The sequence below is a fragment of the Natator depressus genome, chromosome 6 (genome assembly GCF_965152275.1).
Source record: "Natator depressus isolate rNatDep1 chromosome 6, rNatDep2.hap1, whole genome shotgun sequence".
Classification (NCBI taxonomy): domain Eukaryota; kingdom Metazoa; phylum Chordata; order Testudines; family Cheloniidae; genus Natator; species Natator depressus.
In genome coordinates, this window is record NC_134239.1 from 24,400,656 (window position 1) to 24,522,551 (window position 121,896).

General features: G+C 41.8%; 1 protein-coding gene across 1 annotated transcript; it reads left to right on the plus strand.

Moving 5' to 3' along the window:
* Positions 1 to 56,130: 56,130 nt before the first annotated feature.
* MUC5AC (mucin 5AC, oligomeric mucus/gel-forming) lies at positions 56,131 to 112,801 on the plus strand. Its single transcript, XM_074956662.1, has 49 exons — positions 56,131 to 56,203; positions 59,757 to 59,825; positions 61,709 to 61,783; positions 62,045 to 62,306; positions 63,493 to 63,607; positions 64,323 to 64,413; positions 64,850 to 64,959; positions 65,183 to 65,399; positions 65,751 to 65,876; positions 66,954 to 67,071; positions 67,953 to 68,091; positions 69,273 to 69,383; positions 70,039 to 70,108; positions 70,889 to 71,026; positions 71,703 to 71,867; positions 72,769 to 72,863; positions 73,639 to 73,765; positions 74,432 to 74,681; positions 75,258 to 75,307; positions 76,629 to 76,729; positions 76,876 to 77,027; positions 77,756 to 77,894; positions 77,999 to 78,112; positions 78,357 to 78,536; positions 79,108 to 79,347; positions 80,175 to 80,331; positions 80,980 to 81,108; positions 81,471 to 81,615; positions 82,772 to 82,815; positions 82,916 to 83,110; positions 84,549 to 93,839; positions 94,051 to 94,271; positions 96,463 to 96,637; positions 96,824 to 97,074; positions 100,745 to 100,928; positions 101,351 to 101,561; positions 102,335 to 102,513; positions 103,260 to 103,329; positions 103,654 to 103,754; positions 104,706 to 104,740; positions 105,520 to 105,697; positions 106,466 to 106,570; positions 106,766 to 106,806; positions 107,246 to 107,368; positions 107,475 to 107,573; positions 108,986 to 109,114; positions 109,941 to 109,998; positions 110,572 to 110,677; positions 111,385 to 112,801. The coding sequence occupies exons 1-49, from the start codon at positions 56,131 to 56,133 to the stop codon at positions 111,632 to 111,634; spliced, it is 15,804 nt and encodes a 5,267-aa protein (XP_074812763.1). The 3' UTR covers positions 111,635 to 112,801.
* The last annotated feature ends 9,095 nt before the right edge of the window (positions 112,802 to 121,896 follow it).

Sequence of the window (121,896 nt, forward strand, 5' to 3'; positions counted from 1 at the left end):
AAGTCTTCTTGTAAAAAAACTGAATGCTTTTTCATTGGTCTAAGATCCAAGGGTTTGGATCTGTGATCACCTATGCAAATTGGTGAGGATTTTTACCAAACCTTCCCCAGGAAGTGGGGTGCAAGGGTTGGGAGGATTTTGGGGGGAAAGACGTGTCCAAACTATGTTTCCCAGTAAACCCAGTTAAAGTTTGGTGGTGGCAGTGGAAATTCCAAGGGCAAAGGATAAAATTAATTTGTACCTTGGGGAAGTTTTAACCTAAGCTGGTAAAAGTAAGCTTAGGAGGTTTTCATGCAGGTCCCCACATCTGTACCCTAGAGTTCAGATTGGGGGAGGAACCTTGACAAGGGGATTCACGCTGAAATTGACATCGCCGTTTTGAATTAGGGTTAGTGTGGATGCAATTCAAAGGTATTGGCCTCCAGGAGCTATCCCACAGTGCACCATTGTGACCGCTCTGGACAGCACTCTGAACTTGGATGCACTGGCCAGGTGTACAGGAAAAGCCCCGGGAACCTTTGAATCTCATTTCCTGTTTGGCCAGGCGAGCTCATCAGCACAGGTGACCATGCAGTCCCAGAATCGAAAAAGAGCTTCAGCATGGACCGAATGGGAGGTACTGGATCTGATCGCTGTATGGGGAGAGGAATCCGTGCTATCAGAACTAAGTTCCAAAAGACAAAATGCCAAAACATTTCAAAAAATCTCAGAGACCATGAGGGACAGAGGCTACAGTAGGGACACAACACAGTGCTGCGTGAAACTTAAGGAGCTCAGACAAGCGTACCAGAAAACCAAAGAATCAAATGGATGCTCCGGGACAGAGCCCCAGACATGCCGCTTCTACACTGAGCTGCATGCAATTCTAGGGGGGGCCGCCACCACTACCCCACCCCTGTCCGTGGACTCCGATGATGGGGTACCCTCTGCCATGCCTGAGGATTTTGCAGATGATGAGGAGGAGGAGGACGAGCTTGGGGAGAGCACACAGCACACCGTTCTCCCTGACAGCCAGGATCTTTTCATCACCCTGACTGAAATACCCTACCAAACCAACAAAGCCGGAGAAGGGACCTCTGGTGAGTGTACCTTCTTAAATACAATATATGTTATAAAAGCAAGCGTTTTTTAATGATTAAGTAGCCCTGAGGACTTCGGATGCATTCGTGGCCAGTACTGCTACTGGAAAAGTCTGTTAATGTGTCTGGGGATGGAGCGGAAATCCTCCAGTGACATCTCCATGAAGCTCTCCTGGAGGTACTCTAAAAGCCTTTGCAGAAGGTTTCTGGGGAGAGCAGCCTTATTCCGTCCTCCATGGTTGGACACTTTACCACGCCATGCTAGTAGCAAGTAATCTGGTATCATTGCATGACAGAGCCTGGCAGCGTACGGTCCCAGTGTTTGCTGGCATTCAAGCAACATCTGTTCTTTATCTCTCTGTGTTATCCTCAGGAGAGTGATATCATTCATGGTCATCTGGTTGAAATAGGGGAATTTAATTAAGGGGACATTCAGAGGTGCCCGTTCCTACTGGGCTGTTTGCCTATGGCTGAAAAGAAATCCTCCCCGCAGTTAGCCACGCGGTGGGGGGCGGGGCATTGGTGCTGAGCTGTTCGCATTTGGCTAGCAGGGATCTTCCCTGATACCAGCCAGGAGGTTGGGGGAGGGGAAAAGCGATCATCCCAGAGAATTGGATGCGGGGAGGGGGTTAGTTTGGTTTCTGCTGCTGCACGTTAACAGGAAAACTGCAGCACTAAATGGCCAACTCAACAGGCTTTGCTTGGTATGGGAAAGGAGGGCGCTGCTGTTATGAAGGTTGCTGAAACCGAAAGACTATGGCTTATCATGGCCGCCGGCAAGCCAAATTCTGTTGCCCAGCACTGCGTGTGTGATCTCTAACACCAAAGCCACAGGCACTCAATATAAGATGCAAAATGCGACCTTGTACCAAAATATCATGTGCTATGTAATGTGAATAGTGTTGTTCACCACGAAAGAGTATAGCCATTGTACTGTAAAATGTATTTTTTTAAATACTTCACTCCCTTTTTTGCCTCCAGGAGCTGCAAATGTTTCAAGCCTCCCTCCTCCATCCTAAAGACTATCTCAGATAAGGCGGCGAAAAAAACGCACGCGCAATGAAATGTTCTCTGAGCTCATGCAGTCGTCCAGCACTGACAGAGCTGTGTGGAGGGACACAATAGCAGAGTACAGGACAGTGGCCAATGAACGTGAGGAGAGGTGGCGGCAGGAAGATCAGAGGAGGCATGAGGCAACGCTGTGGCTACTGCAGGATCAAACCGACATGCTCCGGCATCTGGTGGAGGTTCATGAATGGCAGCAGGATCACAGACTGCCTCTTCAGCCCCTGCTTAACCGCCCTCCCTCCTTCCCAAGTTCCATAGCCTCCTCACCCAGACGCCCAAGAACGCGGGGTGAGGGAAGGCTCCGGGCACCCAACCACTCCACCCCAGTGGACAGCCCAAGCAACAGAAGGCTGTCATTCAACAAGTTTTAAAGTGACCTTTTCCTTCCCTCCTACCCTCCTTCCACACCCCACCAGGCTACCTGGTGAGTTATCTCCCTACTTTTATAATTAATTAACAAAAAATACATGTTTTTTAAATGATAGTGACTTTATTTCCTCTGCAAGCAAGCTGTGATCGAAGCGGGGAGGGCGGGTGGCTTACAGGGAATTTAGAGGCAACCAAGGGGCGGGTTTTCATCAAAGAGAAACAAACAGATGTGTCACACAGTACCCTGGCCAGTCATGAAACTGGTTTTCAAAGCTTCCCTGATGTGCAGCACTTCCTGCTGTGCTCTTCTAACTGCCCTGGTGTCTGGCTGTGCGTATTCAGTGGCCAGGCTATTTGCATCAACCTCCCACCCCGCCATAAACATCTCCCCCTTATTCTCACAGAGATTGTGGAGCACACAGCAAGCAGCAATAACAATGGGAAAACAAGCAATAACAATAACAATGGTTTCGCTGAGGTCTGAGTGAGTCAGTAAGCTGCACCAGCGACCCTTTAAACATCCAAATGCACACTCTACCACCATTCTGCACTTGCTTAGCCTATAGTTGAACAGCTCCTTACTACTGGCCGGGGTGCCTGTGTACGGCTTCATGAGCCAGGGCAGTAAGGGGTAGGCTGGGTCCCCAAGGATAACTATAGACATTTCAACATCCCCAACAGTTATTTTCTGGTCTGGGAAGTAAATCCCTTCCTGCAGCCGTTTAAACAGACCAGAGTTCCTGAAGATGGGAGCGTCATGAACCTTTCCCAGCCATCCCACGTTGATGTTGGTGAAACGTCCCTTGTGATCCACCAGTGCTTGCAGCACCATTGAAAAGTACTCCTTGCGGTTTATGTACTGGCTGCCCTGGTGGTCCGGTCCCAAGATAGGGATATGCGTTCCGTCTATAGCCCGACCACAGTTAGGGAATCCCATTGCAGCAAAGCCATCTAGTATGACCTGCACATTTCCCAGAGTCACTACCTTTGATATAAGCAGCACAATGATTGCGTTGGCTACTTGCATCACAGCAACTCCCACAGTAGATTTGCCCACTCCAAATTGATTACCAACTGACCGGTAGCTGTCTGGTGTTGCAAGCTTCCACAGGGCTATTGCCACTCGCTTGTGAGCTGTGAGGGCTGTTCTCATCTTGGTATTCTTGCGCTTCAGGGCAGGGGAAATCAAGTCACAAAGTTCCATGAAAGTGCCCTTACACATGCAAAAGTTTCAGAGCCACTGGGAATCATCCCAGACCTGCAACACAATGTGGTTCCACCACTCTGTGCTTGTTTCCCGGGCCCAGAATCGGCGTTCCACAGCATGAGCCTGCCCCATTAACACCATGATCTCCAAATTGCGGGGGAACGTGGTTTTAGAGAAAAGCGTGTTCATGTCCTCATCACCGCACCTCTGTCGCCTCCTCGCCTGGTTTTTCAGGTGCTGGTTCTGCATAAACTGCACGATAATGCGCGAGGTGTTTACAATGTTCATAACTGCTGTGGTGAGCTGAACGGGCTCCATGCTTGCTGTGCTGTGGTGTCTGCTCCTGCTCGGGCAATCCAGGGAAAAGGGCACGAAACGATTGTTTGCCGTTGCTCTGACAGAGGGAGGGACGACCGACAACATGGCTTACAGGGTTGGCTTACAGAGAATTAAAATCAACAAAGGGGGTGGCTTTGCGAGAAACAGAATGGCCCCCTCAAGGATAGAACTCAAAACCTCAAGGATAGAACTCAAAACTGGATTTAGCAGGCCATTGATTTCATGGAGGGAGGGAGGAGAAAATGAATACAAAACACATCTGGTCTATTTCTTGTTTTGATCCACTTCATCTATCTTTATACATCTTGCTGGCAGCAGACTGTGCAGTACGACCGCTAGCCATCGTCATCTCCTGGGTGCTCGGCAGAAGACGGTGCAGTAGGACTGCCAGTAGGACTTAATCGCCATGAGACAAAACTTAAAAGGGTAATGACCTGGCTGAGTCACTCCCATGTTTGCCCAGGCACCCCGACCTCATTGAGGTTGGTTAAAAGAGCACCCTGGAATACGTTGACGATGGCTACCAGTCATACTGCACTGTCTGCTGCCAAAAGGCAATAAGCTGCTGCTGTGTAGCAATGCAGTACCGCGTCTGCCAGCACCCAGGAGACATTCGGTGACAGTTAGCTGAGCGGGCTCCATGCTTGCCGTGGTATGACGTCTGCACAGGTAACCCAGGAAAAAAGGCGTGAAACGATTGTCTGCCGTTGCTTTCACGGAGGGAGGGCGGGAAGGGGGGCTTGACAATATGTACCCAGAACCACCTGCGACAATGTTTTAGCCCCATGAGGCATTGGGATTTCTACCCAGAATTCAAATGCGCGGCGGAGACTGCGGGCACCGTGGGATAGCTACCCACAGTGCAATGCTCCGGAAGTCGACAGTTGCCTTGGTACTGTGGACGCACTCCGCCGACTACATGCACTTAGAGCATTTGTGTGGGGACACACATAATCGACTGTATAAAAATGCTTTCTACAAAACCGACTTCTATAAATTTGACCTAATTTCGTAGTGTAGACAAGGCCGGAAGGAGTAGCACACACTTACTGTATACACTTGTGTGTATAAAAGATCTTCTACATTTTCCACAGTATGCATCCGATGAAGTGAGCTGTAGCTCACAAAAGCTTATGCTCAAATAAATTGGTTAGTCTCTAAGGTGCCACAAGTACTCCTTTTCTTTTTGCGAATACAGACTAACACGGCTGTTACTCTGAAACCTGACACTTACTGCTGTGTGTCGAAATCCCAGGTCCAGGCAGGCCATGCGGGAAAACAGGGGTATGTGCATTACTGAGCAACCACACAGACCAAGGGACAAAGGAGCCCTTAATCAACACTTTTTATTAAAATGATGGTCAGTCCAACTCAGTTTTCAGGTAGCAACACACTGAAGTTTTTAAATACAGTAGTACAATACAAAAGAGTATCAGGGAGATTCATGTGGGATTTTCCTCCAACCTCATGGCAAGCCCAAATTCAGCAGTTGGCAGTGAATATTTACACAGGTACATGGAGTCCTGTCCACATCCCATAAGTGCATAGGGCCCAAAAGCCAGGAACTCATGGTTCTGCCGTGTGGTGAAAGAGACAAATCCTATAAGGGAGGGTGATGGTCGGTAATCCAAAACCCTTGGGGAACAGAGCTGTGTTCTGCATACTTTCCATCCAAGTTACCATAAAGGAGGAATTGAGAATGGTGTCATGAAGCGTGGACCTATGACTACATGGATTCACAATGGAAACCTGCACATGGAGAACTGGGTGTACAATTGCTGTAGAATATATCTGCTAGAACTCAATAATATCCTCTACCCCAGTGCCATCCATCTTTCAAGCTTGAGAACCGTACTTACCATTTCCAAAAGGTCAAGAGATCACAAATAAGTCGTGTTGTTTAACATGTTGAACTATGATATTGTATGATTCATGACAAAACTCAAAGGTCAAATAGAGCCCTTTGATCTTTTAGATCCTTTCTGTAAGAAAACAATACAATAAACCAAATGTTTACAGTTTGACATCAGTGGAAATACATGGATTTACACCAGGTGCAGATTTTCCCCAATGTTTGGGCCTGATCCTTTCGCCTTATCTGTTCAGTCTTCTTTATTTCAGGAGTCACCATGATATCTTGGCACCAAATTAAGAACATAAACTTCACATCATCCTAGTACAACTACAATACTGCCCCAACTTCAGAAGAGTTGTAGTCCATTAACTGCCTTTCTTTGGAAGAGAGATATCAATGAGGAGTGGGGGAAAGTAGTCAATGGGAGTTTTGTCCATGTAAAGACTGCTGGATAGGGCCAAGTGTTTGATATAGTCCATTTTATAGGTGTGTGCATACACCCAAATTCTAAATGGCAAGAGTTATCTCACAAAGTTTTCCCACCCCTTAAAAGAAAATACTTGGTATAACATCTGGTTTCGATATTCTAATTGTGTAGCTGCTACAGTAACACACAGTTATTGGCAATGTCATCATTAAACCCATTTTGTTCTGCCTCCTTTCATTGTACTACAAGACTCTTTGAAGGTCTGGGGTTCCCACTCACTTTATCCAAAGGAAAAAATAAGAAACACCGAGTGTGGCAAAAGCAAAAGTGATGTGTTGTCAGATTAAACTAATGATGGAGGAAGCCACAGTGTGTGGGTAGTGACTCACTTATCGTGTTTGTATTGAAAATGAAAGTAGGTGTGTGCAAGCAAAGGTGCTGTAAGAGTTTGGCCTGTAATGACAGATTTATTTCTGCATCTAAGAAAAATAAACCTATAAATAGAGAAACTTCAAACATATATTGAACTGTGAAAGAAAAACAGATATACTTTTTTTAAAACTAATGTAACTTGCTATATAAGTGATGTTTGATGCCCCACTGCAATGTCTGTCTAAAAGCAGTGAACAAGAGCCTATTCGTGCTGACAGTTAATTAAGTGATTCTTTTAGCTCAAGTGGCTTGGGCATTTGGTGCTGAAAGTCTCAAGTTCGGTCTCCTCCATCAATCTGTGCTGAGGAAGGTTTCAAAGCAATGGACCTTGGACACTTAGCAGAAGCTTCGTCTGACAAGAGAAGTGTGGCTATGTGTGTGGTTAGTGGCTAGTCGATAGAGGATCAGAGTCTGCTATTGCTCCTGGCTAATGCACCTTTACTTTCAGCTCAAGACTGTGTTATAACTTTACTAAGATTAAAGGTCCTGAGTTCTAACCCCATCTTCAAAGTACTTTACAAACATTAACTAATTCTCATAACACCCTGGTGGGGTAGGTGAATGAGCATCATTAGGCCCATTTTACACGCAGCGAGACTTAGCTACTTCAACTGTGTAGCATCGCTGATTTCAATGGAGATACACTATTTTACATTGGCTGAGGATCTGTCCCAGGGAAAGTTGAAAGGACTTGCCCAAAGTCACATAGCAAATCAGTGGCAGAGCCAGGATTAGAACTCAGGAGTTACAGATTCCCAATATCTTGTTCTAATGTGACCCATCTACCTATTTAGCTGGTCTAGCTAGATTTTAATATTGCACTTATCGCCATGGCATCTGAATATCACAACCACACTCTTGGTCTCTCTTTTTCTCACAGTCTAGCTGGCACTATTGCCTCCTCTGCCTTCATGCTGTCAGATAAATCTCTTATTCAGTTGTTTCTTTTATGGACTGTTGTATCATGTTCCATTGTGAAAGTTTCAGATGAAGCAGTCTATAACAGATTAATGGCACACCGCCCTGCTATAACAGATTGCAATCCTAACAGCAAAATCAAATTTAGAAGCAGGAGTGGTAGATTTTGACAAGGCGTGTTTCACCTTACAATGAGTGTTATGCAAATTATGTTTTGATTGCACGTTGCTAGGCACCACAGAACTGCACTGATGTAGAATAGTGGTTCTCAACTTGTGACCTCAGGGTTTTCCAAGAAAAAACTTCCTGGGGGTGCTACTTCTGTCATTCTTCAAGGAGCGATACTTCCTGTTGGTTGTAACTCAATTCAAACCATTTTTAGGGATTCCAGAGGCTTTCTTGACCAAATGCAAAACAAAAACACCTTAAGTACCTCTGCACCCTACATGGCTGCTTTACATCTCCCTTTGCCAAGTTTTATCTTCATATAAATTCAACAGTGGTCAAATGTGTGGATGAGACAGGACACCAACATCTGATGGGGTAGCAAAGCAACAGGCAGGTGAACCAAACTGCGAAGTACATTACATAGTACTGCAGACACTAAACAGCAGGAGATTTTATCTAATAAATATAAAGTCCTTTGTCCAAGGAGCGGAATTATACTGTACTAATACAAAATGGTGGGCATCCTCACCTTTTGAACTAAAGTGAATTTGTTTTGACTTTGTCTTCTCAAATCTGTCCTTAGTACAGAATGATCTTAGCTGCCATGTTTAGATCCAGACCCAGATTTCAACTCTCCTAAAGTTTGTTGGGATGGTGGTTCTGCAATTTTGCTTTGGTGCATCATAGAAACAGGACTCCGTCATGGAATTTAAATGCATATCAGGTCTTCCCCAAAATCTGGATTTGGGTATGAGTCAATCTCTAACCAAGGGACTTTCTGTTGCAGAGAAAGTGTGGAGTTTACAGTGGGGAGTTGCCCATGAAAGGATCTCTGTCATCAGATCTGGCCCACGATATGAAAAAGTAAGAGAACTAATGGTTGAGTGATCTAATTAGTAATCACTAACCATTGATACTGCAGCTATAGCATGTGAGTTGTAGGCAAGCTATATACATGATCCTGCTTGCAGTACTTGTTGAAATATAAGCGAAAGAAAAAAGGCTGTGAGATATGATTAGTATTGTGCCTTATAAAGAGATGGTGTCATTGTTACATGGCATGAGAAGGGATATATAATCCCTCAGGTATATAGTGAAGAGTTAGAGAAAGAGAAACGGAAAGACTTGGTTGCAGAGTACTAGAATACAGAATAGTCAATAGTGGACATTTCAGCATGGCATAAACTTCTGTTCCTCCTACATGAAAGAGTTATCTTTGAGGAAACAAAACAAAACAAAAACCACCCATTTTTGAATGAAAGAGATCCTGAATTTCAGGGCACAACAGTATGAGTTTGGCTCCTTCAGCTGTTGGCAGTATCTCACTAGACATTTTGACAATAAATGTCTGCCCTTAGAGAAGGGACCTTTTTCATTGAGATCTTATGCATCAAAACATATGAGCCAAATTCTCCTCTATTACTCTGGTGCAGTGGCTTTGACATCAGAGGGATCACATTGGTTTCACTGAGTTTGGCCCTCTTGGGGTTCTATAAAAATACTGCCTCTTGTAAAATTGCTAGATATGGAAGTGGTGGAAATTGCTATTTACAATTTTGAAAACTGAGTTGCCCCAATTTGGTATAGATTGATGACTTTTACTGGTCAGAAAACAAGTGAATCAACATTTAAGCCAGTAATTTAGGAACTCACGTTTCTATTCTGGGTAAGACAGCACTTTTCTTTCTCTGTCTTCTACAGACTACATAAAATACAAAACCACTAAATCGTATCTGATGGGAAAACAAATATGCCAATACTAAGTGCTTAGAAAACTGATTCCCACAAGCAGATGGGCCCCGCCTTCCAGTGCAGTGAACAAGTAAAGGACAATTTATCTTCAGATGCAATAGGCATCTTTTGTAGGCAAAGTTTGCCAAAGGCTGGATAATTTTACACAGCTCCTCAGTAAGAAGCCAGAAGTGATTAGACACCAAAAGTCTCAAAACACCACCTTGAATACTCACCTCAGGTTATCAGACAGCAGGGCTTTTCTTAATTGGTTTAGCCTTTTGATACACAGATTGTTATCTCCTCCGTAAGGTCATAAAATATGAGTCACACAGAGTCAACAGAAGACATAAAATAAAAGGCAATGCTATGACTATATCCTGTATAATATAAGGCAAAAGATTAAGGTATGACAGTCTGGTGGGTTCTCTTTACTTAATAGCAACAGCTGAAGATTCTGGATCTTTTTACACAGCAGATAAAACCATGTCAGAATGATTTTAAGTATTTCTGGGGTTTAATGTGTTTCCACACATCATAGTTTAGACATTGCTTGCTCAGTCAGTGTGGACTAGGCATGGCCATTTTAAAACCCACCAGCCAGAACCTCACCTGCTGTAAATTGTCATAACTCTTGACTTCAGTTGAGTTACAACAATTTACACAAGCTGCGGATCTGATCTTTACACCTTGCCTTATCTCAATTATTAGCCAAACCAAAACCCCGGATCAGAACATTGGATCTGAACTTCGCAATTAGCCTGAACTTTAAATCTACATGAATTATTAGCATTATCTTTTTCATTATCTTTGGCTCCGATTGTTTCCACTCCTGGGTTTCATCTGAAGTTTCTGATTCAAACCCAGTATGGGGAAATCTATAATATATATATATATATATATATATATATATATATACACACACACACTAGCTGGTGATGGGTACTCTAGAAAATCCTAAATTAGACGGGGAAGACAAGAGTGGAGTGCTACCTGAGTAGCATGGTCTCCTCTTTTCTCTGGCCCAGAAGACTCTCCATAGAGGTTCCACAAACGTGGAAATAGTGGAGAGGTGTGTGATGCTGGCAGAGCAGGTGCCAGCTCATGCCAAGGCCCCTTACTGAACACTGGTAAATGCATAGCTGGAAACCAATCGAGGTTGCCTGTGTGTTAGTATTGTTAAAATAGATATTAGAGTTATAAGAATGTAATTAGTGTTTAGACTTTATGAAATGCTTGTAGGCTGCTGCATGCATTAGTCGTTCTTATAATTAAGGCTGCGAGTTTGTCACGGATTCCGTGACTTTCTGTGACCTCCTTGATTTCTGCAGCGGCCTGTGCAGCTGGCTCAGGGGCTGCCTGAGCAGTTCAGGCAGCCCCTGGGCCAGTTGCACCAGCTGCTTCTGGGGCAGTTTCGTGACACCATCCCCCACACCTCAGCAGCAGCAGGAGGAGTTTGGGTGTGGGAGGGGGCTCAGGGCTGGGGGGTGGGAGGGGGTGAGGGTGAGGATTCTGGGCAGCGTTTACCTTGGCGTGGGGGGGGCCTCCCTGGAAGCGGCAACATGTCCATCCCTCCCTCAGCTCCTAGCTCTGTGCGTTGCCTCTGCCCGCAGGCACCGCCTCTGCAGCTCCCATTGGCTGTGGTTCCCAGCCAATGGGAGGTGCGGAGCTGGCAGTGTGCAGAGCTAGGAGCTTAGGGAGGGACATGTCACCACTTCCAAAAAGCTGGGTAGGGAGCCTGCCAACCCCACCAACTCCCCCCCCCCAGCACCAGCAGGGGTCCCAGGCTACTCCCACCCAAGCACCCGTGCTGCCCCCTTCGGCCGCTGCCCCTCAAGCACTCACAGCCCCCCACGAGCACCTGTGGCATTCCCAAGATTTAGTCAGGGGTATAGTCTAGTAATGGAGAGGTCACAGGCCATGAATTTTTGTTTACTAAAAATACCTGTGACTAAAACATAGGCTTACTTATAATATCTGTGTACCATATTATAAGGTAATATTTAAGTGTTTGTTCTTTAATCTAAAAGTGTTTTTTAAAACTGTAAAACCCCACAGTCAGGAGAGAAGCATTACCAAGTATGAAATACTAGTTTACTGCAAGAGGTGTCATCTCTTCCCCAACAAAAGTAGGCCAACAGACACCAGACAAACCATTGTGGAACATCAGTGAACAAAAGACTTTGTTGATTGCTTCCCCCGCACCAATGAAGAGGGTATGTGCACAAGCCCTCATTGCATTACACAGTGCAGAGAGGCAGGACAGCTTAAGGTAATACCTATATTAATGCACTTGTGCTGATTTCCTATGTATGTTTTGGAGGAGATAATCCAGAGCTCAGCCTCTTATTGTCCTCAGCCTGTCACCTTGTCAAGCTCTCTGGAGTAGGTTGTGACAGAGCAGACTGTCAAGGAACAGGGCACACTGGAGGCAGGGCTAAAAATCCCTGTCAAAGAGGAATTATTATCATTATGCTGCTTAGAATTTGGACAGGGAAATATTTCTAAGCATAAGCAAGGGATCCCCAAGCTGCTTAGCTTCAATTAGCTCTAAAGGAGAAATAGAGCTTGCTTATTACATCAGCATCTATTACCTTTTAAAACCTAAGACTGTAACTCATTTGTGTTGTATGTTTACCTGCTTTAACCTTGTAGACAACTCATTTCTTTTTCCTAGTTAATAAATCTTTAGTTAGTTTATTACAGGATTAGCTACAAGCATTGTTTCTGGTGAGAGACCTAAGGTACAGTTGACCTGGGTAACTGACTGGTCCATTGCGACTGGTAATAACCTGAATATTGTTGTGGTTTTTGGTGTAAGGGACCACCTATCACAAAGGCAGGCTTGCCTCAGTGGCAATATAGAGAAGTACCCAAGGGGACTGTCTGTGACTCCATGTTAAGGCTGTTAGAGTGCTTTGGGAGTTCACACTTGTTACTTGGTTGGTGAAATCTAATTATAGACATACAACCAGTTTGGGGTTTGTGCCCTGTTCCTTGACAGTCTGCCCTGTCACAACCTACTCCAGACAGCTTGACAAGGTGACAGGCTGAGGACAATAAGAGGCTGAGCTCTGGATTATCTCCTCCAAAACATACATAGGAAATCAGCAGAAGTGCATTAATATAAGTATTACTTTAAGCTGTCCTACCTCTCTGCACTGTGGAATCCTCTACGGGGGCACTACAGGACCAGCCACCCTATCCACGGGCTGGTGGCCATGCTTGGGGCCAGGCATCAGAGCAGAGGCAAATGTCAATTGCATGGATGCCTCTTGCCTTCCTGAGATTACCCTGAGATCTGCAGCAGAAGAGGCAGAACCACTTCAGTGTTAGAATTCCTTGGAAACTCCGCTAATTGAACCAAGCAAAGTTTCCTCCTTGTTACATAGTTACTGACTTGGTGAGAAGAATGATGCCCTGAACAAGGACTAGGAGACAAACTCTGCAATTCAGTATGCTCAGACCTGAAGCCTGGCTACCACAGGGGGTCTACTTTTGCTCTACTGGCTGTTGATAATTTAGCATGCAGCCCCAATAAGCATTAAATATTTATTTTTATTAATAAACTACACATATTTTGGGTCTCTTTAAAATAAAAAAGATGAACAAATCAAACTAGTTTCCAGTTGCTTTGCAGGCAAGTGAAAAAAGAAAGGAAAACCCAGCCTCGTGTGACAGATGAAATAATAGAGGAAGGAGCTGGTGTCTGGAAGCTGACTGGGCCATCTGGTTATTGCATATCTATTAGGCTGGTATCTTTTATTTAATTTCTGACGTCAAAGTCCATTCCCCCCACAGATGGTAACCATAAGTACTTAAACCTCTTTTAGTAAGGAAGTGCAGTTAAATATATCTTTCATGAGTAATAGGAATTCAGAGCAGTGATAAGCATTGTAAAAATCTGGAAGGTCCTGTTTAATTCCTGCATCAAATATTTGCTCACTTGTATTTTCAACAGAGAAGGGGATTTCCAGACATAGAACCCTGTAGTAATTTTAAAAAAGGTTAGGTTTAAAAGATCTGTTTATTAGAGCCCTGGAGATGGACTGAATAGAGTCTAGCTGTGCATTTGAGGAGACATAAATGACAGCTCTGCCCCAATTCTAATACAGCTTAGACGGCAAAATCCAGCTCAGCCTGCCACAGAAGCCAATGTATATCTAAGATAAAAATTATGTTAAGGTTAAGAGTATATATCACTAATTTAAGGGTAAAAGCTAATTATCCCAAAACCAAGTATTACAAACCCAGGAAATCTCAAGGTTTACACTTAAAAAAAATTCAAGCATATTAAAGTATGAAAAGACAAGCTATGGCAGCCAAAGAACCTTAACTCTACCCTGTAGTAACCCTACACAGTAACCATAAATTGTGATTACAGCATTTAGTGCCTGTGTTTATGTTTTACATACTTTCCTTTTTCTATCACACACACATACAGACACCCCCCTAGAGCTGGTCAAAAATTGAAAAAAAAAATTTATGGAAAAAATTGAAATTTGAAGTTGTGTTTATTGTACAGCAAAATTCAACATTTTTTCTTTTTTAATAAAAAAAATTCACAAAATCTTTAAAACATTCAAATGTTCAAAATGATGAATGATGAATATCCCTGTTGATTTTACTGGGGCTATGCATAGTAGTAAAGCTAACCATCTGGATAAGTGCTTGCGGGGTTGGGGCCAAGGAGAGAGAGAGCCAGATCACATCAGCACTTCCACTGAGCTAGGCTGAATTCTAAGCTATACCCAGGAGGTGAATTTAAGGTTCCTGTTTTCTCCCCTCCCAAGTTTGTCATCTCCAGGGCCCACCCTCTTAAGCAGGCACATTTCTTCTACATCTTTCCTGTCTTTCTCTTTTTGCCTGCGCTTAATAAGAATCAAGCTGCACGCAACCATGCTATAATCAGAAAAACAAGCTTATAAATAATGTTTTTAGCTCAATCCCATGTGCTGGGCCTGTAATTTTCCAGCAGCTAGACTGCAAGCAAGAAATATACAGAGATAGAAGCTGTCTATTTCTGTCTTTTGTGCACTTTCTCCCCCACGCCAAGTATGTTTTGTTTTAGCTTATCTTTAAAAAAAAAGCAGGATTGGGCTTCAAAAGCAATACAAGAACATCTGAACGGACTGTTTTCCCCAATAAGAACTTTTAATACCAACTTAAACTGTTAAATATGGAATTTTCTGTTTAAAAGACTTTATACAACTAAAGGAAGAAGAAATAATGGAAAAAGTCAATGAGGAAGTCTTACTTTGTAAGTTTCAAACGCTTTAACTGTTTCCCATTCTGTCACTAAGTGTTTAATAAAAGGGTAAGTGGTTTTTTTTTTAATAGGCTAGTACAATGGGCAGGAGTCACAGAGAACTTGACACAACCCCCCAAACCACTCTTAACTGTTTAATGTTGTAACAGTAAACTAGGACTTTCCTAGAGCTGGCAGTAAAACTGAATATATTTTCATGAACAATTCATGGGATGTTTTGGTAATGATGCATTTGTTACTAAATTTTTGAATGTTGAAAAATTTCAAATAATTTTTCATCATAATTTTGAATTGTGACAAAAAAAGGGAAAACATTTTCATAAAAACGTTGACTTCTTTGTCAAAATTGTGAACTTTGAAGATTCGCTACAAGCCCTAATCATAACCCTATGGGTCTGAGGCAGCTACCCTTACCAACACAACATCTCTCCCCTGAATGCTATTTCCCCAAAAGGTCCTCTCTCCCCAGCTGACACACACATATGTCTTCTTCCCAGCGGTGAAATGTATGACTGTTGCTGCCACCACAGCTGCTGCTTGGGGTCAGAAGAGAGGTGAATGAGCATATGCGAGGCAGCCTGTGTTGACATCTTTCCAACTCAGTACCTGCCCAGCTCTGAGAGATACTAGAACTAAGGAAATCCTCAGGTAGCTGTGAGAAGTAGATGGGGATCGGAAACCTTGGCAGCCTGCTTAGCAGCCAATCTAGCCCCCAGTAGCCAGTGAGATCACATAGGTCTATTCCTTGGCACAATCCCAGAAAGATCAATGTGCTGTGTTTGAGACCTCACTGAGACTCGTTCTCTGACTTCAGCCCAGAAAGCAGCTAGATGTGCTAATCCAGTAACTTCAGAAGGGTTTATGTATTTCTATAGCAACAGCCCGGCATTCAAAAGCTGCTACACCAGTGAACTCAGCAAGCTAGATTTGCTGAGCCAGTGAGTTGACAATGGCCCACGCTTTGACATCAGCTTAACAAGGTAAAGGGCTGAACCAGTAATCTTCACAAAAGTCTCTTCTTTGAAATCACATCAGCAAGTCAGAGGTGCGCAGTAGGTAACCTCAGAGATTTGCCTACCTAGACACCAGCCCAGACTGCTAGATAGAGGTGCAGAGCCAGTGAAATCATGGAGGCTTGAGACTTCACATCAGCCCAACAACCTAGAAATGCTGATCCAGTGCCCTCATGAAAACTTGTGACTTTGGCTTCAGCCCAGCATACTAAAACTGCTGAACTAGTGTCCTCAGAGAGGTCTGAACCTTAACGTCAGCCCAGCAAACTACAGATGTTGATCCAGAGACCTTACAGGAATTTGTGTATTTATTGATTTAGATTTAAAATAATAAATATGCCTATCCAAGGCTCTAGGTGCCCTACTGGTTTATTGTATTTATATAGCAAATAGAATTAAATTAGATCTCAGCCTCATTAAAATCAGTTTCAGAGGAACTTGGCCATCATTTAGGAAGCATTTTTCCAACAGTAGTTGGAACAGCATTGGCACATAATGGGAGAAGAGTTACTCAACTAGGAGTCCCCTATTTACCTCCTTTCTTGTATAGGAAGAGCTGTCACCCTGCTGGTTCCCTCTGCCCCTCCTGGAGAGCAGAATGGCAGAAGTAAAATCTGCCACCTTCATTTCTCTCTTCCTTCCTCTTCCCTCCAGAAAAAGAGAGAGACCTGCCACCCACTTCCCTGGGGAAAACAAAAGTTGTCCCTCGACAAACTCAACACTGCATGTAAACACACAACTAACTTGTCTGCTGAGCAGTGGAGTTTTTAGGGATTTAGGCTCCTTACTGTTCTCTTTCCAATGCCATGGTCCACCATATACAGTGATGGCATGTCATTTCACTACACGAAGTTCACACTCAAAGAACAGGCAGTAGATTTTATCCAGTGATTCCTGAATCTAGCTCAATAACCTGTGCATATCTTTTGACATCTAATCTTTATTTAAAGAAATCAGGTGGTGGTCATCTGCTTCAAAGATTAATTACCCCATTAAAAAATTTGCATCTTATTTCCAGTTTAAATTTACTGCTGTCAGCTTCTGCTAGATTACACAGCTCACTGTTTGATTTGGCTGCTCACTTAAAGATATTTGTATCTCCTCCCTGTGTGAAAGGCTATCAAGTCATCTTTTACCCTTCTCTTCAATAAACTAGGTAGATTGAGTTCCTTTAGTCTCTCACTATAAAGCATGTTTTCCAGACCACAAATTAATTTTTGTAGCTCTTCTCTGAACTTCCTTCAATATTTAAGCATCCTTTTTAAAGTGTGGATATCAGAACTGGACAAATTATTACAGTACCTATCTTATCGATGTTGTATACACAGGTAATATCACCTTCCTACTCAATAATTCCCTGTTAATATAGCCAAGTATACTATTAGCTCTTCTTGCCACAGCATGACATTGGGAGTTCCTGTTCAGTTGATTATCTAAAATGACCCCTAAGATATTTTCAGAGTCACCACTTTTCAGAATATAGTACCACTCTTTCTAAGTATGACTTACATTCTCTGTTTCTAGATGGATGGTCCTGACCTTGCATTTATTGGTGTTAGCATTAGTGGCACTCCCCTTTCCAAATAGGAGTAGTAGCTGCTCACACTGGTAATACCTTACTCAATGGTAAAAAAGATAAAAAGACACTTTTTAGGGGCCCCCACTGTATAAGTGATATTTTAGTGGACACATGAGACAGAGAGTTTTGACAGCCTTACATTTTCCGCTGTTATTAAACACCCAGAGAGTGTCCTTTCTGCTCACAGATGTAGGTGGAACAATTTGTGCCTAATTTATAAGTTTTTAAGCTTATTAAGAATGGTATTACCTACTTGTTAACAAACATCTATATGTACTGTGAGCAAGAAACAAGAAGGGTAGTGAAGCAGTATGCTACTAATCAGCTAACCATGGTCATTCGAGAAGGGTATTCAAAAGTTTGGAATCTTACAGCGTCTGAACTTTAGCAAAGCTTCATAAGTCTGCAAAACTGGGCTGGAAAGCTCCCAAAACATTCTTTCTTGAGAGATTTCTGGTGCATTGTGCTACTAATCAAGCTGGAAGAGCCTCTTATAACCCATTTACCTCTCATCCCAGATAGAATCAGGAATTACATAAGGATACAGGAAAAGCACCAAAACTTTTAATAAAAAATTAATCTAACTCTTTTGAATCTCAAAAATGGTTCATCTCCAGCAAAGGCTCAACTCAATCTAAACTATTTTGTCTGGACTCTGTATACAATACACACTTTATGAAACCATCTTAGAGGCACGAGTGAGCACAATGGCTCGTTGGCAGCTCAGAATGCTGAGTATAAAAGGCTTCAGTGTGATGCATTCCAGCCTCCCAGATCTGCAGACACTGAGGAAAGATTGGTACATCATGTAGTGTTTCTTCAAAATGAGTTCTGATCCATTACTCGGTCATGACCTCATCCAGCTTCATTGTCCTGTACATAATGTGCAGTATATCTGCATCTAAAATTACAGTGCCCAGAAGTAGCTGTGAAACCTGAGCCTACTGAGCAGAAAGCTCATGAGGAAAATATACATGAGGTCTTTATTTTTACTTGTGCAGGTTTATTTTAAAAAGATAAATTTGATTACGCCGCCAGGAAAATGCAGCTAGGCCTGTATGCATAGTTCCTTGCTATGTAGGCTGCTGCTGCTGGAAGTCTTTTCTATATCATTTCGATGGCTCACTGTCCGCAGAAAAGGAATTTCCTCTGCTAATGTTTGCTCAGGTCTGCAGATAAACAACTTATCTGCGTACGTGTCTGTGTGTGGGTCTGTGCATTAAATTTGCTGTTTATCAAACCACACAAGGTGTTTCTTAAAGTAGTGGCAAGGGTGTTGCCTACATTTGGACTCACACATTTCTATGGGCTGTACTCCTCTTTCACCCTTGTGTTTATCATGGGCGTCTTACAGTAGCATCACTCCGGTGACAAAGATTGACAAAAACACACACTCAATCGTACAGTGGGCAGCATGAGGGATTTCTCTTTTCACTTTACAGTTTCACTAGCAACTAAGGTGGTAAAAAATCTTCCATCAAAACATTTTTTCACTGGAAAAATGGCTTTTTGATTAAATGGACATTTTGGGGTTGGGAGGGGTTTCATGAAAAATCATTTTTGCCAAAAAAAATTTTGGCTAAAAATAAAATTTCCAACCAGCTCTGCTAAAAACCCCTTACATGACATTTATTGCCTAACTGGTGGAAGCATGATTTTTCATCAAGTTTTGCTAATGATGCAAATGTCTTCTTACAGCGCTTGTTCAGGGCACCACCTTGTTTTCTATTTTAAAATGCAGTGCTCCAGATGGGAAAGTCCTATAGACATGAAGAGAAAATGAGACCCTTTCTGTGGAGTCTGCAAACCAATCTATAAACCTCACCAATCTATAAACCTGAGATGACTTCAAGCTACAGATTTCTGTGAAGGCTCTGGTTTAGCAGTTCCAGCTACTGTTGTGAAGGCCAAAACCACCGTGGGTATGTGACCCTCCAAGCCTGGGTCAATAGAATTGTGCTTGTAGGGCTTAAAAGCACTCTCTACACAGCTATTTTTAATGTGGTAGTGCAAGCCACACAAGCCAGTCTCTGCTGACTCGGGCTCCCAGACTCCCTGCCACAGGCAATGTAGATGTACCCAGTGAGGTTACTGCCCCATTACCATTGTGAGGGTTACTGGGTCTGCACCTGTGTTTATCTGGGGTGTTATCAAGGGTTAGGCCTCTGTGACATATCTGGCTCAGCTCTTGCTGGTCTGACATAAGGGCATAGGCCTTTGTAAAGACACTGGTCAATACTTCTGGACTGCTGCATGCATCCATATTTTTATTTCCTCTTCATTTTCTTTCCTAAAAAAACCTGTGGGTTTTCCATTGTCTCATTTATTTTCCAAGCCAGATTGAATTTTTCAGCTGAGTTTTTCTCAGCTAATTGCTATTCATTTCTATCCTGCCTTGTTTATGCTCTCTGCCTCACTTTTAGGGCCTGACTGACTCTCTTTGGTATGTCTGTGTTTTTTTTAAATGTTTTATTATAGGTTTCACCTTCATACACTGGGTTTCCTGTATATCCTTACTAGGGCTGTCAATTAATCGCAGTTAACTCACACGATTAACTAAAAAAAATTAATCGTGATTAATCGCACTGTTAAACAATGGAATACCAATTGAAATTTATTACACATTTTTGGATGTTTTTCTACATTTTCAGATATATTGATTTCTATTACAACACAGAATACAAAGTGTGCAGTACTCACTTGATATTATTATTTTGATTACAAATATTTGCACAGTAAAAATGATAAACAAAAGAAATAGTTTTTCCAATTCACCTCATACAAGTACCGTAGTGCAATCTCTTTACTGTGAAAGTGTAACTTACAAATGTAGATTTTTTATAAGCACACTAAAAAACAAGACAATGTAAAACTTTAGAGCCTACAAGTCCACTCAGTCCTACTTCTTGTTCAGCCAAATGCTAAGACAAACAAGTTTGTTTACATTTAAGAGAGATACTGGTGACTGCTTCTTATTTACAATGTCACCTGAAAGTGAGAACAGGCATTTGCATGGCACTTTTGTAGCCGGAGTTGCAAGGTATTTACATGCCATATATGCTAAACATTCATATGCCCCTTCATGCTTCGGACACCATTCCAGAGGACATGCTTCCATGCTGATGATGCTTGTTAAAAAAATAATGCCTTAATTAAATTTGTGACTGAACTCCTTGGGGGAGAATTGTATGTCTCCGGCTCTGTTTTACCCACATTCTGCCATATATTTCATGTTATAGCAGTCTCAGATGATGACCCAGCACATGTTCGTTTTAAGAACACTTTCACAGGAGATTTGACAAAATGCAAAGAAGGTACCAATGTGAGATCTCTAAGGATAGTTACAGCACTCGATCCAAGGTTTAAGAATCTGAAGTGCCTTCCAAAATCTGAGAGGGACGAGGTGTGGAGCATGCTTTCAGATGTCTTAAAAGAGCAACACTCCGATGTGGAAACTACAGAACCCAAACCACCAAAAAAAGAAAATCAACCTTCTGCTGGTGACATCTGACTCAGATGATGAAAATGAACATGCGTCGGTCCGTTCTGCTTTGGATCGTTATTGAGCAGAACCCATCATCAGCATGGATGCATATATTATGGAATGGTGGTTGAAGCATGAAGGGACATATGCGCATCTAGCACATAAATATCTTGCGATGCCGGCTACAACAGTACCACGTGAAAGCCTCTTCACACTTTCAGGTGACATTGTAAACAAGACATGGGCAGCATTATCTCCTGCAAATTGTAACCAAACTTGTTTGTTTGAGCGATTGGCTGAAGTAGGACTGAGTGGACTTGTAGGTTCTAAAGTTTTACACCATTTTATTTTTGAATGCAGTTATTTTTTGTACATAATTCTACATTTGTAAGTTCAACTTTTGTGATAAAGAGATTGCACTACAGTGCTTGTATTAGATGAACTGAAATATACTATTTCTTTTGGTTTTTACAGTGCAAATATTTGTAATCAAAAATAAATATAAAGAAAGCACTATACACTTTGTATTCTGTGTTGTAATTGAAATCAATATATTTGAAAATGTAGAAAACATCCAAAAATATTTAAATAAATGGTATTCTATTATTGTTTAACAGTGCAATTAATCGCAATTAATTTTTTTAATCGTTTGACAGCCCTAATCCTTACTAGTTTTTCCTAAGAAGGTTGTCATATATTGTTACTATGTTTGTACACTGGAAAGATTTAAAAAAACGAGAAATTACTGCTTACTTGAGCTTGATTTGTCAAAGGGAGAAGTAATTGGGATACTTGTATTTTATTAAGTATTAACAAATGATATTCTTATTTGCTAGGGTACAGACAGTGATACCCTTACATTGAGCGTACCTTATTCCACAGCTAATCCCATCAACTCCATTTGAACTACTCATGATGTGGGGCACTATTCAACGTGAGAAAATATATCACAAGTTGGACCTAAGTTTGGAACTTAAATGGACTCTCAAATTATGCTATTATGCAGAGAGCACAGGGTGAAAATGGCTGTTGCCAGGATGACGTTTTCATATAACTTGTTCATGTGGCACTGTAAAGTAGCCATATTTTTGAAGAAATTAATGCACGCCACATGCACAAAGCCTAAGCAATAAAGTGGTATGGGGAACTCTGCGTCGGTTGGAAGTGGGCAGAATTGTAGGTAGGCTGTGGAGCTGCAGCAATGCTACCTAGCTAGCTGCTGTTCCAGCCAATGGGTCAAAATAATGGCCAAAGCTCCTCTGCTCTGCCACTATGGCTCTCTGCATCCGTGGAAGGATGCAGTTAGGCTGCCCTTCTACTTTCTTTTGGAACCTAGTTCTTGGGGACAATAAATACAATTCCATGGAAAGTCTAGCAATGAAGTTATAATTCTTCTTGTGAATCTTTTTGTTAAGTGTGACATTTTGGATGCTCTAAACATTGTCCTGGATACTCTATTGTAGAATAACCAATCAATTTAATCATTTTCAGCTACAAGAATTATTAAAGAGCCTAATTCTTTGCTGGGCTACAGAAAAGAGCATATTATGTTAAAAAGCACTGGAACGTGGCTCTGCCAGGGCAAGGCATAGTTATAGTCTCACATGAGAAAGTCACATTTGTGATAGACAATAATTTGGTAAAAGTTGGGCTGCCCTGTTCAAGCATTAGAGATCCATCAAAATTCAGAAGCAAAGCATGAAAAACTCCCAAACACTAGAATTTTGACTTTTGTATAAAATGGGAAGGTTGTATAATGAGACAGGGGTAATGAAAAGCAGAGTTGGGAGACAGCATGGACTAGTGGTTAGGTCACTAGCCTGGGATTCAGGAGAGCTTGGCTCTTTTGCTGCTGACCTGCTCTGTGACCCTGAGCAAGACATATAACTTCTGTATCCCTAGTGTCTTCTTGTATTTAGGTTGTAAGCTTTTCAGGGCAGGGACTGTCTTTCACTATGTGTATGTACAGTACACAGCACAATGGGACCTCTAGGTGCTACCCTAAAAAATTCAACTTTTTAAGTTTCTTATCTGATCTGAATTCTCTTCTGTTCTGGTTCTTATTTCAAACCCATCACCCTGGTATATAAGAGCCTTCCAGCAGTTCATTAAGTGATGTGACTAGCATCTCAAAAAGCTCAGGTCTAGTTGGAACTAATCATAAAGCTGAAAATCAGTCTGGTAACAAGATTTTCACATGTTTGAATAACTTCAAATGCACACTAAGCAGTTTAACTCTTAAGATATCTATTGAACTGCCCACTTTTCTGATAGTTCAGTCAGTTGGCCAACTACATATTAATGGATGCCTTGTCCAGTGTAATAAAAAATGAACATTCATCTGCATTAGCTGATGGTTAAACCACAAAATCTGTCCTGCCCCAGCTCTATACAACACAGTCCAATTGGTTTATATTTTCACTAACATTTTTATAATGAAAAGGGCTAAAAACCTGCAGTTTTTTAATAAAAAGTTGAGGTGAACCTGGTCATTTCTTGGTCCCCAAATTGGTGGGGGAGTGGCCCCCAAAGACCATCTCTATTCATGTCCATATTGGAAAAGTGAGTGGCATTTTTATTACACCATAGCTACCACCATTGTCACCACAAAATGCTATTCCTGGGTGCAGTTGCTGAAATCTCAATGCACGGGGCTGTTGGAAGTTGAACCTCAGTTGAAGGTTCCACTGCTATCCTAGTACAATAAGGGGAAATGGTGCTGAAGGCAGGTTTGTGAGGAACATCTGATTTAATGAAGAGATAGATCCATCAGGATTATGCACCTTGTCAGCCTCATCTCTGTCATTACACAATAGTATTTCCTATAAAAAGCAGGAAGACCTTAGCCGTGGATGAGTGATTGAACACAAATAACTGGAGGGTAAAGTGCTGTAAAATGCATCTCCTTTCCCTCCTTGACCTAATCCTGACCTTAACAACAACTTCTCAAGCTGTAAATTTTCAGTGTGGGGTGGAATGTCTTCCTTGAGAGTTTTCCCATTTTGTACCCAGTTTCATAACTAATTTTCTCCTTCTTTATGCTCTTTCACAATGCTGATAACCTGACAGAACAGGCTGTGATAGGTTGTAGTGGCGTGGCAGTTGTCTTTCCCCTTCTGGGTCGGAGGGTGGCCACACTGCCTCCCTACGTTGTTGGGGCCGCTACCTACTATCAGGGGAATTAGCATTAGGTGTTAGCGTCCCAACCGGTCTAATGGGCTAACCAGCCAACCATCTGTAGTCCTCGGGCCCTGCACGCAGAGGCTGTGCACTGCTTAGTCTATGGTCCCTGGGCCCTTTTAGCATGGCTCAGAGCCCACACAGGCAACAAGTAGCTCCAGGCCCTTCAGCCAGGGGCAGAGCAAACACAGTAGTTGATTAGCTCTGGCCTCTGGAAACAGAGACAGAGCAAACCCCGCAGTCAGTTAGCTCTGGGCTCTAGCTGCAGGCCCAGATCAAATCCAGGATGCAATCAGCCCTAGTCCCTTGGTGCAGAGACAGGGCAAGCCAAGAGTCAATTAGCCCTGGTCTCTTGCTGCAGAGATGGGGCAAAGCCAGTAGGCAATTAGCTCTGGGTTCGGGTTGCAGAGCCAGAGCAAACCCAGTAGTCAATGAGCTCTGGCCTCTAGCTGCAGAGAGAGAGCACACCCAGCAGTCAATCTGCCTCCTTCAGTGTCTGTGCTCCAACTGAGCGGGAGGCCCCACCCTTTATATTTCATGCCCTGGTGACATACTTCCAGCAAGAGGGGCAAGGCAGGCCTGGCTCCGTCCACTTGGGCACGGAGGGTGGTTCCTCCCCCTCTGGCTCAGAGGGAGGCAACACCGCCTCACTACATAGGTGCATTGACATTTGTGTCTTATGCTTGTTCTTGCCATTAGATGGAAGGTATCTACGAGGACAGATGAGTAAGATGTGAATAGTGTCAGAACAGATCTGTTCATTTAACAAATGGGTCCATTTTCAGTGGAGTTGGACAAATTCCTCAAAAGATTCTTTGCAAAAGTTTACTGAATTTGCCTAACCTTTTTTTCACAGTTCATTATTGTTCCCATTTGTGTATATTCTAGTGAACAGGTAACACTACACCCTGTTTCCATGCCCTCTGATCCCCTGTGCCTCCTTTTGTGCTGAGACCACTACCTATCATGCTGACCAATATTGTCTCATTATTTCTATATCTCTTGTCTTATTCTTAGGCTGTAAGTTCTTTGGGGTCAGGGACTGTCTTTTTGTTTTGTGTTTCTACAGTATCCCACACAATGGGGTCCTGGTCCATGACTGGAATTTCTAGGTGCTACCACAAGGCAAATAATAAATAATAGCAATAATAAATAATAAAATAAAATAGTAATTATTATTATTATTCATCCCTTCTCCACTCTCTGCCAATCTCCTGGCCTCCCACCTCTAAGAACTCCCTCCTCTGGCTTCCTCCACAGCCACACTTTCCAAGGTCTGGTAGCACAACTCTATGTCATGTATTCTAAGGCCAGAAGGGACCATTGTGATCATCTAGTCTGACCTCCTTGATGGCCCAACCCATAGAAGTTCCCCAAAATAATTCCTAAAGCAGCTCTTTTAGAAAAACCTCCAAGTTGGATTTAAAAATTGTCAGTGATGGAGAATCCACAAGGACAGTTGGTAAATTATTCCAATGGTTAATTACTCTCACCGATAAAAATGTACACTTTATTTCCAGTCAGAATTTGTCTAGCTTCAACTTCCAGCTATTGGATCATGTTATACCTTTCTCTGCTAGACTGAAGAGCCTATTACTGAACATTTGTTCCCCATTACTTATAGACTGTAATTAAATCATTCCTTAACCTTCTTTTTGTTAACTAGATTGATCTCCTCAAGTCAATCACTGTAAGGCAGGTTTTCTAATCCTGTAATCATTCTCACGGCTCTTCTGTGAACCCTCTCCAATTTATCAACATCCTTCTTGAATTGTGGAGACAGTATTCCAACAGCAGTTGCACCAGTGCCAAATACAGAAGTAAAATAACCTCTCTACTCCTACTCGAGATTCCCCTGTTAATGCATCCCAGAATCATATTAGCTCTTTGGCCACAGCATCACACTGGGAGCTCACGTTCAGCTGATAATCCACCATGACCCCCAAACATTTTTCAGAGTCACTGTTTCCCAGGAGAGAGTCCCGCATTCTGTAAATATGGCCTACATTCTTTGTCCCAGATATACATTTACATTTAGCCATATTAAAATGTGTGTTGTTTGCTTGTGCCCAGTTTACCAAGTAATTCAAATCACACTTAATCAATGATCTTGTCCTTTTCATTATTAACCACTCCTTCAGTTTTTGTGTCATCTGCAAACTGAATCAGTGATGATTTTATGTTTCCTTCCAGGTCAGTGAAAAAGATATTGACGAGCATAGGCCAACAACCAATCCCTGTGGGACCCTGCTGAAAACAGACCCATACTGTGGCAATTCTCCATTTACATTTACCTTTTGAGAGCTATCAGTTATCCAGTTTTAATCCATTTAACATGTGCCATGTTACTTTTATATTGTTCTAGTTTTTTATCAAAATGTTATTCAGTACCAAGTCAAATGCCTTACAGAAGTCTAAATATATTACCTTTATCAACAACACCTGTGATCTCACCAAAAAAAGGTATCAAGTTAGTTTAACAGGAGCTATTTTTCATAAACCCATATTGATTTGCATTAATTACATTAGCGTTTCTTTATTAATCGCGTCCTGTATCAGCAACTCCATTATATTGCCTGAGATTGATGTCAGGATGACAGGCCTATAATTACCCAGGTCTATAATTATGTTTGCCCTTTTTTATATATTGGCACAAAATGTCATCTACTCTCCTATCATTGTTCCTCCACCATGCTCCCTCTCCTGGACTTCTGTCATTTTGCAATGCCCCATTCCTCCTAGGTGCATGCTCTGATCCTGCCTGGAGCCAGCAGCAGGTAAATTTATATTTACAAACTTTAAAAAATAACTGAAGCCTTGCTTTGCATACCTGTGAAACAGAGCTGTACAAGTATAGGCCAGGCTCTAGCCACAGGTAACAGAAAAGAATGTGGCCCAGATCCAAACACTCCAGAACACAGATCTGAATTTTCCAGCTCAGGCCCACCTCTGATTAGCCCCCAGAGGTGAACATAAGGGACCTTAGTTTAACATTTCTTATAACGGGTGGCTCCACTATCCATTTGGCACTTCACTGGCACTACAGTATGGACCAAATCCTCAGCATGTGTTTCTCAGTGCATCTCTACTGAAATCAATAGAGTTATGCTAATTTATAAGAGCTGAGGACCTGGCTTTATGCGTCTAATGTGTGAAAAAGATAGCAACCTTCTGGCACAAATGTTTCTGAGTTATACCATCCCTTTTGCTATATATATTTACAGAAGCAGGAAAAAATACGTAGGGCCAAATTCTCTGCTACTATAAACCAGTGCAGCTCCACTGAAAGTTGACCCCAGCAGAGAACTTGGACCCTAACATTTTCCCTTAAGCATGAGTGTAAAAGGCTTGTGGAAGTATCATAAGTGTTAGAATAACATGTTTTATTCTCACTGGGTGAAATTTGCCTTTGCACATGAATCAGCATAAGGCCTGTTGTGATTATTGGATCTAAAAATTTTCCCCAATAGTAAGCTCAAATGTAAAAAGTATATGCAAGTTCATAATATGTCACAATAACCTATATCTTTTTGCCTGCTTGGGAATTAACCATGGAAAATAGGTCAAGTTGTTTCCAGTAATTAACGGTTATAAACAGTTGCAAGAAAACCAAACAGAGAAACTGGATCAGCCCAAACCAAAAGGGCCTGATGACATGATTCAAGGACTATTGGAATCATGTTTGGTAAAAGCAGAAGATGTGGAACCAGAAGTTAATGGTCCAAAATTGGTGTGTTGGAGATTAGGCCTGACTGGTGAACAAAATAATGAGGGGATGAACTATGCCACCCACTTTTCCCTTTGCGGGGTTCTTAAAAAGAAACTTTGAAAAAAAAATTGACTCCCATCCCACCTTCCATCCAGCCCATCTTCTCTCATCTCATCTTCCCTGACCCCCAGATAGACAGAGCAGACCAGACTGAAAGAGTTTCTTCCTGAGAGGAGGCCCAACAGACCTTGCCCTTGTTCAAGGAGCTTTGTTTTTCGCTTGTGAGTTCTGAAAATCATTATATTACCATGACATCCCGTCCTCAGCCCATCAGTGGGGATACATAATTGCCAGCATCTCAAAGGCATGTAAGGTCCTGTTCTGTTTATTTCCTGTTGTATTGCTTCCTCCCACACTTCTTTCCTCCTATCCTCTCAGCTTTTCATCAAATTCTGAAATCAACTGCATTGCATTAGCACTGCAAGATGAGATTACTACAGTCCTGTATAAGAAGAAAAGAACAAATCAAATGACATCCCTGACCAGAATGTAAGCCAGTGTTCAGGCAACAGATGCCTAGGCCAACCTGTGAGCCAAAGTATCCATTCATGATTGACTGGCCATCCAGGGTTCTAAAGATATCAACAAAAGCTGTATTTCCCCTACCTTGGCTTTTATATCCTAGCTCTCCTCCACCTTGCGTCTGTCTGTTTGTTAGAAACAGGATAAGTGAATACTCTTTACACCTCAGGATTGGAAGTAAAATTAACTTTTCATAAGAGAAGTTCCTTTTCATAAGAGAACAGTTATTCTGAAAATAAGAGCCTCTAATATTTTGACTCCAAAAGGAGAGAGACTTCAACGGTTTTAATTATGTTTGTTTTGCACAATCACTCAATTTCAGTTCCAGTATAAATGCTTCTTTTAATTTCTTGCTCCTTCTTGTGGTTAATCAATAAACTTTCAACTTTATAATACATGCTGTGGGGTATTTGCCAAAATATCTAGTAAACCAAGGCCTCTGTCAGCCCCCCAAATCTAAGGAATCAAAGTAACACTGTTTTAATGTTGAACAGTAGAAGAGTTTATAAGCACCATTAAGTCTTTTGGCCCTTAAAATCAATACAACAGGCCTATGTCTCACTTCAGTCCCACATTTTGAGACTATAGATGGGATTTGAGTGTACCATAGATAGGGCCCTACCAAATTCACGGCCCATTTTGGTCAATTTCACGGTCACAGGATTTTAAAAATTGTTAAATTCATGATGTCAGCTATTTAAATCTGAAATTTCATGGTGTGGTAATTGTAGGGCTCTTGACCCAAAAAGGAGTTGTGGGGGGTCACAAGGTTATCGTGGAGGGGATTGCGGGTACTGCTACCCTTACTTCTGCGCTGCTGCTGGCAGTAATGCTGCCTTCAGAACTGGGCAGCTGGAGAGCCGTGGTTGCTGGCCAGGAGCCCAGCTCTGAAGGCATGGTATGGTATTGCCACCCTTACTTCTGTGCTGCTGCCTGCAGAGCTGGACCTTCAGTCAGCAGCCACTGCTCTCGGCCACCCAGTTCTAAAGGCAGCACAGAAGTAAGGATGGCAATACCATGACCCCCCTAAAATTACCTTGTGACCCCCCGCAACTCCCTTTTGGGTCAGAGCCCCCAATTTGAGAAACGCTGGTCTCCCCCATGAAATCTGTATAGTATAGGGTAAAAGCACACAAAAGACCAGATTTCACAGGGGGAGACCAGATTTCACCGTCTGTGACATGTTTTTCATAGCCATGAATTTGGTAGGTCCTAAGCATAGGCCTTGCCCTGGCAGTCTGCAGTGAGGGCAAATTTCATACGTAATTCCCAGATGTTACACTTTAGGGCTGGGTTTTTCAAAAGAGCCTAAGGAAGTTAGATAATCAGTTCCCAGGAAATTATATTTGGGTGCTGTACTCCTTTAAGGCCCTTTGAAAGTCCAAGCCTAAAATGTTTTAGTTTCTCTGAGTGGTTTATAAATTGAACATATGGTGTACTAATTGCTCTCCTATAAACACTTGGCTAAATTCGGACCTGGTTTAAGCAGCTGCAACTCCACTAATGTCAATGGAATTTTTCTGCTCATAATGTATCTGAACTTGGCCCACAGTTGTTTGCTATGAAATATTCAGTATGAAGGACTGGTTTAGTTGTCTGAAATTCAGCTCTAATTCAGGATTATTATTTTTTTTTACTTATTTTTCCCCTTCAAATCATTTTTTCAAATGTTGGAAAAGACTCTGTACTAAGTCTCAATTGTTGAGGCTCAGGTTTGAAGAATGATTAAGAGCCAAATAAAATTTTTTCACCAGGATTTCCTTGAAGTCACCCACAATAAAGTTTATTGGATGGCTCTGAACTCAAAGATGGCATCTCTCCAAAAGTTTGACTTTCATGCAGCTATTTTCTTTGCATCATTGCTGCTTCAGTTAAAGGTAAGTCTGAAGAGCTGGTCAGATACCAGTGAGTCAGCCAGTCACTAAAGTGGATATTACACTAGATTAGCAAAACAATTTGGTGGAGAAGCCAGAGGGCTTGAAGTGGTAGATAAATCCAGCCTCATCTAGGCCTGGGCACTGCCTGCCATGTTTCAGCTGCCTGAGAATCAACCACTGAAGGTCTATGGCTGATGGAAAAAGAAAGCATTGAGTCCTTTGAAGAAAGGGGATTTACACACACACAGCTCAGGCAGAAGTGTTTCTTCTAAGGGCTTGTGCTTTCATCCCTCCTGCTCACCTTTTAAACCAATGTGAGAGAGGTTCTGCCACTCCTATAAAAGGCCCCACCACAAGCATTACCAAGCTGCTTTCAGCCAGCCTCTACTTACTGCTTCATACTCTCCTTTCTGCCCCCAGTTCCTCTATTGCTGCCTCCCTCTCCCCTAGCTGCCACAGCCCCACCATCCCTTTGCACTATTGGTGGCTAGCATCTAGGCTGGAAAGATAGCTGCCACATCTTCTTCCCACACCTTACCCCAATGTGTTTGCGTGGGGAGGAGGAACAGGAAAGAGACAAAATATTACACCAGCAGGGAATTCCCCTCTGACACTAAAATTCTTTGCTGGGTTTGTGGCTAAACTACAGCCCCTTTGCACCTTCTGAGTGGTGAAAAGAAGTTGGATCTCAATAAAGAGCCTGGCTCTTCCTCTAAGACAATGACTAACTAAGATTCTGCTATGTAATCCTGGATAGCTAATTCATTCCCACAGCAGCAGACTGATCTAACCAAGGATTTTGACTTCTCTACAGTATCAAGTAGAAAGGCAGGGGCCATTCAGGGCAGAGGCCACTTCAGGGCAGGGGCCATCTTCTGTGTTTGTTCAGTGCCTAATACAATTGGGCCAAAGCTCTGGTGGACCTTTTAGGTTCTCCCAAAATACAAATTATAAATGGAAGAAGAAAGAAAAAGAGCGCTGAAGGAGAAATGTTTTACTATAGCAAAAATATGATCAATAGAAATGAAAATTCCACCAGCGGTTTACTGATTAAACTGTTGTATAAATAACCACTTTAGTCCAATTTGCACAAGTGCAGAATTCTCACTATAAATGTTATTTAAAAATAAATATATTCTAAGGAGAAAGGGCATAATATTCCTTGTTTGCTTTCCTGGCCTAATATTAACTTGCTCATCAGAACCTTGCTTTGCTTTATCACACAAGTGCTATATGGTCTGTACCCTACCCGCCTGGACCCAGTCTCCCCCCTCACCAGGGACTTCATTGCCATTTCTCAGTGCCCGGATGGGACAGTGGCCCAGATCATCAAAGGTAAATAGACACCTTATTTTGGCCCCTAACACTTAATGATTTAAATGGGATTCAGGCACTTAAGTAGCTTTGAGGATCTGGATCAGAATCTGTGACTTCCACCCCTGAACAAGAGAGCTGTGGGTCAGCCACAGCAGCATTATGTAGCTGTCCTGCTCAGGGCATATGTTGGCCCTCTGTGGGGTTGAGTCCACTTTAACAATCTAGCTCCGGTTGGGTTCCACAGCACAAACATACCAATGATAAAATGTAATCCTATGTACTTACATTGTACCAGTGAGTAACACCTCCGGGCCCAATTCTGAGTCACTGATGATTCTTTACTCAGGAAACTACGTAATGAAACCAGTGGATCTGATCTTGCAGTCCTTGAAATACATGCAGGAGAAGTTTTGCCTGAATAAAGACTTCAGATTTGGACCCTACATGGTTAATACAGACATAAAGCATGATATTTATGTATGGAGAAAATAAAAAGTGTTAGCACTGTACTTTGTTTCTATACCTTTGGTACGAGGGAAAGAGCATTTCACATGACAAGCACACAGAAACACTTACTTATCATATAAGCTTTTAATTGAAAACCATACAAAAGGCATTCCTCCCTCCAGCACAAGTTCAAACTCAGTGATATCAATCAAAACATAGGACAGAGAGCCAGTTTTCTTTTTTGTGTGATTGACATGCTGTGAATCCTAAGAAAAACTGGCATTGCTTTAACAGATGAACTAAATCTTTACCACAGACCTGATGTCAGCCTACCAACTTGGCAGATATTTTCATTCCATTGTTGTTTTTGCTCTGCTACATGCAGCTCTGAATAGGCCAGACTTTGTGTCCATTGATATTTGGCTTAAAAGTGTTGGTTTAGCACTTCAGTTGTATGCAGAAGAGAACATCTTTCTGGCAATGCTGTACATCTGCTGGGGAAGTCTTATGTATTTGCATACTAAGTATGTGGTAACATAATCTTCTGTTCAAAAACAATGTCACTGCAAAAATTCCCTCCTCATTCCAGTAGAAAACACAAACACATCCACAGTGCTTATATACAGTAGGTGGGAAGGTGTTGGTCTGGTGACAGGCACTCTATATACTAATTTAAAAAACCCACCTTTAATGCTAACTGCAAGTACAGCCAGAAAACCTGCACCTCGAACACAGTATAGCTTGTGCTGTCTCGACAGATCATTCACTTGAATGGAATTTCATTTCATTGTATTAGCATCTATCCAGATACATATACTGATGGGCATCAATGACAGGGTCAGCCCTTTATGGTGCCATGCAATTTGCGGCATGTCTCAGCTAACATGATTGTGACCATGTCCAGGTCTACCACAGAGGCTGAAGTAACGTCAACAGTGACAAACTTTAAGGACAAGGAAATAATTAGTGATTATTTGTGTGGCTGTAGGGAGTCAGGGTGGCTTCCCTCCGAACCAGAGGGTAAAGAGCCACCCTCTCAGCCTGAGTGGGCGGGGCCAGACCAAGCTTACGCCAATCCCCGGAAGGGGAGGGGTGGGACAGGAAGTACAAAGGGCGGGGCCCTTTGCCCTGTGAGGAGAGCACCAGGGAGGGAGACAGACACAGACACTGCAACTTTGGCCTGGTGTGCACCGGCGAACGACGGGCCCATCTGCCCTCCGTGGCCAAACTGAGAGCTCCCATGGAAGTCGCTGGGATCCCCGTGGTTGATCTAGTTGATTCGGGCTGTGGGCAGACCCTTGTCCGCAAGGCGCTCTTCTCAGACACCAAGCGGACCATTGGGGAAGTACGGATTCAGTGCATCCACGGAGACATAAAATCATACCCCATGGTTCAGGTCCCCATCACGGTGAACGGAGCAACTCAGTTAATGAACGTGGCAGTGGCGTCATCCCTCGCCTATCCAGTGATCCTGGGCCGCGACTGGCCAGACTTCGTCGAGGTGCTCCAATCCCTACCCACCAAAGAGGCATTCGAGGGAGCTCCGCCTGAGAGGAAGACAGGACCCGACTCGAGCTCCGACCCTGGAGCTGACCCAGGTCCCACCCCCGGGCAGGATGGCCTGGAAATGGCTGGTCCCCCTTCTGACCTGGTGGACTTTAGCCGAGATCAAAGGGAGGACCCTACGCTCCAGTTTGCCTATGAGCAGCTGGCCCGGGTGGATGGTGAGGTCGTGGAGGCGCGGCGCACCACCCAATGGCCTAGGTTTGAACTCAACCACGAGCGGCTCTACCGCCTTGACCGAGACCCCCAGACTCAAGAGGTCCGGACCCAACTCGTGGTCCCCCGCATTCATCGTCGGGCTGTCCTGAAGCTTGCACATGACACCCCGGCTGCAGGCCATTTAGGGCAGGAAAAAACTGTGGCCAGGGTCCTGGCCAGGTTCTTCTGGCCCGGCGTCCACCTTGAGGTGAAGCATTACTGTGGGTCATGCCCGGACTGCCAACATGCAGCCCCGGCAGGGGTACGGAAGGCCCCCCTGGTCCCTTTACCAGTCGTAGGTGTACCATTTGAGTGGGTAGCAATGGACCTGGTCGGGCCTTTTCCAAAAAGTAAGGCGGGCCATCAATACATCCTTGTCCTGATGGACTACGCCACCCGCTTCCCCGAGGACGTCCCCTTAAGAAGTATCACCACCCGCACTATCGCTGCGGAGCTTGTGAAGATCTTTGCAAGGGTGGGCCTCCCACGGGAGATACTCACTGATCAAGGGACCAACTTCACTTCTAAGTTGTTCCGTCAGGTATGTGCCCTATTGGGGATTAAGAAATTGCAGACCTCGGTCTACCATCCCCAGACTGACGGATTGGTCGAACGGTTTAACCGGACCCTGAAGGGAATGTTGCGGCGTTTCCCCACCCAGGACCTCCGCCAGTGGGACCAGCTGCTCCCTCCTTTGCTACTGGCAATTCGAGAAGTCCCACAGGCATCCACGAAGTTCTCCCCGTTCGAGCTCCTCTATGGGCGGCAACCCCACGGGGTGTTGGACCTCTTGAGGGAGACTTGGGAACACAACCTCTCTGCAACACAGGGTCTCTTGAAATACGTCTTACAACTGCAGGGGCGGCTGGCACAGGCCGGCGAGCTCGCAAGGGAGAACTTAAACACAGCCCAAAGAGCCCAGGAACAGCACTACAATCGGGGCGCCCAGACTCGATCATTTGTGCCAGGGGACCGAGTACTCCTCCTGCTCCCCTCAGAGGAATCAAAGTTTTTTGCCCGCAGGCAGGGTCCGAATGAGGTCCTCCGCCGGGTAGGGCCTGTCACCTATGAAATTCGGCAACCTGGTCGCCGTAAGGAAAAACAGATTTATCATGTGTAAACCTCCTAAAACCCTGGCAGGACCGGGAGGGACTCCTAGTTGCCCCATACCCCCTGAACCGGACCTAGGGCCCCAACCGCCCGAGGACTCGGATAATGGTGAGCCCCAGCTAGCAGAGACACTCATAGTCGAGCAGCAAGAACAGGCACTCTGCTTAGTAAGGGCATTCCCCAAGACATTCACCATGAAACCCGGGCGGACTACGCTCACCTACCATGTGATCCAGACTGAACCCGGGTTGGTGGTCCGAGAGACAACCCGGCCATTGCCTAGGCGAATGCGGGAGGCCGTAGAGGAGGAAGTCCAGGCGATGTTGGATCTGATCCCAGAACGAGTGGCGGAGCCCCGTCGTCCTTGTACCAAAGCCGGATGGGAGCTGGCGGTTTTGCATTGACTTCCGGAGGGTAAATGCCATTTCAAAATTTGACGCCTATCCGATGCCCCGCATCGATGAGCTCCTCGACTGGCTCGGGGAGGCCTGTTATATCACCACTTTAGATCTCACCAAGGGGTACTGGCAGATCCCCTTGGATCCCAGGTCCTAGGAGAAGACCGCGTTTGCCACCCCTTCAGGGATGTACCATTTCACCCGGATGCCTTTCGGCCTACATGGGGCCCCGGCAACCTTCCAGCATTTGATGGACCGGGTGTTGCAACCACACATGAAGTACGCTGCGGCCTACCTGGACGATGTGGTCATCCATGGCAATAACTGGGAGGAACATCTTAACCAAGGAGCAGCGGTCCTCCGGGACCTCCGCGCAGCCGGGCTTACGGCCAATCCAAAAAAATGCCAAATCGGGTGGGAGGAAACCACTTACCTGGGATACACCTTGGGCCAGGGACAGGTCCGCCTCCTCACTGGGAAAGTCCAAGCACTCCAGGAATATCCGGCGCCGACCACGAAGAGGCAGGTGCGTCAATTCTTGGGCTTAGCTGGTTATTACCAGCGGTTTGTACCCCACTTCGCAAGCGTTACAGCCCCGCTAACGGAGCTCCTGACCAAGGACAGCCCCCGCCGGGTGCACTGGTCTGACGAGTGCGAGACGGCCTTTCGAACTATCAAAGAACAGCTGTGTAGTGATCCAATACTCTTCAGCCCTGACTTTCATCGTGACTTCATCGTTCAGACTGATGCCTCAGGTGTAGGGCTTGGGGCAGTCCTCTCTCAGGAGGTGGACGGGGAGGAACACCCTAATTGTTTACCTCAGTCGGAAGCTGTTCCCCAGCGAATGGAACTACTCCGTCGTGGAGAAAGAGGCCCTAGCAGTTAAGTGGGCAGTCAATGCTCTCCACTACTACATCCTCAGTGCCCCCTTTATACTGGTTATGGACCATGCACCCCTGAAGTGGCTTACTAAGATGAAGGACAATAATGCCAGGCTGATGCGGTGGTATCTAGCTCTGCAGCCCTATGCCTTCACAATTCACCATCAGGCGGGACGAGACAATGCCAATGCGGATTTCCTATCCTGACTCAGAGAGGGTGAGGACGCCAGCTCCGAAGACCGGGAGCTGGATTTGAGGGGTGGGGTATGTAGGGAGCCAGGGTGGCTTCCCTCTGAACCAGAGGGTAAAGAGCCACCCTCTCAGCCTCAGTGGGCGGGGCCAGACCAAGCTTACGCCAATCCCCGGAAGGGGAGGGATGGGACAGGAAGTACAAAGGGCGAGGCCCTTTGCCCAGTGAGGAGAGCATCAGGGAGGGAGACCGACTCAGGCTGCTGGCTGCTCCCTCGAGATTCTGCTGCCGACCCAGGGGAGGCCCTGGGCCAAGAGGAACCTGACTGGGAGGAAGGCCTGTGGCGACCAGGACTGCCAGCCACTGAGTACCCGGACGACCTGGAGGGGCCTGGCTGTAGCCCAGGCCAGTGTGAACCCAACACAAAGAGGGAGCTGGAGCTGCCAGCAGCTGAATACCCAGATGAGCTGGAGGGACCAGAGGGACCTGCTTGAGAGACCAGGTAGGAAGTAGCCCAGGGGCAGAACTGCACTGCGTGGTGGGTGTATTTGGTCAGTGGGCACGGATGGTCCCCCACTGACCCAGCGGCGGGACCTTCGCCTCCCGCCACTCTCAGGGCCCTGGGCTGGAACGCAGTGGAGTTGGGTGGGCCTGAGTTCCCCTACCCCGGCCAACATGCCTTGGGTAGCAGAACCACATGCTACAAACCCGTACTGGTGCTCCCCTGCCTGAGGGGCGCGCTGCAGACTCGGGCTGGTGCCTCCCCCCCCCCCCGCCTGAGGGACGCGCTGCAGACTTGGGCCGGCGCCCGCCCACCTGAGGGGCGCGCTGCAGACTCGGGCCGGCGCCCCCCCCCCCCCCCGCCTGAGGGACGCGCTGCAGACTCGGGCCGGCGCCCCCCCGCCTGAGGGGTGCGCTGCAGCCTCGGGCCGGTGCGCACCAGGGCTTGAGGGGCGCGCTACGGACACCGGCCAGCACACCTTTTCCGCTAATTCCCCAGCGCCTGAAAGGTGTGACTAAGGCCCGCCCGTGGGACCATAGCTCTCCACCGCCCCCTAGGGACTCGGTGGACCGATTGAAACCTGTCACCGTGGGTGATTGTGGGCTGGTAGGAGTGGCTGCTGATTTTTCAAGGGCAACACAGTGCCAAGAGCCAGCCTGAAATGTGCCATGAAATATGCTATAATTTGAAGATAATTCTGTTGCAATATAGCATCATATTGCTTCTGCTAAATGACTCCCTATTTATGAGTGAATTGGGTTTGAAATTCTTATTCTTGCATAGTATCTTATTCTTGCACCATCTCATGTATCAAAGCTGCTAGTAATTTATATTGCAGGCAGATATTCCCTGCTTAGGGACATTCCTAAAACCAGACTTCAATCTGGTGGTAAACAGGGGTTTTTATATTCTTCTGTGACCAACTAGTCTACAATGCCAGAAATCACTTTTAAGAACGAAGATGTGCTCACATACTATACTGATGAGCCCAATATAAATACCTAGGATGTCAAGGAACATGATAAATAACTGCTAGTAAGCCAGATAACTGCATATATCCTATGCTATCTGTATGGGGACATGAATCTTTGATGATGAAGAAACACAAAAACTACTTGAAACATTTGAAAAAACAACGTGTAAAAACCATCCCAACTGGCAACCTTGCTGGGAGTCTGAATAAAGAGGCCAAAGACTGAACTCCCTCTTTAAACTGTGATGTATTTCCTTCAGGGCACAGCTGAGGAACACCAACATGGCAGCATGGGGTAGCCTGCACTGCCACAGCCCATGCTGTACCTGTTCAGACTAATCTACCACAGTCAAACATCCCTCAGGTGCTCTTCTGGCTAGTCTTAACCAATGCTTCATTACAAAGTAAGTCCTACAGAAGTTCATTCGTTCTTCACAAAGATTAACAAGTGATTCGATTACGAGCAGTGGTTTCACACGTTTATAATGTATGCCTTTATGAAGTGACACGTGACTTAAATTGTTACATGGACATTCACCTGTCATCTTAAGAACTGTTAAATAGAACATCCATGAAAACTTGTGAGTCGGTGCCAGATCCATGAGTGTGTTTCGCTTTTAGAATCCACCTGCAAGTTTTAAATGCAAGGATAAGTGGCTATAATTTGAGATATATCTATAAGCCGGATCTTCAACTGGGATCAACTGGCATAGCTCCATGGACTTCACTGTAGTTATGCTGCATTACACCAGCTGAGGATCTGTCCCATAACACCTGCTACCTTTTGGACTGCCACTTTTAGCAACCAGAAAATTAAATGGTTCATTAATAACTATGCTTTGAACAAGTAAGTGTCAGACTGAGCTGTGGGGCTAAAACCAGAGATTGCTTTGAGCACTTTGATTGGCAGGCTTAATTTATAATGAAAGAGGTGCCGGGGCTCAAGCCCTTTTTTTATAGTCATAACTGATGCAGCAAGCCCAGAGGTGCCAGGGCTATGAACTGCCAAGCCCAGAGGTGCCAGGAGTCAGCCCTGGCAAGCCCTGGCACAAATTCAGCACTGCCTAATGATTGAAGAGAGAGAACATTCACATCATGTACAACATTTTGCAGCTGTTTCTTTTGCCTTATTTGGGTGGGGGTCTCGCAATAATGGCAGATACTACTCACCACAGTAAGGTGTCTCTAAAAATGACCTCTTGGCATTTCCTATTTGTTTTATTCTCCCTAGTTTGTAACTCAAAGCAAGATTTCCTTGCTAGGACTTGCATGTTCAAGAAGCTACCTGAAAATCAAGCAGTGTTCTTTCTGCTTCATCAGTTACCACCAATAAAACAGATAACTAAATTAGAATCTAGCTAGCAATGGATGGTGAATGATGCAGAGTAGGACACCCGGCGTTCTTGTACATAGTGTATTGGATCTGCATTGCTGACAAGAATTAATAACTTCTTTATGTCAGTAACCTAAGCAGAAATGATTTAGAACACGCTGAGGGCTGAAATTTATCCTTATGTGGAAGGCCAGCATGACCTATGTACCACCTTAGTCCCACGCACGCCCTCAAAATAGCGACTTAAGCAGTACTTTGCCCTTGTGCGGGCCCGCTGCACAGGGCTGGAACAGCAGTGCTGTAAGAAAATCTCTTCTGATTGTAATTAGACTTTAACGTCCAAAGCTAACACACTACAACATGCCCTCAATATCCCCAAAGTCTCTGGTCTACCAGTGAGGGCAAGTGTATATTCCCGTAGCAGGCACACTTTAGAAAATTCCCTCTGCATTCCTGCCTGGGTTCATTTTTGAAGCAGCACTTGCATGAAGTGTAATTTTATTCTTTGTGGTTATTGGAATGAAGAGAAACAAGCACAGCAAAAGAGATCTTTATCTTGAGATATTTCTATGACATTGTGTGTCACACAGTTTCTTCCACAGCTTGAATAGGGGCAAAAGACAGAATGTTGCCAACACAAGCATTGTCTCAAACTTCCAGTATTTCATCAAACATGGCTTTCACACCATGAAACATGCCTAGGCCCTGAAGCGCGTTGTTCTGAAGGCATGACAAATATGAAAAGAGATTGAGGTCCTGCAGCTAGAGCGTGGGCAGTTACAATCGCCATCTTTGCCATAGCTCTGGTCCCCACCCTCTATTCACGTTTAACCTACAGTCTTGATTATTAACTGCACAAATCTCTTCTGTGCTGCCCGATACAGTGACCAGGGCTAGCTGTGTATTTAAGATTTTCATTGAGTTTGCCCCGGCTAATCTCTTCTGTTTCTACTGTACAGCATGAATCAGTCGTTGCTGTTTACATAGAGGCAGTGCCCTTAGCCCCATTTATTTGTCGATTCGTTTGCAATTGTGGCTTCGACCAAGTTTCTCAGGGGATTGTGCTCTATCACTATATTTACCAAGGTGGGAACCAGCATAAATCACCCCTCCATCAATACCTCTGATTACTAAAGCCCTGAGCAAAGTGCCAATTTTGTACGTCTGCATTTCTTCTTGCCTACAAAACCTTTTTAAGTTAAACAATAAAAAAGAGAGGTTTGGTGGCAACGCTAGTAGCATTATGGAACCGTGAGAATCTCTCCCAGCTCGTCTGCTGGAAGATGAGCAATAAATAGTTGGTCAGGGCAGACTGTCTCCCCAGGTCCACTGGGATTAACTGGTTTGCATGTTGCATGGGAAAGATTATTATTACATTCCGGCTTTAGCATGGGTGAGTAAAGGCTCTGTTTCTCTTGCGGGAGAGTGAAAGAAGGTTTTCTGAATGGCTGAGATATCTGCAAAGAAATCATTGAGTAGATAATGTTTAACTTAATATCAGAGAACTTTGAGCCTGATCCATGGCTGCTAGAAATCCATAGTTCTATTGAGGTCAATGGAGCACCTTGTGTTTTGCACCATGTAAGGATCTGGCCCATTATTATCTCACATGAAGAAAAACCTGCAGAATTTACTTCACCAACATCTGGGAACATTTGCAAATCTAGTTCAGAGCCCCCGGAAATAAATAGCAATTGACCACTTACAACACATGAGCCATTTCCTCAGTTGGATTAATCAACATAAATACATGTACATATACGTCAATTGAGCTGTACCGATTTACACCAGCTGAGGCTTTGACCCGATGGGTTGTCAGAGTATAATGTGTACACAGAATGTTGCTGTTCTTCCCATTGGACAGAGCAGTAATTAGCTCACAAGAACAATAAAGTAATTTAAAGCTTTTTAAAATGCAATAATTATAACAGGGCTGACGGATGCAACCCATTAAACAAGCATCCAACCTAAATGAAGAGTGTTGTTTCCAAAGGGTTGAGTCAGCTGCAGCTCTTACTTTAAACTGTGGTCCAGATCCTCAGCTGTCTTAAAACAGTATAGCTTCATTGTGGTCAGTAAGGGTTACAGGACTGGGTGCTAATATCATTGCTAAGATCAGGGAATCATGCCTCACCAATCTATTAGAATTCTTTGAGGGGTCAACAAACATGTGAAAAGTGGTTATCTGTTGGATATAGTGTACATGGACTTTCAGAAAGCCTTTGACAAGGTGCCTCAAAGCAAAGTAAGCAGTCATGGGATAAGAGGGAAGGTCCACTCATGGAGCAATAACTGGTTAAAAGACAGGAAACAATGGGTAGGAAAAAATAGTCAGTTTTCAGAACGGAGAGAGGTAAATAGCAGGGTCCCCCAGGGCTCTGTACTGGGACTAATGCTATTCAACATATTTATAAATGATCTGGAAAAAGAGGTAAACAGTGAAGTGGCAAAAATTGCAGATGATACAAAATTACTCAAGATGGTTAAATCCGAAGCAGACTGTGAAGAATTATAAAGGGATCTCACAAAACTAGGTGACTGGGCAACAAGATAACAGATGAAATTCCATGTTGATAAATGCAAAGTAATGAACATTGGAAAATGTAATCTTAACTATACATACAAAATGATGGGGTCTAAATTAGCTGTTACCACTCAAGAAAAATCTTGGAGTCGTTGTGGATAGTTCTCTCAATACATCTACTCAATGCGTTCAGAGGCAGTCAAAAAAGCGAACAATGTTAGAAACCATTAGGAAAGGGATAGATAATAAGACAGAAAAGGTCATAATGCGACTATATAAATCTATGGTATGTCCACACCTTGAATATTGCATGCAGTTCTGGTCACTCCATCTCTAAAAAGATTTATTAGACTTGGAAAAGGTACAGAGAAGGGCAACAAAAATGACTAAGGGTGTGGAACAGCTTCCATATGAGGAGAGATTAAAAAGACTGGGACTTTTCAGCTTGCAGAAAAGACGACTAAGAGGGGATATGAGAGAGGTCTATAAAACCGTGACTGGTGTGGACAAAGTGAATAAAGAAGTGCTATTTACTCCTTCACATAACACAAAAACTAGGGGTCACTCACTGAAATTAATTGACAGTAGGTTTAAAACAAACAAAAGGAAGTACTTCTTCACACAGTCAATCTGTAGAACTCATTGCCAAGGGATGTTGTGAACGCCAAACTATAATGGGGTCCAAAAAAGAACTAAAACAGTTCCTGGAGGATAGGCCCATCAATGTTTAACCAAGATGGTCAGGGATGCAACCCCATGCTCTGGGTGTCCCTAGCCTCTGATTGCCAGAAGCCAGGAGTAAACGACAGGGGAAGGATCACTCAATGATTCCCTATTCTGTTCATTCCCTCTGAAGCAACTGGCATTGGCCACTGTTGTAAGACAGGATACTGGGCTAGATAGACCATTGGTCTGACCCAGTATGGCCATTCTTATGTTCTTATGTAGGTTTACCCCCACCTTACCTAGGCTGACAAATACATCCACTGTGAGATGGTGTCTGTAAATGCAGTGAAATGCAATTCTTTGTGAGAAGGATGATTCATTTATAGCCTCCATCACCACCAAAAAAAGGTCAAGTCTTTCCATAATGTTCCAGTTCCCACTGCATTTATCTGAGGCCTGCTCCTGATCCTAGTGACTTGAATGGAAGTAGGATCAGGCCCTCAAGAAGTACAGTTACTAGTATACTGCTTCTGAAAATGGTATCTGACTGAAGCATTAGCTGATAAAATTTCTTCATTCACATCTTTAAGTATGAGATTTTTCTTAATGTGCTAGATAGAATCATGGGACTGTACATTGGAAGGAACCTTGAGAGGCTAGCTACTCCAGCCCCCTGCAGTGAGGCAAGACCAAATATACCTAGACATCCTTGACAGGTGTTTGTCCAACCTGTTCTTAAAAGGCTCCAATGACGGGGATTCCACAACCTCCTTTAGAAGCCTATTCCAGTGCTTAACTACCCTTACAGATAGAAAGTTTTAACCTAAATCTCCCTTGCTGCAGATTAAGCCCATTACTTCTTGTCCTACCTTCAGTGGACATGGAGAACAATTGATCACCGTCCTCTTTATAACAGCCCTTAAAATATTGGAAGACTGTTCTCAGGTTCCCCCCTCAGTTTTCTTTTCTCAAGAGTAAACATGCCAAGTTTTTCTAACCTTTCCTCATAGGTCAGGTTTTCTAAACCTTTTATTATGTTTGTTGCTCAGTTCTGGACTCTCTCCAATTTGCCCATATCTTTCTTAAAGTGTGGTGCCCAGAACTGGGCACAGTACTCCAGTTAAGACTTCACCAGGGCTGAATAGAGTGGGACAATTACCTCCTATGTCTTACATACAACTCTCCTGTTGATATACCACAGAATGATATGAGCCTTTTTTGTCAATTCATCACACTGTTGACTCATATTCAGTTTGTGATCCATTATAACCCCAAGATTCTTTTTAGTAGTACAGCCATCGAGCTAGTTATTCCCCATTTTGTAGTTGTGCACTTGACTTTTCCTTCCTAAGTGTAGTACTTGACTCTTGTCTTTATTGCATTTCATCATGTTGATTTCAGACCAATTCTCCAACTGGTGAAATTGTTTTGAATTCTAATCTTGTCCTCCAGAATGCTTACAGCCCCTTCCAGGTTGGTGTCATCCACAGATTTTATAAGCATACTCTCCACCTTACTATCCAAGTCATTAATGAAAATATTGAATAGTACCAGACACAGGAAAGACCACTGCATGACCCCATTAGGTAAGTCCCCCTCAATTTGAGAATAAAAGGATAACTGCTCTTTGGCTAGAGTCCTTCAGTCAGTTTTGCACCCTCCTTGTAATAATTTAATCTAGACCACATTTCCCTGTCATGTGGGCCTTATTAGCTTCACTGATTTAAAAGGATTTACTCCAAATTTACACCAGTGTAGAACCAAGCTTCCAGATGTCTTGAATTCAATCCAAACTTGAAAGAAAGTGTTTCCCATTTCTCTGAATGATTCAGAGAATGAATAAGCATACAAAGGTGATCCAAATCACCAGGACCCACACCGTAAAAGCAAATTTACCTTTCCTGGTTCTCTCCCTGCTGGTCAGGAACAGAACAAGGAGGTAGTTAATTTCCTGGGTTGCACTGGTCTCAGAAAGTCTGGGAGCTAATCATCTACTATGAAATTTACTGTAAAGTTTTCTACTTCTTCCTGGTGTATTAGCACAAATCAGTGCCACGGCTAGTCTTTGCAAATGACGCAAAGGAAATCTAGCATTTTAAGGCAACTTTATCTCTATCAAGGAAGTTATTGAATTGATAAGGCCAACAACCAAAGACAACCCTTTTTGTCAATATTAAAATGAGATAACCTTCTCATGCATGGCCTGCTGGTGCACAATAGAAACTCTGTACTTCACTTTCAATTTCCAAGGAAGTCATCTTCTCACAGAGACCTATTTTGTAGTTCTCAACTATACTCCTTTTTCACAGGCAAAATCTCAGCCATAAGGGTGAAAACATGAAAACCAAACCAAACAAAAATGAAGTGTGATTAGGATCTCCAGAGAGTCTGGAGAGGCAATGAAGGGGATGTCGCTCCTCAGTTTTCTTCTCAATCTAAAACAAGAGCAGGAGTAGCACAAATGCTAGGTACAGGTTCATGATTAATTTTACCCACAGCTGTAATCTGCCTTTGAGTGAATCTTTATGAGTCAATTTCTACTACCCACATTATTTTTGACCAAAAATATCAATTACCAGTGAAGCAGTGTTTCCTTTTAAATGTCATTATTAGGTTTCATAGTTACCATTTCATTGAGATGAATGACATCTATTTATATTTTTCTCTGAGCTATTTTTTCAGGCTTTTTGCAAATCTAGTAGATATCACTGAATTGTTTTACATACATTTGGAAGGTAACTTTTTTTAATTGTCATGCTCCACCTTACCAAAGTCTGAGTTCACATTTGCTACTGCCTCGGTTTCCTCTTCTAAACTCCTCTATAACCCCACAAAAGTTCCATCCCATAATCAAATGGGAACAAAACTGCCGTTAGAGACCTGCCCCTCTGTCTGCGTCCCTCAGAGTCCTGAATAACATCTGTCACCAAACACAAAGTTCATGTATTCAACTCTGGGGTCTTCAGCCAATCCTAAAGTTCCTCTTCAGCCCCGGTCATCTCAATCCCTGCTCTATATATCAGCAGCAACTCCCAGGGCTTCCTGGAGTCTTCTTTCTCCCTTTGGAGAGGGCCCACAGCCTCCTCTTCCCTCTGCCTTCTAGCTCTCCATAGGCCTCTCATCTATCCTCAGAGGCCTGATTTAGCCATGTGATCAACCTGTCACATGATATTACTTATTGTTTCCATGTGGGGAGTGAGCTGGGTAGTGCTGTAAGTAAGACATAAGAGGTAACTCTTTTGCTCTACCCGGTTCTGATTAGATACTCTACTACTGCAATATGCGATCATCTGAAACGAAGAACAAAGTACTAAATAAAACTGAATGGCATGAGCAAGTTAAGATAAACAAATTCCTTAAAAGCTGAGCATAGTGTCATAAAAACATTTAAACTAATGAACTCAGTGGAAGATCATGGTTTTTTGTGATATGGCATGAATGGTATCATGACTCTTCTGATCTGCAGCATTATAAGTGGCCCCAGCTCAAAATCACATGCTACAGCTAACTATCCAGCAAATAGGCCTTGAGATAATGTAGCCTCGGGCCCAGATGTCAGGATGCTAAAATATGACTCGTATTGTTTCAATTTAACACTGTGTCTACAATAGCCATACAGAAGTACTGGATTAAAGTAAACCAGATATCGACAATCAAGAGGCAAAAATGTAAATAATAAATCCATCTAAATAGAAAATAAATACTTAAAGTGCGGTTCTACTATAAAAAGTAACTATAAAAAAATCACATTGACCATAGTTTCAATCGTTTGATTTCTAGATCGATTCTGAGCAGTTTACAGGTACAATATTTTTTTTCTAACTGATAGCACCCCAGGCTGAGTCAGAAATCTGAATGTCAGATAGGGTTCTTTCTTGCCTATTTATTGCCAGATTCTGCAATCAGAACTTAGTCAACAATTTTCTTAGTGTACAAGATAGAAAAAGGTCATTGCTGTATACCTACTGCAGATTTTGAAGATCTGTTCAGCAAGTTCATATAATGTCAGTAACAATCACAAATGTTCCAGGCTGCCTTCCTCTTACTACAAAACATTCAACTTTAAGTCTAAGTGTTGAGGAGAATAGAATAGAATAGAATAGAATAAACTTCTACTGCATCCAAAACTTTTGTAGTCATTCCAACTCAATGGAGGGATTTTCAGTCAATAAAAATTCTACTATATAATATACAAATACTGAATAAGTCACTACTAAGATCACAGGTCAATAAAACAGGGAAATGGCCATAAAAGTAATCAACAGACATTTGGTTCACTGACGTATTAGGAAATGATTCATAAAGTACAAATCTAGTTGCTCAAGTCTGACAACATTTTTGTTTTATATTATACTTTAGCATTCCAAGCATGCTCCTAGCATATCTTAATAAAACAAGCAGACCAATTAGACATCTTTATTATGTATATTTAGAGGATTATATTCAAAACTACAGTATGAGATAAGAACATAAAAATGGCCATACTGGATCAGACCAAAAGTCCATCCAGCCTAGTATCCTGTCTACCGACAGTGGTCAATCGCAGGTGTTCCAGAGTGAGTGAACCTAACAGGTAATGATCAGTGATCTCTCTCCTGCCATCCATCTCCTCCCTCTGACAAACGGTCTAGGGACACCATTCCTTACCCATCCTGGCTTATAGCCATTAATGGACTTAGCCTCCATGAATTTATCCAGTTCTCTTTTAAACCCTGTTATAGTCCTAGCCTTCACAACCTTCTCAGGCAAGGAGTTCCACAGGTTGACTGTGCGCTATGTGAAGAAAAACTTCCTTTTATTTGTTTTAAACCTGGTGCCCATTAACTTCATTTGGTGGCCCCTAGTTCTTATATTATGGGAACAAGTAAATAACTTTTCCTTAAAAAGAAAAGGAGTACTTGTGGCACCTTAGAGACTAACGAATTTATTTGAGCATAAGCTTTCGTGAGCTACAGCATCCGATGAAGTGAGCTGTAGCTCACGAAAGCTTATGCTCAAATAAATTGGTTAGTCTCTAAGGTGCCACAAGTACTCCTTTTCTTCTTGTGAATACAGACTAACACGGCTGTTACTCTGTAACTTTTCCTTATTCACTTTCTCCACACCACTCATGATTTTATATACCTGTATATTTATATCATACTTTAGCATGGCAAGCATGCTCCTAGCACACCTTAATAAAACAAGCAGACCAATTAGACATCTTTATTATGTATATATAGAGGATTATATTCAAAACTACAGTATGAGATAGCTAACAATCTAGGATTCAGAATCCTTGCTCTCATGAGAAATCCTTCTTTACCTAATTAGGTTCATTGATGTCAATGGGATTATTTGCATGAAGAAAGTTTATGTACATGGGTAATGACTGCAGGATCAGCTCTGGGATAAATGGGCATTAGCTTTGCATTAGGAACACATACATCTTTCCCACTTTAAGTCTCAACAAGGGCAAGATCCCCATCCTTAAGAACATCTTTCTTCTAATTTACCATGCAATCTGTTGGTCATTAATGAAAACCCCACTCCATCATGAGCAGGTTTTCCATGTTCAGCTGCTGAAAAGATCCAGATTCCTTTTTTTAAAAAACATGATCTTGAGGAAAATCAAAATAAATATTACTTGCTTTTCTATATTGAACTGTTGGGTCTAAACCTAATGAAAACCTGGCTCCAGTGAAATTAATGGCAAAACTCCCATTGATTTAAATGGGACCTGGATTTCACCCATGAGCACCATTTTAATGCTCATGTCCATCTCTTTCCACAGCTGTTTAGCTGTTGGACATTCCCATAGCATGTGTCTCAAGGTCCCTTTATCTTTATTACAGAGACAACAAACATCAGAGGATAAGGCCTATATCTTTTGCAACCTTTGTGGCATTCAGTACAGTAAAACTGACGAGAAGATTTCCAGGATAAACTGATATTGTCTCAACGTGGAATCTTTATTTCTTCATTTCTTCTTTTATTTTAGTTTCTTCCACATCCTTTGCAGTCTAACTGTTGTCTCATTCAGTGCAATTCTGAGATTTTCCTGTCACTTCTATCAGAGGACTGTTCGGTTACTTCTCTTTCACTAAAATAGTCTTTCTGGGCACTGGAAATAAGGCATAACAATGAGAGGCCACTGTCCTGCACTGCTCTTCAGAACCTTCATCCAGTTGATGAATGAAATGGAAGAATGACAGTACAGACTTCCTGGTCTGCATCTGGCTTGAACTTTGTCTTCCAGTTCTAAGACTACTGGAATATTTATAATTACTGCCTCCTAAATCAGCTTTGTTGAGAGGATTTCAAAAGTGTGTATGAAACAGATATTACTGCTGTTCCCTGAGGTTCAAGTGTGAAGGTAGTATTCTGGTTATAAATTGGTAATGCAAAGGGCACAATAACAGTATCGGGACTCTAGAAAAGAAGTCGCTAGAATAGAGACTTGCCTTTGTACAATTGTTTCTTTTCTTCTGTTCCTACAATTAAAAGAGGGAGAAGAATATAAAGCCAAATCTGAATGCAAAGGATATTTCTTATCAATACCGTATCAACTTATTGTACCATTCTGTAAACTGAATATCTAAGTGCAGAAAAACAAACCAAAAACTTTATGAAAAACAGCCATTTCACCCACCCAGTGCAGTAGCTCCGATTGCCCTTCAAGCGCATGCCAGAGCAGTACAATGCCTTTACTTCAGGGGTGAAAGTAAGCCCAGTGACTTACCGGTACTCTGGGGCCAGCTCTGGCCCCCAGAAGGGGCAGGGCCTAGGGCGGAAGGGGCGGGGTTGAGGGGGTCAGAGCCAGCCCCAGCCCACCCTGTAAGGTAAGTGCCCCCCCCACCCCAACAGGGTCGCAGCAGCAGCCCGGGGCTCCAGGGGCTATTTAAAGGGCCTGGGGCTCCCCTGCTTCTACCGCCCCGGTCCTTTAAATAGCCGCCGGAGCCCTGGAGTAGCGGCAGCAGGGCTCTAGCGGCTATTTAGAGGGCCCGGGCGGTAGAAGCAGGGGAGCCCAAGGCCCTTTAAAGAGCTGCCGGAGCCCTGCAGCCGCTACCCCAGGGCTCCAGCAGTGGGGGTCTGGAGGCAATTTAAAGGGCCTGGGGCTCCAGCCACTGCTGGGAGCCCCAGGCCCTTTAAATTGCCCCCTGGGGAAGCCGGGCTGCCGCAGTACGGTGCACCGGCTCTTACTGGTACGCCGTACTGGGGCATACCAGCTTACTTTCACCTCTGCTTTTCTTTTTACAATAAATGCTAATATTTGAATAGAATTGATAAAGAACTCCATGGGGACCCCGTTAACATTCACAACCACACCTGAAAATTCAATACATTTCTCAAACTGTCAAATTATATACAGCATTTTTCTGTGACACTCTTCAGTTTCTGGCTTCCTTTATCTACATTTGTCAGATTACATTTACACTTGGGGAGCACTTTTAGGATAAGGCCAGGGGGCTAATGCTTTACACTAACAGGTACATTTGCAAGGCATTGTGGGAAGAAAAACTAATATACACCCTTTGCAAATAACTGGAGCTCTGTCCAACCAGCATGCCCTGTTTCTGTGCACATGTACCATGCACCACTATGTATCCTTACCATCCATTAGCGATGGAGAAAGATGTTTGACTGTAATGAACCCTGAATCAACCCTTTTTGCATCTCTTTATTTTTAAGGTTTGTAAACGTTCAGTTAAGAACCTACAGCTGGAATGGGGGAAGTCCCAACATGGTGCTGTTGCCTCACACTATCTCCAGGACCCTACATTCTGGCCCTGCTGACCACCTACAATCCTCAAGCTTCGTCTATGAAACTCCCAAGACTTTACCCTCCAAAATTGTGCATTGCTGCCCAGTGCCCCAGCAGTCCCTGTGTGTGGCTCCAAATGTTGCTTAATCAATCTTCTGTACTCTAAGTGTCCCCACTGTATTGTCCCAGGGAATCTGTATAATTGCCACAAGTGGAGATTGAAAGAGAGGCTTCTGAAATTATTCTGCCATAATAATAGGAGGTGGGAAGCACAGTGGCTGTCCAGAATGAATGAAAAGATGGCCCTGGGTCTTTTCACTTTGCACCATAAACAGGCACTACTGGGAATGAGAAAAGGAAGTCTTCCTCCTTCAGAAGAAACTGTCAGAAGAGGAAAGTACTGTAGTGTCCTCACAGGTAGGAAATTTCCTCACAGCAGGGAAGGAGGTGTTCAATCTTGACCCCATTGGAAATAGATTACTATAGACAGGATGTTAAAAACTGTGGATTAGAATAATGTTTAGCAAAGTATCCCAGCTTTTAGATACTTCTTTATACTCTACAGAACCTCCAAAACTGTTGAGGATTGCCCATCACGAACAAGCCCCTCTGTGCATACACAACCTATTGCCCTTTCATATTCCTATAACAATTTAGCCATATGCCTACAAATACAATGCCCTTCTGTGTGCTTATGAATATTTACCAATTACCTCTAAGGATTCGCTCTTCAATATGCACTTGCGTATCCTGCCATTACAGCACCTGTGTTTACAAAATAGACAAGAGTAAATGTGTTTACTTGTCTGCATATGTGTTCCGTTATCATGGAGGCATTCAGATAGCATGGTGGGGTAAACAGATACTAGAGGTGGTAAAAAACTGTTTAATTGACACATTTTTTAATGAAAAAATGGTTTTTCAACAACAATGAAAATTTTCTCAGAAAATGTTTGTTTTGGTCAAAAATTGCCATTTTCTGGTGAAAAAAATAAAACATTTTCATTTTTCATTCCCCCCACCTCCTTTTTCCTCTTTCTTCCCCTGGAGAGAAATGGGGGGAAATAAAAACTGAAAATATTTCACTTTTTGTTTGCTCTGTAAAAAAATTTGAACAAAATGAAAATTTTTAGTTTCCTTTAATTCCCCCCACACACACAAAATATATATGGACCAGCTTAGACAGACAGACAGACAGATAGCACAGTTACTGTGGGAGACAGCCAGCAGGCTGCCTTCCGATGACCTCCTCGCAAGCCCTGCGTTAGGGGACATGTTGAGGGTAGAGCTGCAGCATGGCAGATATTCTGGGCAATACTATGGACTTGTGGAACAAGTCAATAAATAGGATTTAAGGTGGAATGAGGCTTCTTTGTCTCCCTATTTCTTTCCCCTTCATTTTAAAATAGCTGCTACCCACTAGCATTTGGCTTCCTATGTTTTCCTACCAACGCAGCAAGAAAGAGGGACTTCTATTAACATCTTGTCTTTGAACAAGATGCTTTCATTTTGCTTGTCAAAATCCCGTGAAAAAAATCTCTCTGCTTTGACCCTTTATTAGGTGCCACAGTGTGCTTGGACTTGCACACTCCACGGTGTGGACTTGCAGGCTCTATAGTTTTACATTATTTTGTTTTTGAGAGCAGTTATGTAACAAAAAAAATCTACATTTGTAAGTTGCACTTTCATGACACAGAGATTGCATTATAGTACTTGTATGTGGTGAATGAAAAATAGCATTTCTTGTATCATTTTTATAGTACAAATATTTGTAATAAAAACCATACACTTTGATTTCAATTACAACAATATATATGAAAATGTAGAAAAACATCCAAAATATTTAACAAATTTCAATTGGTATTCTATTGTTTAAAAGTCAGATTAAAACTGCGATTAATGGCAATTAATTTTTTTAATGGTGATTAATTTTTTGAGTGAATAGCATGAGTTAACTGTGATTAATCAACAGCCCAAATAATAAGAGAAAGAAAGAAAGAAAGAAAGAAAGAAAGAAAGAAAGAAAGAAAGAAAGAAAGAAAGAAAGAAAAAGAATTTTGGATGAAATTTTGTTTATCTGTATTTATCATACTTATTTACAATATTATTGGAAAGGGGTGGAGAAGGAGGGAAGACAGGAATGGATTAAATAAAATAAAAATCTAAAGTAGGGGGAAGGAGCATTAAAGGGAGAAAAGTAAAAGGCATTGGGGAGGAAAGCAGGGAAAGAAGAGGAAGAGAAGTGTGATGGGTGGTAGTGAGGTCCTCACGCCCCTGGGTATTCCCCGGGAAGCACACAGGAAGAATACAGAGGAGCATGGAAGGCAGCTGGAGTGAGGCTGAAGTGAAGAGAATGTGAGGGATGGGGTTGGAGCAAGCAACCAATCAGCAGAGAGGAAAGTAATGTTTTTTGCATGCAAGATTTCTGGGAATGACAGAGTTTATGTCTACACTGCAATCTGAGGTCTGTGAGCAGCTTGGGTAGACATACCCATGCTAGCTTTACCTGCACTAGCATGCACAAAAAGGCAGTGTTAGTCATGCAAATAGGTGCTGAGGGTCCCTGGCATGCTTGTACAGCGTGAGCTGAAGCCCATGTCACTGCACATATACTGCTATTTTTAGCCAAGCCAGTGAGGGTAGAGCTAGCATGGGTATGTCTACCTGAGCTGCAATCTCACCTCAGACTGTAATGTAGATATATCCTAAATATAAATGTAAATATATCCTAAATCTGGAACTGGACCTGCAGGAAAGGAAAGGTGGAAGTAATGTGTGGGCTAAAACAATGCAGATTCAACTAGGAATGCTTTAATAAGGTGGGAAAAAAACTCATTCCAGTTTGTAGTGCACTTAGACACAAGTGCAGGGTTACATTGGGAATTTATAGTAATCTCACATTTTTGTGCTAATACCAAGATCCACTTGACAGGCTAGTGCCAGTAATAAAATTTCAAATCTTTCCCAGTAGTCTAAAAAAAGTAATAGTGTTATTACGAGAGTGTGGGTGTGTTTAAAATGCAAAGCTTTCAAAAATGTGGGCTGTTTACTAAGCCTCAGTAAATGGTATTTCCCAGGGACATTAGGACAGGTCTGTGGCCAAATTCCTTCCTAAAGTAAAATTGCAATGTGATGTAAAAGATTTTATAGTCACTGTATCTAGTTACAATATTTGTAAAGCTTAAATTATAATAAAAATAATAATTAGTGATCAAAGAGGAAGCTGCTATCTTGACATTCTGATGATAGTATTTTATATTCTGGTAGCACTCCCCACCTAAGGATCTCAAAGAACTTTACAAACATTAAAGCTTGCAGTCTAATGGGGAAAAATATTTATGTGTGGGTTGGGGCTTCCAATTTTAGGGTATTACAGTGGTTTGGGTTTGAATCCCATCAGTTTTGTACAGCCATTGGCAGATAACAGAATGGCTCAATGGCACCATACTTGACAAATATATGGCCTAATACAAACAAGATCCATATCCCCATTTTTGTTCATTTTAGCTTTACATAGGAAATTTTCACATGGCAATGATTATAAAATATCACTGGTTGTTGACCTGGATAGTTTGGTGCAGGCCTTATTTGGGGCTGGTAGATCAATTCACTTTATCATCAGGATATAAAACTAACTGAGCAATATCTGTAATGCTAATGAATGAAAAGTTAGTAGCAACTGACCAATCATCTTCTTTTATCTTGAAATCCTCAAAGGATAAAATAACTTGGGGTTGAATAGTCATATGACCAAAGTACAGTGATAAAATCAATCCTGCTTCCATTAAAGTCAATGGCAAAACCCCCACTGAATATAATAGGAACAGGACTGGGCAGGAGGACAGTATAGGCCAGTGTAAATGATTAAAAAAGATTCAGCAGATTATTCTATGCTAAATGTCCTTCTAGGTTACAGTTGGAGGAAGTATAAGGTTTTTGTTTTGTTTATGTTTTGTTTTTTGGTTACCTACTTAAATCTTTATCTACAATTATCCAGATAATTGCTGTTCTTGTGATTCTAATAAATGAACACTTTTGCTCATGAAGCTAGATTATGCAATGAGTTATAATATCCAATAATTAGACAAGTCTGGATACCTGTATAAAATTCCACCAAATGTGTGTGAATTTAAATTTCCACATTTCTTCCTTCAACACTCTACAAAAAGATTCCAGGTTAATAGATGATTGGAAGGTAAGAGTGTTAGATAGATGAGCTGATCATACTGGTGATTTAATTTATCATGAACAAATTGTCTCAACTGCAGCATATATTTAATATTACATAGTACAAAGATATGGAAAGTTACAGGGCCAGAACATGAAATCCTGACTCACCCTGGAGCTAAGCAAATGAGTAACTGTTCAATAATGTATGTAATATATATATATATATGAGACACTTATTGAGATTTTTCACTGTACAGTTTTTGTTTGAAAGTATCTTTAGTCATTTTTGTCACCCTTTGATTTGGGGCCAAATGCTATACTGATTTATAACTCCCACTGAATAGAATTCTACAGAGTGTAATTCATGGCAGAATGTGACCAATTGTTTTCTTCACTACACTATGTGTATTTACCTGTAGTCCATTTATTATAACACCAATAAACCATTTGAACTTTTAAAAGTGTGCCGGGAAAGCAGTGTATCACCTCTCTTCTATTACCTTGGAAATGGATAAAATATGAGCCTTATACCTTTGCCCCCTAACTGCTGAAACTAATTCACTGGATTTAAACAGAGTCTACTAGAAAGAATACCTATTACCATACTAGACCTATTGAAAGACCGAGAGGTAAACTACAATAAAAAGACAACTTGGAAAAGTAATAGACCTTTAAATAAATGCACTGACCTATTTACAAAAACTCATTGTTCACATTCACATTGTTCCCAATATAATAGAACCTTCTTAAATTCATTGCTGCTAAAACATTTATTTTGTGTAACAAGGAAATGTACTCCAAATTATAAAGAATATACTGTCTTTTATATGGGGCAAGAGAAATACATATGTTCAGTATGGAAAGACATATACCTAAATATATCTGTTCAATTAGCTATGTTTACTTAGGTCTTATCTACACATTAAAATTAATCCAGAATAAGATAGGTTGCTAATTTAAAAGTTAATCCATTTCCAAAATTAAACTATTAAACTGAACTGTTATTCCGGAATAAGAGCATCAACACAGAGTTAATAAAGAATAGCTATTCCAGAATAATTCCTGGTGTAGACAAGCCTTTAGAAGGGATACAGATTTGATCCAACACTATGACTGAAGCACCTCTGAAGATAAGAATTCCTTCTAGGGAGAGTATTAGTTTTTGTCTACCCAGCACTGAAGAGCTTCACTGCATATTTCTATACTGTGCCTGGCATGTGGATAACTGTTGGCCTTCAGTGTTCCTGGTCTCTTCATCTTCAGAAGCAGAATATTTACATACCGAGGCACAAAATCTCTTCTCAGAAGACGAGGGTCCCAAACATGAAAAGTTTTATCACACAGCTTGGAGCAGAAGGAGTTAGAGTTTTGCTCGCTGGAAAAATTAGATTGAAATCACCTGCTGTAATCAGGATCATAAAAAACTGCCCCTCTCTCATTCTAAATCCCATCCCTGACCCCCCAAAAGTCATTCTTGAATTATATGTATTGCAAGATCTGTAAGGACTGGAGACAGTAAGATTGAGCATAGCTATTCCTCATTGCCGCTCACTTGGAATTCCTTCAGCAGAAAAGTCTTTTGGAAAACAACAATCCTCCCAGAATGCAAATACACTTGGCCAGCCCATAAGGAAGCTAGAGCATCCTTTGTTTACCTATGCACCTGCAGAGGAAAGGTAAAATCCCTGAAGCTCCACCTTTTTAGAACCTTGTGAAACTATCTGGGAACTGTGCCAAAGCCTATTCTGTTGCTATATAAGACTTGTATAAAGACAAGTGCCTCTTCAGAAGCCTATAGTTTGGTAGTTTCTACCAAACTCCAATCAAGATGGGCATAGGCTGGGGGGTACGAATACCACTATGGATACCAATATTAGTGATCACCTTTATGCAGAACAAAGGTAAGAGGCTGTAGTTGCTTTTTATTTTTATTACTTTAGAGAACTTATAATTTGCTTTGCAGTTGGAAAGACTTTTCAGTGGTTTCTCTTTGCTTTGTGCAACGAATAAGATTTTGTTTGTAAATGAGATTTCCCTGTTTTTCCTCTCCTTTCTAATGTTGCTTCACTGATTTCATATTGCCCTCAAGCCCAGCAAAAGCAGATGGATGAATTGAAAAGCCATGGTCAACGGAGTTGCGTTGGCATAACTGAGAGTAGAATTTAGTCATATAATTATTCTGGCTCGTCATTTTTACCAGTTTCAATAGTTGGGTTTTTTTTCAAATGTGAACACGGAAGCCTGCTAAAAACATGGCAAGTTAATAACATAGACTGCAAGCTTTACATAGTATCTGGTATTGGCTCCCTGTGATAGTAACCCTTCTGGTATTAAACCTTAAATTCACAGCTTTTTCTTTTCTCCTGCTGTTCCACTCCATTAATTCAAGATGCTTCACACTTCCACCTCTTGGTTAAAGAATTTGTATAAATGTTATGTTCGTTAATATATCACAAAATAGAGCTAAAATAGACAAAATGGTGCTTTCCCCTCAAAGTTAAACATTTCCTAGAGAAATATATTGCTGAGTTTTTATGACTGGATAAATACCAATATCACCAGTTCTCTTTTGCTTTCAATTTTCAAATGCTCTGAACCAGGCAAGTTCATCATAATATCATGATTATGAATAATCATATAGAAACCTACTTTCTGACAACAAATGAAGCCTGTTTTTATAGACATGACAACAAATGTGGTGAATGAATTTACGTATAACAGAGCAGTTGTAGGCTATAGAGAACATACAGTGTTGGGGGAGCACATTACTCATTTGAAATATAAACTTGACTTAAATACTATAGATCATCTTAGCTGAAAAGCCTCTTGTGATGGAGGGAAAGGGTGTGATGAGAAAGATGACACAAAAAGAGCCAGTACAGAGTGTAGCATGAGAGACCATCAGTGCCAAGATTCTCGTTGTAACCAGAGGCTCTTATGGAGCAAATAAATATATGAACCAAGGGCAATATTCCTGCCAAATGTCATCCTGTTAGATCCACTTTTAAAATCTACCCAATGCCATAAGAATTTTGGTTGAATGCCAGTTTGCCTGCATAAGGTCAACGTAAAAACTAAGGGCCCAATCCAACTCCTGTTGAAGTCAAATGGTGTCTTTGCATTGATCTTAAGGGGAGCAGAATTGGGCCATAAGTAAAGGCATTTAGGAGGTTATCATTAACTTTTAACTGTGAACCTATCGGCAAAATAAGCTGATATTGATGTTAATGTCAGACATGATTATCATTGAGACTTTTGGTAAAGGTGCATAAGGGATTAGTCCAAAGTTTGTCTTTCAAAGGAGAATTTGAAATGAATTTATGAAACCAGGATCCAGAATGCATAGGCCTAGCCTTCTATCATCTAAGAAGGTGTTTTATATTCACATTCTGTGTAATCTTTTATTCACTATGCCCTTTGTTCATTCATTCCATGGCTAAACTCATAAAATGTCAGTATCTAGTGTTTTCTGATCTGATGCACAACCCTAATGAATAATTTTACTTCTTCCTAACTGGTATGCAGTTCCACACTAACCTTTATTAAACCTTGTTATACTTTATTACACCAAAGGATTAATTGTGCCATTACCAGCCACTGACAATGGGCATGGGATGTGGCACAGGGTATACGTGCTGAATGTGCACTCAGAGGGAAGCAGAATGATTCTGGGCTAGAACGCTAGGGAAGGGCACACAGTAGGATCAAATGATACACTCTTTGAAAGTGTGCTGAGCGTGTTGTTCCAGGGACAGTCTCAGACATCCAGCTAGTGCAGATGGGGCCATGGTAACCTCTCAGCCCATGTCAGCCTCACCCATTTGGGATGACTAGCATCAGTGGTGGTGCTAGCAGTGGTTCTGCACTCAGGGAATACAGGATTCTGCCTGCCTTTTGCTCAGGTGCTCCCCATGTCTGCTCAAGAGCTACCAGAATGTGCCCTCAGTATTCTGCGTTTTCATTAAGCAATGGTTTTTGTTAAACAGGCATCCGATGAAGTGAGCTGTAGCTCACGAAAGCTTATGCTCAAATAAATTGGTTAGTCTCTAAGGTGCCACAAGTCCTCCTTTTCTTTTTATATTTTGAGATGATGGTGCAAAGGAATCAAAAGGAATATCTTCAGGGTTGTTATTATTATTTTGAACAAGAATCAAGTTGGGGGCCCAATAAATAATCTGAAATAAATCTATCAGCTCCCCAGTTCTATCCACATTGCTTCTGGGTATGTTTGTTATTATTATTGGTGTTTGAAGTTTTAAACCAGAGATTATGGGTCAGATTCTACTCTTAGTAACACAGCATATATGTTGGCCCTCTAGCTCTAAAAAGGGTTCCAGTATAAAACAACCTTCTCTATATCCTTCTCTGGTTATTTGTTATTATTTCTGTAGTGCCCAAGATGTACATAGGACTTTGCAGATGGTTCAAGTGTACAAATTCAGAAAAACAAAGACTCAAATGGAGCCTTTGCTCTAAATAGCTTAGAAGGGTGGAGAGGGTACAGTATGGCTAGCAAAGAAAGAGACAAATTCTCCACTCAGTTTTCATTGGTATAATCCAAGTGATTTTGGTAGAATTTTTATTGTTACAACCAAAAGAAAAACTTGGCTCAAGGCGTGATATATGGGTCAGGTTCTGAGCTAGTGTCAATCAGGCTAGCTCCATTAAGTCTACGGAGCTATACCAATTTACACTGCTGAGGAGCTGACCCGATAGTTGACAGACCAGGTCCTTGTTTTTAGAATGGATTTGAAGGAGGAGAGGGTGCGAGTTTGGTGGAGATTAAGTGACCAGCTAGCAGGTTGCTCGGGGGAAGCACAGGGGAAAGGCTCACTGATTATTAACCTTCCTATTACCCTTTCCCAATAACCATGCAAACCTGTTCAGTCTCAGAGCAGAAGACTAAGAACTCCTACTCAGTTCTGACACCTAGAACAAAAATGGATAGGTTGCAAACCCAGTCTCAAATGTGTGTGTTTTTTGGAGAAATTGATAACAGGGGGCTGTGATATGTATGGAGTAGGGAATGTGGGAGAGAATGGGGGTGGCAATGATTATGCACCTCAATCAAAGTCCGTTAGAGTCACTTCATAGTTCAGGCCCTCTATACCACTTGTCATTGACTTATATATAACAACTGCTGTAAAAAAAAAAAAAAGAAAAAGAAGAAGAAGCATACCAGCCATCATAACACAAGAGACCGAGAGGTCTTTTAGATCTGAACTGTAACTAGGGAGAAAAATTCTCCATTTTCATCTTTTAAAATATTTTCATCCTCACAGCCTTTGTCTCTGTGTGAGTGTGTGTTTGCATTTGCCACAGCATAACAAACCACACTTACCACACAGTTTCCCTGCCTAAAAGAATGCTACTTTTGCAGATTGTATTGTTCAACCAGGTGTTACTGAAGAATTTATGAACACAATCCCCCAAAGTAACTTTTTTTTTCTCCAGTTAAAGCCCAATATGAGGACCAACAAGCAAATTTTGATGACTATAATTATGTCCAGCAGGGACAAGACTGTAAGTGGCTTATGTTTTATTTTATTCATTTATTTGACAATCTAAATTTAGTCAGTGTTGTCTTAGAAACTCATTGCAATGGACATAGAGTGATTAAAGTGTACTGTGCCTTTAAATGAAGGGAGAGGAACAATTCCCTATACAGAATGTTCAATTCTTTGGAATTGATACTGTAGGGCCAGATCCTCAGCTGGTGTAAATTGGCAAAACTCCATTGAAGTCAGTGGGGCTATGCTGATTTGCACCAGCTGAGGATCTGGCCCATTGAAGCTACACTGTTATCTAATCTATCAGTACATAATAGGTACATACTGCAAATTTACAAGGTGTATTTTACGAGGTGTGTGTGCGCACATGTGTATCACAAAGATATTTGATAATCAGCAATAAAAAGTACTTTTTTTCATTCTATTGAGATAACTGCATCACTCATGATAGGCACAAAATGAAAAGTACTGCAGTACATGCACCAGAGACAGTGCAAATTTGTGTATAAAATATATTATGCTGCTTGTTGGAACATATTAGTTACATGTAATAAGATAAGGGATGTTTATTGGCTGTTGGTATAACACTGCTGTCAGAACAAAAAACACGTTGTATAAAAATTCTAACAAAATGTCCCTTGTTCCTTTCTCCAGTAAATTTATTGCACTATAATTTAACTAATCAGCCTGAAAATCTGAACCATAACCTAATCTGAAATTAGCAACCCTGACAAACCCAACAGCTGGAAGCTGAAGGTAGACAAATTCAAACTGGAAATATGGCAAACACTATTAACCTTGAGTGTAACTAACCATTGTAACAACTGATCAAGGGAGATGGTGGTTTCTCTATCCCTTGAAGTCTTTAAATCAAGACCAGTTGTCTTTCTAAAAGAGATGCTCTATTTCAACCACAAATCATTGATCTAGTGGAGCAACCACTGGGTGATACCGTGTGGGCCATGTTATTCAGGAGATCAGGCTACAGGAACATAAAGGTCCCCACTGGCTTTCAAATATATGAATTTATTAATAAAGATATTATCCTTCATTTACTCCAGGAGTTTTAAAAAAAAATCTCAGAAGGAGCTTTAAGGGAGATTAAAACCATTCTTGACCTTTGCCTCCCAGTATACATGCAAGTGGAACCCTGTAGTGAGGATTCAGTAGTAGGTGTTGAGAAACTACACTGCAGCTTCTCTGAATCTCAAATCCATTCAATGCTGGAATCAAAGAAGAAATACTGGGGATGAACACAGCGAACTTAGGGCCAGAACCTGCAAATGGGAGTCGTTGTGTGGAAAAGCACTAGGTTCGTGATTAAGGGTTTGCAGAATTCTGCAAGACTTTGTTGTTTGCCTGAAGTTGGCGGTATGTGAGTGTGTGTGCATACATGTACTTCCAGCTAAGAAAAGAATATGAGATCTAAACAAGTTCTCCTGTGGTTTCTCAACCCCAACCACTGAAGCACTCCTCCAGTTTTCCACTTCTACATATACTGGGAGCCAAAAGCTGTGAATAACTTTAATCTCCATTGTGCTGCCTGAGGTTCTTTGTATCGTTCCTATCCTAGATGAAGGATTAAATCGGTATCAGCTTGCGGATACCTACTTTGGGCAGGTGGGGTCAGATTCAGTTGGGCTCCTTGTGTGAGAAAGGACTACTGACTTGAGGAAGGGTTAGCAGGATCAGGCCATTAATGACAGTTTACACTGGAAGCCAAAATTTGATGCAGTGGCATTAAGCCATCAATAGACTCCCTTGGAAACTTCCCAGTGAGCATTACTTGCAGTAAAAACCTTTAACCACTAATGAGGCTAGGAGATCCATATCTGTGTTTGCCAATTTGTTTACTGAACCTTTTGAATTAGTGATAATTGTATTTCTTTTTCTTAGATTTTTCTGTACCAGTAACTAAACCACAAGAAGTGACAATCATCCAACCACTGAGAACGACACTGCCTGTAAAGCGTAAGTTAAACAAATGCCATGTCTTTATGGGATATTGATCAGAACTGTAGGGTAAGTGAAGAGATGTATAGACTAAAGAGAAAAGTTAACAGAATGACTGATATATACACAGATCAATAGATAGCTAGATGAGAAGATAAAGCAGAGAATGGGTTTGTTTAGATAGATGGATAAATATGTACATGAATTAGACAGTGAGTGGCTAACGGGACTTACACTGGAATTTTCAGTACAGCCCTACAGCTTGTTTTGAATCCACAGCTGGCAACCCTGCTCACAATGAACGTGTGTGCAGCACCTGGGGCAACTTTCACTTCAAGACCTTTGATGGGGACATCTATCACTTCCCCGGACTCTGTAACTATGTCTTTGCATCCCACTGCAAATCTGCCTACGAGGACTTCAACATCCAGATCAGGCGCACTGTGCTGGAAAGCTCTCCTGTGATCAGCCATATCACCCTGAAGCTTGACGGAGTGGTGATTGAACTGACCTCAGACTCCATTGTGGTCAATGAAAACCCGTAAGTTCAGATGTCTTATTATCTGATGAAATTGGCACCATTGATATTGCCCCCAATGGTCAGTTTGAAAGGATGTCTGTTTCAGTCTAATTCCCTCAGGCTGCTCTAAAACAGCATAAGGGGATAGGCCCTTCTTAGAGCAGCAGCAGAAACAGGGGAGTACAGAGCTGAGCTTTATTCCAACTTTACAGATTACCTCCTGACCTATGTGCCATGCAGTTCAGTGGCCCTCCAGACCCTACTCTGCTGTTGTAATTTAGAGGCCTCTAGGTGCCATAAAATAAAGGCAGAATAAAAACAAACAGAGCAAAATACCTAAATAAATCCAAGATCAGGAATACAAAAAGCTGGACACTGCAGCAGAAAGGAAGGAAGGAAGGAAGGAAGGAAGACAGTACATATTAGCAAAAGAACAGAGAGTCCTAGCCTTCTCAGGACTTTGCGGGAGGGATAGCTCGGTGGTTTGAGCATTGGTGAGTTCAATCCTTGAGGGGACCATTTAGGGATCTGGGGCAAAAATTGGGGATTGGTCCTGCTTTGAGCAGGGGGTTGGACTAGATGATCTCCTGAGGTCCCTTCCAACCCTGATATTCTATGATTCTCTCCTGAAGGATGCCACAAGTGTATATGTGAAGGGGGAAAGTATCTCAGTGATTCCAGTTCTACACTAGAAAGCCTTTCATCTTGTCCCTTCAAGACTGCATGTGGGGAAGTCTAGCAATCCCAGCTCTGCCATTTCAACTGAGCTAGTCTTAGTTTTGAAGAAAGAACAAAAAAGAACAAATTCCCTCCAGAGAAGCTAGTCCTATATTATTTACGGCTTTAAAATAATCATAGCAGAGCACTTGACGTGCACTTGCTAAACAACAGACAGGCATAGCACTTTCTGAATTATATCATATAGCAGACAGACTGGCATTTTATAAATTAAAACATCATGTATAGATGTACTGAAAAGGAATGGCACCAGAAAACGACACTGGCCCCACAGCACTTTGGAGAGCAACTGCATAGGAGATTATCCACCCCACCACTGAAGGTTTCCAGGTTGTTATAAACTTGTGCAGTTCATATTTAGAAATGTGTGTTACTAGCAAACTCCTTATTCAGTTGCATTAAAAATGTCTCAAAGACTGGATGTCAAATTCTGTACTCCCACTTTAATTGCACTTTGATCTCTCTCCAGAATTCAGCTGCCTTTCAGCCAGTCAGGAATCCTGATAGAGAGAAGTAGCGGCTATTTGAAAATCACTGCCAAGATGGGCCTGGTCTTCATGTGGAACCAACTGGATGGTCTTCTGGTAAGTGTATATTCCAGATGTTGCAAAGAACAATTATTTTTAAATTATTCCCTTTAATGGCTTTCATGAGCCAGAGATTAGGTGATTTGGGATATTTATCCATTTTCATTGCATTGTGTTACCCTATTATGCTTTCAATTTCCTTTCTTTTCTCAGAGTTCAGTTTATAATCACCATTCTCCCCAAGCCACTAATAGATCCTTTTAGTGAAATGTAATCTTCCTCAGATACAAAATACACCACTGCTTTGATGTTCACAGCTCCTGGGCTAGATTCAGCCCAAGTTTTTACGGACATTCAGTAGCATAAACAATGGTGCAGAACTCCAGCAGTGGGAAGTTCACAAGGGGAGGAGACTGCCATGAAGCAAAGTAGCCACAACTCCCATCCTGAAGTCCTGGGGTGATCATAAGAAATCAAAGATTGATAAAATAGACCAGACTTAGTTTAATCCATCATACTGTTCACCCAAACACCCATTCCTAATGAAAAAAACCTGTCTGACCAAACTACTGCATGGATTTAGGTTTAATTTCAGCCCTGTGTCAAGGGCCAGCACCATGTCTATGCACCACTGATTTTGAAAACTTAAGTGGTATGTATGTAGTTCATAGACTTTGTGGTGAACCTCTGCATGGTGGTGAATTCCATACTTAACATTGAATACACTGTAAATTTTAACTCTGTGTGTAACTCCCTTACCCCATTTTTTTAGGTGGAACTGGATAAGAAATATGCCAATCAGACCTGTGGGCTTTGTGGGGACTTCAATGGCATTCCAAATTACAATGAGTTCACGTCAAATGGTAAGTAACAACAACATTACTAAGCACTGTGATTTGATTTTCTTTCCTTTAATAGTATTTGCTTCACATAGAATGGGGCACTGATCCACAGTTAAGTTGTGAAACTATACTGACATTTAGTATTAAACTACACTGATGTTTAATATTGACATGCACTATTTTTATGTCCTTTGATTTAACACTTGTATAGTAGGCGTAGGGTATAAAGCTGGGACAGGTGATTTCCTGTTTGTTTGTTTTTTACATTTCAACACCAAACACTTGCCAGCTATTCACACTTTCTTCATCACTCTTTCCTTTTGCTATCATGGTGATTACCACTGCCAATGTCATAAGTGTCAGTGTTATGGAAACACCAATCTCCACACAAAATTAGCACTGCATTTTCAAAGCCAATAAAAGCGCCATAATATATTTTTTAAATTGCTTATTACAGATATCAAGCTGACTGACGTGCAGTTTGGGAATATGCAGAAGATGGACGGACCCACAGAGCAATGCGAGGATCCTACATCTTCTTCTCTTACAAACTGCTCTACTGAATTTGTAAGGATCTTTGCTGTAGTATTTTGTTTTTCATTGAAGCATCTGTGCTTCTTCCTCTTACATCAATGAATTAATTTGGGGGAAATTTGGAAGAGTAGGAAAACATAACATGAATCAAAAGGAAGACAATGGGATGTCTCTGGAACAAAATCATTTAAAATATCTAAATAAAAATTAGTTCTTTGGCGTTTTGTTGCTCTAACACCACTATTTTCCCTTCTAGAGCGCTATCTGCCAGGCGGTATTGACTGGTAAAGCATTTGTGAGCTGCAATGCACTGGTGGATGTTCAAGACTATATTGACTCTTGCATACAAGACTTGTGCCGCTGTGATGAGTCTATGAGTGACTTCTGCATCTGTAACACCTTTGCTGAATACTCCCGGCAGTGCGCCCATGCTGGTGGACAACCTCTGAACTGGAGGACTAAAGAACTGTGCAGTAAGTATCTCAAGAAGATGCTTTCTCCTATGCTTGCAACTAGTCACCAAGAAATTCCAATAGTGTGAAATTTACTCCTGTGCAGACAGCCTGCAAAAGGCCTGTACACCATAATTTTCACTAAGTCAATTTCAACCTGAGTGCATCAGGGCCTTACAGGAATTAAAGGTTTTAAACATTTTGCACTGACCGGGGATGCCAGTATTCCCCAGAGTACTCAAATTGCAGATATCAGCACATCTCCTAAGAAATTCATCATCAGATACAGATGTCACCTCTCCAAGGTTTAAATGGGAAAGCCAACACATGGGGATAAAATTAAGAACTCTTTTTCCTTTTTTCTACTTTCAGACAAGACGTGCCCTTATAACATGCAGCACGAGGAATGTGGCTCACCCTGTGCTAACACCTGCACCAACCCTGAAAGGTCAGCCCTTTGTGAAGATCACTGTACCGATGGCTGCGTCTGCCCCCCAGGCAAGTTTATATTCATCTTTTTTTCACATATTCAAAAGCACCAGCAAAGCATCCTCTCCTAGGATATATTATACCTTTTAATGTTCTTTCCACAGCTACAGGAAGATCCATGTTCTTTCCTTGAGACATGTACATAGTTTCTATCTATGTTAATGGAAACACCCTTTCAGATGACAAGGGTCTACTCAGGACATGCATCTGATGTGCAACAAAGTGACTGAAATGAGTATATGACAGCATACTAGAGATGGAACTCTCTAAACCTGGCAGCTTCCTTAGCCATTGTGTGCAGGAAGTAGATTATATTTAGTCACCTTCTGCCCACAAAAGTGTTTCCTGACATTAGCAACTTTGAGCCCGATCCTGGAAAGTGATGAACATTTCCTGTGGAGTGCTGACTGTCCTCCTCTCCCTCTGTAAACATTGGGAGTTGGGAGCACTCAGCAATTGATAAGATTAGACCATTTTCAGGACTTATCCATGATAAATGGACATTAATCTGTAATTGTAGGTACAGTAACTGCCTGCTATCTTCATGCAAACTACATTCTCGTGCTGAGAATATTTGTTGACTGGAATGAATTTATCATCATCATATTTTCCATCCCTGCTCTTCAGCCCGTGCTCCATGTGTGGTCACATGTGGTGCTCCCTGGTGTCTTCATCTCTTGTCAGAATAAATTAACTAGTCTCCCTGAAACTATTATGTTCTTGCATTAGGGTGTATAGTGTTTACACTACAAATGGGTCCCATGTGAATTTATAGATGTTTGCTCTATTGCATCCTGTCACTCTGTTATCTCGCAACTCAAATCAGTGAGGCCCATCTCACAAAGGCACTTACCAGAGTATCATAGAGCAAAGGAACTCTAGGATTTCTGCCACTCTTTAATTGGTTACACAGCCACAGCAGTCAGTAGATAGCAGAGATTCCATTAGTACAATGCTTTTTATTTTTGCATTTCATCTGTAATAAAAAAGAAACACAACATATTTTACGAAGTCTTCTACAGGTGTGCTCCGAAACAACTTCTGGAAAGCATGACAAAGTGAATAACTTACTATTTCTTCTTCTAGGAACCGTGTTTGATGACATTAACAGCTCTGGCTGTGTCCCTCTCAGCAAGTGCTACTGTACCTTCAAAGGTGAAACGTATAGTCCAGGTGCTTCTTTTACATCCCAGTGCACTTCATGGTAACCTGCTATTTTTGTCAAATCTTTTCCTTTTTTCTGAATTACCTGATAATTGTTGGCAATGGGCAAGAAATCATTGATTACACAGGGCCTGAGAATGAATACATTAGTCTGAAGCTTCTGGCTTAAAATACTTATTAAAGTTGTTTATCTCCTTGGTTTCGTTCTGTATATGAGAACAAAAACTTGAATTTAGACAAGAGTAATCTCATTTTCAAACACAGGCACGTTAACAATATGATCAAATCCAGTCGCTGAATGCTCAAATCAGCCCTCGGTAACACAAATCCATTGGTGGACTCCAGCATGAAATATGCATGTTCTATATAAGCATCATTTTAAATTTGAAGACACAGTGTATTACATGGATAGTGAGATTATGTGTACACATATAACAGCTTCTGGATGTGAATTGATGGCTTCCCCCTAGCTGCTTAAGTATTACTTCAGTGTATGTATATGTGTATATGTATATAAAAAACACAAAGTCTATTATTTGTAAAGAATTATTTAACATGCTCTGAATTTTGACCCATGCTAATGAAAGTAAGAGGCCAAAATCAATGGGAGAAAAATTCCTTGGTATTCAATAGAATTGCTTCCACTTTCACAAGGGCTGGATTTGGTCAAAAGATTTATAATGGATAGCTTTAGATTGAAACATCATTACCATGAAGACAGAAATGCCTTTCCCTTAGTCATTCTGAGTTTTTAATGCAATATCAGTTAGTCTACTTGCAAACATTCTTTCCCCTGAAAAAGCAGTGATAAAAACAGCGGGGGGGGGGGGAAATGAAGGTGTCATCTGTCCCCTTTTTCTCCCATTTTTCTTAAGCTTGTGTTACTCAAGCTTAACAAACATCTCTTTTATTTTATTTCAGTACCTGTACTGGAGGCCAGTGGAGTTGTGTCAGCCTTTCATGCCCTGGGACTTGCTCCATTGAAGGAGGTTCCCACATCTCCACATTTGATGAGAAACATTATTCCTTCTTTGGAGACTGTAGCTATATCCTGACAAAGGTAACTATAATTGGGCATTTACTGCCAGTGCAACTTAGTATAGGAAGATTCTTTAATTAGAGAGGATGCAACTTAATTAGTGCTACTGGAAGTCTCAACATGGGGCTTGATCCAAAGACCAATGAAATTAATAGGATTCTTTCCATTGACTTCAATGGGCTTTGGAACAGGCCCAGAATAAACAAATGCAAAGACTTAATCAGGTAGCTGGAAACATTAGGAATGTCTATTATTTAGGGGGAGGGAGGTTTGCTTATGAATTACTTTGCATTTTCCAGACCCCTCAGTATAACCTGCAGATGGTTACCATACATTTTCAAATAAATCTCCTCTGTCCTGTGTTTTGTAATTTTTTCTTTCTGAGTAAAGTTAACCCTCCTTTCTGCTTCCATTGTCACCCTTAATCCAGTTTGCCCCCAGTTTACCTTCCTTGATTAAATGTTCTTCATATCAGAAGCATCATTTATAGTTCTCATGCAAACTGACTATCAGCTTTCCTATTGCCCTTTCCCAATATACATACATAACTGTTCAGTCTCAGAGCAAAAGACTAAGAACTCCTACTCAGGAGTAGGATCTAAAATGTGTGTGTGTTTTTTAGATAAATTAATAACTGGGGACTATGATATGTATGAAATAGGGGATGTGGGAATGGTGATGATTATGTACCTGAATGAAAGTCCATCAGAGTCACTGCAAAAGTCAGGCCCTATATATCATTGTCATTGACTTATATATAATAACTTCTGTAAAAAAAAGTAATAAAGACTTAATATTAAAAATAACACACACAAAGAATTACCTTTCCCCATCTAACAGTTGTGTGCTAGAAATCCTTTTAATGAGATAAAACAACCTCACTTTTAGTAAGGTCAAGTTAAATTTTAACTGAAAAGAGAATGCCACAAAAATATCTGTTGCTAATCTAGGAATGTCTGAACATTAAGGCCCCTGAAATCTCCCCATGAGTACCTCAGGTATTTAATGCCACAGTCAGCTGATACTTTTCATTGTGTTGCATGAGTTTACGCCAGCTTACTTTGGTGAGTGTAAATGGGTGTGCATATGAGAGAGAGACAAAGAGAAGGAATGAGCAAAATTTACAATGACCCAGTTTACCAAGAATGTAATTTGATATTGATCACTTTTCATCTAATGGGTTTGGTTTTTCTTTTTTTCAGCTCTGTGACAGCGATGCCTTCACTGTTCTAGGAGAAGTCCGCAAATGTGGCCTAACTGACACCGAGACGTGCCTGAAAGGTGTAGCCATAAGCATAAGTGGAGGACAAACTGTACGTAGTAAAAACAAATACCCAACCTTTTGCCTGAATGTTTTTTAAATTGACAGTTATTGGGTAGGTAGGTGTGGGTGGGAAGGATGGGCTTAAACTGAAGACCAGAGAAAAACTTTAGTGATCTGTAGCTTGCAAAAAGTGTTTTCCCATCACCAACTAGACTCACCACAACTACTGTTCCTGATGCAGTAGGAACTGTGTTCAGCCTTATGTTGCGTCCAGATGGAAACATATTTGAACATGAATGGTCCTTGATCCCAAATCCTGTAGCAATGAACACACATATGTATTGTTTGTGGTAGATACATGCACAAAAAAGAACAGTGCAGCTAGGAAATCAGCATTGGTTTCTGTTCAAATAAGAAATAACCTTAATCAAGCAAAAAGAAACCGCAGTGCAGACAATGGAAGTCAAGACACTGGAAGTTCTCTGGCATTTACATTTTATACAGATTTTCTAAATAATTGCTAGTTATAACAATTATAGAAAATAGTATAGTAACAAAAAAAGTTGTGGTGAAAAGTTGATTTTCACTATATCAAGCGTCCAGCTTTTTTCTTCATCTTGTACAATACTAGATATGAAATATCTGGAAAGCGCTGAACAGTTCCTAAACCTGCTTGCCAATCACTGTCTTTTCCTTCTTGCCAGATCGTTGTGATCAAACCTTCTGGCAGCGTGTTTGTGAATACGATCTACACCCAGTTGCCCATCTCTGCAGGTATGTTCTTTTAGGAGACACCTGTGGCATTCGCAGACTTTGACTTGGCTAGCCTAGTGCTTTGCTTTTACTCTCAGTTACATTCTGAAGCCAGTTACCCTGCAGTAACCTCTTATTTTTAAAATAATTGTTTTTGCTCATTCAGCATTTTTGAGTTTGGAGATAATCGGATACTGTTACGTAACCATTAGAGAACATCTTCTATTCATACATACATTATCATGCTGATATTTCCAGACCCAAGTAGTAGTGTAGGAGTAAATTTCTGATATACACTGGGACCCAAAAACCAGGCCCTACAACTTACTGAGCCATTAAGTTGCCCTGTGTCTCTTCTGCCTGTTTTCATGAATATTGTTCATCATTAAAGACTTTTACTCTATCCAGACCTCCTTAGTTTCTTCCTCATATTTACAGGAAGTACAAATACTGTATGTGTATGGAGTATTTCCAGATTGGATCCTAGGACAAAATCATGTTAGGTATTTCTCACAGAGCCAAAGTCTGTTTGGACACAGAAATTCATGTTCTTCTCCTTGTTCCAAAGAAATTACTACACTGGAGGAGTGTTCTGCCCGCTTGCTGCCTAGAATAAATATAGACTAACTCTGTACCAGATTTTAGATCCAGTTTAAAGTAACGCTCCTTTTTTCTCCAAGTGACAGCTTCACACTACATGGAGCAGCAGCTTAGTATAAAGAGAATCTTTGCAAATAATGGACAGTTGTTGCAATTTTTGATCACATACAAAAATGTGTTTATTGTGTTCTTTGTCCGTAGCCAATGTTACCATCTTCAGGCCTTCATCATTCTTCATCATTGTACAAACAAACTTTGGGCTTCAGCTTGAGATCCAGCTCGTACCCATCATGCAACTCTTTGTAAGCTTGGACCCATCCCACAAAGGGCAGACATGTGGTAAGTGGACTTATCTAACAAGTGTCTTTCCTACTGTGGAGAAGAGACTGCCTTAACTTGAAATTGTATTATGTGAGATGTTAGTATAAGTGTTAAGCAACATTGTTGGTTGGTTTATGTTGTTGGAAGAAGACCAAAAGAACATATGCCACTGAGTGCATGCAGACACAGAGGCTTGGACTCCTAGACAGAAGCACCACCCAGACTGCTTGTTTGGGTGGGAGACAGGTAGCAGGATCGGAGACAGTCAGAGAGTTAGACTGTGCTCAGGAAGGGAAGCACTGCTGAGCTTTTATAAGATTAAGATTTCTCTCTGGGAGTAAGAAGTAGAAGGGTCACTGAATGCTATTTTTACTTTTAGGTTATGTTTACTCTGATCAAATAAAAGTGTAGTGGTTTTTCAGATCCAGAAGTCAAAACATAGCCAATCTGTGGATTTTGAAGAGTTCTGCAGGGCCCCTGAAATAAAGATAGGAAAAGTAGCCAGGTTAGTCTGATATTCACAGGAAAGTGTCCTGAGAGAAAGCTTTCAGAGGTAAAAAGGTTGTACCAGCAACCCAGAGACATGGGTCTTGAAAAAGGTACATAATCAGGAAGGAGGAGGTTGTGACCCCACTCACTGAAATTACCTTTGATCTTGTATGAGAGATTCAAACTCCTTCTGCTTCCTGCTAAGGTCTTTGTGGAAACTTCAACAATATCCAGACAGATGACTTCAAAGCCACAAGCGGTGTAGTGGAAGGAACAGCAGCCGCCTTTGCCAATACCTGGAAAACCCAGGCTGATTGCCCTAATGTCAAAAACATCTTTGAGAACCCCTGTACCCTCAGCATAGAAAATGGTATGTTGTTTAAATAATATTTTTCTTCTACAATTAGAAGACCAAATACATCTGACAAAAATAGGTATCAGAAACAAATTCAGATTCTAAATTCCATGTTACATTTAGATGGTTTTAAAAATTAAATCATAGCAAAAGATTAGCTTGAAAAACAAGGCAAATATTTAACTGCAAGAAATATTAACAGGATGTTGTGACTCATTTTAACTAATCCAATCTTGCCCACCCACTTTCAGTCAGACGAGATTGAGGGTTTCTCTTCATAAATAATAATAATACTTAAGACTAATAGACTATTTTAGAGCCTCACAATAGCCCTGTGAGTTAAGAAGTGAAGTGTTAAGATTCCCATTTTGCATATGGGGAAACTGAGGCACAGAAGAGGTTATCATTCCATCCTGTAAGATGCTGAGTGCCATCTAGAAGGTGTGGTGTGCTCAGAACTTTGCATGTTTGGACTGTATGTAACTTGCCCAGTGCTGCACAGTGAGTCATGAATCATACTTGGAATTCATTGGTTCACAGCTCTCAATCTTCTGTTCTAACCAATAAAGAACTTAAGATTTTACAGTCCACAAGCCACTCTTTCTGCTGCTAATACGAATTGAGCCATTGGTAATCCACACTGAAAATCTCCTGTTTCAAAACACAAGTTCAAGTTTTTGCAGCTTAATCAAAGGCAGCCATTGTGATTTAGCTTCAGTCAGTTTATGACACGTTCACATTTCTGTACAAAGAGAGTGGGCAGCTTTTTGTGTTTGAAGAAATACAGAGCCAAATTCTACTCTTTGTTATGCTGCTGCAACTCCGCTGAACACAACGGGGTTACAGTGATGTAACTGGGAAGAGAATTTAACCCATAAAGTGAAACATGAATTCCTCGCATTTTCTGTTTTTCCAGAAAAATACGCTCAGCACTGGTGCAGATTGCTGACTGACACTCAAGGACCTTTTGCTGAATGCCACTCAACAGTGAATCCAGATGTTTACCACACGGTACTTTGCTAGTTATTTCTTTCGCCTTTATAATAGCACCAGTAAGAGTCTGATCCCTGATACCAAGTGCCAGGAGAAACACGTACTGAACAGGAGGACCTGGTTTAGACACCCAATTTGCTTCTGACAAGTTCATCAGGCTACAATAATGTTTAACTGTAATTTGATTTCATGTAATCTACTCCTTCTCTAAGTAGGCATTTTTCTTTACACTATCAGGAAGATAAGTTTACTTGTTTCACTTTGTATGTGACACTGCATTGATTGCAAATATCTGATATAAAGAATAAAACTATTTTTTCCTTAAATAAAAGGAGGAACATAAAAATACAGCTGCAGGCATCTATTGTACTTCCTTGTAAAGGATTGCATCTTTTTTGCAGGTACTCAGGGTAATTTCCCTTGCAGGGAAGTAATCCAAATTTGTGTGTCTGAAACACTCTTAGATAACTATGACTGCAAAGAAAGAAATGCTTAGATTTTTATACAGATATAAATATACAGACATTAATGGGCCAAATTCTGCTGTCAATTACATTGATGAACATCCAGAATAAACCCATTGACATACTTCAGATCTATACTGGGGAAAATCAGAGCACCATTTGGTCCATTAGGTTGCAAAGTGAGTACATCAAGGTAGAATTTGGCCCTATAATCCATTATAAGACTAAACAGAGCCAGTGATTTTGGCATGTGAATGCAAAAACTTAAAGGGAAATTTCTTTGGATGGGCAGTTCAGTGATTACTAATGAGTCTTATCTGTATTCCTAGAACTGTCTGTTTGACACCTGTAACTGTGAAAAGAGTGAGGATTGTATGTGTGCTGCCCTCTCTACCTATGTCAGAGCCTGTGCCGCCAAAGGAGTCCTGTTGAGCGGATGGAGGACCAATGTCTGCAGTAAGTTTTAAAACCATTCACTGGTTAAAAATGGTCAGCCAGTAGGACCTTTATACCAGTTTCCAAGAAATCCAGGGCTCTCCCAGTCAAATCTTAAACAAAAGTTTGATGGTGTTCTAGCACCCCTTATAGAATCTAAGGGGTATGAGTAATGGGGGATGTAATGAAAGATAAGTAGGAAGTTACCTAAAGAAGATGCTTCATGAGAATCATGCCTAAGCTGAATGAAAGTCCCAAGGAAATATCAGGGAGCATAAGGCTTTTACTGTGGTTTAATATAATTAGGATGCTTCCAGTTTTATTACTTTAATATACTGATGGTGGAAGGAGGAAGGAGGTTTAGGGTTAGGGTTTAAAAATAAACTGTACAAATCAATATGGGTTAAATTCTCCTCTTGTTTAAACTGAAGGAACCTCATTGACAGCAATGGGGTTCTCTAGTGTACCCATCTGAGATAGTAATTTGTGCGGTAAATTTTGTAGTACAAGTCCAAAAGCCATGTAAATTACATTAAAATTGACCTCACTTCAGAATTTCATCCATTCCATTTTAATCTGTGGACATACAGGATCTGTTTTATCATATATAATATATCCAAAATCTAGCATTTATAGCCATCATTAAATAAGCTATGAATGTAATTTACTTTTTTTTACTCTCTCAAGCCATAACTTCATGCCCCAAATCCCTGACGTACAGCTATGTTGTCAATTCCTGCCAACCCACTTGCCGATCTTTGAGTGAGCCCGATGTCACATGCAACATCAAGTTCACTCCAGTTGATGGCTGCACCTGTGCAAATGGAACTTACATGGATGAAAATGGCAAATGCGTGCCCGCTACTAGCTGTCCTTGTTATTACAAAGGATCTGTGCTACCTTCTGGAGAGGTTGTTCACGACAATGGGGTCATATGGTAAGAGGTTCTTTAACAAAACACGGGCTGGACACTGGCAATCATGGAATCATATATATTTTATGGAGTCTAATCAAGTCAAATGAGTTTCTCTCCCAGTTTAAGAATTTTCAGTGTGAAAATCACAATTACTCATGAATTTTTAGGATTGTCTTTGTTTAGAAGTCTTTCTTTAATCCAGTCAACTAACTCAATTAGCCATATTTTCTCCCTGAATTTAAAAGGTTAAAAAAGTCTACCAGTACAGTCTACCCTGTACTTAAAATGAAGAATGCTGGTGAAACGAATAATATTATGGAAGAAACTTTTTAAGTAATAATCTATGTAGACAAACTGACTGGGTGGCATTGTCTTAGCATAAGGCACAAGCTTGTTTTCTGGACAGCTATAGCAGAAATGATATGCAAACAATGTACACCGTTCTGCTGAAAAGACACTTTCTATCTCTGGCCACAAGGTGGCATTTCAGTATCCCAGATTCCATAGGAAAGACTGGATGTATGGCAAGATAGAAGCAGCTCTCCATGTAACTAACTATGATTTGAAGCAAACATAATTTCTTTCTCTTTCTCACAGCTCTTGCATACATGGAAAGCTGGACTGCGTTAGAGTGAAACCACAACCAGGTATAACCCCTTTAAAGCTTTATTTTAATTCCCTCCCACACTTCTGAGTGAACTCTGTTTTATTACAACGATGAAGATAGCAAACACCTGAAACCCAGCAGGGAAATTAACCCATCAGAAACCATTTGCACAGCAGTTTTGTAGTATCAAGGATATAATTCTTGAAATGCAAAGTTCCATTCTTTGTATTGTGGAATAGTGGAAACAAAATATGACAAGAACTAAAGGATCTAATTCACAGCAAGATAAGATCTGGTCGCAGTTTTACATATAAAAAAGAAAATTGCCCTAGGGAGTACATAAGAACCACTGAATTTCCTAAAAATAAAAAATTATTGGAAGCTTGATAAATATAGGGTGAGGGGTGTCCTTTATGAATTGTTCTCCAAAAGGCAAATTTCCATGAGACTTCTTAAAAATGAAAGTCAGCAAAAGGAAGCAAAAAATAAATAAAAATAATACAGCTGTTAATATAGTTACACGAATCAGTTTCTTTTTTCAACAAAGAAATGATGGTTGGATGTATTTCTTAACAACTGAAAGGTGGTTCAAAGCACTTATCAGAGATTTCAGTGTGTATTAGGTAAAACCCAATAGTATAATGTACCACAGACTCCATTCTCCATACAGCAGAAGAAAAAACATTAAGATCCAAATATTGCTCCTGTGCCACTGGCAATTTTTGTAATGACATTCACAGCCAGGGCTCTGGCCTTACTTCTGGTTCAGATGTTTAATCCTACAGCTATCATCAGGTGCTTATCCAAGACGTGGCACCCAATCCTGCAGTCGCTACTCAAACAAAAATCTCCCACTGGTGTCAGTGGGAGTTTTAACTGAATCAAGACTGCAGGATTTGGCTACAGTTACCATATCTGTGCTTGCAGAGGGGGTAATTAAACATGCAGATGACCAGTTCTGTAACTAACTGGCCATTTGTGCATGCCGTTACATTGCACATGAAAGCTATGCATATGCTATTCCAAAATCCAAAGTAATGTGTGAATTAGTTGCAATTTTTTTTCTAACTATAATTCCAAGTTTACAACCAAAAGCAATGAGCTCCTATATCTGAGGTCATTTATAATTCTAAACAAAGCCTTATGCCAGCTACATGGCTAAATGATTTCAGCAGAGAGCTAAAACGCGTGACAGAGCAAATCAAGGTTATTTACCAGTAACTGGAGCGTTCCAACTAGATTGTGTTCCTTGGTTTAACTCTAAAATCAGGGCTCTTTGGAGGCATATTCATAACAAATAATTACTGTAGCAATAACTGATAACTCTGTGTCTTATGTCTTATGACTTTTGTCTCCTACAGTCTGTGCAGCTCCCATGGTCTACTTTGACTGCAGCAATGTCACTGCAGGCACAATTGGATCCGAGTGCCAGAAGAGCTGTCAGACGCTTGACATGGGCTGCGTAAGTGCCAATTCCTTATGCCCACTTGAAAACATTTTCACATCCTGACCAAAATTAAATCTCTCACACTCTGTGCTGTTGTAGTTGAATGTTTCTTTCCCACTGACATGATTTATCAAGTGATGTTTTCTCTGTGGTTCTTACAGTACAGCACACAGTGTGTCTCTGGCTGCGTGTGCCCTAATGATCTCGTGTCTGATGGCAAAGGTGGCTGTGTAGCTGTGGGGGACTGTCCATGTGTTCACAATGAGGCCTCTTACAATCCAGGAGAAACAATCAAAGTCAACTGTAACACATGGTAGGTATATGTTGAATAATTATGGTTTTCACAGTCCTAAAGGGGGATGGGTACATGTCCTTGCCGCTTAAACTTGAGAAGAATCTCATTTTGCTGTAGCAGAATTAAGACTTATAGCACACACTTGAATGGGGCTCATATTCCATGCAACAGAAGGTGATGATAGATATACACATAGCCTGTGCTCTAGAATGTGGTTGGCAATGGGATCCTTCACTGCAAGAGGGTTAGTAGTTAGTTCAGAATTGGTATCTAATGTTGAAATCTAATATTCAGCATAAAAAAAAACCAGGCTCTCCTCATTCTTTTCAAAGCCAAACAAGAATAGTTAGGAAATGATGAGGACAATGGTGGACTTTATATGCCCTCATCTCCATTAGAGACGCACGGGAAAACTTTATGCCTGCTCAGTCCACATGCAGTCCCTCAGAGGTGCATACATCTCAAAAAATTCTAAGGGGTTTTGAAATCCAAAAGGTTTTTAAATCATATCACCCACTTAATCAGAAAATAAATTTATCTTTGGGAATTAATGGGGTCTATGTCCTGTTGGCCCAGAGCTACTATACATTACCGTTTAACATTAGTAAGCACTATTTCCCAGGATCATCGGTTTAATGTATTTTGGGGATAAACAAATTTGGAATCAAATTTACATCTGGCTATATAAGGAGAAATGAATATGTTAAAGTATTTTTGTTACAATTGACCTTTTTTCTCCCGCCTAGCACTTGTAAAAACAGAATGTGGCAATGCACCAATGAATCTTGCCTGGCAACCTGCTCAGTTTATGGAGATGGTCATTACATTACTTTTGATGGCAAACGCTTCAGCTTTAGTGGAGATTGCGAATACACACTGGCCCAGGTACTGAGCTTCTTTCCTAGGATTATTACACCACTAAAAGTATCTTGTGTTCCTACATGTGGTGACCTTGCATCACTAACTTTAACTATCACTCCTGTTCTCAGGATTACTGTGGTAAAAACAGTACCAGCCTTGGAACCTTCCGAGTTATCACTGAGAACATCCCCTGTGGAACCACTGGGACCACCTGCTCAAAGGCCATTAAAGTCTTCCTACGGGTGAGTAGCTTCTTTGATAAACTGTGGGAAAGAACATGTGTATCTGGTCTCTGACATGAGTAAGATGCACAATAGACTGTCCAAGGTAGATCTCACTGTAAAAATATCCAATCAGACAGCATAACCTTTCCTAGACATCCAAACTTGCTGCCAGCAATTGCGCTATATTTTAGGAAAAAATGCTATAGAATAATTCAGACAGTTACGGATATGTTAAATCTGTTGGCTTTTCTTCCTATTTCAGAACTATGAACTGGTACTCAGTGATGGAAAGTTTGAAGTGTTAGAGAAGGTCCGTGGAGGGGAAGTGCCATACAAGGTCCGTTACATGGGCATCTACATGGTGATTGACACTGACACTGGGCTGATTCTCATGTGGGATAAGAAAACCAGCATATTCATCAAGCTCAGCCCAGATTTTAAGGTGAGTTTTAGAAGCTGTATGACTGGGATCAACTCCTATGGATACACTTTAGTGTTACCTCTTGAAGGAGAAAATGGAAGTGCAGTGAAACATAAGTAAGACTTTGACTGCAAGACCGAATGAACTCCTATTGCATATTTTCAACCTTTCAGTGGTGTCTCAAAATAGATCCTTTAGCGTGACAGACCGTAGTGGGGTGATAGGCTGCTTCTGAGTACATCATTCATGTACACAAATTACATAATGATTTCATAACTAACTAGTAGCAGAACACTCATTAAAGGTCATTACTAATAAGGTAGGTTCACAATTAAATAAAACTAGTTACGATTTAAAAAAAAAAGAATTAAGAACAAAATTATGTGTCTACTTTACTTCTTTCTTCAGACAGGATTCAGTACAATAAAAAAAGGGGAAGTTTTTCGTAAAGGTATCTGCGGGGAAAAGTGTGAGGCTGTCACTGAAGAGCCAAAGTCTACATTAAATCTGAAAAGTCAGAGTTTCAGTTAATCACAGACACTGGCAAACACATTTTATTAGCACTCATCAGTTTGTTTGTTTCTCTATGCAGGGTCAGGTCTGTGGCTTGTGTGGGAACTATGATGGCAACGGCATTAATGACTTTACCACCAGAAGTCAGTCTGTGGTAGGAGATGTGCTGGAGTTTGGAAACAGCTGGAAGGTTTCTCCGACTTGCCCAGATGCCAAGAGCAACAAGGATCCTTGCACTGCAAACCCTTACAGGAACTCCTGGGCCCAGAAGCAGTGCAGCATAATCAACAGCAAAGTATTTGCTGCCTGTCACTCTCAGGTATAGCAAATCCTTATGTGGAATCCTTCTAAGCAGGGATTATAATATATACAGAATACCTTAGTGATGCACATTGCGTTGCCATTCCCTGCAGTAAACATAAGGATGCCCTACCTGTTTTTTAATGTATATGTACATTTGATTGTGGAAGAAGCATCATGGGCTTGATCCGGTTCCACACTGAAGTCAATGGAAAGATTTGACTTCATTGGGAGCTGGATCAGGTCCTTTCAGACCAAACTGGACCCATAGCTAATTCCAAGAGAACTATGCAGAAATTTCACTGAGATTCATTTTCTCTTTTTGCCAAGTAAGCTGGTACATCAAAGAAGTATGTGACACTTGCACAGACATCATTAGATCACCCTTTTTATATGGGACAATCACAGGATGTGTTATTCTGTCCAGCAGGATTAGCTTCTGATAATACCTTTAATTGATAACAGGATGATTGTTGTGATAGGATGTACTAATCTAATTATATTATTTTTTTCAATTAATTTGTAATGTCCCACAGCTGTTAGGGTAGTCACTTCTCTTACGATTACTAATGCGAGGCGTGTCCTAAACTTGATGTCTTCACTTGACTTTATAAAAAAAAAATATTCTTGTAATTTCCCCCCCAACTTAGACTCTTTTTTCCAAAAATCATAGTTTATTCTGCATGTAGTTCCATTGCTACAGGGAATGATGTTACAAGAGGACAAGAAAAGAAAGGCATCCATTTACAAACATTTGACTGAAATTTTAGGAGGAGAGGGAATTGCTATCGCAAAGCAAGATGACACGTGCAAGGAACAAAAATTAAATGTCATGTATTCTAACAGGTTGAACCAAATGAATATTATGAAGCATGCGTGACTGATGCTTGTGCCTGTGACACTGGGGGAGATTGTGAATGTTTCTGTACAGCGGTAGCTTCATATGCTCAAGCATGTAATGAGGCTGGCATTTGTGTTGCATGGAGAACACCATCTATCTGTCGTGAGTATTATAACATAACTTCATGGAGGGAGAGGGAGAAAAAGAAATAAAGAATGAGAAGGAAAAAAAACATAGGAAGAAATGAAGAGGAGTAAAGTACTGTTCCTGAGATGCACTACAATCTGGAAAATAGTAAAATAGCCCAAAGCAAACAGCAAATTATCAATAAAACTATCTACAAAACTTCCTTTTCCAATCTCTCTCCAATTGTAGATATGATTGAAATAAAACTGTGCCCTAGTGATTGTATTAGTTGTTAAATTACTGTATTATCTAGTTACAGATTGTGATATACCACTGCCATCCTAGTAAGTTTTATATATATATATATACACACACACACAGAGCTGTTATCTGTCACAGTGTAAGTAAATAGCAATGCATAGTAGCAGCTGAAAAATTTATGTTCCAGTTAATTGAGTTTTATGCTTTCTGTCAGTGTCTTGTAGAGGCTTTGAAACATCACTGTACTCAATACAACTGTAGAAGTAAGATAATCATATTGAATTAGAAACAGGATAACTACTGTTCACTACTTGCAGAATTATGCTAGCATTATGGGATTTGTACACAGCATATGGATAGCTAAGAAGCACTTTGGAAACATTTTGTTACATGTATATTTTCACCCATTTTGCCCTCTTCCAGCTCTGTTCTGTGATTACTACAACCCGCAGGGGGAATGTGAGTGGCACTACAAGCCTTGTGGGTCCCCTTGTATGAAGACCTGCAGGAACCCAAGTGGAAAATGCCTTCATGAGTTACAAGGCTTGGAAGGTAAAATACATTAACTATATCTCACTCTACTTATAAAACCTAATTACTGATGGTGAACTAAAATTCCTACTTCTCAATATATTTAATATTTTTATTAGAAAGTACAAGCCAGGTTAGTGATTATGGAGTTTTCTGAATTGTGTGTAATTCTCTAAAGGGGTCATGATCTTCTTTGGGATTAAAATCCAAATTATTGCATTTGAACTCTGAGAGAAATTTATGCTATGGCAGCAATATCATCATGTCACTAAGGGTGACATTCCACCCCTCAACAAGAAATCAATGCAGACTTTAGATAGTTGTCTAGAGACACCCGCAGTGTAAGAGATCCAGTGTCAATATAACTCTCTTTGTTACTGCAGGCTGCTATCCAAAGTGTCCAGAGGACAAGCCCTATTTCGATGAAGATGATATGGAGTGTGTTGATCACTGTGGCTGTTATGATGCCAAGGGAAAATATTACAAGCCAGGAACACCCATTCGTTCAGAAGAGAACTGTCAATCATGGTAAGCTTAGCTGTATGAGGATTTTAGGAGGATCCGAACATAATGTACTGGCCATTAAACTCCATGGTTTGCTAACAGGAATTGGTCTTGTATCTACTGTGCATAAATTACTATTGAATACATAAACACTTTTATTTCTGGGACTGGGAAGGGAAAGGATCATGATCTGAAATTCTTTCCTTTTGAGTGATTTGCTTGAAGCATATTTCTCTGTTTTATTGCGCATTGTGTATTATCCTAAAAACGACAACCTTCTTTGTACTTCATTTAGGAAACAAATTGACAAGGTATTACTGAAATCATTATCTAAAATTGCTCTATAGCTTAATTCTGTTCATTTGTTTTTGCTATTGTCTTGGCATGTATCTGTCCAGGAGAGTTCTTCAGTATTTTTATATGTTTTATTTTTTGTAACTGATTTCTTCCTTACACAGATATTTACTTAGGGACATATTCTGATATGCTTCTCATGCTGAATAGCAATTTACTCCACAAAGTCAATAGGACTACTTGCAGAGTACAGTGTTAGTCAGTGTGAACAAAGGTACCAGAATCTAGCCCTTAATTAGTAAGTGAGAAATCCCTATCTTTGTGCACAGCCTGAGTAAACAGACTGTATTCTCACAGGGGCATACCATCAAGGTCTGAGGAGAGGGAATCCTCCTCACTAGGCTGCAGAGCAGCTAAATTGATTCTCTGGCAGCTATTTCAACCTAAGAGCAACAGTAACTCCTCCACCACCATCCTTGCTGCACTTCCCCTCCACTGCAGGGAAGTGGTCAGTGGAGCCCTTCCTGCTGCCTCCAAAACCTTCTTCTGTGGCATCATGGAAGGGATGCAGTGCAGAGTATTGTTAATAGGCACAGATGGTGTTACAAATCCTGTCTGCAGATTGAAAGAAGCCTGCCCACCCTGCCTTTCTGCAGCAGAACTGCACCGGTGTGAGAGCTCAGGGCCCTCCTATCACAGGATGGATGAGAACATGACTTGGAGAAAGATTAGGTCTTTTTGAGCTTACCCACACAACTTTTCTCCATCAACTTCATTTTGTTCCTTGGGATATAAATGCAACAGAAACAGTTAAAACAGTAAAATGTATGTGGTTATCCTTTATGCATCTTCAGTCCCATATTTTTTTTCTCTTTTCCCCCCACAGTGAATGCACAATGAATGGCATTAAGTGTGAATATGATGAAGATGGTATGTTGACACAGCAGCTTTTATCTGAACATGAACTTTTTGGAACAATCTATTCCATATTACAGGAAATCTAATGATGATATTCTCTTTTGATTTACAGACTGCTACTGCACATATGATGGAAAGCAATATGAGTATGAGGATGTCATCTACAACACTACAGATGGCATTGGCGGGTGTATCATTGCAACTTGTGGTCACAATGGAACAATTGATAGAAAAGTCTATGCATGTTCTACACCCTTAACCACAACACCGTTTGTATTTTCCTCAACACCTATATCCACCACAACAGGTATATTTTGAATGAATACATGAGCTCACTGTACTCTTACTTGCTGTTGAGTGAAATTTACCTACCAAACCATGCCTATAACTCTAATGAATGGATCAGAAACTCAAAAACTAATAAGACCTATTTTTATTTGCATTTTGTGTATTTTATATAGTTTTGATTAGAGCTAGAAAACAAATTGAAACATGAAAATATAGAAAATAAAACCATTGTGCATGGTTTTGATATTATCTTTGCTCAAATTCAGACAGATTCATTAGAAAACAATCCCATGGGTATTTTATAAACTGTTATGGCAACTGATTCTATACCACTCTTGTTAAACTGCTATATAGAAAATTTCCACAGATAGTAATCGGCACAGTCATAGAATCATTCCCTATTATTCATTTATTAAATTGCAGAATGACTAATTTCTCCTAAAATCCCTGTCAGTATCACAGTATTTTGAAAATGTGGTTAGTAAATGGATTGCTCAGACCGAGATACTATGCTTTTCACCTCTAGATCTCTGGTTCAATCTGTCCCAGATTGGTAATGGCTGAAAGTCATGACCATCTGATGGTTGTTTGGTAGCACACGTGAGATTAGTTAGTCATTTTATTATAGTTCTTCGTGCAACATCACAGAAACTGTCACCATAGTTGACATTAACTGGCAACTTTTCAGAAGTTTCAGAGAGGCCTGCATTGAATCAGCAAGGAGCATGAATTACTCTCTCCACCCAAGAGATGGTCCTTTACAAACAGACTTGAAGCACATTAGGGCAGCATAAGGAAACTCATACCCCTGATTCAACCCTGCAGTAATTGTTCTATGGACAAATAGAGAGGAGTGCAGGCAATGTGACATGTTCATGAGCAGTAAATTTATATAACAAATAAATTATGTGCATACGTGGCCTACTCCAAAGCCCACTGAATTCAATTATGTCTTTCCATAGCTTCAGTGGGCTTTGGATCGGGACTTTAATGTTCATGAGAAAGTGCAAACATGCTGCGCAACATGGAAAATGTTATGCAAAGATGTTTTTTCCCAAGTGTGCAAATTATGCATGTGTAAGTCAGGCAACTATTTTTGACATTTTGGTCATTACTCTTTTTCCTAGCACATCACAAGAAATAATGGACATGCCCTTGGAAGTGATAAATCCAGGCATACCAACAAATTCATATGTTGTGGTTATTTTCACTATTTGAATGGATATTCATTATAATTTAACTAGCCTAATAAATGGATATATTTTTGAGCTGAGTACACTAGCTCATGCCCTTTGGCCAGTGCCTAGACAAGCCCATCTTCCTACAGATAGCTGACATCACACTCAGTCTATTTGGTATAATAGAAAGGAGAATATTTGCTGGAACTTCTTAGTATTCTTCATTTAAAATTGAAGGTTGAGTACTAAATTTTCATTCTTTTTGGTTTTTAACGACAGTGACACCGACTACACCAGTCTGCGTTCGTGAAGTATGTCAGTGGTCACAATGGTATGATGTGAGCCATCCAGGGCCTGGGATCAACGATGGAGATTTTGACACTTTTGATAACTTAAGAGACAAAGGTTATAAAGTTTGCAAAGCTCCAAAGGCTGTTGAATGCAGAGCTGAAAAATTCCCAAACTCACCATTAAATGAACTAGAGCAAAAGGTAGAATGTAGTACAACAACGGGACTAATATGTTATAATAAGGATCAGCAACAAATGATCTGTCACAACTTCCAGATAAAAATCTTATGCTGTAGCTTTGTACCATGTGATAATACAACTCCTGCTACCACAACGCCCGAGGAGACTACAACACCCATCACAAAAACAACCACTCCAGAAACTACTGTAACCAGTGTATCTTCAACAACCACAGCACTACCTACCAGCACAGAGCCTAGAACAACCACTCTTTCCACAAGTACCATGACCTCCAAAACTCCTTCCACAACTCCAGTCACAGAAACAGCGAGCGTGTCCACTTCAACTCTCAGAACCACAGCTCCAGCAACAACAATCCCTGAAACAACTGCTAGCCCTTCAACCGGAACTGTACATACTACAGGAGAAATCACCTCCATAACACCTTGTAAACCAAAATGCAAATGGTCTGAATGGCATGATGTCCATTTTCCCAGTCTGGACAATAAAGGAGATTCTGAAACGTATGATGATATTAGAGCAGCAGGAAAAGCGATCTGCAGCAAACCTGAAAATGTAGAATGTCGAGCTGAGAAATTCCCAGAAAAATCAATTGATAACATTGGCCAAACTGTCCAGTGCAATGTATCCTTTGGGCTTGTCTGCAGGAATGAAGATCAGGAAGGGGAAGGAGTACTCCAAATGTGCTATAACTATCAAATAAAAGTATTCTGCTGTGATGATTTTAGTCATTGCCCATCCACAACTACAGAAACTACAACACCTGCAGGCACAACTATTGTTTCAACGGAAACTTCCACCCAGACTCCTACAGCTAGAGAAACTCCGACTCCAACAGTAAGAACTACACCTTCAACCACCACAACCACAGAAACCACAACCGAAGAAGTTACAACAGCGACTCCTTTAACAACCACCCCTGCAGAAACTACAACAACCATAACTATACCTTTCACTACCACCACCACAGAAACTACGACGACTCTAGGCACAGCCATCGTTCCAACAGAAACGTCCACACTGACTTCTACAACTACAGAAACTACATCAACAGTAGGAACTACACCTTCATCCACCACCGGCATGGAAACTACAACGATCACAACGACACCTTTCGCTACCACAACCGCACAAACTACAACAGCCTCAGGCACTACAACCATGACAACCCCTCACGCTGCTACTACAATACCAACCACTACGCCGATAACCTCAACACCAATTCCAAGCACTTTCACAGCTACAGCTCCTTCACCAACCACTACTCAAACCACCACCACAGAATTTACCACAATAGTCAGTACAACCACTACACCACCAACCACTGAAACTACCACAGCTGCAACGACTACACCTATTTCAACAACAAAACCTACATCATCAATAACAGTAACTACTCCAGCAATAACCACAGTCTCAGAAACTACAACAGCTGTGACAACTGTTCCTATAACAACTCCTGGTTGTTTTAAAGAACTATGTGAATGGTCACAATGGTATGATGTAAGTTACCCAGGGTCTGCTATCAATGATGGAGATTTCGATACATTTAAGAATATAAGAGCTAAAGGATACAAAGTATGCAAAGCTCCAAAGGCTGTGGAATGCAGAGCAGAAAGATTCCCTAACACACCATTAAATGAGCTGGAGCAAAATGTAATATGCAGCAAAACAGAAGGGCTGATATGTTATAACAAGGATCAACTTCCACCAATCTGCTATAATTACCAGATCAAAATTCAGTGTTGCCAAAATGTAAATGTACCATGCCCAGCCACTACAACGACAGTAACAACCATCCCAACGACTACCCGAATAGTAACAACCACCCCAGCCACTACCCCAATTGTAACAACCACCCCAGCCACTACTCCAAGAGTAACAACCACCCCAGCCACTACTCCAAGAGTAACAACCACCACAACAATACTAACAACCACCCCAACCATTACCCCAATAGGAACAACCACCCCAGCCACTACTCCAAGAGTAACAACCACCCCAGCTACTACCCGAATAGAAACAACCACCCCAGCAACTACTCCAATAGTAAAAACCACCCCAGCCACAACAAAGACAGTAACAACAAGGACGACAGCAATGACACACCACATTATTACCCATATAAAAACAACACAACCACCTCAAACAGGACCTATACATCAAGAAACGACTAAAGCAATGCACAGTACAACTAAAGAAACCACACTGGTGAGTAAAACAACACCAGAAAGAACTCCAGTCACAACAACATCAACAATCTCCACAACACTGCCAACTACCACAATTGTAGAAACCACCACTAGTGAAACAACACAAAGCACAACGACAATTGGTACCACCTCTCTACCTACCACAGAAATCCCCACAACATCGCCAAGACCCACAACTCCACAAACATCTACTTCCTCAACTACAACATGTCAGCCAACGTGCACATGGTCCAAATGGTTTGATGTCGATTTTCCCTCTTCTGGACCTAAAGAAGGAGACATTGAAACCTATAACAACATAAGGGCAGCAGGAGAGATAATCTGCAGAAAGCCTGAAAATATTGAGTGTAGGGCAGAACATTACCCGGACATAAGCATCAACCAGATCGGTCAAGTTGTGCAGTGCGATGTCAATTTCGGGCTGGTGTGCAAAAATGAGGATCAAATTGGGAAATTTAAAATGTGTTTCAATTACGAGGTACGAGTTTTGTGCTGTGAAGAAAACCCTAACTGCCCAACCACAACCAGAAGTATCGCGACCACAACTACACGTATGCCACCAACTACACTCAAAGAAACCACCATTGAAGTCACAACTTCACCTAAACCACCAGTCACAGAAACACCAGGAACTACCACTTCTGAAACAACTCCAATCACTACACCTAAAAGTACAACCAGAAGCACAACGGGCACCACCACTCTGCCTCCCAAAGAAACCACCACAACATCAGCAATCTCCACAACACTGCCAACTACCACAATTGTAGAAACCACCACTAGTGAAACAACCCAAAGTACAACGACAACTGGTACCACCACTCTACCTACCACAGAAATCCCCACAACATCGCCAAGACCCACAACTCCACAAACATCTACTTCCTCAACTACAACGTGTCAGCCAACGTGCACATGGTCCAAATGGTTTGATGTCGATTTTCCCTCTTCTGGACCTAAAGAAGGAGACATTGAAACCTACAACAACATAAGGGCAGCAGGAGAGAGAATCTGCAGAAAGCCTGAAAATATTGAGTGTAGGGCAGAAAATTACCCGGACATAAGCATCAACCAGATCGGTCAAGTTGTGCAGTGCGATGTCAATTTCGGGCTGGTGTGCAAAAATGAGGATCAAATTGGGAAATTTAAAATGTGTTTCAATTACGAGGTACGAGTTTTGTGCTGTGAAGAAAACCCTAACTGCCCAACCACAACCAGAAGTATCGTGACCACAACTACACATATGCCACCAACTACACTCAAAGAAACCACCATTGAAGTCACAACTTCGCCTAAACCACCAGTCACAGAAACACCAGGAACTACCGCTTCTGAAACAACTCCAATCACTACACCTAAAAGTACAACCAGAAGCACAATGGGCACCACCACTCTGCCTCCCAAAGAAACCACCACAACATCAACAATCTCCACAACACTGCCAACTACCACAATTGTAGAAACCACCACTAGTGAAACAACCCAAAGTACAATGACAACTGGTACCACCACTCTACCTACCACAGAAATCCCCACAACATCGCCAAGACCCACAACTCCACAAACATCTACTTCCTCAACTACAACATGTCAGCCAACGTGCACATGGTCCAAATGGTTTGATGTCGATTTTCCCTCTTCTGGACCTAAAGAAGGAGACATTGAAACCTACAACAACATAAGGGCAGCAGGAGAGAGAATCTGCAGAAAGCCTGAAAATATTGAGTGTAGGGCAGAAAATTACCCGGACATAAGCATCAACCAGATCGGTCAAGTTGTGCAGTGCGATGTCAATTTCGGGCTGGTGTGCAAAAATGAGGATCAAATTGGGAAATTTAAAATGTGTTTCAATTACGAGGTACGTGTTTTCTGCTGTGAAGAAAACCCTAACTGCCCAACCACAACCAGAAGTATCGCGACCACAACTACACATATGCCACCAACTACACTCAAAGAAACCACCACTGAAGTCACAACTTCGCCTAAACCACCAGTCACAGAAACACCAGGAACTACCGCTTCTGAAACAACTCCAATCACTACACCTAAAAGTACAACCAGAAGCACAACGGGCACCACCACTCTGCCTCCCAAAGAAACCACCACAACATCAGCAATCTCCACAACACTGCCAACTACCACAATTGTAGAAACCACCACTAGTGAAACAACCCAAAGTACAACGACAACTGGTACCACCACTCTACCTACCACAGAAATCCCCACAACATCGCCAAGACCCACAACTCCACAAACATCTACTTCCTCAACTACAACGTGTCAGCCAACGTGCACATGGTCCAAATGGTTTGATGTCGATTTTCCCTCTTCTGGACCTAAAGAAGGAGACATTGAAACCTACAACAACATATGGGCAGCAGGAGAGAGAATCTGCAGAAAGCCTGAAAATATTGAGTGTAGGGCAGAACATTACCCAGACATAAGCATCAACCAGATCGGTCAAGTTGTGCAGTGCGATGTCAATTTCGGGCTGGTGTGCAAAAATGAGGATCAAATTGGGAAATTTAAAATGTGTTTCAATTACGAGGTACGAGTTTTGTGCTGTGAAGAAAACCCTAACTGCCCAACCACAACCAGAAGTATCGCGACCACAACTACACGTACGCCACCAACTACACTCAAAGAAACCACCATTGAAGTCACAACTTCGCCTAAACCACCAGTCACAGAAACACCAGGAACTACCACTTCTGAAACAACTCCAATCACTACACCTAAAAGTACAACCAGAAGCACAACGGGCACCACCACTCTGCCTCCCAAAGAAACCACCACAACATCAGCAATCTCCACAACACTGCCAACTACCACAATTGTAGAAACCACCACTAGTGAAACAACCCAAAGTACAACGACAACTGGTACCACCACTCTACCTACCACAGAAATCCCCACAACATCGCCAAGACCCACAACTCCACAAACATCTACTTCCTCAACTACAACGTGTCAGCCAACGTGCACATGGTCCAAATGGTTTGATGTCGATTTTCCCTCTTCTGGACCTAAAGAAGGAGACATTGAAACCTACAACAACATAAGGGCAGCAGGAGAGAGAATCTGCAGAAAGCCTGAAAATATTGAGTGTAGGGCAGAAAATTACCCGGACATAAGCATCAACCAGATCGGTCAAGTTGTGCAGTGCGATGTCAATTTCGGGCTAGTGTGCAAAAATGAGGATCAAATTGGGAAATTTAAAATGTGTTTCAATTACGAGGTACGAGTTTTGTGCTGTGAAGAAAACCCTAACTGCCCAACCACAACCAGAAGTATCGCGGCCACAACTACACGTATGCCACCAACTACACTCAAAGAAACCACCATTGAAGTCACAACTTCGCCTAAACCACCAGTCACAGAAACACCAGGAACTACCACTTCTGAAACAACTCCAATCACTACACCTAAAAGTACAACCAGAAGCACAACGGGCACCACCACTCTGCCTCCCAAAGAAACCACCACAACATCAGCAATCTCCACAACACTGCCAACTACCACAATTGTAGAAACCACCACTAGTGAAACAACCCAAAGTACAACGACAACTGGTACCACCACTCTACCTACCACAGAAATCCCCACAACATCGCCAAGACCCACAACTCCACAAACATCTACTTCCTCAACTACAACATGTCAGCCAACGTGCACATGGTCCAAATGGTTTGATGTCGATTTTCCCTCTTCTGGACCTAAAGAAGGAGACATTGAAACCTACAACAACATAAGGGCAGCAGGAGAGAGAATCTGCAGAAAGCCTGAAAATATTGAGTGTAGGGCAGAAAATTACCCGGACATAAGCATCAACCAGATCGGTCAAGTTGTGCAGTGCGATGTCAATTTCGGGCTGGTGTGCAAAAATGAGGATCAAATTGGGAAATTTAAAATGTGTTTCAATTACGAGGTACGTGTTTTCTGCTGTGAAGAAAACCCTAACTGCCCAACCACAACCAGAAGTATCGCGACCACAACTACACATATGCCACCAACTACACTCAAAGAAACCACCACTGAAGTCACAACTTCGCCTAAACCACCAGTCACAGAAACACCAGGAACTACCGCTTCTGAAACAACTCCAATCACTACACCTAAAAGTACAACCAGAAGCACAACGGGCACCACCACTCTGCCTCCCAAAGAAACCACCACAACATCAGCAATCTCCACAACACTGCCAACTACCACAATTGTAGAAACCACCACTAGTGAAACAACCCAAAGTACAACGACAACTGGTACCACCACTCTACCTACCACAGAAATCCCCACAACATCGCCAAGACCCACAACTCCACAAACATCTACTTCCTCAACTACAACGTGTCAGCCAACGTGCACATGGTCCAAATGGTTTGATGTCGATTTTCCCTCTTCTGGACCTAAAGAAGGAGACATTGAAACCTACAACAACATAAGGGCAGCAGGAGAGAGAATCTGCAGAAAGCCTGAAAATATTGAGTGTAGGGCAGAAAATTACCCGGACATAAGCATCAACCAGATCGGTCAAGTTGTGCAGTGCGATGTCAATTTCGGGCTGGTGTGCAAAAATGAGGATCAAATTGGGAAATTTAAAATGTGTTTCAATTACGAGGTACGAGTTTTGTGCTGTGAAGAAAACCCTAACTGCCCAACCACAACCAGAAGTATCGCGGCCACAACTACACGTATGCCACCAACTACACTCAAAGAAACCACCATTGAAGTCACAACTTCGCCTAAACCACCAGTCACAGAAACACCAGGAACTACCACTTCTGAAACAACTCCAATCACTACACCTAAAAGTACAACCAGAAGCACAACGGGCACCACCACTCTGCCTCCCAAAGAAACCACCACAACATCAGCAATCTCCACAACACTGCCAACTACCACAATTGTAGAAACCACCACTAGTGAAACAACCCAAAGTACAACGACAACTGGTACCACCACTCTACCTACCACAGAAATCCCCACAACATCGCCAAGACCCACAACTCCACAAACATCTACTTCCTCAACTACAACATGTCAGCCAACGTGCACATGGTCCAAATGGTTTGATGTCGATTTTCCCTCTTCTGGACCTAAAGAAGGAGACATTGAAACCTACAACAACATAAGGGCAGCAGGAGAGAGAATCTGCAGAAAGCCTGAAAATATTGAGTGTAGGGCAGAAAATTACCCGGACATAAGCATCAACCAGATCGGTCAAGTTGTGCAGTGCGATGTCAATTTCGGGCTGGTGTGCAAAAATGAGGATCAAATTGGGAAATTTAAAATGTGTTTCAATTACGAGGTACGAGTTTTGTGCTGTGAAGAAAACCCTAACTGCCCAACCACAACCAGAAGTATCGCGACCACAACTACACGTACGCCACCAACTACACTCAAAGAAACCACCATTGAAGTCACAACTTCGCCTAAACCACCAGTCACAGAAACACCAGGAACTACCACTTCTGAAACAACTCCAATCACTACACCTAAAAGTACAACCAGAAGCACAACGGGCACCACCACTCTGCCTCCCAAAGAAACCACCACAACATCAGCAATCTCCACAACACTGCCAACTACCACAATTGTAGAAACCACCACTAGTGAAACAACCCAAAGTACAACGACAACTGGTACCACCACTCTACCTACCACAGAAATCCCCACAACATCGCCAAGACCCACAACTCCACAAACATCTACTTCCTCAACTACAACGTGTCAGCCAACGTGCACATGGTCCAAATGGTTTGATGTCGATTTTCCCTCTTCTGGACCTAAAGAAGGAGACATTGAAACCTACAACAACATATGGGCAGCAGGAGAGAGAATCTGCAGAAAGCCTGAAAATATTGAGTGTAGGGCAGAACATTACCCAGACATAAGCATCAACCAGATCGGTCAAGTTGTGCAGTGCGATGTCAATTTCGGGCTAGTGTGCAAAAATGAGGATCAAATTGGGAAATTTAAAATGTGTTTCAATTACGAGGTACGAGTTTTGTGCTGTGAAGAAAACCCTAACTGCCCAACCACAACCAGAAGTATCACGACCACAACTACACGTACGCCACCAACTACACTCAAAGAAACCACCATTGAAGTCACAACTTCGCCTAAACCACCAGTCACAGAAACACCAGGAACTACCACTTCTGAAACAACTCCAATCACTACACCTAAAAGTACAACCAGAAGCACAACGGGCACCACCACTCTGCCTCCCAAAGAAACCACCACAACATCAGCAATCTCCACAACACTGCCAACTACCACAATTGTAGAAACCACCACTAGTGAAACAACCCAAAGTACAACGACAACTGGTACCACCACTCTACCTACCACAGAAATCCCCACAACATCGCCAAGACCCACAACTCCACAAACATCTACTTCCTCAACTACAACGTGTCAGCCAACGTGCACATGGTCCAAATGGTTTGATGTCGATTTTCCCTCTTCTGGACCTAAAGAAGGAGACATTGAAACCTACAACAACATAAGGGCAGCAGGAGAGAGAATCTGCAGAAAGCCTGAAAATATTGAGTGTAGGGCAGAAAATTACCCGGACATAAGCATCAACCAGATCGGTCAAGTTGTGCAGTGCGATGTCAATTTCGGGCTGGTGTGCAAAAATGAGGATCAAATTGGGAAATTTAAAATGTGTTTCAATTACGAGGTACGAGTTTTGTGCTGTGAAGAAAATGTAAATTGTCCTGTTACAACCTCAGTTTTGTCAACAACGCCCACACGAGTAACCACTCCAACTGTCTCAAGTACACAAACAGGAACAACAGAAGTAACCATGACAACTACTCACTGTTTTTGCCAAATTGAGGATGCTGTTTTTGCACCTGGTAAGTCTTTTACAATCCATGAGAATATATTTAAAATAGATTTTTACATCATTTTTGAGTGGGTATTTTAATTAAAGTACAGATTAGAATTTTCTAATTATATTAAAATTTTACATAGTCACATTTAACTAATGCAGTTTTTTCAATCATTATTTTATATTTTGTCTTTGTATATTGTATTGTGTGTATTCTAATGGTTGTTTTTTTATAGGTGAAATTATTTACAACAGAACAGACAAGGATGGATGTAATTTTTATGCCATTTGTAGTAAAACATGTTCAGTGGAGCGATTTAAGGGACCATGTAACTCAACAACTCCAGCAACAACAAGTACACCGACAACTTCAACATCTATACCAACTACGACTCCCAGTACAACAGTTAGTTCAACCACTAAAATTGAGTGTCCTGATGCTAAACCTCCCAGAAAGGTATTGATCTCTTATGATCTTGTTCAGGCTTGAAATTACTTTTAGTAATAATGGGGCTCGCAGGACAGAACATTATAAATTATTTGAAACTGAAAGACCACGTATGTTTTTAAAACAATTCTTGTGGTAGATAATGTGCCCCCGTTTGTGCAAAATTGGTATAAACTCTTGTAGGACAGTCTGGGTATTACATGTTAATTTGTGCAACCTGGTATCTGCAAATTGCAAAGAGAATTAATCTTCCAAAATATTTTATTGTAACTGAAGTGGATAGCTCTTTATTCTCTCCATTCTGTAATGGCCAGTCTTGCCTCTTCTGTACACTGGAGTAGGGGATGGGGATGCCTCTTACTCCTGGGGTATATTAGCTCTACACTGGACTGATAATTCTTCAGTATACTCAAGATAGTGTGGAAAACTGTTTCTGGGCCTACTTTACACTGTAACCCACAGAGAAGCTTAGGGTGTGCTAATAGGGTGACCAGGTGTCCAGTTTTCAACCGGCACACTCAGTCAAAAAGAGATCCTGGCAGCTTTGGGCAGCATCACCGACCAGGCCATTAAAAGTCTGGTCTGCGGTGCTGCGGAGCTAAGGCAGGCTAGTCCCTAGCTGTCCTGGCTCTGCGCTGCACCCTGGAGATGGCCAGCAGGTCCAGCTCCTGGGCAGGCGGGGGCATAGTGTTCCACTCACTGCCTCCACCCTGAGCACTAGCTCCACACTCCCATTGGCCGGAAACTGTGGCCAATGGCAGCTGCAGGCGAGAACAGCATGCAGAAATGCCTGCCGCGCCTCCGCCTAGGAGCCGGACCTGCTGGCTACTTCTGAGGCGCAGCAGAGAGTCAGGATAGGCAGGAAGCCTGTCCTTGCCCCCCACCCCACCCCACGCTGTGCCACTGACCGGGACTGCCGGAGGTAAGCCCACGCGGCAGCTCCAAACCCCTGCCCCCCCCGAACCCCCCACAAACCCGGAGCCCCCACCTGCACCCCAAACCCCTCATCCCCAGCCCCACCCCAGAGCCCACACCCCCAGACCGAGCCCTCATCCTCTCCCACATCACAACCCCTTGCCTCAACCCACAGCCCCCTTCGGCACCCTAAACCCCTCATCCCCAGCTCTAGCCCAGACCCTGCACCTACAGACGGAGCCCTCACCCCTGTGCCTTGACCAACATCCCTTTGCATAACCCAAGCTCTCACTCTTTCTCATGAAGATCTTTGGGCGGTAGTATCATACATGTTGCAAGGGCAAGGGGGCAATATGATTTCTCTGGGTTAAAACACACCTTCCAAATTACCCCTGCAGCCTTAGTATAGGTGGGAATTTAGGGGGATGTCACTGCTCCCCGCTCTGATCATCATTAGGGAGAGATTTCTCATGCTGACATGGGTTGCTCCTCTCCTGACTGACAACTCAATTTCTGAGGTATAAAGCAGTGGAGCTCTCCAGGCTTTGTTGCTCAATTAAGTTCACACTGGCTGAGTCTCAACAGAATCTTTTTCTCACATATGAAAAATAATGGAAGTTCTGTGCATGCACCAGTACACTGGTGTCATCTACAAGGATTCTGTCAGGAAATGAGTAGGGTCACGAACTCCCCTCCCCTTGCCACAGTCCAGATTTAGGGCACATAGAGAAGCTACAGAGCTTCCCCTGCCCTCTTCGGAATTCCTGAGGTACTGCGTGTCCAAGAAACCTAATTATGCTTTGGAACACCAGATGGAACATTACCACAGAGCGCCATACTGCCAGAGTTTAGTCTTAAAGGTTTTTTGTTTTGTTTTTTTGCCATAGACACAAAAGTTATAGGAATATTATCATAAGACAGAGCAGAACAAATGCCTGTAGACACGGCTGCCTAACTCTTTCCATTATAACTGTCTGTTTTCAGTTTTTTATAATTTTCAACATATTCCTTGATTAGCTGCTTTGGGTTGAATTGTTTTAGAAAGTTTGAGCAAAAACAATTCCACTACTGCTCATCATTTTGTAGTGTACAATGTACTGCACGATAACGGTCACCAAAATTTCCAAAACGTGGATGTCAAACATTAGAGAGAAGAAATATATCATAAGAAACATAACCCCCCAAACACTGCAAGCATCATAACATTTTGGAACTAAAAATCTGTATAAAGCTCAAACCTAATTGTAAGCTCTTGTGACACCAATTCCGTTTTTTTTTTAAACAGACAGGTGAAACATGGAAGATATCCAACTGTACCACTGCAACTTGCGAGGGAAATAACAAAGTTGTTATACAGCAAATAAAATGCCCACCTGTAAAGAAAATTACCTGTGCCAATGGATACCCACCAGTAAAGGTCTTCAGTGAGGATGGCTGCTGTTACCATTATGAATGTGAATGTAAGTGACAACTAAATTAAGGAAGAACATCACTGAAAATATACAACACACTTAAATGGAATATATGGGGATTTGTTTTTCATGGTTCCAGGGCTATCTAGAAGGTTGTGTTACTGGCTTAACTTTCTAAATTCTTTCTTGTAGACTTACTTTAGTCTTAGCATCTACATTTTTCCTCTTTACCAGGTGTCTGTAGTGGCTGGGGTGACCCTCACTACATTACATTCGATGGAACCTATTACACATTCCTTGACAACTGCACATATACCCTTGTGAAGCAGATTACCCCTAAATATGACAACTTCCGTGTTGACATTGACAATTACTTCTGTGATGCAGAAGATGGACTTTCCTGTCCTCAGTCCATTATTGTTTACTACAAGTCCATGGTGGTAGTGCTGACGCGTGAACTCTATAATGGAGTGATGGCTAATAAGGTAAAATATAATTCTTTAAAGTTTTTTGCAGTGTTCCTATTAAATTTCCTATTTCAGCAAAACAGAAATAAGGTGTACAGGCATTTGTCTGAACCTCATGTGAAATATTGAGTGCATTTGTGTTCATTATAGCACAGAAATGCTTAGGCAGAGGGCATCATAGGATAAAAAAAATTATGCCAATTCTCAAGAAGCAAACATATAATAGAAAGTTTAGGGAGCTAGAGCTATCCTTACTGGAAAATTAGAAAATTATGGAAGAGGTGGATGCATTTGACAGAGTTAAATTCCCAAGGGTGAGGAAGTTCAAAAACTAGGGAGCATGTGGTATTGTAAAGTATAAAAGTAAAGTCACCAAATAAAATTAATAGGCAGCAGGTTTAAAACAAATAAAAGGAAGTATTTCTTCACACAATGCACAGTCAACCTGTGGAACTCCTTGCCAGAGGATGCTGTGAAGGCCAAGACCATAACAGGATTCAAAAAAGAACTAGATAAATTCATGGAGGACAGGACCATCAATGGCTATTAGCCAGGATGGGCAGGAATGGTGTCCCTAGCCTCTGTTTGCCAGAAGCTGGGAATGAGCGACAAGGGATGGATCACTTGATGATTACCTGTTCTGTTCATTCCCTCCGGGGCACCTGGCATTGGCCACTGTCAGAAGACAGGATACTGGTCTAGATGGACCTTTGGTCTGACCCAGTAGGGCCATTCTTATGTTCTTATGTGAGATTAGATTATGAGTTCTAGCATGAGACACAAACCCATGGAGTATGTTATTGAGGCAGGTGAATAAAGCAAGATATTCTGGTTTTGGAACTGATTAAGACACAGTCTTTTGTAAGGGCTGGTGTGGAAATTAATTGCTCCTGGAGGACTTCTGTCTGAGGCAAACTCATATATTGTGTGCAAAAAATCAATACAAAGAGGCACAGATATACACCAGAAGACCAATTCTCCCTTAATGGTGCAAACCAGCACTCACTCCATGTTAGTTGGCCGAATGGGGATCTCCCCCTGAGTATGGAGATCTTTGAATAGCATAAAGCCCCCCTAATAGCTGAAGAAAAGGGGATGAATGGTTGAAGAGAAGGGGATGAACTAGAGCATCCATTTACCCCAGTAATCCTAAATTGCTGTTGGCAGTTGGTGAAAATTAGAAGTGGCCTCATGCTGCCCTATTTTATTTTGGGGACTGACCTGGCACTCAGATGGCTCAGGATGGTGGGAGGGGAGATGCAAAGGTGTGTGCATCTTGCCCCATACAGAGCTGTGCCAAGCACTCATAAGCCACTGTCAGGGACAGGATAGGGCAGTGTCTCTCAACCTGTCCAGATGAGTGTACTCCTTTCAAGAGTCTGTTTTGTCTTGTGTACCCCCAAGTTTCACCTCACTTAAGAAATCAGACATAAAAATACAAAAAAAAAAAAGGAGTACTTGTGACACCTTAGAGACTAACAAATTTATTTGAGCATAAGCTTTCGTGAGCTACAGCTCACTTCATCGGATGCATTCAGTGGAAATGAATGCATCCGATGAAGTGAGCTGTAGCTCACGAAAGCTTATGCTCAAATAAATTTGTTAGTCTCTAAGGTGCCACAAGTCCTCCTTTTCTTTTTGCGGATACAGACTAACATGGCTGCTACTCTGAAACCTAAAAATACAAAAGTGTCACAGCCCACTACTACTGAAAAAGTGCTGACTTTCTCATTTTTACCATAGTATTATAAAATAAATCTATAGAAATACAAATATGGTACTTACATTTCAATGTATTGTATACAGAGCAGTATAAACAAATCATTGCCTATGAAATTTTAGTTTGTACTAACTTCGCTAGTGCTTTTTGTGGAGCCTGTTCTAAAACAAGGCAAATATCTAGGTAAGTTGATGTACCCCCTGGAAGACCTCTGAATACCCCCAGGAGTACCCATACCCCTGGTTGAGAACCACTGGGATAGGGTATATTGTAAAATGTAGCCCAATGATTCCCAGTCAAAACAGAATGGTACTTGAGGGATCTGCAACTCTCCCTCCTCCATCCCAATCAATGAGAAAGGAGTTAAGTTCCTAACATAGAAATAATTCCTGAAGAACAATATCACCAACCAAAAGTCCACACTTTTGTTAGCACCTGGAATTTGTCTGTGGCAAATGTGAGTAACAGCTTAATTTCAAGAGGAAACAAGTCATCATATAAAAATGATGGGTTAAATGTATATTTCAATATGAGTTCCAGGGGCTCTCCCTGAGCTAGACACCCCTTATGGTTTAGTCCATTATGATTATACAATAATGACAGGGTTATAACAGAATAATGGCATGAATCTTGCTGCAGCTTAAAAAATTACGGCCTAGTCATTTTCTGTAAGGAAAAATGCCTACAAAAAGACGCAAATGATATTTTCACTCTTTATATTTGGCCTTAAAATAATGTTGTCAAGGTTCCTCCCCCACTCTGAACTCTAGGGTACAGATGTGGGGACCTGCATGAAAAACCTCCTAAGCTTATCTTTACCAGCTTAGGTCAAAACTTCCCCAAGGTACAAAATATTCCACCCTTTGTCCTTGGATTGGCCGCTACCACCACCAAACAAATACTGGTTACTGGGGAAGAGCTGTTTGGACACGTCTTTCCCCCCAAAATACTTCCCAAAACCTTGCACCCCACTTTCTGGACAAGGTTTGGTAAAAAGCCTCACCAATTTGCCTAGGTGACTACAGACCCAGACCCTTGGATCCTAAGAACAATGAACAATCCTCCCAACACTTGCACCCCCCCTTTCCTGGGAAATGTTGGATAAAAAGCCTCACCAATTTGCATAGGTGACCACAGACCCAAACCCTTGGATCTGAGAACAATGAGAAAGCATTCAGTTTTCTTACAAGAAGACTTTTAATAAAAATAGAAGTAATTAGAAATAAGAAATCCCCCCTGTAAAATCAGGATGGTAGATACCTTACAGGGTAATTAGATTCAAAACATAGAGAACCCCTCTAGGCAAAACCTTAAGTTACAAAAAAGATACACAGACAGAAATAGTTATTCTATTCAGCACAATTCTTTTCTCAGCCATTTAAAGAAATCATAATCTAACACGTACCTAGCTAGATTACTTACTGAAAGTTCTAAGACTCCATTCCTGATCTATCCCTGGCAAAGACAGAATATAGACAGACACACAGACCCTTTGTTTCTCTCCCTCCTCCCAGCTTTTGAAAGTATCTTGTCTCCTCATTGGTCATTTTGGTCAGGTGCCAGCGAGGTTACCTTTAGCTTCTTAACCCTTTACAGGTGAGAGGAGATTTCCTCTGGCCAGGAGGGATTTTAAAGGCGTTTACCCTTCCCTTTATATTTATGACAAATGTGTATTTGCATAGAGCCTGCCCACATGGAATATGACTAATTGCATAACAATGCTAATTGAACATGACCACTCTGATAATTAGTCCCACAATTAAGTCACTCGGGGAGTGTAAATCAGCACAAGAAAGGAAAAAAACCAATATGAGTTATTATTATAAAATCCTGGTGTGGGATATGAGGAACATGGGATATGATATCATAAAATGACATGATTATAAATATTAGTAAACAAATTATTTTAAAATATGTGTCTAACAAAAGAGACTCCTGCAATGACATATTTTTTAACCCCATATGCAGATTATCGTCAATAAAATGATTGTCAAACCAGGCTTCCAGAAAGATGGCATTTCTGTTTCCATGCTTGGCATCAACATGGTTGTTCAAATACCTGAGATTGGAGCTACCATCACCTTCAGTGGGTTGATCTTCTCAGTGAAACTCCCATTCAGCAAATTTGGCAATAACACTGAAGGACAGTGTGGTAAGATAGATGCATTTAATCCTCCTCTTCTCACTCCCCCTATGTTTATTCCGTGAGCCAGATAGTTATTCAAGCTTACCATAGACTGAAATTCCTCAAAAGTAAAGTAAATGGATTTAGGGAGAATTTGGATCTCATCCATTGTTACTTTTTTATGTCACTTCTATCTGCTTCTAACAAATAGGTTCAAATGCTTAATATTTCAATGACCTGATTTTTGTCTTATCATTTTAACCTTACATAAACAATTATTAAGTAAACTCAAAAGAAATGATGCACTTTGAGTATTAAGCAATCTAAACTTACAAGGAGTTTGATCCATTCACTATGTATACCAGTTTTGAATTTGATATTAACGTAATGTGTTATGCACTTTGTCAGTGGCTCACACCCATCTGATCTGGTTACGTTTGGTCTTCCAGGTACATGCACAAACATTAAATCAGATGACTGCCGCTTGCCAAGTGGTAAGATCATTCCTTCTTGTACCCAAATGGCTCCCTATTGGAAGGTTGATGATGGCAAGAAGCAATACTGTGTAGGAACACCAACACCACCACCACCAAGACCCAGCACCCCAACTCCAGCTCCCAGCTGTCCCCCTTCTGCTCTTTGCAAGATAATTTTGAGCGAGTAAGATAAAAAAATGAATTATGTTACTCTTCCTTAACTAAGCAAAAGTACCCAAAAATCCTATAAAATGATGGAGATAAGAACTAGATCCCCATCAAGCCCTTATCAACAAATACAGGGCCAAATCTAGGGTGGCCTTATGCACACGTCTGAAGGCCAAACAGCTGTGTGACAGCTGCAGAGGGGGGCAAATACAATAGAAGTCCTCTGCAAGTGGAAACCACATACTTGTTTACCCCAAGGAGATCTCCATGATGATTCCACAGGTCTCTGAGGAGAGGGTATAGAGAATGTCAGCAAGTCAGGGGCCTGGCAAGTAATAAAACCCAAATCTTCTGACTTGCAGTTATGTGCTTTAACCACAAAATCATCGATCCCCCACATGCTTTCCATGGCACATCTATCCACACCAAGTTATATTTTTCAAACAATAACATCACTTTACATTTGTAAGATGCCTGATGAGTCTGGTTTATGAAAACGTAGACAGAAAGACAGACGCCTTTCCCTGTAAAAAAATCTAAAATGTGTGTACATTATACATAAAAAATGTTCTACATGATGGTTTCAGACTTCTCAGCCTTTCCATTCTGGAGTCTTTCTTCCACGTTTGTGCCCACTTTTAAAACAAAGCTGAGTTAAATTTCAGTCAGAAACTCATCTCAAAGGAGAAGGACAGTATGCTCACACTATGATGTTCCTCTTTGACAAGAATAGATTTTGTATAGCAATGGTGGGAAATGAAACTTTTTTCTTCTCTATTGTGTTTAAAGAGTCTTTGAAGAATGCCACAAGGTGATACCACCACAAGATTTTTACAAGGGCTGTGTCTTTGATGCATGTTTCATGACCAATACATCCATGCAGTGTTCCAGCTTGGAGATATATGCCACTCTGTGTGCCACAAGAGGTGTTTGTATTGACTGGAGAGGAGAGACCAAAGGCAAATGCCGTAAGTACTGCAGCATTAACAAATACATGTGTTAATGAAATAGTAACTGGAGGCTTGTTCAGTAAGTTGGTCCTGCATCTCACACTTACTCAATGTATTTAATATCTCTATAAAAACATGAGCAGGTCTGTCTCAGTGGTTTAGTGGATAGAATATGGCAACATTAATTCAGATGATCCAGATTTGGAACAAACTTTGGATACCTAATTCGCAAATGGTAGTCAGCATGGAGCATCACAGAGGTGATACTGTAAAGGTCACATTCTCATCTCAGACCAATGTAAATCCAGTGTAGCTTCAGTGAAGCAATTGAAGCTATTGTGGATTTACACAGGTAACACTGAGACTAAGAATCTAGCCAGCTGTGTTTTGCGAAAGGTAAGCTACTATTTCGCTTCATTGTAGCACCCGCTTACTCGTTACAGGAGAGAACATGAGATTTCAGAGAGGGGAAGAGAGGATTGGAAAGTTACTGGTGGAAAATGATGATACAAAATGAAGGGATAAACTAAAATTCTTACATCCCAACTCAATCTAGCTCAGGATCATTACTCACCGTTTCACTGAGTGCTCTATTAACAGAAACGCAGAATGAATGTGGGAGGGAGGTGGGGGCAGGGGGTTGGAAAGACCACTTAAAAACCTGGGACCTTAGATACATGGGACCTCTTTTGACAAAATATAACCCAAACTGAATGCAATCTCTCAGCTTTTTAACTGTGTTATATTTTCCCCTTCCCATACAGCATATAAATGTCCAGTGGACAAAGTATATAAGCCATGTGGGCCACTTAATCCTGCTACCTGTGATTCAAGGTATGGAAAGAACATACAAGCAAACCATTTAGTTCAGTGTGTCCTTATGGATTTTTGTCACTTAGAATCCTTTATTATCCACAGTGAATAATTCATCTGGTGAATTTTGGCATTTTTCATTAATAAAATGTATCATTATTCAGCCAGATCTAGTAATTAATGAAGAATGTAACCTGTAATTCCTATTGCTTCTTAAAAGTACTGAATAATTTTCCCTCTTCACATGTATCCATCATCTAAATGCTGTGACTTCCTGCACAGATTGCACTTGGCTGTTTAACTGTGAGAGAACTGTACTCTAAAATATGCCTCTTTCCACTCTAGGGCTATTCAACACAATGGCACTGGCCTAACTGAAGGATGTTTCTGCCCTGAAGGACAGTTTCTCTTCAATGAAAACAGTGGTGTTTGTGTCCCTCACTGTCGTAAGTATGATGTTTTTTACGTTAGGGGTAGATACGGCTCTGGACTGGGAGTCAGAAGGCCTGAGTTCAAATCCCGTCTCCGCCACTGACGCTGGGCAAGTCTCTCCAGTTCTTTAGTCTCTCCATCTGCAAATTGGGAATAATAATAGTTATCCTCCTTTGTGAAGCATGCTGAGATCTCCTGATGGAAAATTCTTTATAAGAGATAAGCATTGTTGTTGTTTATCTAAGACTTGATCCAATGTCCAGTGAAATGAATGGGAGGCTTTCCACTGATTTCAATGGGTGTTGGATTGGGCCCTTGACAGTTTTATAAAGAATGCTGAATATGGTGAATATTGCTTATGAAAGCAAGAAATTAATAATGCTTGCTAATTCCAAACCTGCTACTCCTATGGCCCATGCAAGATTCCCATATACCACTCTGCCAAAGCATCTCAACCCTGCCCTGTAGCACTCCTTCTACAGTGCTCCGCCTCTTCTCAGCACAGACTGATCATCATAATTGCCAGTTTGGTCATTTTATGGTGTGGCTAAATGTGCACTGATAACTGGGCTCAGAATTCATTTCACTTATATGACCTTAATTACAGCCATTGTATTCTGAAGTGAAAAACGAATACATTATATTTGTTCTACCATCTTCCCTGCTCCCACCTTATTGGTTCTTTTAATTTTAAAGTGTGTCCTCAGTGTATTATGAACCTGTGAAACATTCAGACTGACAAAAAGATATATCTGATGTGTTGTTTTCCATATTTATCGGAAAATTTGCCCACCTTTCATCTCTGAAGAATTGCATCAATGTTTGAATGAATCTGTCAGCCCTCTTCTTCTAGGATTTATCTGCAGGCTTTTTCTGGCTGCAGTCGCCTGACCCAACCTTATCACATTTATTTCACATCACCTCAGTAGCACTAATGTTAATATCTATCCTTTCATTTTTTTCAGGTATCTGTATAGGACCAGATGGACTGCCCAAATTAGTGAGTATTGCGATCAGTATGTTTTACCAAATATAGATTGGTGAGCCCAAGGAACATTTCGGGGTTTATGAACATGGGGTTTGACAAACATTTTAACAGATTTTGAGGAATATTTATTTTTGGAAAATACGTGTCCCTTTTAAATTGTAGAAAAAATATGCAAGTGTCTGAATTCTGGAACCCTGTGTAATTTTATGAGTGACTAAATTATAGATAATGGGTTCGTCCATTTCTAATCTTTGCATTACATTCTAAAAATACAAGAAGGACAAACAGCAGTCCTAGAGGACCAGCATATTGGTTTCCCTTATTTTCTGGAATTTGGCATGCAAAGTTTATTAGAAATGAAGGGCTGGATGGAGGAAAAATTAGTTATAGCTAGCAAACTTTGCAGTCCCAATTCTTTAATTCCATCTAATTTCTACAAGACCCATTTTATAACCTGACATATAATGCCGTACCTGATATGAGAATTTTGTTATGCATTCAGAGCACACATGGGTGTTCCCTATGCTCTTTCAGTTGTATTTCTTGTATCTTTCCCACAATTTCTAGGAATTAACAGATTTATGCAAGGAAAGGTGGTCATGCTCAGATCCTTTCAGTAACATATGTGGTCCTCTTCTAAGGATTTTCAGAGTTTGAGGTTCCCCGATAAAGATTAGTCTAGAAATGACATAAACATGAATGATGCTGATGCAGCTATGCATAGCTTTAGCCCTGAACAAGCTAACTCGTGCAAATAGTCTGACTCAGTTCTAAACAATTTTTTTTAACAGCCTGGAGACCAGTGGAAAAGCAATTGCCAGAACTGTGTTTGTGACAAGGACACTCTCATAGTGCAGTGTGCAAAACAACAGTGTAAACCACTCCCACCAGTCTCTTGTGATGACCCAGGGTTTGTACCTGTGCAGTCACTGACACAAGAAGACCCATGCTGTGTCCAGACTGAATGCCGTAAGAATCCTCTCAGCTCTTCCATGTGGAAAATACTGTATATATTGTGGGGAACTTCTGAGACATCTTTTCAACATTTAATTTGTACTTTACTTTCTTCATATAGTGCCCACTTGTCCCCTCATGACTCCCACACCTTTTGCATAGCATTTACAAGATGTCTGAAGAGAGCACCTTTTAAAAAAAATACATTTCATTTCCGAGAGGGAGAAAAAAGTATTTCACCAACACAGGGAAAGCATGCCTACCAAAAAGTCATTTGAAATTTCCAATTATTTTAACTGTTGGAAGAAAACAAACTGTACCATCCCTAATAAGTAAATAATACCACCAGCAACAAAATCTCTCTAATATCACCTCATCTCACCAAAAAAAACCCACTATCACCAAAAGTTCTAAGGTATTTCACAAAATCTCTAGAACTTTTACATACTGCAGTAGAAGTTTTATGAATTCCTGAAAGTCACCAGATTCTCCATCCCTATAAATTTTCCCTTTCAAACTTGTCTCTGACTGGAGAGAGAAATTTCCACTAATCCACTCTTCTGAGCCAGAACATTAAACTTCTTGTTTTAAGAATTAAGGGTAAGAATAAAGCTCATTAACTTTAAATGAGGCTTTACAGAGGTTCTTCTAATCCCATCCTCATGCTTGCTCGCAGAACTATGGTGCCCATTGAGGAAACTTCAGAAGTTCTTGTTCATACAGTACAGAATCTTCTGTACTTAACTATGTTGAACTCCTTGTTTTCTGTCTTACATTACATAGGATGTGACACTAGCAAGTGCCCTGAATCAGTGGCCAGCTGTCAACCAGGATACGAGTTAATCCCAGAAGTATTAAATGGAAATTGTTGTACTATCTTCACATGTAGTAAGTATTAAGCTCTTCTTTTGTGAATTATCCACACCTGTCAAGATGTTAAAGAGAGCAGTCTGAGCAGCACAGTGTAAAGAAGTTACATTCTGTTGTATCTTGTCGACAAAATGACTGATAGCTTTTCATGTCTTTCTGCTTCTTTTAAAAAATTATATTTGCATCACACTGCATTGTTTTTTCCCCTTACAGAGCTAATACCAGGCTGTGTAACCAATGGAACTTTCTACATGGTATGTTCATATGTTACTTACTCTAAGACAAAACTTGTTAGTTTGCAGCGCCTAACACAATGGGGTCCTGGCCCATGACTGGGGCTCCTGGGTGCTACAGAAACAACAAATAACCACAACAATGTAATAGAACAAAAATTGTTTCAGAATCCTAGCAGGGGCCTGAAATGTATATTCTTTGCACAAAGGCTGAGTTAAACATTGTCCATTACTTCATCAAAAAAACAACATTCCATCACCCTCTGTATAAGCATAAGGAATTTGCCCCAAGAAAAATAAGGTACTCCTATCATCAACACTGGGACTCTGGTTAAATAAAGTGGGTCAAATTTTCCAGTGTGGTTAAAGAATTTAGCACAGTATTTCCAATCTGTGAGATCTGTACATGAAGCAGTTTATTTTTAGCGACTATTAATACTCCTCCTTTGACTTTGTTTAGCCGGGAGCTGTCATTCCAAAAGGTACCTGTGAAAACTGCATCTGCTCTGCTGAAGTAGAGCCAGACAGTCAGAGAAACATTGTTGACTGCCAGCCCCTTCCATGTGACACAGAGTGCCCAGTGGTGAGTGCCGATTTTTTGTCCCATCACACACAATTTAAAAACCTGCCTGAGAGGAAGTGAGCATCCTTGACTCAGTGCAATTCCTTTTTTATTCCTTTATAAACAGGGCTATACATATAAGATGAAATCTGGACAGTGCTGTGGTGAGTGTGTACAGGAGGCTTGTGTACTGAAGTTGGAGGATAACACAGTCCATGTGCTTCAGGTAACTACTGCTTTTAAGGTTTTGTGAACTCCATTCTCCTTCCTTCCCCTTCTGTCCTTGTGTTTATCACAGTCGCTCACTGGGTCGTCTCTCATGTTAGATCTCACTCCGTGCTTGGCCAGTCCCCAGCACAATGGGGCTTCCATTCTGATTGAGGCTTCTAGGAGCTACTGCAATAGTAACGATAGCTTTCAGAATTCAATGTTAAAAGCAATGTAGATGAAAATACTGGGCCGGGCTTTGCCCTCGGTATGAAAACACAGCACTCATTGCTCTCAATGGGAATCACTCTCACGTATCAGAGGGCAGAATCTGGCTGCAAGTGGCCAATCACACTTGGAAGCTTTATAATATTTCTGGGACAAATCCTGGTGTCAGTGAAGTCACTGGAAATCTTTGGTTTCAGCGTAGCAGCCGTGTTAGTCTGTATCTGCAAAAAGAAAAGGAGGACTTGTGGCACCTTAGAGACTAACCAATTTATTTGAGCATAAGTTTTCATGAGCTACAGCTCACTGCATCGGATGCATTCAGTGGAAAATACAGTGGGGAGATTTATATACAGAGAGAACATGAAACAGTGGGTGTTACCATACACACTGTAACGAGAGTGATCAGGTAAGGTGAGCTATTACCAGCAGGAGAGCAGGGCGTAGAGGGTGGGGGGGAACCTTTTGTAGTGATAATCAAGGTGGGCCATTTCCAGCCGTTGACAAGAACGTCTGAGGAGCAGTGGGGGGAATAAACAGGGGGAAATAGTTTTACTTTGTGTAATGACCCATCCACTCCCAGTCTCTATTCAAGACTAAGTTAATTGTATCCAGTTTGCAAATTAATTCCAATTCACTGTCTTGAACAGTATTAGGGTTTGCCCCACTGTGTATTTTCTCAAGATATCTTTACAATGGGCATGACAGGTCATTACGGACAAACACATCTCCAGCACCGGGTTCACAAGTATATACACTTTTAATACAACTTGAGGACCATGATGGATGATGAAACAAAGAGACTCTCCACAGCCAGTTTGTCTCCCTTCCAAGCCAACCTATACACTCACCACAGGTTTCTTGGTATCGCTAATTCTTACTGCACAATTATGGCTTGGCTGTAAATCAGCAGTAGTTGAACAGGGGGCAGGCGAACCCATTATTAAAATGATTTTGAAAGTGTAAAGGTAGAATTATCGTCTCCTCACACTTTTAATGAACTGGGCTTTATTATTTACACAGCAGTAGCTATGCTGCTAACATGACAAAAGCCCTCAACAGGAACTCCCCTGATTTAGCCCTCAAGGGCTGTAAAATTTGCTTTTTGCACAATAATCACACTGCCGTAGATAGTATGAACAGAAAGGGTTTTTTCAAGACACACTGCATAGATTTCTATTCATTTTTTACAAATGTTACTTACAGGCTGGAAAAACCTGGCATGAGCCCGGTGATAACTGTACCTCCTATATATGTGAACAAATTGAGGATCAGTTTATCCCTGTCACTGTAAGGAAAGTCTGTGGAACCATGTACCCAGAAAACTGCGACCCGGTAAGTACTACTTAAATGTTCCTCTAATTCTCACGTTTGTTGCTTGGGGAAGGATAGGCAAAAACAGCAGGACCACTGTGTCCAAAGATTATACCTGGACCCCAGTATTATGTGGGATGCAATTCTAATTATAGCCTTTTCAAACATGGTCCCTTTGAATTTGACTTGAGCCACAGTGATGTGCTGCACTGGATTACAGAGCACGGAGTAGAGAACAGAACACACAAAAAGGAGTGGGATTTTCAAAAGTGCGAAGTGATACAGGAGCACAAGTTCCATTGAAAGTTAATTGGCCATGTACTCCTAAGTCACTTAGGTGCTTTTGAAAATGCCACCCAATGAGACTAAGTAAGGTGAAGGAGAGTACATTATTTTGAAGGGGAATTGATTGAAATAAAGCCATCCAACTCAGTCAAGATTTTGGGATGGACTGGAACCAGGACCGCATAGGTGGAAGGTCAGTATTTTATTAACTGTGTGACCAATGCTGGTTTAATCCCTTATTTGCAACACACTAACTTCAGTCACTCCGAATTTCATGTATCTGCAGCATGCAGTATTTAAAAGTTGGGTTAGTATATACGACATTAGAATGCTTAACTCGGAGAGTAGAAAGAGAAAATGAGCGCCACTTAATGCCTGTTACTGATGCAGAAGTTGCCCCTCACTGGAATACCATCAAGCTCCCCCAGCCCTGCTTCGAATCAGCATCTATCTCAATGCAGATCTCTTGCTGGCACCAAGGAAACTTGGGAAGCAGGGAAAGCCCCCAGGTTGGTACGTACACTCCAATTCTGAATCATTTCCCCCTATTTCTGCATTCCAGGCTGATATCAAGCTAAGTGAAGATGGCTGCTGCAAAATGTGCTCACCAAGCCATAAAAGTAAGTCATGCTAATTCTGTGGCGCAAAGACAAAATACATGGTCTAAATAGTGCTTTGGAGCATATTAGTCACAATGGGTGCCAGGTGCACACATATATTGGCTGAGCTGATGTGATCTGAGGCATTATGCCTGTGTAGAATACTTTCGGGCACTTTGCCTTCTGCTGGGGCAAGAGAGGGGAATAGGGAGTGGCTGGGAAAAGAACATTCCCAGCACACAGTACAGCTCCTTTGAAAACGTATAGTATGAGCTTCTCCCTCCCTACTGCTAAATGCTAGCCATTAGGGGGAAGGGGCAGGGCCATGCTCACGCTCCAGCATACCTGGACACGTTCTCTTCGAAGGATAGAATGACACACCAATCATGGTACCCGGCCGTGCATTTAAGAGGTGCCAGTGGCAACATTTCGTCTGGGCCATGCACCGGTGCTTATGGGACAGGGAGCCACCGTTTCACCATATGTAATTAAACCAGGTGAACACATGACATCAGCTCCACCTCTCTGTTTTCTATCAATAACTGCATATGGTAAACAAACATATTTTCAATTATTTTGCCTGTATTACTCCAGTTTGTAGACTGTATAATACCACCACTGTCATCAGTCACAATGAATGCCACTCTTCTGTGCCCGTTGAACTAACATACTGCGAAGGCAACTGTGATACTTCTTCAATGTAAGTGGCTACAAGCTCATTACTCACTCTCCTTGCGTATGATTGTCCCTGTGCCCTCTTGGCATTCATTCATTATATTGGTGGCAGGGAGCAAATTATGCATTTTTAATGCATCCAATATCCACCTAACAAGCAGGTGTTTGTTTCTGCTGTGCTGAGTTGGATTTCTGATACCTGCTATGTTACAAGATGTTAATTACCTTAAGATCCATCAGTTTTTACTAGATGGAAGCTCGGTGGTACAGCGACAAATGGCTTTAACCTCTGACACCCTGACTTGAACTCTTGCCCATTTAAAAATGGGGTTGCTAGTCTCATCCTGGACATCATTTGTGCACTGACAATGTGTGACCTTGGCTCAGTCATTTAGCCCCTCTGTGCCTCAGTTTCTCCATCTGTATAATGTACAAAATAATATTTAGCCACCTTTGTAAAGCACTTTGAGATTTTTGGTTGATAATGCACAGTATTAATGTAGGGTAAGATTCTGCCACTCTTCCATGCAGCACTAACTTCTTCCGCAAATAGTCTCACTGAAATTATATTTCACCACAGTATTGTCACAGGCTTGTTGTCAAGCCGATTGCTTCCAACAAAGAGGCACCATATTTGGTGATATCTAGCAATGAGGGTGTATTTTGTTGTTGATTTTGCAGCAGTATTTCTAAATCTTTCTTTCTTGTTGGCTTTGTTTTGTGGCCAATCAGGTATTCCCCTGAGGCGAATGTGATGCAACACACGTGCAAGTGTTGTCAGGAGGTCAAGACCAGCAAAAGACAGGTGACCCTGAGCTGCCCTGATGGAAGCACCACTGATTACTCATACATCCACGTGGAGCAGTGCGATTGTGCGGGCACAGAGTGCATCCCCCAAACCCCTCCCACCACTCCAGCACAGCAGCAGGAGCAAGAACAGCAACAACAGGAACAGATCCAGCCGCAACAAGAGCAGTCCTAGAACCAGGAGCAGAACCAGAAAAATGAACCAAAACCAGGAAGAGTAGAATATAGACTGAAATAAATCTTTTCACTTTTTTTCCCCTAATAATAAACAAGTATCCAAAGCAGCTAGAATCTTGGACATATGGATGAAATTCCTGTATACAGCCTAGAAATTTCTGTTTCCTAATTATTTCAGCTTCCATTGTCAATGGGTCTCATTGCTTTGAGTGTCTTCTTTTAACTTGAGAGGTGCAGCGTTAGGAAATCTTGAGGTTTGTTTTTTCTCGGCGATGCTATATGACTGACAGCTTTTCCTTCAGTAGGGTGGGGTGGGTGGAATGATACTCTAACTATTTCCACGGCACTTTTAGGAAGTCCTTGAAGTAAACTATAGTCTCTTTTTGGCTTGAAATTTTCCCTGTGGTGATTCTGATACTGACTGCCCAAGGCCAAGCAGCCAAACATCACTGCGTCGTTAATAATTTTTCACTAGTCGCAGTCATTACAGTGTGTCCCACACCCACCTGACACTGACTAATCATTGCATTGAATTAGACAACTTTTAAAATCCCCTTTGATTCCAGTTCAGTTAGGCAGCGTCAACAATTCAAGTCCAGGAAAAACACAGACTATCGCTCTCACCTTCCTACCTTTTTGTTTGTTTGCTTGTTTGTTGTTTTAGCATTAAAGAGAGTTTAGGTTATAGTAACTGCATCTTCTCAAACTTTAAAGATACTGGGGGGTTTTGTGGTGTTGTAGGAAAGAAAGGAAGGAAGAAAGAAACCCTATCATACAAGGCTGCTGCAGACTATCCTATGTTTACATGAGATCATCAGCATAGTAAATGAATGAAAATTTGGATGTTTGTATTATTTGTTTTTGGTTAACTGTTTACATAAGAAATATATTTTTTGCCAAAAGGGGTAGATGAAGGATTTTTGTAAACAAAAGTAATAATAATAGTAATATAAATTCTTTCCTAGGAAGCTGAGATTTTTTTAAAATGTTGTATCATTGCTATTTATTTTGTTTCTGGGAAAAATAAGTGTACTGGACCATTTCTTCCACAATTAATGTTGCCCCCATTTTCTAGCGTTAGTGGGTATCTGGTTGTGGGATGTTTTCTTTTTCTATTTTGTTTGTTTCCTAAGAAGAAAAAAGTTATGATGATTAATAAACTTTTAGCATTTTGCAACTTTTGTGTGGTCTGCTTTTTTCATTTTGCTGAATCCTTCACAAGCAGTTTGTTTGCCCAACATAATATTTGCTTCCCCCTCTACTGTGACGGTTTCTAATCAGCCCCAGTTTAGGATGTCACTGTTTGTAGTGGCAGCCCAGTCCTGATTCGATATTTAGAAGTGTGCTTTGTGTAGAGACTCTAGCCCTTGGTGCAATAAACACACACACTTTTTGTAAGTAACAGATGATTCTTTTCTAGGACTGGCAGAATGGAAATTGTTTCAAATGCCACCTGTTCTCAGACTTTAAGGCCTAATGTACCATATCTAAAACGCCAACAAACTGACCTTGCCACCTTTGTAATTTTAATGGATATTATTCTGACACTACACTTGAAACCAACCTGCATATTACCTGACTGCAGCCTGTGCAACACCAGTATTTCATGTACCACAATTCGAGAATTGTTGCACTAGGGTCAACACTTTATACAGTCACAATGAAAGATAATGAGTAGTCTCTAAGTTAGTCCCTGGGCAGTCCAACAGAGGGAGCACCATAGTAACTGTGCCTCATGATAGGATAGTTAAGTACTGGAACAGGTGACCAACGGAAGCTGTGGAATCCCGTCACTGGAAGTTTATAAGAACAGGTCAGACAAACACTGGTCAGGGATGGTCTAGGTACACTTGATCCTGTCTCAGTGCAGGAGACTGCACTAGATGACCTCTTGAAGGCCCTTCCAGCTCTGCATTTCTATGATTCTATGAGTTTCCTCAGACTTAGCCCCTGAGCTGCTCTTCTAGTCCATCTCTCTTTTACAGAACAATAAATTTTGGGCTGTAGATCCCACCAGTCAGAGTTCAGTCCTGTGTTATCCTTAGGGACCCCCCAGCATTCTCTCCTGCTGTTGTCCAGATGTGTGGCAGACTCACCCCTCTTGCTTTCAAACTGTTCCTGTTGCATATCCTGCTGCTCCCAGCTCCCTGTCAGCCAGCTGCCTGCATCCTTGTTTGGGTCATTTTTTTTACCCAGCCTCTGTGTCTCAATGTGCAAGTTGCCTTCCTTCCATGATCAGCTCTCAGTCTACTGCCTGCAGCATTCTAGTCACCTTCACAAGCAGCACACTGTCTTTCCTTGGGCCTAATCCAAGTGTCCTCTGGATGTTACTCCCTGAGACATTTCCTGCAATAAACTTCATTGCATTACATCAAACCTTTCTGAATTAAGTTTACGTATTTTAGGAGTTCACAGTGTAAAAAATGCAAATGTTTATGATTTATTGTGGGGATTATATAGAGAGACAAGATTAAAGAAAACCTCAGGAATGTTATGAGTTTCAAAGGACCCTTTGACAACTATGGGCCAGAGAAGATTGAATTTTTTTTCCCCTATAAAATACTTGGGAAGAGGGGGATGCAAATTACGCACCTCCAGACCCATCCTTGAAGCTGTGCCTTAAAGAGAAACCTATTGTCTGGCTGATTACCTATTCATGGTCTCTTCAGATCAAAGACATGATCTAGATAAAGGAGTGAATCACAGATTCAAGTACTCCTTGTTCTTTCTGCAGATTCTAGGATGTGCTTGTTTTGAACTAACAGCTGTTATGAACTTGTGACCACAGGAAAACCCCCTGGTGGGGTTTGAAGGTCAGATCACTGGCCCAAACCCTTGTTGGAATCAAGGGGTGATCTCTGGCTTATTAGCATGGTATGTACATTCTGTTATGGTTTTTTTAAGTTTTCTCTTTAATGTTTTTACCTTAGCAATACATTTGGTTGCTTAGAAAGAACAGTGTGGAACTGAACTGTGGGTAATTACATGTTTATAGCCTCTGAACACAAGGCAAAGCAGGCCGGCTTATGCAGTCTGTCTTTCTGGGAAATTCACAGTGTAGGCAGGAAACTGTGCAACCTGGAAAAACCCTAGCCAGGGGGCAGAAAGACACAGGTCTCTGCCCAAGAGAGGTGATGGCTAGGAATAGTGGGTGCCCTTAGTGGACCATGAAAGGGAAATACAGGTGCTGTGGCTCTGAACTGTGACACTCCCTTTTCCTGCTTGCTCTGGGTCACACAGAGTTATCTACGGGCTAGATGCTGGGTCTCTGTTCCTCCAAGAATAACCTGTGATGCTTCTCCTCTAGCTCATTCTGGGGGAGGGGATGGAGGATACCTAGTAATGGACAAGTAGGTTAATTACACTAACTCTCTGCAGGAGAGGAAGCTACCCCATATCCAACTCCATCCACCAGCCCAACTTTGTGCCACAGGGCTGCCATATGACCCTCAATCCTTTCTCCATCCAAAGCCTGAATCTCAACAACATAATTTCTTTCATTACTTGAAAACAGTGTGTATTCAGAGTATGCCACCAGCAACTTCACATGGCTTGCTGGCAGAACAGGACTTGCTCCAGTCCTTGAGAGATTTGTGTCAATTAGGCCATTCATAGAGACTCCCAACTGCCTTAGCAAATTCCCCCTTTTGTACTTATTCTGTACCAAACATTGACCCTAAATTCTCAGGTACACCCCTTACTGTGACTACTGATTGAGTGTGATGGACCATGCTTGCTTCCTTTGTCCTTAGCCTCTCAACCAAAAATCCTTTGGCAAGAGTAGCTAAGGACTGACATTGAGGTCTCCTTTGGCTTGTGCTGGGAAGTTCATTCATTCATCCATCCTTATTACATTGTCTCAGCTGTGAGGCCACTGGATCCATGGTCTCAGACTTTATTGTGATTCCCATTTTCCAATGCCTTGCTGGACATCTTCCCCATTACTGAGATCCTCACACTTCAGGATCACTGCTGCTCCAGTCTCTGGAATGGCTCCCTCCTATGAACTCTCTCATCCTTTATTCCTCTCCTTGTCATGCTGGTAGCTCTTTCAATCAATTATTCTGTGGGTAATGCACTGATGTTGATTGTGTCCATAATGGTCAAGACTTGCCACAGATTCACTGCTTTGCCCATTATCCCTCATGTAGCTGTGACATTGACAGCTACTGGAGCCTACTCACCTTCAGTTACACCAAATTCTACATTCTTGCTAACCCACAATCTATTAGGTGCTTCCCTCACATTCAAGGAGGGATGATCCCTGTTCTGAGGCTCTCACAACTTATGAACACTGACAAATAGACAGGCATTAAATGCAAAATTCAACCAAAAATAAAGTGGAAACATGAGTGAACTGGCAAATGATCTCTTGATGCATCCCAGCATATTGTGCAGGTCACAGCAACTCTCTAGTAGATAACTATATATATATATATATATATACACACACACACACTATAGATATACAAGGTTTTTTTTCTCCTGCTAATAACCCACCTTAATTGATTGGTCTCATTACAGTTGGTATGGCAACACTCATTTTTTCATGTTCTCTGTGTATATATCTATATCTATATCTATATATATATATATATATATAAAACGTCACTAGCCATCACCTTCAGCCCCCAACTAAAACCTCTCCAGCGCATCATCAAAGATCTACAACCTATCCTGAAGGACGATCCCTCACTCTCACAGACCTTGGGAGACAGGCCAGTCCTCGCTTACATACAGCCCCCCAACCTGAAGCAAATACTCACCAGCAACCACACACCAAAAACACTAACCCAGGAACCTATCCTTGCAACAAAGCCCATTGCCAACTCTATCCACATATCTATTCAAGGGACATCATCATAGGACCTAATCATATCAGTCACACCATAAGAGGCTCGTTCACCTGCACATCTACCAATGTGATATATGCCATCATGTGCCAACAATGCCCCTCTGCCATGTACATTGGCCAAACCGGACAATCTCTACTCAAAAGAATAAATGGACACAAATCAGACATCAAGAATTATAACATTCAAAACCAGTCGGAGAACACTTCAATCTCCCTGGTCACTCAATTTCAGACCCAAAAGTCACAATTTTCCAACAAAAAAAACTGCAAAAACAGACTCCAATGAGAAACTGCAGAATTGGAATTAATTTGCAAACTAAACACCATTAAATTAGGCTTAAATAAAGACTGGGAGTGGATGGGTCATTACACAAAGTAAAAACTATTTCCCCATGCTAATTTTTCCCCTACTGTTACTCACACCTTCTTGTCAGCTGTTTGCAACGGGCCATCCTGATTATCAGTACAAAAGTTTTTTTCTCCTGCTGATAATAGCTCACCTTAATTGATTGGTCTCCTTACAGTTGGTATGGCAACACCCATTTTTTCATGTTCTCTGTGTATATATACATATCTTCCTACTGTATTTTCCACTGCATGCATCTGATGAAGTGGGTTTTAGCCCACGAAAGCTTATACCCAAATAAATTTGTTCGTCTCTAAGGTGCCACAAGTCCTCCTCGGTTTTTTTGCTGATACAGACTAAAAGGGCAACCAGTAACTCTCTTGTGCAGAGAATGAATATGTAATACACCTGACTTGACACTAGAGGGCACCAGGCTTACAGTTTACCCACCAGAATTCTGTTTTACAGTAACTCCCTCACTTAAAGCTGTCCCGGTTAACATTGTTATGTCACTGTTCTATTAGAGACCATGCTCGTTTAAAGCTGTGCAATGTTCGGTTATAATGCCCTCCACCCCACTCTCCAGTGCCTCCCACCCACTGGCAGGCTCCATGGATCAGCACCTCCCACCTCCTGCTCCGTGCCTCCCGCCCGCTGCAATCAGTTATTTCATGACATGCAGGGAGGCTGGGAACGAGGAGCGAGGCCACGGTGCGGGCGTGGGAGGGGCGGAACGGGGTGGAAAGAGGTGGGGTGGGGGTGGCATGGGGGCAGGAACAGGCAAGGCAGGGGTGGGGCCTTGGGCAAAGGGGTGGAGTGCGGGTGGGACCTTGAGCACCTCCCAGCAGTTTGAAAAGTCAGCGCCTGTGGCCCCAGAAGCCTATGTCTGTCTCCAGCTCTGCAGGGATCTAGAGGTCCAGTGCCTCTGCGTTGTGTGTCCTGAGCATACCATGCACCCTGGCAGATTGGTTCCCTTAGGAGACGACTGGTCTCCCCAGCACCCTGAGGGGTGGGGGTGGCATTCAGTGAGTAACTGGAGCAGAGATTTGTGTGATCTGCTGCTCAGAGTCCACCAGAGGCATCCCCATCAGGCGCTGGGGAAGGATGCAGCACAGTATCCCTTCCTATGAACTGCCGCTTGCCTGCTCTGTCTGGTTCCCGTGTCAAGCCCAAACCCGCAGAGCTTGCATGGGGAGGACTCTGCAGGCCTACGAGTGGGGGTGTTGTTGGCCCACACCCTCACCAGAGCTCTGAGGCCAGAGGATATTCACTTACCTAGTCACAGCTGTGAGTCAAGCCGCACCAAACTGGCACAGAGAAATTTACCAAGAAAAAAAAGGAAAGTAAAACAACAATCTCTAGATGTGTTTTTTCGAGTTGGGAAAATTCAGCAAGAGGAGCAGCTGGACAATCCACCCTCTGACTCCACCACCTCATCCAAGATTCACAATCATCATTGCTGAGTACAGTATTAAATGGTTTGTTTTACATTGTTTAACCCTTATTCTGTACATGTATATAATGTCTTTTGTCTGGCGAAAAAAAATTCCCTGGAACCTAACCCCCCCATTTAGATTAATTCAAATGGGGAAATTGGATTCACTTAACATAGTTTCGCTTAAAGTCGCATTTTTCAGAAACATAACTACAGCGTTAAGCGAGGAGTTACTGTATTTAGAAAAAACGAGGAGTCCTTGTGGCACCTTAGAGACTAACAAATAGTCTCTAAGGTGCCACAAGGATTCCTCGTTGGTTTTTGCTGATACAGACTAACATGGCTACCACTCTGAAACCTGTATTTAGAAAAAGGAAAGAATTACTCAAGAGTGTTATATTGTTGTTATAGTTTAAAGTCAGTAGGCCAAATTCTGCCCTTGATTAACCCTTGATTCTGACTGTGCCCGGCCCACAAGTAACACTGAGGACAAGGGCAGAATTTGGTGCAACTTATCAGTTATCAATAACTTGTGTCACATAAAATGATCCTGAGAATACGAAGACATCAGTTCTGAAACCTGTTCATTGAAGAAAGAAATTATTCCAGCTGTAGAGGAGTCTTGCATTTCACCCTAGTTTGGAGAAATCTCCCTGGAAACAGAACGGTCCCCACCTCCCTCCTGAACTTTTGTAGCTAAGACTCCTCTAAAGCACACTGTTTGATTACAGTTAGAATGACTGACGAATTTTTTGTAGCTTTCACCCAGAAATCTAAGATGTAACCAAATAATGTTTGATAATCATTATTTCCTCTTTAGAACCATGTGCAATATGTAAAATGTAAGGCCCAGCAGCCCTGTGTCAGCTAAAATTTCATTAGACCATTCAGAGTTTACTAATCAGCAACAACTTCTAGATAACTCACTACAGTACACACACCAAAGAAGCACGAACACATTAACCTTTAATTTACTGTATCATAAAGCACAACAAGATGGCACCAGAGAAGTCATTAAGTACCACAACAGACTGTTCTCTTCCAAAGAACTGGCATCGGATGGCATCGGATGACCTATTAGGTATTTTGTGGTAGTTTTGCCACCTCTCATGACTTTTATTTTTATTTTTTAATGCACCACACAGTTTTAAGAGTTTTTCTTAACATCCTAGCCGATGGAGTCAAGTGATTACTTAAGAATCTTAGCTTTCACTAAAAAAAAAAGAAAATTTCCAGCCCTCATGGTTAGAGAGAAAACCTTGAAAATATGAAGCAGGTGTCCCCTAAAGGCTCAGTACCTGAGGAAAAATAAAAAGAACCCAACATGGGTTTTTTGGTTTTTTTTTTTATATCTCAATCTCATTATTTTGGAGTTCCAGGCTAATTATTTAGCGCCTGGGTGTGCAATACTCTGGACTCAGGGTAAAGTCCACTTCCCTATTTTAGAGGCAGTATGATGGAGGGGGAAAGATGGCCAAAGGCTCGGTCCCTCTGCAGGATCCTTCTCTTTAAGAGACCCAGGACAGCATTGCTCAGGGATTTGGATTAGGTCAGGTTTACATCCTGGTCCCATATTTCTCTCACCATGTACTGCAGAATGGCAACAAAACAGGCCTAAACTCCTCTGACCTAAGTGTCCACTTGAGTCACTCAATTTCTGAAGATAACAGAGGAGCTGGTGTGAAGTTATGAGGCAGGTCATCTCTTGTGGCCAATGCTTCTCCCACAAGGGGTGCACAGGAGACACTACTAGTGTCTCCTCAGCTATAAGGAGTGGGCAGAGGACCCCAGTAGCTTTTTTTGCCAGGAGCCTCAGACACCACCGTAGAACATATCAGGTATTCCTGGCCTGAATTAAGGCAATCCTGGCCTAGGAACAGTAAAATATCAGGTTCCCTTACCCCCTGCTTAGGGGTAATAGACAGAGGTCATTCACAAAGAACCCTCTACTTGGAATGATGGTTACTGAGGAGGGCAGTAGGGGTGGGAATAGCAGCAGTGAGCTGGGGAGAAGGAGGATCCCCACCCGCCCACACAAAGAGGTGTAGCAAAGGCAGCAGTGGTGTAGGATCCCTCTTCTCCTTGGTCTAAGGCCTGCCCAAACCCTGAGACTTGTGGCTGGCGAGGGAGGTAGCAAGCCTTGGCCTGGTCAGACACTGAGACCTATAGCAGTGGGCACCCACAAATACTTCCCAGGATAGGTCTAGATGAGCCATCTCTACAATGGAGAGGAGGGCCAGGCTGCAGCCAGCAGTATGCTTCTACTGTAGCACTCTCCAGGATGTTCATGATGCTATTGCCTGTACTGTCAACCCTAGGAGTTCAAAAACCATGCGTTAGACCCCGCCAAGAAACCATGAGATTTTTAAATATAATCAATGAATTTTGGTGGTGGTTGTTTTTTGTCTGTCACCTCATAATTTACCTTTTAGGGGAAAGGCTCAGTCCTACTTGTGTGTAATTATTTGAGGCTGAAATTTCAACTTGAAATGGACACCCAGATATGCAGGCCTATCCCACCTGCTGGGCTGCTCAGAGAGGTCCTCCAATTACCCTCTTCCACCCACAAGGGAAGGGGACATTAATTCCTTCCCCACTCAGCTCTTCCTCTCACAGTTTCCTACCCATATCTCCCCTTCTTTGCCCCAGCCCTGTCCCATCCCCTATTTTAGTCTCCTGCTCTGTCATGGGTCTCCCTGCCCCATCCTGCTCTGACTGCCTTCTGCCAACACTGCTCCTTTCCCACAGAATCCCTGTTTACCTTTACCCCCATATTCTCCTTCTCTGCACCTCCAGTTTTCTTGCTTCCCAAAGTCCCAATGCTCCCTCTGCGTTCTCTTCTCACCCTCACATTCTCCCTCCCTGACCCCCAAAGTTTCTCTAAGTTTCTCTACCTCCACATACTCTAAAGTCTAAACAAACACCCTCTCTCTCCACATTTCCTTGTCTCCTCACTGTCTCAGGTGGCTCCTTACTTAGATGAGGAATGCCTAGCTTCAGTCCTAATAGGAATAATAAGAGCCAGGGGCCATCTTCACTAGGGGCAATTCCAGCTGCAATGCTGTAGGCAAAGGGAAATCATCTTAGTTGAGGGCAGCTGCTGACTTCAGTTCTAGAGATAAGTGAAGATGGTGTCCATTTTTAGCAAGGGCAAAAACACAAAATCTAGCTCTCTCCTGACACCATGAGCAGCTTTTAAAAAAAAAGTCTAAAATTGCAACAATCTGGACAGTAGTCTGAGAGTTAGCAACTCTGCATCAATACACCGTGCCATCATCTTGTATATCACATAATCCCAGAGTCAGGGGCCTTACACTCAGGGCCTATTGAATCTAGTGCTTAATCCAGCCATAGTAAGGATGTGATCATATATCAGAGGGGCTGTGGAGCAGAAGCCAGGTAGGCAAAGATTCTGAGAGGCTGCTGTAATAAATTGGGTAGAGAGATCAGGAAGTAAATAAGAACAGCATCAGCTCTATCTTCTTAAGAACTCTGAAGAAAAGACATTCACAAATATTAGAACTGAGTTTGGAATACTACGGGTCAGATTCTGCACTTCATTTACACAATTACATATCAAGAGTAGCTCCACTGCAATTGAATTAATCCAGATTTACACAGGCG

What these genes read in the sequence shown, in the direction of transcription:
- MUC5AC (XM_074956662.1), top strand. Translation starts at nt 56,131, where the DNA reads ATGGGCATAGGCTGGGGGGTACGAATACCACTATGGATACCAATATTA. An exon ending in TGTCCAGCAGGGACAAGACT is followed by an intron (nt 59,826 to 61,708) that starts GTAAGTGGCTTA and finishes TCTTTTTCTTAG; the next exon opens with ATTTTTCTGTACCAGTAACT. An exon ending in CCAGTTGCCCATCTCTGCAG is followed by an intron (nt 70,109 to 70,888) that starts GTATGTTCTTTT and finishes CTTTGTCCGTAG; the next exon opens with CCAATGTTACCATCTTCAGG.